Genomic DNA, 121,896 nt, shown 5'->3' on the forward strand with positions numbered 1-121,896 from the left:
TGAGGCTTTCATAATGGGCAGAGGGGTCACAGCTATGGCTGTGTAACAAGTATTATTCACAAAGCACCATTGCCCCTTCCTCCCACCCCTGCTTTACTGTTAACACCTGGCTTGTCGAAAGAGCTTGTTTGATAGCTATAAGCTGAGTTCAGGGGTAGAGTGATTTCCCAGCTCCCCACACTTCCAAATGGCTGGACTCCAAAGTCTGTGTTCTTCTCACACAGCCCTGCTGTCAGAAGGAAAGACTAAGGTCAAGGACCAATTCGGCACATAAAGACTAAGCTCGCCCTCCAGAGCTCTGGGCCGCATGCAGCCCTTCCACCCGCAGCTCATAGGGAGCATACGCTTTTCTGTGAGGATCAGCAAAGCGGACTAATGAGGTGGGATAGTCTGATCCTGCTGGGAATATGGCCTTGTGAAGAAATCCAAATCAAAAGATTTTACAAATTCAGGCAGAAATTGAGTTCCAATGGGTTGGGCAGGGAAAATGTCAGCACCCCTCATCAGAACACCCAAGCAAGCACAGCTTGCATGAACAATTTTGAACTTTCTTCCTTTATACTCTGTGTTATCTCAAGAGGCCTCCAGAGAGACCCTCTATACATGAACAGCATGAAATAGCCCCTCCACCTTCACAACCACTGCCCAGATACGCACTTCTGCAAATGCCGTAAATCAAGGGGGAAGAGGATGACAGAGTTCCTAGTGCTTTCCTGGCAGCAAAAGTCCCTTGGCAGGTCGAAGTAGAGAACTGATGAGAGGGAGTCAAGACCCAGCCTTCTGTACCAGTGTGGACAGACCTTGAACAAATCAGTCTCTCTAAAACACAGACCCCTTAACCCGAAAATGCTGCCTGCCTCAAGGTGAAATTATGACAAGCTTAGTGAATGAGCTTTGTAAGTGGAATGTCATGCTAGCAGGTACACCTTGTACCCAGGGAGCTAATTCATACCTTCTCTGCTCTGAGAAATCATCACTTCATAGTCAAGAAGTAGGGACATGCAGGAGGGTGGAGTCTTGCAGAGTTTCTATGCAATGGGTGCTCAAGTTTCATGTATGTTGGTAACTTTGGGGGCAGCTCAGCAAATAATAAAAGAGAAAAGAGACTGATTTCACATTGTCCTCCAAAAGAGATGAGATAAATTTCACAGTTATCATTTATTTTTCCCAGAAAATACCAAGTAAAAGAGGGAAAGGGGTATTAGTGTGACAGGAGCCTGTAGTTGTATGAAGGTAAGAGGCTTGGGGAGCTCTCCTGCTCAGTGCCTCAGCTTCGTCATTTGTAATAGTTTCTCCTTCATAGCCCATTGGAAGCACTTAAAACATGCCGAATACCTAGGAAGACTGAATACCTGCTCCATTGTTGTCAACAGCTCCTTTTTGTGCTGGAGAAAATGAGGCGAGACAACATCCTCTTTCAGGCACCACAGGGTGAAGCAGTTACTAGAGAAAGGCAGATCCCCAGTCTGTAGCTCTGCTCAAACCTACCCCTTTCTTTCATTTACTACAACACAGGGACAAAACTTCCTTACGTCTCCCGGACTCCTTGTCCTGCTCCAATCCTTTATTACTCTTTTTTATGACATCTCTCAACTTTCCAAGGATCAGGTCAACCCTAACATTGTCCAAAATGTATTTCACATCCACTTAGCATTTATAAACCCAATTTGGGCCCCTCCCCTAGGCCTTTTCTACTTTCAGGCCCCACCCACTCTCAGGCCCTCCCATTCTTAGGACCTCCCACTCATAGGCTCCTCCCTTGTACCTTAACTTTCTACTGCATGTTGGAGACCAGGGTGTAATATTTAACATGATGTTACCTAAGATTAGATATAACTGAAAAAATCAGACACAGATAATGACTTGTAACCCCTAGATTTGTCTGTCTTAAGGACTCCAAGGCTGGCCCATTCTAAGAAATTCTGTCTAGGGGGCACCTCTCTCCTCAGGCAGGTCATTTCTCCTCTCCTCTCCCACGTTCCCAGCCTTCAGGGCTAATCCATGACCAGGCTTAGAGGACAAATCCAGAGAAGCACCAGTCTAAGGCCCACCATCTAAATATACATTTCTTGCCATTTCCCAAGACACGTTACAGTGAGAATGTTGGAAACGTTTACACTTTCCAAAAGAAACCCATCACTACCCAGTAGGCTGGACTTACCCTCCAGCCATCAACAGGAAGACTTCTCCATATCTAAGTCCACTGTGTATTACAGCTACAGTCCAGGGTGACTTCACCCATCTCATCCTGCTCCTTTCTGACTGCTTGCTCCAGTGCAAGGTGCAGAGCATTCCTGCTGTCCCTCCTGCCCCCTCCAGTCTTCATACCATTACATGAAAAAGTAACACTCCTTAGCCATGGCCCACTCTAAATCAATACCCAGAAAAAAAGTATTTCTCCCAAAGAAATAAAGTCTTCAGACATGCAAGAAGCCAACCACATAAACATTCACAGTTTAGTTCCTTAGAGTCACAGCCTTTCAAACACATTTTCTGATTACGGTGTACATTACACTTACCTAATAAAATTGTGTATTTGGGTACTTTCCAGAACAAAGAAACAGACTGCTTCGAAAGTACACTCCAGTCTTTATTTCATGCAAGAGAGAAAATTGCTTGGAGCTTTGAAATGCAGGTTTATCAGCTTCAATCACTCCCCTCTACGTTTTGAGAACCTTAGGGCCAGTTTTTAGCCAAGATTCAGACTTACAGTGCTCAGAGCTTCTCATCTTGCCAGCTTTTCTGCTGAGAGGAAGCACAGAACTCAGGAATGGCAACTCAGACCTGACATTCTGGCAGTGGGATATCAATTTTCACACCCTATTCCTTGCTCCATAAATCCTTGCCTTTTCCCTCTGCAATTGATAACTGAACTTTCTCGCAAACCTATGCCCATCCTCTTCAGCTGGGGCTTCCTCTTTACCCAACTTTGGAGCCCATGAGGTTGTTGATACATGGCCTTTGAAGTTTCCAGACATCGTGAAGGGCAAAACCTGGCTCTGAAAGCCAAATGCCTTCTAAAAATGTCTAGTCTTCTCTAAGTTAAGTTCTTATTATCACAGAACTTATAGAGAAGGAGGAGGGAAATGCCCTGAAAAACAAATGAGCAAGTTTTTAAAAAGCTTTCAGAATCAAATGTAAAATTCATTAAGAAAAGTAATGGAAATTTTATGGCTGGTGCACAGATAAATTCATTGCTGCCTCTTAATTTATCAAGCACACATACAAGAGTGTATACCAAATTAATTGGAACTAACAGCCTCTTAGAAACTCTAACCAGCTGCAGATTCAGAGTAAACTAGTTAGAACAAAACAAAGAACCCCTCCTCCTCCTTCTCCCAGGCCTTGACTGAAGTAAAAGCTAATCTTCTCAACCCTAAAAATGTTGAAAGACTTTGCTCTTCCATGACTGCCAAGCTGTTCAGGCCCAAGCAGGGTCACAACTAGATACAAATGAGGTTTCTTTAGATATTAGGAATCCCCATTTCTATTTCATCATAGTTATAAAAGCACAATCGAAGGACTCCTGAAAAGATTTTCTCACACTGATGTTAGATGTTCTGATCCCCGTGCATGGGTTGAAGGAAGGAAATTTGAATTGAATAGTTCACATCCTATCACTTTCTAGGCTAACTTGGAGCAAATACTCTTACACTCTTCCTTCAAGTGAATGCTGTAATTCTTGGACATGGTTTCCAAACAGGCTCTCCAGTAGATCCAACAAGGGAACCAAAGGGACTCTATCTATAAGTCATTATAATTATTTGTTTAAAAAAGAACATGGAACCCACATCCCCTGAAGACAAGTCAGCACTACCTGCCTTAATCTAAAATACATTCTGGTCAGACAATTATACAAATTATTTTATTAGTATATATTATTCATAATTGACAATTTAGTAATGTCAATGTTATGAATAATAAGTAACATTTATGGAGAGTTGAGTCTATGCAAAGCACTAGCTAAGCATTATAGATGTACTGTCTTACTTATCTATCACAATAACTCAGTGAGATGAGTATTACTATCATTCTAATTTTAAAGACCAGGAAACTGATACTCATAGAAGGTAAGTAGCTTATCCAAGGTCAGAAAACTACAGTATCTCTTCCAACCCAAAGTTAAGTTGTGAAAGCTCAATGATCAGGTGATGGCCTGACAGGTAAAAGTTAAACACAGAAGTCCACAAGTTTTTGCCTTTAAAGAGACAACTTGGGTGAGACAACAGAGGAAAGACAGACAGAAGGTGGGTTTGGTTAGAAGGTATTAAGACTGGATTTTAGTCCTGTAGATGATGCCAGATCCAAACTCTGAGGTGTTCATCCTCTTATAGTAGATGCGTTGAGGTGCACCCAACACAGAGAAGGAAGAAACATCCTCACGATCCTACAAATTATTCATTTGTAGTTACATGTCTAAGAAAGTAAAGATAATATGGAAACTAACAATTCCTTATTTACAGTTATCAGAAGTGCTGGGCAGATACTGTGGGAGGGGAAAGTCTTCTGAGAAAAACAACTCCTTCGAGCTGTCTATTCCTTTTGTCCCTTCTGCCATAGGAAGGTCCCAGACAACTTTCAAAAGACATCTTCAGGGTAGCACCAGCCTGGGTCAATATTGTCCATGGACTGGAGCAGCCTGTTAAAAGTCTAAGGAGTCTTTCCCAAAAAGGCATAAAAATGAACAAGTCCTGAATGAGAAGTAACTTTTACTTGAACAATGTTACCAATTTATCAAATCAATAAACATTAGCTGGTTGCCTCCTACATACCAGTCTCAATGCACAATCCAGAGACCCAAAAATGAGTAATCATAGGTTATTTTTTCCCTTTAAATGAAGAGAGTGGTGATTCAAAAAAGAAATTACAGTCCTTTTAAATAAGAGGCTTCAGGACTGGAACACAAAGGTAAATGCTTTGTTCAGTCTATACCTTATCAAAGATATCACACACCTAATTAGGTCTCTGGAGAATGGATAACTTCAGATTTGCAACATTTTGTGTATTCAGCCTGTTTTGTTTTTCTGGATGACTACTTAATTAGCCAGTTGTAGGGAGCAGCAAGAAAACAAATGCATACTGAATATGTTTCAGTGGTGGTTTTGGTGAGGCCCCTACATCAGACAGAAATTCATTTTTCTGTAAGAAAATCTAGTCATATACACGGTATTTGTCTCAAGTAACAAGAAGTCTGAAAGTACTTCCAGGGCTGGCAAAGAAGCCCAAAATATTCATTAGATGCCAAATCTTCAATTTTTTTCCCTACCATCCTCAGCATGTTGGCCTTCATCCTCATACCAATTGCCTGCTGGTTGCCAAATGGTTGCCACTTTGCCAGCCATCATGTTTTAGTTCCAGAAAAGAATAAGGAAGAAAATGGAAAGACATCAGCAGATTTTGGCTTATGTCTCAAGGGCCAACACTATCACATGGCCACTGCTGACTTCAAAGAAGACTAGATAATCAACATTTGTTTGTTTGCTGTTACTTAAATAGCCTCTCTAATAGGGACAGAAAAGAGAAGAAAGAAGTTGGGAATGAAAGATTAGTCTATTAAGAGTATTTGTTAATCCTCTCACCTATAAAGAAAGGTCTGGGCCATTTTTTAAGATTCCTATAAGCTTCTTAAAGGAAGAAATGAAAAAAAACGGGTAAGTTGGAAGAAATGCAACACCATTTGAATGTGTATATTGTGTATGTCTAACAAATGAGCTTTTCTTAAAATGCAGTAACTCTAGATAGAACTTCATTTGTCAGTACCAACCTTTGAGAGGCCAAGCCAAATTGTATTCCTGCACTCCCACTGTTCCCTCAGACCTCCATGGTAAGCCCTGGTATGGGCCCCATAAGCAATGATGATGGGAGGGCCTGGAGGCCTCTCATTCATGTTCTCAAGGAAAATTCATGACAGCCTTTGCCACACAAACCAGAAGGGATTCTGAAAACAAAAGGACAGAGAAAGTTCCAGAAAAAGTATGCATCATAAAGGGCAATTACTTAATAATGTTCACAAAATAAGAAAGGATAACCCTAAAATATTTGGGAAGATTCTGACTTAAGTTTTATTTTGGAGAAAATCATAGATTTTTGCTTTCTGCCATTCCCAAATAAGTGTCCTTAGGTCGTCGAGAACTGTGTGACCTGGTATAGTAACCATGAGCCACATGTGGCTACCAAGCTCATGAAATGTGACTGGTTCTGAGATTGGCTGTAAGTATAAAATGTGTGCTAGATCTCAAAGACTCAGTAAGAAAAAAATATAAAGTAAGCTATCTCATTAGTAATTTTGTAAATTGAATACATCTTGAAATTATAATATCTTGACCTAGGGAATTAAATAAAACATTATTAAAATAAATTTCACCTGTTTCTTTTTGATTTTTCAATGTAGCTATGAGAAAATACAAAATAACATATGAATCTTGTATCTGTGCTTGCATTATATTTCTACTGTACTGTGCCGGTCTGGAAGGGTGACATCTTCCCAAAATCCATCTGCAACAGCTGCTCGTGATGCCGCACCCCATGAGTCCTTGGCCTATTTCTGAGTTCACAGCAGCCTCCAAACACAGTTCTATGCATGCCAACAGTTCTCCAACTCCCTCTGCAAGGAGATGTCTCTGCTTCTCTGCCTGAAGACCTTCTCTAGCAAACTTGCTCAGGGCAGTGGGCAAATGCCCAGGATTTAATGCCCTCAGGAGCAACCATAGCCACAGGGGATGGTGAATAAATGCCCCATCTTCAGCAGCCTCTCAGCAGGATAATTGTGAAGTGTGTTCTATGTAGTCTCTCAGAGGGTCCCAGGAGGGGAGTGAGCCCCAGTTGCCCACAGCAACAGCTTTCTCATTAATACAGATTTTATTGATTCTTCTCCCTTTCCTATGTAAATGTGACAAATAAAATAAAAACGGAGTCAGCATGGCTAAGGGAAATAACCAAAATGGTGGTGAGAGGCCATTAAGGAAATGGGGTCTACACACGTGGGCAGTTTCACATCCCCAAAGAATGCCAGATATTGCTGCCAAACCACATTCCTGAGACCACCGTTTGTTATGGATTTATACAGGCACTTGCCTGACTCCAGCCATATCTACCGGCCAGGCACTGAAAAATGTACAGACGTATCTGCCAGCTCCAAGCACAAAATGTTCAAAACAATTTATGTAAATGAATAAACTTCCTGCTGTTAACCTTTAAAAACCCTAAATTTTGTCAGTAATTCAGAGCACAATTTGGATTGCTACCTAAATCTGTGTCTCTGGAACTGCAATCCCTAAGACCCCAAATAAAGGCAACTAATTGTTTTGCAGCTTGGCCTTTCTATTGGTTGACACCTCTCTTACTTTGCTAATGCTTCCTGGGATCACCTCCCAGATAAACTCCCTGCCCGCCCCCCAAGAATTTTTCTCAGCTCTGCTTCAGAGGGCCCAAACCAAGAGAACAATTCAAACATTTTCACAATCGTTTTTTATAGGACCCATGCCAAAAATCCCATGACTTTACAACTCATGCTGAGTTTTTCTTCCTGGGCTATTATCACAAAAGATGTCTTTAATTACTATTGCTTTTCATCAATTCATTTAGGATTCCACTGTCAATGGCTTTTAAAAACAAGCTGAAAAGATTCTGCACTAATTAAACAAATAGCGTATCATTTGAAAGACTTTGTGTATTTGTTTTCCTTTCCAAGTAATGCGTTCACGTTTAAACTGTGCTTATATAGTGTTGTCTTAATTATCAAGTCATTAAGGACACTGATGTGACCCTTTAACATTCTGCTCTGCTTTGGGGAAGTGGCAGGTTCTTTAAACCAACAGAATCAAATTCCCTAAGACTATTAAACAGGCTTCTCAACCCATCTACGAAAAAAGACACAACCAGCCAGGCAGCAGTGTCGGTGGGGGACAGCCACTGTTAACTGAGCTCTGTAAACAAGGCTCAAACAGACAGTACAACTGTAAGATCTTCTGCACGCCCTGACGTGCAACACAGCCATTGCTGTCTGATCTATGCCAGCCTCAACAATGATGGTATCGTTTAAAAAACAAAAGAAGGATTTAAGAGTCCAACAGATCCACGTTCAAATCCTCTCTCGACCACTGACTAGTGTGCCTTCAAATCACTCATTCTTTCTGAGCCTCAGTTTCCCTATCTTACTATGAAATGGGGGCTATCATAGAGTGAGAATGAAGGACATTTGGCCCACATTTAAAAGTCTCATGTTGAGACTGTTTATAGCATCTTCAAATAAAATCTGTGTGTGTGTGTGTGTGTGTGTGTTATCTTCAGTCTTTTGTACGCCATCAGAATTGGATGTACCCTGGACTTCTCTTGACCTAGACCATGATGAGAATAATAATTCCTATATATTCAATGGTCCCTTTCATCTATTCACAGGAAGCACTAGAAAACAAGAGACTTATTTCAAACGACCCAACCTTTCTGTCTTCTCTTTATTTCTTTCTGGCAAGCTCCACATACAACAATCCCTTGGACCTTCTCATGGTGGCCCTTCTGGTGGCCCTGGATTACCCAGCACTCTTTTATCTTGTATCTGGCTCTCAAATTGGACATCCATGTGGACTGTCATCCCCAGACCAAATACTTGGTGTGGCCTGAGAATGTTACCACTCATGAATTATCTCCAGGGAATGTCCTGACAGTCTCTTCCTCAATCCCTAGAACTAGACCCTGGGTTTTCTATCCCTGTTGGATAATGTATCCAGCAAAGTCACTGCATTTAGTAGTACTCAGTCATTACTAGGTTTCCTCCTCTTCTGCCTAAGATGTTTCTTCTGAGCTAAAATTGTGTCAGGAAGTGAGGACCTTCCTCAGGAGCACAGTGCAGAGAACTCTGCTAGATTCTAAAATAAGGAAGAAAAGAAGAGAGGTACAAAGAAGTTTAAAATGTAGCCTCTTTCCCTTCCAGGAATTTACAGTCTAGCTGAGTTGAATCTAATACAGAGAAACCTATTAGGTCCTCAACAAAAGCTTTTTAAATAACAGACATACATACAAAGAAAAGCTAAAAAATTATTCTCAGGGTTTTGATGAAGTTTCAGACAATATTGTCAGACATACCTAGGAATGCCAAAATCCTGCCTTGGCCAGCCTCCCTTCCATGCTGTGAGGTCCCAAGGGACAATGACAAATAGGAGGTGAAGGACTATGCTATTTTTAATTACCTGGAATTATGCTCTAAACTCCTGTAAAGGGCTGGCTGATAACCTGGTGGGTGCCTGTGTTCTACCAGGCCAAATAGGCCTTTGCCATTGTCCTAAACCTAAACACTAATCTTGGGATTGCACGAATCTTAGGATTCCTCTGGCTGGAAGCATCATAGAGATAGGCACCCACAGGAGAGAGAGTAAAGCTGGCTAGAGCTGTCCAGGACTGCCTGTCCAAGTGCTGGGTAAGTTCCTAAGGTCACTGAAAGGGAGCAATACCTAAGTGTGAGAGCTTTTAACACATAGCTGCTCTGGCCACTAGCAAACATGGCCCAAGTAGTAGACAGAAATTTCACCTCTCTAACTCCCATGCTGATATGAAGCAGTATCTCATTAATTGTTAAGAAAATGGCTGACAGAAATGCTGTACAACTCAAAGAGGACTGAATTCACTTTGGTACAGAATAATAGAAGAGATAACAGGGCATTGATAAACAGACATAGAAAAGTCCCTCCACATCAAGTAAGGCCAGAGATAAATTTGCTCCTCCCCATTCTTCTCCTGAATCCCCTCAGCATCCTTACAAGGGAGCTGTGTATTCCTTCTTACCCTTACACTCTCAATAAATGCTTGCTTGATGAACAACCCAATTCTGCAGTCAATTACCAGCAAGTTCACAAGCTGATCTCTCTTTAAAACATACACGCGAGAGCAGAGCTACTTGGTTGCCTAATGGTATTCCTTTCACAACTCCTTTCTGGGTATTTTCCATAATTGAATTGTCTGCAAACAAAGTATGGATTGCTGCTTCTAATAGCATGTGGCATCTCATAGACACCTTTGAATGAAATGTAACAAAGCATTTTAAACACATTTTCATTAAGTGTGTCTTTCTATTTGAGGGCAAGACACTCGACATTTCTTAAATGAAAGAGTTGGAGCAAGTCAGCTAAACTTGTCTGAAAAGCATCGAGTAACTTTTGTTCATGAAGTATGGAAAATGGAATTTTTTGACAAAAACTAAGTTTCAAAATGTTCTCTCTTTATTTCGGTTAGTTAATATATGATGTATAGAGAAATGTTGTATATTTACATTAGCTAGAAAAAAATGACTTAAAAATTCTGGGACCTTAACTCCCTTTATCTGTTGTATCCCATTCTGTTGTCTGCATGTCTTTCTGTTTCTCAGCCCAGCTTTCTGCTCCAATAGCCCAAATGTGTTGCTCCCTCATCTCTCTCTTCGTAGACCTGGAAATGTTGATAAATGTAATGCAAGTTGTAAACTTATCTTTTCCACAGTCATTCCGCTTTTTCTTGTATACCTGGTCACACAATCACGAGTCTTTGCTCTTGAAAATTAGGCCAGAATGGCGAAAAACAAATCCATGAAGTCAAAATGAAAAACTGTCTGCATTTAGCATGTATTTATATCTGTCAGTATTTTTGCAATGCCATTATATCATCCCCTGATTTCAAAAGAACTATGGTGTGCAAGAAATGGAGAAAAGTTTTCCAATGGAACACTTGGGAGGTCTGTTACGGCTCCAGCTTTCAATTCCTACCTATGGAATTTGGATAAATACCCAAAGTATATTTCTTATTCCATTTATTTTTGAAATTCACAAGAACCTTGAAGAGTTCTAGAATTTGGATACCTGAAGGATCACACTTTGATATCCCCCAAAACTCGTAGGAACAGCACACAAACTTTTGCCAAGGATATAGTGAATAGAATTCTAGTCTAGGAATGCCAGTTGAGTGAGCAATTGACAAAAGTAGGGACTGGGGAATTCCATATGTTTGCTCCAGTATTTTGGCTTATTGGCTGGCACAGTGTATCCCACGGTAAACACCAAAAGTGAGCAACATGAGCAGCTATCCATGTGATTTAAGGAAAACAACACTGGAGGTGGGGTGGGGCTTGAGGAGATGGCCAGAAATATTAACTGAGCAACTTAGACCATCTACAGAGAGCGAATACACTAGATGACTACTCAACTCACTGATATGGTTGCTGCAATGATAAGCCAAACAGATAAACAAATCAAGAGCAGGAAGGCTGCTAGGTCCTAGTATTCAAAGATAAAATGAGCTAAGGCACCTGTTTTCCACAAGGCTGGAATCTTATATGGACATCCATAAAAGAAAGAAAGGAAGGGACAAGAAAGAAAAGGGAGACAGAGAAATAAAAGAGAAGGGGAAGGAAGGGGAGACAGAGTCTACCTGGGGGATTAAGGAAAAAGAAGAAGTCTACACAGGTTCTAGAAAGATGTGTCAGCATTCACCCAAAAGACAAGGTGTTAACGGGCATCCCAGGCCAAGGAACACCTGGGCAAGATATTTGCATTTTCTGTTCTGTTTAATAGAGCTTGCTCTGAATCTACTATGAGCAACAAGAAGAAGGAAGACTGCAAAATCAGTGCAACATTCCTTAAAAACAGAAAATGCATTTTTTAACAACTGCAATTTTAGTAACCTATGGCAGTCGTTCTCAAAGAGTGATCTCCAGACCAGCAGCATGAACATCTCCTGAGGACTTGGTAAAAACAGATTTTTGCCCCCCACCCACGACAGAAACAATGTGTTTTAAGATTGTCTCCAGGGAATGTTGACACTGCAGCTTAAGAACATCTGCCCCAGAGCAAGCAAGTTCACATCATCCTGGATAAGCTCTCTGCCTCTCACCACTGGCAGTAATTAAAACTTTCCTAAACCTAATTCATAGAAGTGCATTACATTAGTGGTTCATCAATGTCTGTCCTCGTAAGGCATCAATGCCTTTTCTGAGAAATTTTTCACTGCTCCCCAGCAAGTGAGATAAATGAAACAACCAAAAGTGTTCATGAAGCTAATTTGTTTATACACTGAATAATTTAAAGGACTTTAATGTGCAATTATAACCTTCCTACTTTTTTACCATTAAATCATCATTCTTTTTATGAAATAATGGTAGTTAAAGAAGAGCGACCTTTTTTTTTTTCAAATTAGACTAATAGGTAAAATAGATTGCAGCCCTATGCTGGTCCTCAAAAGGTGTTTTTTTTAATATATTGGTCCAAAAATCCAGACATCTCTAAACCACAGAAATTGACAAGACATGCATAGCTTTGCCAGACAAAAAAGGCATGAAAATGCATTTTTATACCTGAGAGCTAAAAATGGTTTTTTATCTTTTGTATCCCCAAAATGTCCAAATTAAGTTTGAGATTCATTAAACCAAGTTTCAGTAGTATATAAATTTAATAAATGTTCATCATCTCTAATGATTTTTATTCTAGGATTACCGTTTTCTTCATGAACAGTCATTTGCAAGATTTCTTATTTGTGGTAAAATATATATAACTATATATCCTCTACATATATCTGTGTATGGATTTATTTGTTTGATGGCTTTTTGAGATCCCCAAGCACTTTGCTGAAAGAACAGAAAGGGTGAGTACAGACAGTATCATAAATAAGCTATTATTATTTATAATGTACATTCTTCATTCTCATGCACTAATGCACAATGTTATTTATTAGTTTAATCACTGTTATGAGAATTGTTATTATTATTTCATGATATAAAACTGAAAATGGAAATCGGGAAATAGGAAAGAAAAAATACATTCTATATTGAGGACATGTAAGATTTACTATACCTAATCTGCACATAGACAAACCATATTTATTTCTGTTACAATACCTTATTCATCAATGTATGAAATTGTCTCCTACTCCAGTAGCCATTGGAGCATTACTGCCACTGGAACCCAAACCTCATTTCTTCCCATCATCTCCCACATGCTTCCCTTTGTTTCTAGTCTTATTATAACTAGTCCAGATTTCAACCCCTCAAGCCTCAGATTACTGCAGGCAGAGTAGGCCACTTTTGTTGGCCCAGAGAGCTCAGGGGGTTCTCAGGAGGATTAAAAATTCTGAGTGCATCAGTTCAGATGTCCCCATTGCAAGTCCCAGAGTCCTCTTTCCTCCCAGACAGGAGCACCTGCTGGTTGTGAATTCAACCTTTTCTGGAGAGCTGCAGTTCTTGTAATTAAATATTGAACCTGCTCTTTAGCTTTTTTCTGCCCTCTGGCTGCCAGAGAAAAGAATATTTGTATCTACAAGCAGGACCTCTAGCTCTCACCAGTCAACGGCCTTAAATTGGCCACTGAGCATCCTCAGTCTGTCACCAGTGCTTCAACAGCCACAAGCAGGAGCTATTCAATTAGTGGTCCTTATAATCACCATTTCCACGAAACCTTCCCTGTGCTGGAGCTATTGACTCACCACTGTGCTCTCCATGGTATCCCATCCCAGTTCACCACCAGGGAAAAGTTCTAATGGCGCACAATTACAGCAGGTCAAGGCTAGCATTATCCACCTGCCAACCTGCAACTAGCAATAGGACTTTCATTGCCGGCAAGTTTTCTTAGTCTGACTCTAGAAACATTTCTGTCTCAGCTGGCTTATAGACCAGGTTCTATGGGAAACAGACACTGGGGATGTAGATTTCCATGCAGAAAGCATATTTGGGAGTGCTCTCCCAAACCACACCCACAAGGGAGTGAGAAGCCCTACTGGGGTGGAGACCTGGGCCCATCCTGCTCAAGCTCTGAAGCTGGGATGGCTCTTAAGCATTGAACCACCTTAGGGCAAGGGGTCTGGACCTTCGTACCCCCAACCCATCAACTGGTCATTGAATAAGGGACACAACACAACACTGGACCAGGCAGCTCCCTCCCCAGGGAGGGCGTCAGCTATGAGCACTCAGCAGGCAACACTCCTGGCAGCCGGGGGATTCATGCTCAGTCCTGAAGGGGGCATATGGGCAGTGCAGCAACCACATCCTCTTCATCCCTGGGAATCAAGAACCAGGATAATGCAAATGATAAAGATGGCCAGTGCTTCCCAGCCCAGCATCTGCCAACCTCCAGCCCATCTGCCACAGTGCCCTCTTCTTGGACTCCTTGGCCAAACTGGTCTCCCAGGTGCTCCCTAAATGACCCACTGTCTTGCCAATGGGTTTCAGCCCTGGGCAAGTTCGCTATGGATTCAATATGACCAAAGAAAATGGCAGTAAAACATTCTTGGGGTGAAAGGGTTATACCCAACTTTATTTCCAGTGGCAGGTCAGTCACTAGAATCCCATTCACTCAGAGAGTCTGTTTGCAGCAAGCCAGTCTCTGCCTCTGGGCCCCTCTGTCTGCACAGCTGTCCTCTGGACCTCTCTGCACAGTCGTCCCGCACGGCCATCCTCAAGGCCTCTGTCCTAGGCACGGCCACCACTCCAGCCTCTGCTCTGCTCTCCTGCAGCCTTGCAGCCCTGCCACCGTGTCACGCCCAGAGTACTGGGTGGAGCTCTTTATATAGAGTCAACAGCCATGTATTGCCCACAGGTGTGCAGTGAGCTAGTCAACCAGGGCCAGGTGAGAATCCTGGCCACAGGAACTCTCATTTTATCCACACCCACAAACCTTACTGCTCCTCAGCCTTGACTCATAGCTTACCTCCTGCCTGAGACACTCTGCTCCTCTCCCTCCTCATTTCTGACTGTTTCTCATTCCCTTTCCAGGAAGTCTTACCCACACTGCCCTCCTCCTGTGACTGGACAATGAACGTCCTGTTCTAATCATGTGACACTGGGCACACACCGAGCCTTTCTTTAAGAGCTAGGAGGGGCAAGGTAGCCTTGTTTATGCAGTATTTAACTCAGCATATAAAAGCCAGAGAAGGCTGATGGACATGCCACAGCTTCAGTAGGAGGACAAAAGGGAAACAAGTCAAAGGAGATTCTGGGGAAAATGGGCGTGGAGGTCAGTCTGGAGGTGACTCATACCTGCCTTCTTTCACTGTTGACTTTCCGTTTCGCTCTGAGAATCATTACTAACACCTGAGTTCTGCAGCTACTGGAACCCAGTTCTCCCAAACCCCCAAGAACATTCTCCTCCCTCTCTCCAAACATAAAAAGAAGTTCAGGGAAAACAGCAAAAATAGAAAATTAAAGTTAGTGGGGAAAAAAAGTAACTTGGAAAGCCTGCTTTTAAATGTGTGCTAGTTGTGTTAGCTTTAGGGCCCTGACGCAATGACCATTCTTTATTCCTAATTTGCTTGAAGCATCCAGTTCCCTCACAGGTGTTTGTCTCATTGGCTTTAAAACTGTGCCCTTCGAATGAACTTCTGCAGGGTTGGGGTAAATAAACATCCCTCTTCTATGAGATCATGTCTCCTTTTCATAAAGTATCTTTGTTCTGTTCTCCTGAAGTTGCTAAATGGGTGCTTTCTCGATTTTGCAAATGCGAAGACCCTGGAGAAAGGGAATGGAGAGTGAGAAGGGGGCGGGTTGGGGTGGAAGATAAAAATTTGGCAAAGGACAAACCTCAGCCCTCCTGTGACAGCGCCTGCCAGCCAGGCATCGTCACAGCGCCTGCCAGCTGCTCATAGTGACAACACGTACTTAACAAGATATAGACTCTCAATCCCCACATGAGGGACTCAGGGCTGGCCAAATCTGCTGACTTTACGCTAAAGACCTCTGTCTAAGAAGGTGGAAGAGGCAGTAACTGCATCTCCTGCCTCTCCTAAGTCTCTGTGGACCTGTTCATTCCTTGTACCAACTCACTGCCTATCCTCTCACTCCATGGTCTTGAAATAAACCTCCCAAGGTGAGGCTTCAACAACCATGTACAGGGACCCATCCTCATTCCTGGGTGTGCTGCCTCCACCTCCGCAGTGCACACTGCACCCTGCCCGAGCCCGAGTCCATGCCCAGGACCGCTCCTGCTGCAGGCTCTGGCTTTGTTCCTCATCACTGCCTCCTTCAGGACCCAGGAGTGTTCTCATTCAGGTCTCCTCCATAGACACATCACCAAGAACATTATCAGTGATGCTTCAAAAATTGGACAATGTGCTGGTCAGGAGGTGAGCCAAGGAGAGAAGGAAAGATGGCAAAACTTCCCAGCCACAAGGAAGTGACCATCTCACCATGAAGACACACATGCCACTGGAATTATAGCATCTCATAGATGGCCCATGGGTTATACCAGGGGGTTTTCAAAGCCAAATCTCTTGCCCCAGTTTAGGTTCTGAACTTCTGCACTTCTCCATAAGCCAGTCCCTTCATTCAAACTCCCCTGCTAGCCCAAAGTAGGAGTGCTTATTCCATATCAGGATGTTGAGTTTTTTCATCACTGCATCACTACTAACTAGTAATATGAGCCAAAGCAAGCCTTTACCCCTCTGGGTCTCAGGATCTTTACCTAGAAAGTAAGGATGCTGGACCAGCACATGTCTGCAGTCCCCCCATATCTCAACACATGCTCTTCTCCTACAACATAAGGGCCATCAACTAGAACATCCCACCTCTCCCTGTAAATAAAGTTTAATTCGTATATAATTTTGTAGGTCCCCCAGTGGACTCCCTGAGTGGGCTGCTAATTGGTCAGACTGGATCGTTAGGAGAAGAACATAAGACTTTTAGGTAAGAGCTAGTTGGTGGTCATTCCAAAGAAGAGGAAGAGGTGTGCCCTGCTCATTAACATGCTCCAGTAATAATACTTGACTGAGCAACTCATCACCCTACATTCATCAGCTTCATCAAACCCAACACTGTCAGCATTGGCCCCCCACTTCCTAGAGACAGTAACTAGGTGGAGGAGTGGGGATTTGACCTTAAGCTTCATGTTCTTTTGACTTTGCCATGCCTGCCCATCTCAGAGCACACCAAGGGAAGGATCAAACCAGCATGGTAGGCACTATGTAGGCATAGCTACTTTTTAGCCACACTAGTTCTATGTTTCACCTATTGTTTAGGCATGACATCTTCTTCCTATTAATGCAGCAAAAACTGCTCTCATTTTTGGTATAAAACTTTCATTGTTTCACTAGTTTTCATGGATATGTTTCCCTGTGTGTCAAATAGTTAATAAGTAGAATAAAATTCCATTACAAAATCAATGAAAAAATTAACACCTATGAGGGTTCTCAGACTTTACTAGGTGTTATGCTTCAAGGGGAAAATTGAGTCATGGCATACTTAAGCATATGCAATGATGAATAGGTCTGATTGTTCTCTTGAAATTTCCGTAATTCTCCCAGTGCCTGAAAAGAGACTCCCAGTACCTAGACACTGTCACTTTTATCCTGGACCACCCAAGAGTAGCTTTGTGCCACACCAGCTTGTCATTCTGCAACTTATTTATGACAAGTCCTACAACCAATTCTGGCCAGACAGTCCTCCTATCAACCTGTCCTTAAGTTTCTTAGGCAGCCCATAAATGAGACAAGCATGACTGGTATTCAGTTGACATAAAGCAGATATTCTCAATTTACCCTTTTTTTATTTTTCTATCTACAAACTTCTAGAAAATTTTAAAAATTCAAGAAAGTACAAAGAAACAATCTATTAATCATCCAATCTCTACCCACACAGAGGTCATCACTGTTAATATAGCATATTGATTTTCAGTCTTTTCTTTAATTTTTAAAGAAAAAAATCATTCATTTGGTGAAAAAGGCACATGCCTATTATAAAAATGTACAGAATGTAGAAAATCACAAAGCCAAAGGTTAAAAAGAAAATCCAAATCCTAAAACCAGAAATTATTCTTCATATTAAGTTAAAATGATCATACACGTCTTTCTATGCATAAAACCAGAAAGACAGACAGACAGATAGAGGGTGGAAATGTACTTATTATAATGAGCTTATTCTTATATTTGTATGCTTTGAGAGAAATCTTCTGCATCCGTGGATGTCTTGCTGCCCTTGTCTAGCCTGGATTAATACTTAGTCCATAGGCACACACCTGATCATCTGATCATCTACATTTGCCTTCTTACAGCACTAAACTATGTTTTCTACCTTTATCTTGCATCTACCTACCACTTCAGCATTTTATTAAAAATAAAAATAATAATAATAATAGGAGAAATGTGGGATCAACATATAAATCAAGTACAAAAATCAAATTATTCATATTTGACCTGATGGTTTATAGGTCATATTGCATGATCAAAACCGAAAGTTTCTGTGATGACTGCCCTTGTACTGTTCACCATGTAAGAATTTATTCACTCTGTAAGAATTCGTTCACCATGTAAGAACTTGTTCGTTAAGAAGATAGACTGACGAGAATTAGGCTTGATGGATTAATGATTGTACATTGAGCATTGACCCCCCTATACTGAATTTTATTGTTGTTAACAACCATTTGATCAATAAATATGAGAGATGCCCTCTCAAAAAAAAAAAAAAAAAAAAAAAAGAAACTATAGTGAAATAGAAAAAAAACTGTTGAACATCAAATAAATGTTTCCTCACTTTCAAACAATTTTTTCAAGGTATTTCTTAAGTTAAGAAATAAGTTTACTAAAAAAGACGATTTCATCCTTTTTAATGCTACTTACTTCAATATAGAGTTCTCTTCTCTCCCTGCTATTTGCAATGAGAGATAAAGACTTCCATAGTCTCACATTTCTCCCTATTCTCTCCCCTGCTTCCTGATTTTGTCACATTATTATTTTTACATTATCAATATTGAAGACATTCACATTTTATTATTTACCCATAATTTCCATAGTTGTTTGATAATAATTCTACATTTACATGAATTCAGTGTTCACCACCATATTTATCAATGTGTCTACGTTCCTATACTCTGTATTTTGATTCACATGTTAAGTGGCTGGCCTCACTTGCATAGTTTTCTCCAAAAAGTTCTTAAAGGTGTTACATTCTCTAAGTTCTTATGTGTTTCAAAATTCCTTTACACCTTAAAGTCATCTTAGACAGGTAAAAGATCAAATGCTTGTTTCCCCATCATGATTTTAGAACTCTGGGTTCCACTGACTTCTCCCATTAAATATTGTTGTGGGGAAATCTGAGATCAGCCTGGTTTTTTCCCACTTTGTAGAGGACTTGCTTTTTCTTTCTAGATCCCTGAAGAATTACTTCTTTTTTTACTGAATTTCAGCTTCTTAACTCTCAGTGTTGAGTGTTATGCCTCTAATTTTCCTAGAACATAGTATGGCCTTTGGATGTGCAAACTCATTTTTGTCTTCAATTCAGATAAAAAGTTCTTCATTATTTCCTTGAATACATCTTCAGAGACACCCAATACTTTAATATTGAACTTTTTTTCCTGCATTTTACATCTATTAGCTTCAATTTAATTCCTTTAATTTTTGTCTTTTTAATGACGTTTACTAAGATTGTCTCAAGCCTTTCTTCTGTTAATAATTCAAATTTCGACAATGTATAAGTTTTGTTCTTTGCTATTACCGATTATTACTTCTCTAGTGACATTATTAGTTCCTTAGTTTCATTATTTAGTTTCATAATGCTCCCATAACTCTTTGATTTTACTTTATGATTACTTATCTTTGAGTTCTTGATTTATTATATTTGTTCTCTTATAAAGTCAAATTGTTCTGTAACATAAAATGAATGCGAAGAAGTTTCTTCTGTTACATCAGTTATCTCTTAAAATGGAGTCTGTGCAATATACTTTGTGCTGGTTCACTTTGGTTTGTAGTTTGTTGTTTCTTTGGATGAAGTAGATTTGCATTGCTGCCAAACTATTGCTATTTTGCTCACGTTTGGCAGCGCTCGGTAGACTTCCTATCTGGTCTGATACAATGGGCTGACTTCTTGGGTCTCTTCCGACTGTACCCAAGACCAGTTTAGTTTCCTGTCCAAAACACAGATGGAAGAACTCACCTGAGATGATGGGCAGTGCACTTCTGATTTAAAAATTTATCCTGCTATCTTATCCACTGTTTTGATTCCTGTACTGTACAAAGGGTCTCTTACCCAATACGAATGATATTGTGTGTATCTCATTCCATTGCTAGGTGGCGTTGGGCTTCAGTGGGTTTCTCCAAAGCCATGCCTACCTATGGAGCTCCCCCCATTCACCTCCAGCACCCATGCCCACTATTACTCAGTCACATGAAGAAAAACACAAGGTCAGTTTGCTCAGTTTGCTTCTTTTTTTTAATTTTTTTTTATTTTATTTTTTCAGTTTGCTTCTTTTCAAATTTGGGGCTATATAGTGAGAACTCTCAGAATTTTATTCCCTCACCCGTCTAGCTTCTGGAAGTCCAGGTAAGGCTAGTTTTCTATTCTGTTCCAGGATCTTCTGAGTCTTTCTATACTGGCTAGTTTTTAAGTTCATTATAATATATTACATCTCTTTCCTCCGTTAGTAATTTTTTTTTTTTTGCTTTTACAATGTTTCCTTATTTTGTTAGGTTTTGAGGGAAAGATGCAGTTTTCCACATTAATCCCAAATCCTCAAATTTTTCTAGATGATAGTAATTGTGCAACACACTTCCACAACCTCCAACCGGGGTTGTAAGGAATTTTTGGCACACTAGCTGTACCTTTTTCCTTTCTCTCCTACTCAAGAATGCAGATGAGGAAAGCCAGTAGGAGCCACCCACTCCTCCAGTAAATGCTGGTACACTCTATGGTGTACATTGTTCCAGACACTAAAATATAGCAATGACGAGAATGGGGCACAGTCCGAGCACTCACGGAGCTTAAAGCCTAGTGGAGCCGACAGACTAATGAACGAATCATACAAATAACTTAAAACGATTTCAGTTTTGTAAGATGAAAAGAATTCTGTGGATGAATTGGTTGTGGTGATACACAGTGTGGATGTACTTAATGCCACTGAACTGTGCACTTAAAAATGGTTAAGATGGCAAATTTTATATTATGGATACTGTAACAATTTTTTTAAAATAAGAGGAAGTATTATGAGAGGAAGAAAAATAGTGCCATGAAAGCATGGAAGACAGTAGGTCAAGCGACGCTTCCCTAAGGAAGAAATGATCGAGCTGAAATCCAAAGGCACAAAAGGATGGAAGTTATTACAGGGATAACCTTGAAACCACTCCAATTTATAAAAAAGATAAATCATTCACAAATGTCGGTACTTTATTATTGGTATGGCAGGATAATGTATTTGAAATATTAACCAACATTTTTTCCCTGTATACACTTCCACCTTTCTAACCCTTCCCCTCCAGCCACCCCCAGGCAGCTAGGTTAGCCTGTACTTGTTTTGTAGGGAGAAAGGAGGCAGAGAGGCACAAGGAGAAGAATCAAACAGCCTTTAAAATTCGTTCTGGACTTTGGTTTTTCCAAAAGACTAGGCATTTAGGTAAAATAAAGAAAATGAGGGGTACAGGTTTTTAGAGAGAAATCATGAATAAAAGAGCATGGATCTCTCCCACTCGTAGATTTAAAAGAATTTCCCAAGCTTGAGATAGGAAGCCTTAGAAAAAGAATGGGCCACAGAAGCTGGGGTGCTGAGGAGGGGGAACTTTGGGCCAACCCCAGGCAGGCATTCAATCCCCAGGCAGGTGTGAGATGAGGCATCAGAGAGCAGGAAAGGGGCTCCCGCATTCTTGGGGAAGCACCTGGGAAGAGGCAGCAAGACGCAGAGAGGCAACGGCTGCCTGGTGTTTCTGGGACAGCGAGGCAGGACCACAGGGGCCACCCGGAGTGTGATACAGCACTCTCTGTGCCCTTAAAGGCCCCAGAGGTGGCAGAGCGAGCTAATGAATCTGAAACCTGTAGGAAAGAGAATGGATGTCTCCTTGGCAACCTGAATGAACTGACAACCAAGGATCAGATGAGTAATGGACTTCTCAACAGATGCCTATGGCCCAGATGACATCGAGGGCTTAACAGTTGTCCCCACGCACATACCAGGGTCTTCACATCACCCTCTGCCCCCTGCTGCACCACCTACCACCGAATTAAAGACTTGAATTGACTAGAACAAAGTTTTCCTGCCATCCTAACAGAATGAGGGAACAAAATAAAATTAGAAGGACTCATAGGAAGATAAAGGAAGCTGCAGTTGCAGCTCCCATTCCCAGGCTGGGAAGTCATAGGAATAGCAAATTGCCACTACGTACTCCGTACAAATCCTATATACAAGAGTATAGAAACTGATACTATGTTCCCTGCTGGGTCATCACTGGCAAAGTCCAGCCCATCAGCCACAGGCAAGGGCCCGCGCTGCAGCCCCGCTTTTACAGCACATGGAGATTTTTTCTTTGCTACTTCCCATTTAGAAATTTGATAAATCTGACATATTGCTTAATGACAGTGATAATGTCTAATTTTTTTTAACCTCCTGGTGAATACTCAGCACCTAGCAGAGCACCCGGTACATAGTAGGTCCTTAATAAATATTTGTTGAATGAAAGCCTGTATCTTTGTATCTTCTACCTAGTGTAATGTATCACGCAGAATAAAGAATTCTTACTAATTTCAAATGGCTGCCAGGAGGCCTGAGTTTAACAGCTTGGCCATCTCTCCATGAAATTCTGGATATACCCAAAGACAGCCTAACGCTTTTAGATGGCTTGGCCTTATTTTTAAGACTCAGAAATTCAGATCCAGCTGAGTCCTAATTGCAAAAATATTCTCAACATCTGGAATGTAGAATACTTAATTGATAGTGCCTATCAATACCCAGTTGAACAGAAGCCTGGAGGTTAGAACCTGCCACTTTTAAAATACTATACTAAGCTGTTTAGGCCTTTAAATGTTATGTTAAACTCACAATACAAGGATAACACTGTGCTCGATGCTGAGAGCCATCTGTGTAAGGAGAGAGGCAGGTTCCAAATAGTATGGTTATGCCTCCCTCTTGTGGTGAAATGCCATAGCATCTGGAACATTTCAGAGAAAAACTTCAATACTACTACTAACAATCAATGTGTACTGACCACATTCTGTGACTTTGTAAACTTTACAGATGTTATTTATTTCATTTAATCTTCATGACAACCCTGCTTTCAAGGATACTACCAATATCCCCATATTACAAATGAGAAAAAGTGAGTCTCAGAGAAGTTAGCATGCCCAAGAGGTGGTAAGTGAAAGAGCTGGGATTCAAACTCAGGGGGGTCTGATTCCAAACCTCCTATGCTTTCCGCTATATCATACAACTGATTATTAACAATAATACCTTGTTCATAGTTATATCTCCAGTGTTCTACCCACAGTGAATACTAAGTATTTGTTGAGTGGATGAATGACATAGCAGTAATTGTAGATTTGCAACAGTGGTTACGTATATTATGCACACATATCATTTGATTTTGCTCAAACAGGGTCAAGTTACGACTTGTTCTGATATACTTTTTAGCTCATTATTTAAAAGCATTGAAGCACCCTCTTTGTATAGATACATGAATTTATCATTCAACAAGTATTTATTAAGAACCTACTATGTGCTGAACATGGTTCAAGTTGCAGTGAGGTTTCAACGGTTTGAGTCATGTCCCTAAAGCTTGTAGCCAGTTTGCTGACTTGCCATTCACTTCTCTAGAAGCTAGAACCAGACTGCATCCTACATGTATTTGCTATGTGGTGTTCTGGAGCATGGGCCTTGATTATTAACATCTTAGATTATTTAAATTACTTAATAATTAGCAGCATGTAATAGCTTCAAAAAAGAAAAGAAGGTGGGGGCTGGGGAGGCTGTGTGTTGTGTTTTTAATTGCACTCATCAAAACAGCCCTAGCAAAATGTTAAGTATTTGTAATGTCAAGGGGCCCATCTCAGATTGGCAAGGTTCAGGATTAAAACATAAAGACCCCAAACCCACCACCTTTTTCCCAGCTGAATCAGTGACTCCAGTGCCAAACATTCCAGAAACATGAGCAATGAATGGGAAATTTGAGGGAAGAGCAGTTTGGGGTCTATCTACTAGATATTTTATTCAATTCAAAAATGGAAGTATTTGAGTATATGTTATTGAACCAAGGTTCAGACAGAGAGAAATCCAAGTCATTAAATTCCTATTTGTAAAACAACAAAGAAACCAAAAAAAAATCACCAAGATCCCTTTCATCTACAAAATATTCTGATTGAAATTAGAAGAAAATTGCCTTTCTGCTTACTTTTCAGCAAGATCAGAGAATCAATGTTAAACATACCCCATCATGTTCTAAAATCTCAGTCTTTTTGTTTCCACAAATGTATTCATCCAATCAACAAAGATCTCTTGAACAATGCTATGTGTGCCAGCTTAACGTAGCTTTGGGCTTGGGTTTGAAATGGAAGGAAAGCCAACATCATTCATTGCTTTATATTCTCCCCCCTTTGACATCCCTGAATGTGTCTTTTTCTCTCTTCCGAGGTGGGGAACAAGGTAGGGGGTCGGGGCAGTCACAGTAAGTAAGCAGCTTTCCAGAGGCTGAAAGGCCACCAAAGTATGATAAAGAGAGAAGGAGGAAGTGGCTTTGGGAGCAAGTTAAACCCTAAAGAAAGTGTTCCTGCCTGAAAGATGGCCATGAGAAGGGGACAGGCAGGGAGGTCAGTTTTTCAGACTCAGCAGATCAAGTGCTGGAAGCATCGACCTTCCCCTCCTCAAATCTGATGTCCGAGTCTTCAAAGCTGATCCTCCATTTCCATGTCTCTGGCCTCCATATAAATCCCACTTCCTGAGAAATTGCTGAGCAAAGAACATAGCACAAAGGCTCTGTGTTCTCCCAGCTGGCTGGCCACTGCAGCAGCCAGAAGGCACGTGGCCGTTGGGAGACCAGTAGGACTCTGATCGTCCCAGGGGCAATCCCAAGTCATCCCTGTGAGTGTCCAGGTGGGAAAAGATTCCCACAAGACCTGTGCATGGGGACAACCAGGTTTAGGGGTTTGAGGGCACCCTTGGAAGACCCTGCTTTCCAGCATGTCACACATACCCCACTGACATGGATTCCCCACGGTCCAATCTTATAAGTGCTCCCCTTCTGGTTACCGAATCCTGGTTGACTACTAACTAGTTGTTACAATCCTTAGCAAAACTCTGGCTCTCAATGCATCTGTTACCTTTTCTAAAACAAGACAGAGGGATTAGATGATATCGAAGGGCCAATCTAGCAATAAACTTTCCTTTAAAAAAAGTGAAAATAAGCTGTCATCCTAGGTCATCCCTGAGTCTTCGAAATCAAATGCTTCGGAAGCTGCAGATTTGCAAATGCATTTCCACTTTCCTACCTACTTAACTGAAAAATTGCACAAGACATTTAAAACTCACTACCTATAGTTTTTAAAAGCCACTATGTCTCTATGGTTGTATTTATTATGTTTCCTGTGAATAGTGTAATAAATATCAAATCTAAAGTAAAAGTAGGTAAATAAAAAAGGAGTGGCTGGGATGCCCAGTGTGGACAGAATGACTTACTAAGCTGCTGCCCAAGCCTCACAGCACTTGCCTTATTTGGGTCACTTTGCTTTGTGTACACAGATGTCCTTTTTTTAAAGTAAACCCTACTGAACATTCACTCATACTCTGTATAACCTTGAATTCGAACCAATGTTTCTTAAGTTTCAAACACATGAAATGCTCTTCTCCAGGCAGCCTGGCCTTCAAGCCTAATTGGTGAGTTTTTGTTTACATTCCTTCTAGCAATGGCTTTGACTCAGCTACCATTTGAGTCCAACAAGCTGTTTGTTCCACTAACAAAACCCTTCAGGTGCACTGCCTGATCATAAGCTCTGATTTCCTTAGAGGTAATCGGGTTCCTGTTTTCCTGCCTCTTATCTGTATGCTAGGCAAGCCCCTCACACCTTCCTAGCGCCTTCCACTAATACAGCTGACAGGCTCACTCCACCTGGCACCACCTGGGCCCAGCCCAGGGCTCATCCATTCCCACCCACAGTCTCATGCTACACATTAATCTATCTCTGTTTACCTCAGAGTTTAACTCAATGAACACATAAAGTTTCTACTCTGTCTGAACATTCATTCTGAGTTACCCCATTTCTATCCACTCCCTTCTGTCTTACCCAGGTCAGGGCCCCTGGTAACAACCACACCCAATCTCACTAACTCACTCAATCTACCCTCTCAAAAGAAGTAAAAATTAGGGTCTGTCTTCTTTTAAGCCAGAGATCCTAGGAGGACTGCAGTCTCAGGAACTCTGGAATCTGGGTGATTCCGCCCTCCCCACCTCCCCACCCCAGTAAATACCCACCTCCATCACCCCAAGCCCAGCATACTGAGAAAGAATGGGCCAGCCCACAGGCTGAGAAGAGTACCACATACAGCAGGCACAGTGCACACACCAGCCATCCTCCCACCGCCCCATACTGCCATTTGTGCAGAGCCTTTATGCCCTTCCTCCTGCAATTTCTCCTCCTAGCATGCCATATGGCAATTTTTTCATTAAAAGAGATTGCCATTAACTAGTTTAATCTCTGCAAGTGTCTACAATACCTCCTGAAAGAAGTGAGGAATGGGGAACTGTGAGTACTGCATACATCCTCCAAGGACATAGTTGAACTTGTCAAAACTAAGACATCTCTCTTTGATTGACTCATAAACATTGGCAGCAAGAAGAGTTGTCAGAGTGACGCTATCAGTAATAGTGCTGATGGTTTTCTGTCTAATGACTCTGAGCCCAGAGAAGGAAGAAGGGAGGATTTGTTATCTTTTTCAAATCTCAGCAGAGTAAACATATGTTGAACAGAATAACATACAAATCAAAAATTAGTTCCAAGGTGGGCTAAGAGCCATGGAGTACATAGAGTGCATAAGAAAACCCCATCTGCCTCCTGTGATCATTCTCCTCTACTCTTCCACACAACTACCACACTCACAACCACTCTGACACCAGATGTGGGGGGTGCCCCACACAAGTAAGCTGTGACACAAGCTGGATGTCCTACAATTTAACTCAATTCTGACACTCTCTACCTGGAGATGATGTCAGATCCCACAGGTTAGGGGCTCAGTCCCATAGGACTCCCCGCAACCCCCACTTCAGATGCCAATCTCAAGTCCCCGGTGTTTCTGACCTATCTGCTTTAAACTGGAGGTTCCCATGACCCCCTCCTCTGGCTTAATTTTTCTAGGGTGACTTACTTACTATTCATGAGCTTATTATAAAGGGATGAGATAAACAATACAGAGGATCATCCAGATAGAAGAGATACATAAGGCAAGGTGTACGGGAAGGGGCTTGCCACTCTCCTAGTACTTCCACGTGACCACCAAGACAGAAGCTCTCTGAACCCTGTATTCTTGGGGTTTTATGAAGGCTTCATCATGTGAGTGCAATTGATTCTTAACTCCATTTCTAGCCCTTCTCCCCTCTCTGGAGAATGGGGATGAGGCTGAGAATTCCAAGCTTCTAATCATGGGTTGGTCTTTCTGGTGAACAGCCTCCATCCAGGAGCCATCAAGTCCTCCTAAAGTCACCTCATTAGAACAGGAGACACTGCTATTACCCAAGAAATTACAAAGGATTCAGGAGCCCCATGCCAGAATATATATATTTTTTCTATTTCCTACATAGGGAGACCACAACCTGTTGATATTATGCACAGCTCTTTGTCATTTTAGATGAACAATTTTGCATTACATGTGCACTTAAGGCTATAAAAAACATTTGAGTGGTCTGGTAAAAATCTGATCATCCCTCAACTAGACAAAAATTCACATCATGTTTTGGAGGTTACAGTTTTCCGGTGAAGTTTTTTGGGGTTGTTTTGCTTTGTTTATAGTTTTTTGGCTATTACCTTTTAAGAATCTAAGCCCATGTTTGTATTTAACTAACAATTCATAAAAAAAAAAAAAAAAAGACAAATGAAGTCTTAACTCTAATCTGTTCTACCCACAATGCTCCAATGTCAGACATCAGTACTGCCCTGATTTGATCAAAAAGGGATCCACCCTGGATCCTATACTTTAGGGTGTACAAACACACACACACACACACACACAAGCGCAAGCAGCGAGACTGTACTCAGGGTCAGTGCAAACTGCAACCTAAACATCGCTTGTGACTAACACTATCCAGGTTGGGAAAATTATTGCCCTGAGCCCTTGATACTGAAGGCAACTGTGTCCAGATGTTCTGAAAATCTTTATAATGGTCTGCTGCCAATATCAGGGGGTGGACACTGCTTTGGAAGAGATAAGAAATTAATTTATCCTCCTTAGGAGCATTTACATTTAATAAGTTCTGCTATGGTTTGAATGCTTGTGTTCGCCCCAAATTCTTATGTTGAGATCCTAACCTCCAGCATGATGATATCAGGAGGTGGAGCCTTTGGCAGGTGATCAGCGCACTTATAAAAGAGGCCCAAGAAAGCTCTTTCACCCCTTCTACCATATGAGGATACAAGGAAAGGTCCACAGTCTGCAACCCAGAAGAGGGTCCTTATCAGAACCCAACGATGCTGGCACCTTGTCTTCAACGTCCAGCCTCCAGAGCTGTACACAATAAACTTCTGCTCATCATAAGCCACTCAGTCTAGGGTAGTTTGTTATAGCAGCCTGAATGGACTAAGGCAGATTTTCTCAAAATAAACTATCACTTTCCAGTAGTGATTCATTTCATATTCCAATTCACAGTCCTAGAGATTCTCAGAAATTTCATGATGTTCATTGCAGTTGCACATAGCAGTGAAGGGACATTTTGCAATATGTAACCATTTATATTACTCTTAAGTTGTAGAAATAGGTTCAGACATAACAGTATATACCTCGATACTAATTCTTTACTTTGGCAACTAGATGAACATTGAATGTTAAAACTAAAAATAGTTTTATTTTTATAAATATTTGAAGTGATTTAGTTAAATTTTAAGAAAAATTAGATTAAAATATTTCAGCTTTCATTTTTATTTTAAAAGTTTATATTCATTAAATATAATTTATACCTTACCTTTAATTTTAACATATAACATTGACTATATCAAAAGAAAAATAATTTTTGATAGCATGTTAAATTTTTTTTAATTTTTTTACTTTAAAATTTATTTTCATTTGTATTTTAGATGAAATGATGTCCAAATTATGCACACTTTGAGTTTTATTATCTAATAGTTGAGATCATTAAAGTCATGATAGAATTAAAATATATGGAAATGGAGCTCAAAAAGAAAATTAGTTCTTCAAAGACGCATATTGCTTAAATATTTTTAAACTGGAAACAAAGAAAATATGTGAAGTTCTGTCAAGCATGACTCATAAAACTCCTGACCAACTTATTATGTATTCTCTATTTAATGAAAATTTAATTTCTTTTTAAAAAATGAAAATTACCAAGTTATTCTCAACAATTCACAGTCTGGACAGGTCTGATGAAATTCCTACAACCTTATTCTTTACCAAACGAAGATACAATTACACATCACAAACCAGAAAAAGTACAAAAGCAATTACCAGAACTGAAAAAAAAGATATATCAGTATCAATTGAAAGTCTTACTGTGATTTTCTTAAAAGGATGACATTATATATCAAAAGTCTGCCAAGCATAATGATGCTTTTTGTGTCACTAAAAGCATAGTATTTACAGAAAACAATGCAAACTGTTTAGGCTTAGTATAAATGGCTTCATATTTTCATGCTAAAGTGAACAAAAATGTAATACAGATAAACATAATGAAGCAAAGGGATAAAAAGTTCAAAATGAGGCCATTAATTTAATGAGCAATAATGTGATGGAAGAAAACATACATAAAGTTTAAAAAGTTATTATTACTCAGTTCAACCAGGTTATACCAGGGTCAAAATTCATATTGAAAATATTTTTCTTTATTACATGTGTTGTTGATCTACCAGAAAACAAGTCAAAATTTATGTATTTCACTGGTTGTACACCAGTTGTGAAAACAGGTACAGACTTAAGTGAAAACTGAGATAACTTTCAATTTTAGGCATTGATTTAAGTGACTGATGAGAAAAGCTTCATGGCTAGCCTAATCTTACTAACTTGGTTGGCACACAAAAAGGTGATTAAGTCAGAATTTTTACCAAAAATCTAGAAGCATTTCTTTATGCTGTATATGATATAGTTCGAATGCATTGCTGGAGAAATGGGCTTATCTATAATAGCAATGTTATCCTTTGGAATAACTCAGAGATGAAATGTAGTAGTTTCTGGATCTGCCCAAAGATGGGACTATCATGACAAAACATGAAATTTGACCCTATACCATAAGTTGACACAGAATGGGAATGTGGACTACTTGCTGCTAAGGTGATTCATTAGAATCTCAGACAAGATCCCAGATGCGCTAGGAGAGTTCAGCAAAGTAATATCCCCAAATAGTGATAATCATCAAAAATGAAATTAATTTTGAATTTGTGCTATTTTTGTTTGGTATGACCCATTGCTTAATTTTCATTTTAAAAGAGAAACAAAACAGATTTAGTTTGATATTCTACTTCAAAAGCGTTAAACTATATATATTTTTAATTTTACAGAATGTTTTTCTAAATTATAAAAAGCTAATGCAGAATATGCAACAAAGGTGATATTCTAATAAAACATAAAGAACTTAGAAAAAGTAAATGAAAAATGTTTTGAAGACTGTGACAGGAAGAGATTCATGTATAATTATTTATAAAACAAATTATAGAAAGGCAAATCACAGATTAACATGTATTCTTAATTGAAGAGAGATTTTTTTAACAAATTGCTATTTTTAAGTTCTTTTTATAACATCTCAGCAGTGGAAAAGTTGAAAGAAGATCCATGGATGGATCTAGATACTGCTTTAAGAAACAATTTAAATTATGATGTAAAAATAGCAATTTTATGATGAATTAGATACACAATATTTCTGCACCAAACATAATTTATCACATGCAACCCTATCCTAATATTTGAACATGTTCTATGATATTTGCGGTTTGCTTCTGAATTTAAGTAATGCTCTAAGAACTTTATTGGCAGTTCAAACCATTATAGCTTCAGCAGAGTGGTTTACCCCATTCAAAAACCAAAGAACTTAAATGACTCAAGAAAAATTACACAATTTGGGACTGCTGTCAATAGAACTGTTAAAAAATTTGATTAATCAACATAATTAGAGATATTGCTGAAATGGGGGTAAGAAAAATAAAAATTTTGGAATGTGTGATTTGTCAATTACATACGTCTTTATGACTCACCCAAAATGCCCATCAACAGAACACCCAGGCCTGTGCAATGATGATTAAATTCAGCTGTCTTTGGTGTTTGCCGACTGGCAGTTATGTAAGACTACAGCTTTCCACATTTTTGTGAAGCTGTATTTGTTTTGGCAGGAGGATAGAACATAATTCAACAGTTTATTTGCTTAACTTATAGCTCCTAGTGTGCTAGAAACATGGTACATAGGCTTCCATTTGTACTCATGCCCTGAGCCCAGAAATGCTAGGGACTGGCAGACGTGTGCATTCGTCGGTGGAGGTGCACAACAAGCGTGGCACTCAGCACTGCCAGGGGTGAGCTTCCTTCCTCACTACTTTAGTATCTAGCTTTATGCAAGTGTCTTCTCTTTTCAGGGCAATATTTATACATGAAAATGGGCCCAAGCATTATTTTTCAGCATTCCTTGTACCACAAATAATAAAATTGCTTATGGAATGACTCTGAAAAACACAACTGCTGGAGATGAAGACTGTCTCTCATAGCAGTTCAAAAGTAGCAGAACAGGACTGTGCAGAGTGATTTCCTTCCTAAGAATACAGCATGGAAAGGGGGAGAAAGGAAACTTCACAGAGGAGAAACTGGACAGACCCCTCCTCCGTTAAGTGGTCAAGGTCAACATCAGCAGTGAATAGTCACACTGATTGTATATACCCTTGATATGATGTGGTGAGAAGGGGCCTTTGTCTCTGTGGCCTTCCTCAGAAAGCCCAGAACCCCAGTCCAGTCATGAGAAAAACACCAAATCTTAATTGAGGGACAGTCTACAAAATACCCTGACAGTACTCCTCAAAATTGTCAATCTCATCAAAATCAAGTAAGATCCAAGAAACTGTCACAGCCAAGAGGAGTCTAAGACTATAATTACATGTAGGATGGTATCCTGGATGGGATCCAGGCACAGGAAAAGGACATTAGGTGAAAACTAAGGAAAGCTGAATAAACTATGGACTTAAGTCAGTAATAATCATCATCAACTATGGCTCATTCATTGTGACAAATGGTACCTTAGGAATTTAAGATGTTAACAACAGCGGAAACTGAATGTGGAGTACATGGGAATTCTGTACTATCTTTGTAGCTTTTCTGTAAATCTAAATCTACTCTAATATTAAAAGTTTATTATTATTTTTTTAAGAACGTGTCTGGAGGACAAAATGTCCTCATGTGAGGGATGCTATCAGGAAAGGTGATAGACACCACAGAGAGGAGGAGGAAGGGCTTGTGACAATCACCCCAGGGCTCAGACTGCCCTAGGATAGGACTGCCTGGGCACAGCAGGGCCCTGATTCTGGAACCTTCATGCCTCAGCCATCCTGACTCCATGAGCAAGCACTGCAGGAAACAGCCATGTATTTCTAAGACTGTCCTCCCTCCCTGTTCCCAGCAACCGGCCTACTGGTTCCCATGCTCCTCATTCTCTCCTCAGATACATAAGAACATTCAGATCCCTTCTATGCCCCGAACCGCACTGGACCCTCCTATGACTAGATATGCCATGTGCCCACTTTCATAGCTTCTCTCTACCTGGTGATATGAGGAGAATCTATGGTGTTAATGTCTGTTATAGACTGAATGTGTTTTCCCAAAATTCATATGTTGAATGTGAAGGTATTGAGAGGAGGGGCCTTTGGGAAGTGTTTAGGTTTCAACAAGTTCATGAGGATGGAGCCCACAGGAATGGGATTAGTAAGAGTCCTGAGAGCCCACTTTCTCTCTGCTCTTCAACATGTGTGGATACAATGAGAAGTCGGTTGTCTGCAACAGCCAGCCCTTACCAGAACCCAACTGTGCCAGCAGCCTGATCTCAGACTTCCAGCCTCCATAGTTGTGAGCAATGCATTTCTGTTGCTGATAAGCCACCCCATTTATGGAATTTTCTTATAGCAGCCCAAACAGACTAAGACAATGTCTCAAAAGGCCCAGGCAGAAAATGAGGCACAAAATATCCTTATTTTAAACCCTCTAACTCAGGAAAAGAACTGTTTTCCTATCCCAGACATGCCTCATGACTGCTACCAGCATGCATGCACACACACACATGCACACACACTCACATACCACCACCACCATCCCACCAGTCTGTGTGTGTGTGTTTGGTGTTGGCGGGGTATGCAAAATACTCTTCCTTCCCTCTTCATTGCAGTTCAACAGCTCTGCTCTTGCAGATAAGAGCTCCTTTTATGTATCCCTCTTCCTTCCTATTCCTGGAATAGTAAAATGAATTATTTTCTCTTTGTACCACATCAAAATCCATCCTGCCCCACATTAGAGTGATAATAATCAAGAACCTGGCATCTGTCTCACGTTGTAAATTGTTCCCACAGCTATGGGTGCCTTTCCTTTAACTAACAAATGAAGTAGGATGACAGCTATTCCTGGCAGCTGAAAAACAGTACATCAACTAAAACTTTGAGACAATCCCACCACACTGACTGAAGAAAAGAATGCTAGAAAAGGAAAATGGCTTTAAGCTAGACTTACTGTACTTCAAACATTAAAGAAACTACCCTTGTTTCCTACTCAAGATGCTAATGTCAGACACTCCTGGTTATATGTAGAAATGGCAGGGTGGAATCATGCTTTGTCAAACCATGGCCTGGACTGGGGGCTATCATGGAACATCAGGAGGCAAGGGGAATAGCCAGGGAAGTGAAGCCTTTGTGAAGGCAGCAGACAGAGGCTTAGACATAGCCTGTGGGAAGGATATTCATGAGAGACCCTAGCACCCATCCCCATCTGCACAGTTACTCATTTTAGGTGTGCCCTGGACTTGCATGTGTAGCTGAGACCAAAGTAGCAAGACCTGCATTGTAGTATGCCCAAATCTATAAACTTTGTGGAAAATAAGTTGGTAAATGGTATTAAGGCAATAAATATCTATGGTCCAGTGCATTGGCCATGAAGGGGCACTATGCTGAATGCCCTCCAAAAGAACCTACTGTGAGGGGCACACTTGGTCCATTATGAATTCACAAGGAGACTATGCTTCTTCCAGCCTGGTCCCAGCCAATGGCTGAACATGCGCTTTTGCCCAAAAACAGATGCATCAGCCTTTGCTCTCAGCACCCAATCAGAGAGACTTTCCCAGGACCCCTATGCAGTCCCTCCTTCCTCTTCTCCCTTCACAGGTGTCAGACCTGCATCATGAACTGAGAACTCTTCCAATCCACTCCTCTTCCTTCTCCCCTTTATCCTCAGGATTCCCCCCATTAAATCTCTTGCATGTCCAATTACACCTATGTCTGCTCAGAGGCACAAAGGGACATACTCAATAATTTCATTCTTAGAAAGATGTAATTCTTAATTAAAAATAAGCACTGAAGCAAAACTAACTCATCAAAGTACTATTTATAATGGGGGAGGAGCATGAAAATAACTTAAATATGGAACTTTAAGATAATAGCTAAATACAGCACAATTACTCAATGGCAAACCATAGAGCCATCAATTTGTTTATGTGTTTATTTGTATAAACAAAATCACAGGGGGTAAACCTACCCATAAGCTTTAGTTGAAATTTCTTTGACCCCTCTAATTTTATACCCTGATGAAGTATCAAGCTCCCTCCTAGCAACTCTGTGAGGGTGGAGGTGACTGGGGAGGGCAGACCCATATTCAGGTCCCTTTGCCTTTGTCTTTCCAGCCTTTCAGTCTCTGTCTGCCTGGTGTTCTGCCTCTGTCTTGCTGTATCTGTCAGGGTTCAATCAGAGATTTCTAATATGGGTATTCACATTTATTTATATATTTGTTACAGAGATTTGATCCTACACAATTGTGGGAGTTGATTAAATACTTTCTATCTTTGCATTTGATATTAGACCTTAAAGTCCACAAGGCAGACAGGCAGGAAGGGAAGATGCTGTCAGGTGGGAGAGACGAACATGCTGGAGCCCACAAGAATAAGCTGCAGCACATGAGGAAAGACTGACCCTGCGCTGCTCCTTGTGGCCTGTGGCCTGGATGATTGATGTGGGCTGTTATGTTTCCCCGAAACCCATGTGTTGAAGTCCTAACTCCCATGTGATGGTTGATTTTCTGTGTCAACTTGATTGGACCTTAGTGTGCCCAGATTAAACATTATTTCTGAGTGTATCTGTGAGGGTGTTTCTGGGTGAGATTAGCATTTGAATGGGTGGACCCAGTAAAGTAGATGGCCCTCTGCAATGTGGGTGAGCATCCAATCCTCTTAGAGCCTGAACAGAACAAAAAGCAGAAGGGAGGATATATTCCCTTCCTGCCTGCTTGAGCTGGAACATTCATCTCCTCCTGCCCTTCAACTGAGATTTACACCATCAGCTCCCCTAGTTTTTAAGCCTTTGGATTCAGACGATAATTACACTGCAGGCTGTCCTGGGTCTCCCAGCTTGCAAATGGCAGGTTCTGGGACTTCTCAGGCTGCATAATTGCATGAGCCAATTCTTTATAATAAAACTCCTTTTATATATTTTATATATATATATTCTTATATACATATATATTATATATAATATTAAATATAAATAGGATATAGGTATAAGAGTGTGTACATATATAGATATAATTTGCATAGATAGATAGGTATCTGCTATTGGTTCTATTTTTCTAGACACTACCACCTAACAGATCCCAGGGCATCAGAGTGTGACTGTATTTAGAGACAGTGTCTTAAAGAGCTGATTAAGCTGAAATTAGATAATTAGGGTGGGCCTAGTCCAATAAGACTGGCATTCTTATAAGAAGAAAAAATTAGATCACAAACACACACACAAAAGGAAGACAAAGTGAAGACAGAGAAGATGCTGACTCAGGCTAAGGACAAAGTCCTCAGAAGAAATCAGCCCTGAAAATATCTTGATCTCAGACCTCTAAACTTTAGAACTATTAGAAAATTAATTTCTGTTGTTTAAGCCACCCAGTCTGTGGCACTTTGTTATGGAAGCCCAAGCAAACCAATACAATGACCTTGGTGTCCTACAGAAGCCAGAGCCCTTCTCCATGACGCTTAACCTACCGGAGCTGCAGACACTGAAGGAGGACTCAGGGAAGGTAGAGCAGTTACAGGTCCACCTGCTGCTTCCCACCAAGGGGGTGAGTCAGCAGATCAGCAGGAATGCGTGCGGGCTTCCCAGTGTCCATGAGTTGCTGCTTCCCTTGTGCCCTCCAAAGCTCCCACAAAAACTAAATGACCTACCCTAATACACGAGAAAGGGAATTCTGGGGAATACGGTTCAGCCTAGACAAGTTGGCAGATGACAAAGCCAACATGATCAGCCCACACCAAACTTAGCTCCCTTTTACCACTTCCATTACAACAGTGGTTCTCAACTGGGACTCATTTTGTCCCCTGTGAGATATGTGTCAATGTCTAGAGATAGTTTTAGTTGGCACAACTCAGGGCAGGGGGCTGCCATTAGCACCTAGCAGGTAGAGGTCAAGGATGCTACTAAATATCCTTCAATGCACAGGGCTCCTGCTACAAAGAATTATCCAGCCCCAAGATGTCGGTAGTCCCAAGGCTGTGAAACCCTGCATTACAACAAATTCATTCACACCAAGAACTCAAAATTTTAGCCAATGTAATGAAAGCGCGCACTGAGGGAAGGAACATAGGCAGTCACATTGCCCGGTGCTCAGTGTACCATCACCTCTTTTGCCTCTTCTCTCTCCCTCTTTGCTCTTCACTCCCACCTCCCACTATCTCCCAGAAGATCTCGAATCTTCTTTTTTATTTTTCAGAGAAGTTTCCCTACTCTCTGAAATTTGGACATCATCCAACATACTGAAAATCTGGATTCCATCTTATGCCCCAAGTTGTTATCAAAATATTTTTCTTAATGTGACCTCCCACAAAGGGAAATTTGCATGCCAAGAGGTAACATAAAAAACTTTTCTCCACCTTGATATATGAATATGAGTACATATACTCATACAGTCCTATCAAGACAAAAAAATTTGGAAGCAGTAACATAAAATGTTAATAGGGCTTAATTCTCAGTGTTGCAGTTTGAGTTGTTTTCCCTTTTTTCTTAATCTGTATTTTCCGCCCCTGCACCCCCCCACCCCTGCAAAAACAGTAAAGGAAAAAAAATATGTCTATAGGGGTAACATATAACAACATGTAAAAATTATTACAAAATAATGCCAAGTGAATAAAGTATCAAATTTAGTTGTATATACTGTATGACTGGTTTTAAAGTGTGGGGAAAAAAGCAAGGGTCATTGGGAAACAGCAATAATAACAAATGACTAAAAAGAAAGAAATCAATATGGTGTTTTGTTCAGGAAATTAAACAAGTGACTTTGTTTTTCTCTGTTACTGCTTTTCCTAATTTTTAAAGATTAATACAATGTACATACCCTGAAAATTCCCTGGCCTCTGGTGTGGGCTGTACCTTCAGATATGATGGAAGTCACCCTTAGATTAGGTTACATTGCAAAGGCGAAGGGATTTTTACAGATATGAGGTCTCTAATCAATTAACTTTGAATTAACCAAAAGGGAGGTTATCTTGAGAGGGCCTGACCTAATCAGATCAGCCTTTTAAAAGTAAGGCTTACAGCCCAGAGATTTGAAACAATGAACTCTCTCTCCTGTGGGCCTTGAAGAAGCAGTGGGTTTGTTGCCATGAATTTTATAGCTTCAAGGAAATGAATTCTGCTAATATCCATGTAATCTTGGAAGAGGACCCCTGGCTTCAGACACCTCAATCACAGCCTTGTGAGACCCTCAGCAGAGGACTCAGCTAAGCTATGCCAGAACTCCTGACCCATGGAGACTATGAGATGATAAATGTGTGTTTTAGCCGCTAAATTTGTTGTAATTTGTTAAACAGAATTAGAAAACTAATCTAACCTATTAGGTTTCTAATGAAATACCATTCTAATAAACATACTTTAGACTGGAAATCAAGAGATCTAAGCCTCTATTACCACCAAGACACTTCTTAAGGCATGAAGTTTTTTAGTGTTTTAATGATTTTTTTTTATAATATGAAGATAAAGGCTTGAAAACTCTGATTCTAAATCTTGCCATAATAAACTCTCAATTGCTGTGCTTTTTTTTCTCCTTGCTTATAATGGAGTCTTCTAGCGCCAAATATAAATAACCTATTAGTTAGGTTGTCAAAATCTTTTCATAATAAAGAGATTCTTTTCATAGCTATTTATTCTGTAAGACATGGCACTTGTCTCACTATAACACAATTATCATTTTAGAATAAAATATGTAGCAAATGCTTAAGATAAAATACATACAAACTAAAATAGCACAAAGGAAAATTTTATGAAAAGGAAGAAAGTTCAAGAAAAGAAGAATTGAACTGGATATACGCTTCTTAGAGTTTAGAATTGGATTTTGAAAAGGAAGATTACTGGAAAATAAGGGCAAGCAGCCCAGCCAGAAGAAAGATACTGAAAAGTGCAGGATACTGAAAGCAGTTATAATTGCATCTGAAGCAGGAGCTATGTGCTATATAGACTGAACTGCCAAATCCATATGCTGAAGCCCTAACACTCAATGTGATGGCATTTGGAGGTGGAACTGTTAGGAGGCAGTTAGGTTTAAGTGACTCATGAGGATAAAGCCCTCATGGTGGAATTAGTGTCCTTATAAGAAGAGATGCCACAACCAAAGAGCTACCTTGCTCTCTCTCCCTGCCATGTAAACAGACAGGAAAAGGCAGCTGTCTGCGAGAGACCTCCCACCAGAACCTGGAACCTCGATCTTGAACTTTCAGGCTTCAGAACCATGAGAAATACATTTCTGTTATTTAAACAACTGAGTCTATGGTATTTTGTTATGGCAACCTGCGCTGACTAATACATATGTCTTAGGCAGAAATGAAATATATTGTGGAGATGTAAAGGACAGGAGAGAAAAAAGATGCTTGGTCGTCATGCAGGGAATTTGAGTGACTTGCCCAAAATTACAGGAAACCCTTATAAGTTGGTGAGCAAGAGAATTTGAGGAAGGTGAGTCTCATGATGATCCTACTGGGAAGTTGACAGGACATGAAGTGATTAATGAGGTCTATGGCTAGGGTGGCCATAGAAACAGAAAGAAAGATGGACTTTCAAGAAATATTAGGGGATGAGAATTGCAAGAATTTACTTGGAGGTAAATATAATTGCTATTAAATAATGAATTCAGTTAAGCCTAGCAAGCAAGAAAACCAGGGGAGGCAATTGATAGATTCCTGGCTAATTAATGTGGAGGAGCTGATGAAAGAATCTGCCCCTCATTACTAGAGGTGCCTATCTGGCATGCTCCCCTGCTAACCTCCCAAGGTTTTCTGGAGAATCCATAAAAAGATGAAATTTTTTTTTTACCTTTAGTAAAAAGAACAGAATGCCCAGATTGATCTCTTTCTTCATCACTAATCAATGCTAAAACAAAGAATACCTAAAAATGCTGTTTTCCAGATAGAATCCAGCCTTTTTTTCCCTTTTCATTCTCATAAATCTTAATTTGCCTTTATTCTTTGACTCAGCACAAAAATCCCTCATATGCATACATGCACTCCCCTTGGGTGTATATTTGTGTAAAATACAAAACATCTCTAAGTTATTTTGTGATATAAAGATGCACTTCCCCTTCATTGTGCTTGTCTCTGAAGTCAGGTGCCAGGTGAAATACTGTAAAACTGGGGGAAGGTGCTAAATGTCTCTATGCTTTGGTTTCTTTGTTGACAAAATAGGGATAACTGAGGTATCCCATTCATATTATTATTAATATGAAACAAATGACAATTATATATGCAAAGTGCTATCACAGTGACAGGCACATTGTGTGCACACAGTTAACCTTAATTATCATGATTAGGGACTCAGGGAACCAAGGAAACTTCCACAGTGCCACCAGCAGTAGAATAAGTAGAGAGAATAAGTCTGCCACTCCTTGAAAACAAGAACACATTTTTGTAATTCCTTATGTCTTAAACATTATACAATAAAAAGTTATTTTAAAAAAAATGAAGACAGCTGGTATGTTCTCCAAAAGACCTTCACCCTTCTACTGTAGAAATATGCCCACCCTAATCAGACTATAGAAGATTTCCATCACCCAAAAGTTCCCTCCTACCCCTTCCCAATTTCGCCATACCCTTCCTCACCCTAAGCAACTGCTATTCTGAGGTGTAGCACTGTAAGACTCCCTTTACCTGTTCTCAAGCTCCCTATGAATGGAATCATAAAGGATGTGCACTTTTATGTCTGGTTTCTTTCACTCAGCTTAATGTTTGTGATATTCATACATGATAAACATTTATGAATCACTTTCCTTTTTATTGCTGAGTAGTATTCCCTTGTATGACTATATCATCACATTTGTTTATTCCTTCACCAGAAGACAGACATTTAAAATTATTCTAAGATCTTCCTTATTGAAAATAAAGCTAGTATAAACATTTTTTGCACATTTTGTGGGCCTATGATTCATCTTGCTTGAGTAAATACTTAGGAGTAAAAATGCTGAGTTACAGATTTGATATATATTCAAATGTATAAGAACTACTATCAAACAATTTTACTGAACATCTGTACCAATCTGTACCAATCTGTACTAATTGCTCCATATCCTCATCAACATTTGACAGAAAACTTTTAAAGTTTAGCCATTTTAGTGGGACTGGGTGATATTTCATTGTGATTTTAATTTATATTTCCTTGATTACTAACAATGCTGAATACCTTTTCACAGCTTAGTTTCTACTTGCATATTTTTTTACAACAGTATGCCCAGGTATTCCTTTTTTTTATTTTTATTATTGAGTTGTTCATATATTTGTAATATATTACATCATATTTACATTATTAATGTTATTTAGTTTATATTTATATCTACATAGTTTTTAATAACATATTCATTATCTTTATTATTGAAATCCTCATATATTTTGGACACAAGTTCCCTTTTAAATACATATACTGCAAATATCTTGCTCTATATTCTCTGTGGCTCACTCATTCATTTCACCAGAAGTTTAAATATTAGAAAGAGAGAAATGGATATAGACACAGATATGGATATAGATCTATGTCCCCTGCACACACACACATTTTCCAGCTCTCAGATTATAACACCTCAGTAGCAATAAGTATTCCTGGAGTATAAAGGTCATTCTCCACTGAAAGACAGCAGGCCTTCTTGGAGAAATGGCAAATGCAGGGTTAAGTCAGAAAAAGTAGAAAAAAACATAAGTAGTGCAAAAATGTAAGGATGTACTCACAGGATGATGAATATGTGTCAAAAAAATACAGGAGTCAGTTTGAAAGGGTACCCACTGGCCAAATCTGAGATTATTTGGACATCAATAATAATAGTAAGGATTATAACCTACTGAATAAAGAGTGTATAACCATATGACCTATGTACTGTAATAAATTAAAAAATAAATTATTACATGAATAAAAAGAGAAAGCTCTGTTTTCACAAGAAAGCTATTAATAAGTGTAGATGGAATGATAGAATTAGAAAAGCCCCATTTGGCAACTATCATAGTTATTATTGATTCATGCAAGAATATACATGGTAAAACTAGTAAGTGAATGTTTAAGGAATAGTGAGATATTCACAGAGTCTCAAAATATCCTGATGCATATTAATTACAAAAGGTAAATAGAGTGGAAACACCTCCTTAACCAAATGACCAAAATTATCATTGCTAGCATTTGGACTAACCAACAGCATTTGGCTCCTGACATGATACACTGAGAAGAATCAGCCTCACTTCTGTGGTGTTCTTACCAAATGTACATAATCTGAATCTAACCATAACACATACTGAATTTAGAGCACATTTGATGAAATAACTTGTTTATACACTTAAAAAAATGTCAGTATCATGGGGTTCAAGAAGACACACACACACACACACACACACACATGCACTAAGGAACTATTCCAAGTTAAAGGGCACCAATGACACATGGCAAACTGGATGATATGTGACAAATGTTAGAAAGGACATTACTGTGGCAAAGCAGGACAGTTTGAATAAAGTTTATAGATTAGATGATAGTATTGAATCAGTGTTAAATTCTTAACTTGTGGTTGTTAGACAATTCCATGTTTTCTGGAAATACACACTTACGTATTTAGGTATAAAGAGGTATCATTCTGTTATTCATTCTCAATTGTTTTAATTACATATACATGTACCTGTGTAAACACATATGTATTTAGCACACCTGTTTCTTTTTTGTCAGCGCAGCCCTTCAAATCAGATTCATGTCAGCAAAGCAAAGCTGAGAGCCTATTCAAGAACAGGAAGTGATCAAAAACTCTATTTTGCATCATACTGAGGTAAGGCAGGGACATGGGATAACATAATGATTAACTTTTCCTGCCTATGATGAAAAATGCTGAGGTATGAATAGTACAGTAAGAAGAGGAGGGACTCCATCTTAAGGTGAAGATTCTATTTTACAAACCAGGGCATTAGGAGGTAAGATTCCTTACATATTCTTTGGTAATCAGCCAACAACCTACCTTAAGGCAGGGCAAGCAGTCCTGACTGATACGTTCCTGGTGCTTGAGGGTAACCACTATCTTGGAGAAGAACAGGATCAATAAATTCCTTAAGTCTATCTTACAGAATATCTAGAGGACTGACCGTGGATGGTGACATGTCTCTCAATGAAGAAAGACATCATGAGATCACATCTCAAGCCTACACACACCCCTCCTCCACCCTTTGCCCCATTCTTGAAAGCCTTAAAAGACAGAATCCTAAGCCCTTAAGTATGCTTCCTCTCTGAGGTTGCCTGCACTCCCCTTTCTTGGAGTGTGTACTTTTTGCCTTAAATAGAGACTTCTCTCTTACTGCCTTTTGTCTCTGCCCTTGTCCACTGATGTCTTTGTTACTTCTCTATTTCATTCAGTTTTCTAGACTTAAGCACAAGTCCTCACTTGCTCTGTCCTACTTCAGATAAGTAAGGAGGGACTACCGAGATCTCTGATTTGGGCTTGCAGGTTCCCATTGCCTGGGTGACAAGGAGGAGACTGCAGCTGTACCATCATCTCTTTAGCAGCCCACCCAAAAGTCTTTCTTTGCCTTTCTCAGAACACAATCTCACTCCATCCAGTGCTCTGCAGCCCCCTCAAATCCTGGAGTGGTAGGGACTTAGTTCCCACACAGTGCAGATCCATGCAGACACTGGATGCCAGGTGACCCTGGCTTTAGGAATTGGCAAGGGTTCTGCCCTGTACTGGGCAGGAGTTCAGTGAGCCTCCCTTTCCTCCCTCTGCTATTCCTTGCACTCTGCTGCCTGAACAGCTGCTGCCATTCATTACTACTCTCACCTTAATGAATTCCTCCCTTAGCTACACTCGTTATACCTGTTCCAGAATTCTTTCTCATTCAGAGTCAAGAACCCTCTCCCATTTAGGTTGAAGTTTCACCTAGTGCACAGAGAGAGACCTCCCTAGACGCACCTGCCTCGCAGCAATACATGTTTTCTAAATGTACTTCCAAGTGACTTGCATTTATAATAATATTATTTGAATATTTTGAAGACCCTTCTCCTGACAATAGCTATTTTGCCCTTAGCCATCTTAGTTTCTAACCAGTGTATGAACTTCCTCTAAATCAAAATTTTTAGTATAATTGGTTTAATTGCTGACTTTAGTATTTTATCTAAACAATTAATAAAGAGGTTTGTGTAATTAATTTGGCCATTCCCAGACAGGAGAAAGGAAATCGCCAGGCCATTATCCAAGCCACACTCCAAAATAGCCAGTTTCAGAGTCATAAAAATAGCATTTTGATTATCCCTTAATATGCACCAGAAACCCTGACACCACCTGGCCCCAATCACTTCTCTGACCTCCCCTTCTCTGGCCATCCCCTCCTTCACCCTCTTCTGCAGGTACTGGGTGCCTTGCTGTTCTAAATGCATGAGAGATATGCTCTTCCTTAGAACTTTTATTCAGGTGGCTCCTCAACTCTAGAAGACTGATAAATGAGATGAAAGAGACAAAATGAGTTAGAGAAAAACCATTTCATAATTTTATCTCAGAACAGACAAAAACAATTTTCCTGTGAAAAAGCTTTGTCCTCCCAGCAGAAACCCAAACGGCTCACCTGAGACCCCCTTCGTCACCAATGCCAGCAGGAGGGCAGCCCCACCCATGGCAGGTTAGGAGATTAACCCAGAGGTGGCTTCCTGCATGCAGCTAACAGGCTCAGACAGTGGAGACAGGCACTGTGACCAAGAAGCAGGAAAGGTCTCACTCTTTAGTGTAGGCACTGGTGCCACTCACCTGCAACTACTCCCATTGTTCCAGGACAATGAAAAAGCAGAATAACCTTGTTCAATCCAAAATCCATCAAACAGCAGAAAGAGGGGCATGTGAGACTGAAATCACCAATCTTCCAAATATAGAATTCAAAATAAAAGTCATAAGCATGCTAATGGAGCTACAGAAAAAATATTCAAGAGCTAAGGAATGAATTCAGGAGGAAGACAGACTCCTTAAAAAATGCAGTATCCAAAATGAAACATACAATGGAGGAATTTAAAAGTAGATTAGATGAGGTAGAGGAGACAGTAAATGAAATAGAAATTAGAGAGCAAGAATACAAAGAAGCTGAGGCACAGAGATAGAAAAGGATCTCCAGGAATGAAAGAATGTTGAGAGAACTGTGAACAATTCAAATGAAACAATATTTGCATTATAGGGGTACAAGAAGAAGAGAGAGAAAAAGGGATAGAAAGGGTCTTTGAAGAAATAATTGGTGAAAACTTCCCCAATCTGGGGAAGGCAATAGCCTCACAGGCCATGGAAGTGCACAGATCTCCCAACACAATAGACCCAAGGAAGACAACACAAAGACATATAATAAATAAAATGGCAAAGATCAAGGACAAGGACAGAGTATTAAAAGCAGCCAGAGAAAGAAAAAAGATCACCTACAAAGGAAAACAAATTAGGCTATCATCAGACTTCTCAGCAGAAACCTTACAGGCCAGAAGGGAGTGGCATGATATATTCAATGCAATGAAATAAAAGGGCCTCAAACCAAGAATACTCTACCCAGCAAGATTATCATTTAAATTTGAAGGAGGAGTTTTTAAAAAATCCCAGATTTTTTAGGGAATTTACCTCCCACAAACCATCTCTACAGTGTATTTTAAAGGGACTTCTCTAGGTGGAAGTATTCCTAACACTAAATAGCTGTCACCAGAGAAACAGAACCACAGCAAAGGAAGTAGACCAAATGAATAATAACCAAATGCTAAACTAAACCAGCCACCCACAAACACAGTCAAGGGATATAAAAAGAGTACAGAATATGACACCTAACATATAAAGAGTGGAGGATGAAGAAAAAGAAGCAAGAGGAAAAAAAAGGAATTTTCAGATTGTATTTATAATAGCATAATAAGTGAGTTAAGTAAGTCTGTTAGATAGTAAAGAGGCTGCCCTTAAACCTTTGGTAACCATGAATCCAAAGCCTGAAATGGCAATAAGTACATATCTATCTATAATCATCCTAAATGTAAATGGATTGAATGCACCAATCAAAAGACATACAGCCACAGAATGGATAAGAAAGCAAGACCCCTCTATATGCTGCCTATAAGAAACTCACCTCAAACCTGAAGACATGCACATGGGATAATTTTCTTTCCTGAGGTAGGCCTGTATTGCAATATACTTCCCTCTTAGCACTGCCTTCGCTGCGTCCCACAGTTTTTGTGGTGTTGAATTATTGTCATCATTTGTCTCCGTATATTGGTTGATCTCTGTTTTTATTTGGTCACTGATCCATTGATTATTTAGGAGCATGTTATTAACCTTCTGTGTGTTTGTGGGCTTTTTCATTTTCTTTGTGTAATTTATTTCTACTTTCAAACCCTTGTGATCTGAGAAGGTGGTTGGTACAATTTCAATCTTTTTGAATTTACTGAGAATCTTTTTATGGCCTAGTATGTGATCTATTCTTGAAAATGTTCCATGTGCACTTGAGAAGAATATATATACTGTTGCTGTAGATGTCTGTTAGATACATCTGTTCTACTATGTTGTTCAGTGCCTCTGTCTGCTTACTTAATTTCTGTCTCACTGATCTGTCATTTGGAGTGAGTGGTGTGTTGAAGTCTCCTAAAATGAATGCATTGCATTCGATTTCACCCTTTAATCTCTTATTATTTGTTTCACATATGTAGGTGATCCTGTGTTGGGTGCATAGGTATTTATAATAGTTATATCCTCTTGTTGGCCTGACCCCTTTATCATTATGTAATGTCCTCCATTGTCTCTTGTTACTTTCTTTGTTTTGAAGTCTATTTTGTTTGATATAAGTATTGCAACTCCTGCTTTTTTCTCACTAATAGTTGCATAAAATATCTTTTCCCATCCTTTTACTTTCAGTCTGTGTATGTCTTTAGGTTTGAAGTGAGTCTCTTGTAGGCAGCATATAGTTGGGTCTTGTTTTTTTATCCATTTTGTGACTCTATGTCTTTTGATTGGTGCATTCAGACCATTTACATTTAGAGTGATTATGGATAGGTATGTACTTATTGCCATTGCAGACTTTAGAGTCATGTTTACCAAAGGTTCAAGGATAATTCCTTTACTGTCTAACAGTCTAATTTAACTCACTTAGTATGCTATGAGAAACACAACCTAAAGGTACTTTATTTATTTTTCCTCCTTTGTGTTCCTCCTCCATTCTTTATATATTAGGTATCATATCCTGTACTCTTTGTGTATCCCTTGATTGACATTGGGGTTAGTTTATTTGATTTTGCATTTGCTTAATAATTAATTGTTCTAACTTGCTGTGGTTTTATTTCCCCTGGTGACAGCTATTTAGCCTTAGGAATACTTCCATCTATAGCAGTCCTTCCAAAATGCACTGTAGAGATGGTTTGTGGGAGGAAAGAAAATTATCCCATATGAACAGTCTAAACTGACAATTAAAGAAACTAGAAAAAGAAGAATAAATGAGGCCCAAAGTCAGTAAAAGGAGGAACATAATAAACACTAGAGCAGAAATAAATAAAATAGAGAGGAATAAAACAATAGAAAGAATCAATGAAAACAGGAGCTGGTTCTTCGAGACAATAAACAAAATAGATAAACCCCTGGCCAGATTTACCAATAATAAAAAAGAGTCTATACACATAAACAGAATCAGAAATGAGAATAGAAAAATCACTAATAACAACATAGGAATACAAAGAATTCTGAGAGAATACTATGAAAAATTACATGCTAACAAACTGGACAACCTAGAAGAAATGGACAACTTTCTAGAAAAATAAAACCTTCCAAGGCTGACCCACGAAGAAACAGAAAATCTGAATAGACCAATTACCAGCAAGGAAATTGAATTGGTAATCAAAAAACTACCTAAGAACAAAATACTTTTACTAGATGGTTTCACTGCTGAATTTTATCAAACATTTAGTGAAGACCTAATACCCATCCTCCTTAAAGTTTTCCAAAAAGTAGAAGAGGAGGGAATACTTCTGAACTCATTCTACAAGGCCAACATCACTCTAATACCAAAACCATGCTAAGACACCACAAAAAAAGAAAATTACAGACCAATATCTCTGATGAACATAGATGCAAAAATACTCAAAAATATTAGCAAACCAAATTCAAAAATACATCAAAAAGATTATCCATCATGATCAAGTAGGATTTATTGCAGGGATGCAAGGATGGCCCAACATTTGAAAATTTGTCAACATCATCCACTACATCAATAAAAGAAAGACATAAATTACATGATAATCTCCACAGAAGTTGAAAATCATTTGACAAAATTCAACATCCATTCATGATAAAAACTCTCAACAAAATGGGTATAGAGGGCATGTACTACAACATAACAAAGGCCATATATGACAAACCCACAGTCAATATCATACTTCACAGTGAAAAACTGGAAGCTTTTCCTCTAAGATCGGGAACAAGACAAGGATTCCCACTATCCCCACTTTCTTCCAACATAGTACTGGAGGTCCTAGTCATGGCAATCAGACAACACAAAGAAATAAAAGGCATCCAGAATGGTAAGGAAGAAGTTAAACTGTCGCTGTTTACAGATGACATGATATTGTACATAAAAAGACCCTAGGAATCCACTCTAAAACTACTAGAACTAATATATGAATTCAGCAAAGTTGCAGTATACAAAATTAATACACAGAACTCTATTGCATTCCTATACACTAATAATGATCCAACAGAAAGAGAACTCAGGAAAACAATTCCATTCACAATTGCATCAAAAAGAATAAAATACCTAGGAATAAACCAAATGAAGGAAGTGAAATACCTATACCCTGAAAACTACAAGACACTCTTAAGATAAATTAAAAAGAACACTAATAAATAGAAATACATCCCATGCTCTTGGCTAGAAAGAATTATTATTGTCAAAATGGCCACCCTGCCTAAAGTGATCTACAGATTCAATGCCATTCCTATCAAAATACTGACAGCATTCTTCATGAACTAGAGCAAATCATTGTAAAATTCATATGGAACCACAAAAGACCCCCAATATCCAAAGCAATCCTGAGAAGGAAGAATAAAGGTGGGGAGATTATGCTTCCCAACTTCAAGTTCCTCTACAAAGCTACAGTAATCAAGACAATTTGGTACTGGCACAAGAACAGAACCATAGACCAATGTAACAGATTAGACAGCCCAGATATAAACCCAAGCATATATGGTCAATTAATATATGATAAAGGAGCCATGGATATACAATGAGGATGACAGCCTCTTCAACAACTGGTGTTGGAAAAACTGAACAGCTACATGTAAGAGAATGAAACTGGATTATTGTTTAGCCCCATACACAAAAGTAAACTCAAAATGGATCAAAGATCTGAATGTAAGTCATGAAACCATAAAATTCTTAGAAGACGACATAGGCAAAAATCTCCTGAATATAAACATGAGCAACTTCTTCCCGAATGCATGTCCTTGCACAAGGGAAACAAAAGCAAAAATTAACACATTGGACTATATCAAACTAAAAAGCTTCTGTATAGCAAAGGACACCTTCAACAAAACAGAAAGGCATCCTGCAGTATGGGAGAATATATTTGTAAATGACATATCTGACAAGGGGTTAACATCCAAAATATATAAAGAACTCACATTCCTCGATACCCAAAAAGCAAATAACCCAATTTAAAAATGGGCAGAGGATATGAAGACACTTCTCCAAAGAAATTCAGATGGCCAACAGACACATGAAAAGATGCTCTATATCACTCATCATCAGGGAAATGCAAATTAAAACCACAATGAGATATCACCTCACACCAGAAAGGATGGTCAGCATTGAAAAAACTATGAACAACAAATGCTGGCGAGATGCAGAGAAAGGGGAACCCTCCTACACTGCTGGTGGGAATATAAGCTAGTTCAACCATTGTAGAAAGCAATATGGAGGTTCCTCAGAAAACTAAAAATAGAAATACCATTTGACCCGGGAATCCCACTACTTGGAATTTACTCAAAGAATACAAGTTCTCATATTCAAAATGACATATGCCCCCCTATGTTTATCACAGCACTATTTACAATAGCCAAGAAATGGAAGCAACATAAATGTCCATCAGTAGATGAATGGATAAAGAAGATGTGGTACATATACACAATGGATTATTATTCAGCCATAAGAAGAAAACAAATCCTACCATTCGCAACAACATGGATGGAGCTAGAGGATATTATGCTCAGTGAAATAAGCCAGGTGGAGAAAGACAGGTATCAAATGATTTCACTCATCTGTGGAATATAACAACAAAGCAAAACTGAAGGAACAAAACAGCAGCAGACTCACAGACTCCAAGAATGGACTAGCAGTTACCAAAGGGAAAGGGACTGGTGGGGGAGGGTGAGAAGGGAGGGTAAGTGGATTAAGGGGCATTATGATTAGCTCACATAATATGGGGGGGGAGCACAGGAAGGCAGTATAGCACAGAGAAGACAAGTAGTGACTCTATAGCATCTTACTATGCGGTGGACAGTGATTGTAATGGGGTATGTGGTGGGGACTTGATAACAGCAGGGAATGTAGTAACTACAATGTTGCTCATGTGAAACCTGAGCATAAGATTGTGTATCAAAGATACCTTAATAAAAAATGAATAATAAAAGGAAAAGAAAAAAATGTAGCTGTGATATAAACCAGAAAAAAAAAAGGAACGAAAACAAGTTCCCTGTGCCAACCACAAAATACCAAACACTTCTTGTGACTGAAATTAGTAAATGCTACTTCTTTACAATGACAGCTTTATCCTCATTCTAGTCTCCTCTCCCTTAGGATAGAAATCTGGCGTAATTTTAACAGCTCCAATCTAGAGCAAACTGTGCTTCCCTGGATCCTCCCAAGAATCACCCAATTGAAGCCCAAATCCTGCCATAGGTTCTTTCTAAAGCCCCCTTACTGAGACACCCCACGGTATGTGTTCTTCCTCACTGCAGAAGTTTTCAACCTACCTGATGTGTTCATCTAGTGATGTGTTCCTGGCCTTTGGCTGGTGGGTATGGGCAGTGCGCCGAAATATTTGTGCCATTACTGAAGGAAGAAAGGAAGGATTCTCTCATGAATATAATGTTACTAATCCAACATTCACTAATTAAATGGCCATCCTCTCAGGAGTTAAGTATTCTGAATGGGAAGCTCCAAGCTGTTTATCGCCATCTTAAAAGGTTCGTTTAATCAGGTTCTTATTGAAATTTAGTTTTCATCCAGTCTCCAACACTGGAAGTTAATAAATCTATGAAGAAGTGGGACCAAAAGACACCTGTCCGTTTGTTTAGGATATAAAGGTATCCTGGCTTTTCCTTCATCTGGTATGAGGCAACTCTGCTCAAAAAGAATGCACACCTCCAAAGTAAATGTCACCCCAGGATGAAACTTGGTAAACAGAGCCGAAAACACACACACCACCCATTCACTCTATCAGCTTCAAAACTTAGGAATATCAAATACACTGCTCCTCTATCAAGACCTGCATTCTGGCCTTTATGTCATAATTATAATCACAGAAAGAGACATGAACATTAAAAGCTTACTTGATTATTAATTATGTACCTGCCATACACAATCCTGCAATTACAGGTGATATAAGGAGGTATAAAGCCACAGTTACTCAAGGAGCTCAAAGTGTATATGGAGAGATGCCTGGTTCTATTTTGTGATATGATGCAAGGATTTATATGTTTATTTACCCATGAAAAAGAAACAAAAATAATGACTTTAATTTACCTCGTCTACATCAAAGAAAGTACATTCTTCTCCAAGTCCTGAGAGGAAAATATTTTGCTCCTTTCTTCTCCCTAATCCTGCCCTGGCAGATATGTTGGTACAAGTGCTGGCAGCCTGAACACACTGCCAACCCAAATAGATCCCTAAGAATAGCACAGGAGAAGAAATACTCCACTAGAGTTAGTGATAATCACTCCATTCCCTAGAAAAGGCTCCGAGGGTTGTCTTACCATCCTTAAGTGAAGAAGGAGCTGGATTAATATCCTCAACACTTTCAGGAGGTTCTGAGTATTTGCTGACTGCTTGATTCATTTCAAGGAATCAGATCACTCAGGGTCATCTGCATAAAAACACAGGTGATTATCTACCTCCATTGGGTCCTCTGCTGTGTTGTAATGCAGAGCAAACAGATTTTCTGCAACTAGGAAATCTATGGCAATGACCCAGAACACTGATACGGACCAGCTGAACAGAGTTCATACAGCTGAGCAAATATTAGAGAGGTGTATGAATTAATAAATGATATTAACATTTTGTACAAGTCGAGTGAGCACATAACTTTAACTGAGAACATTGGCAGGAATCCTTGAGGAGTGTATGCTTAGACTGTAAAAGGCTATGGAGAATTCACAACCTTATCAGTAATTAATCATCATGCAATGTAGCAGGCTGATAAAATAAATGTGGCTTTCCCATGCCATATTCAAATGCTTTAGCGATTTGGAATTGCCCCCAGGAAGTCAAGGTCCTCTAAGCATTCTCAGAACACGTCAATTACTCATAATTGGCTAAAGATAATAGCTTAATAAACACTCAATTTTTCAGTTAGTTTTTCTCCTTTGCTTCAACCAAGCAAACAATAGAAAATAATATTTTAGACCATTCTATATTGAAGAAAGCACTTTTTCCCTGCATATCTCTTTTGAACTTCACAACAACCTGGTAAAGAGGGTATTGTTAATATACCCATTTTACAGATGGAGGTGCAGAGGAGTGAAGTAAATTTTGTGTATAATAAGGGTGCAAATGCTCATTAATATTTCCCTATCAGGTATTTAAGTTTAAACCTATAGTAGATAGCACGTACTTTGCAAATCTTATTATTAAAATACTTTATAGGTAAGGTGTATCAATCGGTCAACATATACCTAAACATAGAATTACATCATTGTCTCTGGTGTCAGCAAGCTTACAACCCATTTAAAAAACAACTTTGTGAATGTTCTGTACACTCAAGAGAAATGAAGATTAATGAGGACTGGCCTGGTCAGAGAAGATTCAGCCAAGATGAAATGCAAGTGAAATTGGGGAAGGATGCCAGGGTTGTGGCCAAGAAGCAGCAAGGGCAGTGGGGAGAGGGTAGGGGAGCCTATGAGAAGGTAAAAGTGTGTTAATGTGGGAATCTGGAAAGCAGTAAAAGTGGGAGATTTGTCCATGCAACACTTAGCAGAAGGCCTTAAAAATAAGAAACACTCAGCACAGAAAAATATGAAAAAAGAAGCTGGGTCTTAACAAGCAATGAATGTTCCCCAACCTTATCAATCAGATAATTACTGCTTCTACTGTGGCATGCAGAAGTTTATTCCCTAGTACTTCCCCTAAAAAGTATAACTATCAACACAAATTCCTATTTTGTCAATAGAAGTTCTAATATTCTTTGATTCTGTGACAAAGGCAGCCATTGAAAAAGTCTGAATAGGACTATGAAAGCAGTGTTTAAGGAAAATTAATCTGGTCATGGTATGTGGTTTAGTTTCGCATGACGAGAGAACAATGGTGGTGAATATGGTTAGAACTCAGGTGTGTCAGGCAGGTAAGAGAAAACGAGGGCCAGTAGGGAAGTCGTCAGTGAGAAAGAGAAAAATGGTCACTCACCTAGAAGAGTAAGTACATAGTTCAAATTGTTAGGACTTGATAATCAAAAAGATGGTAAAGGGAGGAAAATATGCCCGATTTTACTCCATGATATAAAATCAGAAGAACTCTGAGGAAACATCATTAGAAATAGAGGGAGTGCCGAGGAGGGAATAGTAGAAAAGAAAACTTTCATGGGACAATATTTTTCCTTTACCTGCCTCCACTGTGAATGTGGAAAAGCAGTTAGTGTTTTATCCTCTACCGGGAAAAGAGTAGAGTACCCTCTATCAAAGAAGACAGAAGACAGATGCTCAGGGATAACAAGATTCATGGCCAGTGTGGGCTTTTCCAAAACCCTGAACTCAAATTGCTTAGGTTCCAGGTCTAAGAGCTGACTGTGGGTGGATGCTGGAAAGCCAGAATGACACAGTTTGATGAAGGGACAGGAACCTCTGAGTCACTGCTCTCGTATCCATTGGGAAAATGCTTGGTCTTGGTACTTAATAAGCAAGACTATTTGGAACATGCCTGGACTTGGTACTTAATAAGCAAGACTATTTCTGTATCTGCAACACAATCACTGTCACCTTTACTTCCAAATACATAATCTAGCCTCCTGAACCTAGTCAGTGATGAAGAGAATAATACAATTTACAAAAAGCTAAGGATGAGGAGAAGCGTTTGGAAGGGTTTTGCAAAGGCTGTTGGCATGTCTTCCAAAGGATTATGTGGTGGTCCTTGTAAAAATGAATTGAATTGATCTGCACTGGGTAGAGTTTATTTCCTTTTGTTGCAGAAAGGAGGACGGTTGGTGGGTTCCTCCCTTGTTTCCGTATATATGGTACCGTTTTATTTAAGTTAAGAAAAAAAACTCGAATTCAGTCTAGCTGTTGTCTTTTTCGTCATGCTGATATCACTATGTTCAACTCAAATTTTAGAAATAAAAGAGGAAGAGGACTTAACATACCACAAACTCTTACCTTATAATATGTTACTTGATATTTACTCTGGCTTTTTAAAAAAGCCTATGGGTTCATGACCTTGAGTCAGTGTCGGGCCCAGGTGTTAGCTAAGCTTTCTCAACTTCAACAGCCACCTGCACTTTTAAATACTGCCCCACGACGGACTACGTTCCCCAAGAGCACATACCGAGAAAGTCCCATGAAGGGCATTGTGGGATTTATAGTCCTGGGTGGCTATCTTTTTTTTTTTTTTTTTTTCCCCCCCCACCGGCCCTGGACCCACGCTCTGATTCCGTGGTGGTTGAGCCCAGAATCTACCAATTAGCAGGGGCCATGTCGGTGAGGCCGTGGTCCAACCAGGAAAGCCCGTGTGGGAGCCTGGTATAAGATTGGCCAGTACGTGACCCGGGGGGCGGAGTAAGAAGATGGGCGGGAAGACAGCAGCGATTGGGCGGGAAGCCGGAGCGGCGGGAGGGGATTGGCTGCATGCTAGGGCAGGGAGGCTTGGGAAGGGGCGGGGAAAGGCAACAAGAGCAGGAAGAGCACCCGCGAGGCGGCGGCGGCGGCCGAGTCGGTGGTGGCGGTGGTGGAGGCGGTGGAGGCGAAAGCGACAGCTCCAGGGGGTGGCAGCCGCCCCGAGAGCAGGATGCGGGTCTGGGTCGGGCTGACGCTGCTACTCTGTGTGCTGCTGCTGGGCTCGGCCTCGGCGTCGTCGGGTCAGTATCCACCCCCTCGGACTGGAGGCCCGGAGCCACCGCCCCCCGGCCTCCAGCCCGGGCAGGGCCGTGGGAGCCCCGGCTGGGGACTCCGCGCTCTGTCACACCCCGCACTACCTGGCGCTCGCTGTCATTCCCTGGGTTTCGGGTGGCCTGGGCTAGAGTGGGTGTGTGGGAAGCTCGAGGGAGGAAAAGAAGGGGCGGTCACCCTGCCCACACCTATCTTCACTTAACAAACTTTACACGACTCCCCACGAATGAGGAGTTGCCTCCGTCGGAATGAATCCCAGCAGCTGACTTAGACTCAGAGGGACACCTGAGCCCTACTGGAGCTTCCTCGACTCTCCTGTGGATTATGTGTTTGGGATTTGTAAATTAAGTAATTCACACCCCTGGGGCCGTCCCGTAGCAGAGCTAAGTCCGTCAAAACCAGAATATTGATAGTGGTTTAGTGGGTTTGCTTAGTACTGAGGTGGTCCCTAGTCTCTCTGTGTATTTACAAATGAAGACTTTTGATGTGATTGTGTCCACTCCCTGCCCCTTTTAAAGACATATTCCTGAGAAAGTGGTGTTTACCTCTGTCACACTGTTTCTGAGTTGCCCCGTGTTTTGTGGACAGTGCTTTTAAGATTTTTCAGAAAATCTTGATCCCTGTAGATGGTAGCAACTGGCTTTAACTTTCTGTATGGATGTAGAAATTCATGTGCTTTTGAATTGATTAGCTCTTATTTTTGTTCTGAAATTATTATTTTTTTCTTGTTTTAATAGTTTAATCTGCCTACATCTGAAAACTTCTGTTTTGAGAGTGTTGATAAGAAGCACTTAGTGTTTCTAAGTGTTGGTAAAGAAACAATTAGTACAATAAAGCTTTTGAATTTTAATCAGTTTCAGTTAACAAGACAGCTGTTCTGTGGCTTTAAGTTTTTTTGGAACAAGGCAGAGTATAAATGTCAATTCCTTTTTTTTCCAACAGAAAATTTCCCAGATGGTTATTTGAATCCCCAAATTATCTGTCCTAGTTGTAAGTTAATGCCATAACGTCATTCTGTTTCTAAAATAAGAGGTCTAAACCTTACATTCTATCCATAACGTGATTTGAGATACCATTTCAAAGGCAATAAACACATGCTAGTTACTTTACTACCAATATGCTTTGAGGTTTGCCCCTCCTCCCACACCTTCAGTGATGGTTTGCATTCATGAACAAATCTAAAACTAAAAACTCTTGAAGCACTGCTAGCAGTACTTGATCAAAGGAGGAGTGAAGTGAAACTATTGAGTATAATTGGTAGAGTACCTGATGGACCATGGGCCACCTGCATCAGAATTCCTCTTAGGGGTTTGTTGAAAATGTAAAGTCTAAGAACTGCTAGTTAAAGAACATAGCATATATCCCTCTGAATTCAGTTTGCAAAATGTAAAGAAAATTAAAGCATACAAACATTCCATCTTCCTTTGACTAGATTTCATATCCTTAGAACTTCATGTCAGTGGAAATGATACTTGAAGAAGTCATTTAATCAACAGTTGGATTATCAGGAGGTTCTAAGACTGTTAATACCGAAGTGTTAAGTCTTTGGGCTGTGTTGATGTAAGCTGAGGATTAGGTTCAAGAAAGATCTGCTCTGATTTTCACATAGTTAAACTGTATGAAAACACTTCTCTGGTAGAGGCAAAAATCTTAGCCAGAACTGAAACAATGTAGATGTGCATGCTGACAGGAAGTAAAAGCAACACTGTTCTCATATGAAGAGTGAATATCATAAAACACTTAAGTGAGATAAAGCTTTAAAATTGAGTGCATGGATTTTCAGCTGACTTTTTTATTCCTTAAATTGCTTACTTAGATGTCAGCCTCATTTTTAGTTTGGATTTAAAGATTTGCTTCTATTTAGAATTAAGGTTTTGATCATAATTGCATGTTGACTTAAGGTGTGAATATTAGTGATTATCCAGGGCAAAGGTGCATTTATTACCAGGTAGAATATGAGCTAACAAAGGGAATCTTCATCCTATCACTGTTAATAGCTAATCTCTTATATCAGAGGCATGTAAAAATATACTCGTTATTAGGCATGTTTTTCCTATGAATAAATAAATTTATAAGGAAGAGATTAAAAATACATTTCTCCTTTGTTTTCTCAAGATAATAATGAAAAATGCTATGATTTTTCTAACTTAGAAATACATGTTTTCGTAGTTTAGGCAGCAAGAGACAAATGGTTCTCTTTTTTTCTTGATGCCGAACAGTGTTACAGAGTCTTTAAGTGTGGTCCATTGCTAGGTACTTCAGGTAATAGTTATATTAATAACATAGATTCAAAGAGTAGACTTTTAGATTGCAGAGGATGTTTAATTTCACTGTTGTTTTGTTCCTTAAAACATTATTGTGAGTCAACAGGGCAGATGGCATTATTCCCTTCTGATACATTGAGGAAAAGGAGGCTGAGCAAGGTTGCCATACTGAACCACATGGGTGACATTCTCCAGGCCTTGGATTTGGAGTAATTAAGAATCAGAAGTATCTTAGGATCTATACAGATTTAATAGCAAAGCAGAAGACAGGATGTCTGGTCTCTTTTCATTAAACTCTTAAGACTTGCTGTGCTTTTAAGGTGTTATTAGTCTGCTTAATTTACATGACAAGTAGGGAAATGAATTTATAATGATCATTTTTCACTGAAAGAATACCCCTGGTACTTTGCAGTTTATTAGCTGATATAACAAAGTGATAATTGATAATAATAAAATGATAATTTCAAAGGAAAGTGTATGGTTACTAAAGTAATATAAAACATTGTATTTTGGATGTGATCCCATTGCAGGAGAAATTCATAACTCCACACTGAATCCTTTTGCATTTTTCTTGTGCTTCATGTGTTCTGATGGAAACATTACTATTTTCTTCTAATTTATGTGTAGCATCACTGTCTTTATTCTTTACCTGACTACTACATATCAGAAGTTTCTAGGTTAAAAGTAATTCCCTTAAAACTGTTGTTATGTGAATAGCTGTATCAGTTTGAAAGAGAAAATAGCTTATGCTTTAAGACTACCATCTGGAGTAGGCTTTCCCAGTTTAGTAAATGAGAAAGAATTCTCTTATTTCATAGTAACCTCAGTATATATTCCTAGTTTGTGAAGGGAAGGGAGAGAGAAGCATGATGCAATTCACATGAAATAACCCTGATGTCACAAGTTCTCATGCCTCTTGGGAGTTCAAAAACACGTTTTGCTATTCTGATACCCAACAGTTTGTCATGTCTCCAAGGTATGTCTTGAAATGTATTTATAAGCATCTATATTACTTATTAACTACATATATGACCTATTGTGAGAAGGGATTTAGTGATTAGTGATTTAAGAGTTGCAACCAATCTGAAGTTTCAGTTTTTTGGGATATACTGTAAAAATTTTCACATTTAATGTCTGCTTTTGATACATTAGCTAATGTTTGTGATTAATCCCATACATCTACACATACAATTTTGACATATAATACAGATGAATTTTTTTCATTTATCCAAAGATTTGCTGAGAGTGGAATGTGGATTGTATGTTAGAACTTGGGCTTTGGATATTACTTGTGAAGAAGCTGGCATGAAGGATGATTGTTAATTAATTGACATTACTACCTTAATGTTATGGCTGTTATGGAACTAATAAATGCTATACTTGTCTCTTCCCCACCCTCCAGAAACAAAGTAGTGAATGCTAAAGTAGCCATAACATAAGGTTTCTTTGAATTGATACACTTTCATATACAGCAAGCTTCACTAGTACACTGTTTTTTTCAAATATTCAAAAGGAGCAAGCACAGTGAAATAAAGTTATGTGTTTTCTACATGAGTTACACTTAAAGTTAGCTCAGTACTTTGATTATACAAATGATAAAATGTTTTTGTTATACTTTGAAGAGGCACAAGTTACAAATAATATTAAAGATATAATGTGAACAAAAGATTAATAGCAACCATAACAAATTTTCTAGTGAAATATTACATGTTTTTAGCATTTTGTCTACTAATTTTTCATATATCTTATAGAACAGGCAATAAATAGTGAAGCTCACTCCTAGATAAAATCAGCTAAAATCAGTTAAAGAGTAAGAAAAAAACTTAAGAGTTCATCTGACAGTTGTTTTTTTAACTGACCAGGAATACAAAGATCAAACATACGCATATGGTCACTGGGTTGTTGAATTTGTTCATAGAAAAGTAGGAAAAAGAATAACAAGCAGCCAGAATGAATAATAGAATGAAAATTAATGTAATCAGACAAAGCTAAAGCAGCTGATATGAATTGGAAGAAAGGTGTAAGTAGTAGCTGGGTTCATTGTTTATCTAAGATAAGATACTGATTTCTTAATAAATCCCATGTGAGTGAATATATGATAGCATGGTGCTACTTTTTACCTATATCTGATTATCTCTTCAGTAAAGTAGAACACAGTATCTTAATCTTCCAACTGCTGTAAAATAATAATTCTTAGTGTCCATCTTTAGTAGTCCTAGCAAGCAATAAAATGCTTATCAGCAGTAAAATAAACTAGTTCAACTCCAGATTCTGATCAGAGGAAAAGAATAGGTGGAATCCTGAAGCACAAAATCAGATTTATCTTTATAAATGTAGTAACTCATTCTCAATAGTAGACTAAATCCATACAGAAGAATGAGATGATAATCGAAGAAATGTTTTTTTGGTGGTGGTGGTGGTGGCAGCGGCGGTGATTGCTCATCCTTCTGTGTAACGGGAAGCTAATGTCTTGCTGGAGAAGAGGAAAAGCTACCCATCCAACCCCTTTTTTCCCTTTCATTTACTCTTTTCTGAACAGTAGCTGAACCAATTTTTAGATAATTGTGGATTTATTTATCCTATGTCTCATTATTTGTTGTACTTATCAATACTTTCTTTTGATATATGTAATTTCCCAACAAGAAAAGATGACTTAAAATGTCTTAAAATGTCTTACAGATGAGGAAGGAGGTCAGGATGAATCCTTAGATTCCAAGGTATGTACTAAAATTTGCATTGACTAGTATTTGGTGCCCAATTTAAAAGCATAAATTATGTATGTTAGGGTATAAAATCTGTGTCTTCTGAATAACAGAATTGGATGTAAAAAAAAATAGCTGGTATCAATATTAGTTTCTAGTTCTTCTGTGTGTGATGGGGGAGGATAACCTGCAAGAGAGAGAATAGTAAATATTTCCATTAAGTAAAAATGTTACAACCTTAAAGCTCTTGGGTACACATACACAACACATTCAAGTTGAAATTAAACCCAATATTCAGCATTTCTACTGCCTGAGAGATTGATTGTATTACTGTTATTTTACTTTGTAGTTTTTAATTTTGAAGTCTTAACACCCCTGCCTTTTGTTTACACTTACATTGATTTTTAAAAATCTGTTGAGTTCATTTCCACCAGAGCCTGTTCACTTCTGGGTGCTATGGCCCAAAGGGCAACAAGGATGATGATCAGAATAAACAACACTGAGCAAGGCCCAAGGGATAGGAATAGAAATGGAAGAAGGGGAAGTGAAGAAGAAGGGAATCAACAGTGATCCAAATGTCTTATAATTTGTTACTCCAAAAGGCAAGATTAAAAAGAAGTTGTATTGTTCGAAGAAGGTTCAAGCCCACCTTATGGGGCTGCAAAACAGGGGAAATTCATTCATGCAAAAGGTGGAGTCAGAAGAGGTTCAACCTGATAACTCTAAATTTTCACTGTTAACAGTTTAATTCCATAATAGAATTACCCAATTGTTAAAAAAAATATCCTCAAAGACCAAGGAAGGCCATAGGCAATTAAACCGTAGCTTAAAAATTACTTTTACTGTTGGCAGAAAATTCACATTAGTTATGAAGGCACAGTTTTGGGGTCACAGAATAAATTTTAAAAATAGAAAAAAATCAGTTGAGTCAATGCGCTTAAACTGGCTGCTTGAATGAATAAGATTGATCGTTATGTATCCAAGGAGGCCAATCAGTTATGATCGCTGATCCCTAGATTAGAGGGAATATAGATAAGAAACAGGAAGTTACAGTGTAGGTCTATCATAAGGGGAAGTATAAGATATGTTGGGAGAGGGTGTAGGGGAAAACCTTAAACCGAACTTTGGAAATTAAGGAAGGCTTCTTGGGGAAAGTAACATTTATGTTGAAATTTGAAGAGTCAGGGTTAGAAAGGTGATGAAGGCATTGACAAGCACATACCAAATTCTACAGTAGGTCTCAGTCATGGAACTGAAGGTCTATCTGGATTAGTAAAAGTAATGGTCAGATTTGGTTGGAGGGAGCCTTGCTACTATTGAAAATTAAAAATACTTTGTATTCTCAGACTTCTTTGCCATCGGATGAGTCTGTAAAGGACCATGGCACAACAGGCAGAGTAGTGGCTGGTCAGATATTCCTTGATTCAGAAGAATCAGAATTAGAATCACCTATTCAAGAAGAAGACAGCTTCAGGAGCCAAGAAGGGGAAAGTGTCACTGAAGAAATCAGCTTTCTAGAATCTCCAAATGCAGAAAACAAGGACTATGAAGAACCAACAAAAGTACAGAAACCAGGTAGTCTGGACATTTTCTTTGCTTTTGCCTGATTTAGGAAGTGGACAACTGATATTTTAAATCTATTGTAGAAAGGTACTAAGAAGTCTGGTTTTTCTGATTATTAGCCACATATAACATACAGAATGTAGTTTTACAGGGTTTTCTAGATTGTGTTTTATCAAAGTTACTTAACAGATTTGACCCAAGTTACATAAGCTGAATTTGAAAGTCAGAATTGCTTTTGTATTCTATTAATATTCTAATATTTCTTTTTGGATTCCATTAGATAATAATCTGTCAGTGGTATACAGAATATAAACTCAGGAAGGGTTGTGTAACATGCTGCTTCAGTTATTTTCAGGATTGTGTTAAGGTTTTTACTACAACTTTTCCAATCATCCTAGGTAATTTGATTTAGGTGCTTATCCCTCTCTAATTGAAGCTTATGTAAACTTTAATCCTCTTCTAACTTTTACCTTATTGATACCCTCTATTTTTAAATTTAAACTTAATCTTTCTCACAATAGAGTGTGCTAAATACTATCCTTTTAAGAGTTATGATTAATGTGCCCACTCTACCCTGTCCCACCACCCCTCTGCCATTTAATTTATTATTTCAAAGATCACCACTATACCCACTTATTATTCTATTATTAGTCACTCTTGGGAATTAATGCAGATACTACCTTTTAAAAATACAAATTTTTTATTACAAATACTCCACATTCATATATATTAAATCATTTTTAAAGAATTGAAAGTACCTTAATCCCATCAACAAGAAAAACAGTTAATAACATCTTGGAGAATACTCTTTCAGTCTTTTTTCTAGATGTATGGTTTTAAAAAGACTAAATTGGGCTAAAATGTATATACTATTTTATAGCCTGCATTTTGCACTTAACAGTTTATCCTGAACATTTTCTAGGTACTGGGGGTACATATCAAACTGAGTCTACATTACTAATAGGCATATTGGGGGCTAGGGTTAGGAAATGTATCATTCATACTGACTATTTCTGTTCAAATTAACTGGTACAGGTAAGATAACACAGAGGATCAGATTGACAAATTAGACTCAGAAGAGTTAGAGATCTTACCCAGTACCAAGCTTGACTAATATTTTCAAAGATATGATTCTCAGAAGACTCAGGCCGAGTGTGGGGAAGTCTGTGCCTTCCAGAGCTGCTGCTCCTAAGTCTTCTCTTGCCTCCACTAGGATGCATTCTGGCCCAGATTATAACATTCAAGGCCTCTAAGTGATGCATATGGAGTGTCACTTCCACAAAAGGGAGCTATTTCTGGTATGAAACAGCTCCAGTTTATTCTCTGATAACTATACAGTTTATGTGATATTTTCTAGGAAGGCATGCCTCATAAATATGTACGTCCCAGGTGAGCAGTCTGGACAGACCAAGTCCATCGACTAATGCAGTCCATAAATAAGGGCTGTCCTAGTAGTAAATACCTTCAGTGTGTTCACCAGAAGGTCTCTTGATGGCATGTTTCTAAGATGATTTGATGATGTCCCTCCTTTTCTGGGGCCCTGAAAGGAAGGAATGAATTGTAGGTCTGCTGATGGTCATTTCCACCCATCAGGGTTTTTTGCTTCTTCCTTTTATGTTTGGGCCTCCTTTCCCTGATGTTGAAAATATTGGTACCTAATCTTGATACATCACAACGTTAACGTTATATCGCTTTATCCTGATATATTGCATATAACATACATACATATATGTGTGTGTGTGTAATTTTAGTGCACCCTTAACAGAACCATGGGATGCAATTTAAGATTTCTTTATGGTTTTGTTGTTCCTAGTATATATTTTACTAGAGACTTGTAATACAGTGTTTTAAAATCACTTGAATAATTCTCTGTGAGTTTATACCAACAACTTTTAAACATTTAAATTCATGCTTTCGTTTAGTTTTTCAGTAATTGCTTTGTTTTTTCCTTTTCATTTGGACTTGTTTTTAATAATACATGAAAAGGTTTATGTACTTCTGTGTAACATAAATTTCATATGCATGGCTTTGTGTGTGTACAGTCCCAACTACATTAGAATTGGATTATATGACAATCACTTCTAGAATTGCTTCCTTTGTCAGCCTCTCATCCATGTCTCTGCCTTACTGACCTTCCTAAAACCCAAATTTGACTCCCCTATTTACATCCCTTCATTATCCCCCCATTTGTCTGTAATGTGAAGTGCGTACTCCTCGGCCTGATTCCCAAAGCCTCCTGTGTGTGGCTTGCCACCTGGCTCCTGTGACTTCATCCCTTGCACCTCTCCCTTAGCACACTTTTTTAAAGATACTAAACCAGTCACTGTTCTTCAAATACACCATGCACCTTTGTACAAGTTCTCTCCACTGCTTGGAATCTTCCTCACCCTCTTGCCCAAATCCGTCTATCATATTTCTACTCAACCTTAAGGATAAACTTAAGTTTCTCCTTTCTGAAGCAGTTCCTGAACCACCCAAGGGTAATTGAGGAGTGTCCTGTATGTAGCAGCCTCCTGTCTTGTGTCCCTGCTTTCCCCTTTACCCCTGAGGTCAGTTCTCTAACAGCAGCCAGACTGATCCTCCTTCCTGTTCAGAAGCCTCCAGTGGCTTCCTGTCACATCCAGAATAAAGCAAAATCAGCACAGGGAAAAGTGCATTGGGTGAAGTCTGAGGGAAACCAGATGTAAGCTTCTAAGGCTCTGACTTCATCCTCTGCCACTTCCTTCACTCACATTGGCTCCAGCCACGCTTGCCTTCGTGCTGTTTGTTGAACATTTCACACTTACTCCCAGCTGCGTCAGGGATCCCCAAGATCACACCCCCAGGTTCAGTGGTTCTCTAGGAAGACACAGAACTCAGCATATAGTTGTATTTACAGCTGTGATTTGTTACAGTAAAAGAATACAAAGCAAAATCAGCACAGGGAAAAGTGCATTGGGTGAAGTCTGAGGGAAACCAGATGTAAGCTTCTAAGTGTGCCCCTCTTCAGTGGAAGTCACATAGTATGCGTTTCATTGCCCCAGCAACAAGTTGGGACAACACATGTGAAATGTTGTTCACCAGAGAAACTGATTAGAGGTCTAATACTCAGAGTTTTCATATGGAGCGAGTCACATAGGCATTCTGTGCCTAGCATGTACCAAAATTGCTGACTCCCAGAAGGAAGCAGGTGTTCAGCATAAACCATACTGTTTGTATAGTTTGAGTGAGTCACTCATAGCAGGGTAGTGGGAACCTTTCCAAAATGTTAAATTTCCAGACACTAGCCAAGGACCAACCTTGTAAGCAGTCCTTTTCAAGGTTAGAAGTTGAATTGAGGCCCGCTCTCTGTGAACCCTTCTCTGCACTATCGACCCCCTTGGTTGCTGGCAAAGTTATTATCGGTAAAACCCAGACAGCAGAGACCTGCAGTACTGATTTCACATACGTCCTTCGTGGCTCCTGGACTTAGTGGATTAATAAATCCCATTAATCATAGAAGGTCTGTCTAAGAAAACCTAGTAGTTTCATCCTTAAATTTCTTTGTTAACCTTTTTCACCTGGTCCTAAGCCTCAGTTCACTGGGACACTCAAAGCAGGACATACATTAGGCAGATGGTGTAGCCTCCCACCGTGGGGGTCTCGTCCTAGGTCCCAGTCCAGTCCAAATAATTTAGTTCAGTCCTTGGTTTCAGAGGGACTGCTAGTCAGTTCCAAACACTTTTGTTGTCTCTGACATCAGGCCATCCACCTCATGAGTATGGACAGCATCTGGAGATTTCTGCCTGGGGAGTGCAGGGCCTGGGCCGCCACCTGCTGCCTCATAATCAGCACTGTCAAGTATGACCATAGGCTCAGCAGTCTGAATCCAAAGCACTCTCAACAGCTTGGAGAGGTGCGCAGGGTGTTTTCCTTTAGGACAAGGAAGAAGCTTCCAAAAATAGTTTCAAAAAGCAAAGATCAAGTGTCCTCTCCCCTCTCTTGTGCTTCTGCAGGTGCAGGAGTTTTGATTTTCTATGGTTGTTAACAAAATTAGTGTTTGCATTCAGTAATCATAATTTTACATTATTTTTTTATTTTGGTATCATTAATGTACAATAACTTAAACAATATAATGGTTACTAGACTCCCCCTATTATGAAGTCCCCCCAGCACACGCCATTACAGTCACTGTCCCTCAGCCTAGTAAGATGCTATAGAATCATTACTTATCTTCTCTGTATATACTGCCTTTCCTGTGTCGTCCCTCACCCCCACCCCCAGCTACAGTAATTGTACATTTTTTAAATCATCTCATTTGGACCTTTCATCTGGAGGGGTTGTGTACAAGAAGGGCAAAACACCGTAACAGGAAAACATTTTTATACATCTGAACCAGAAAGACATCATGTTCAAAAATTGGTCAAGACAAATTTTCAACAGATTTCAAATTGGGTTTAACCTCCCACCCTTTTCACCCCGATTACTTTTATCAAGCGAGCAGCCTAGAAAAGACTGACCCCTTTCTGAGGACAGCTGCATTGAATAATCAGATTGTACTAAAATAAATTGTACTAAAATAAAAAAAATAAAATAATCAGATTGTGCAGCAGGACACGGGTGAGGGAAGCAGAGTCAGGTAATCTGTCCATGTGGCAAATGGCCACTCATCAGAAGAGGTTGACACAGGGAGTCAACCACAATAAGACGTGCTCCAGAGGGAGTTGGGAGTCAGCTTGACTTGTCATAGTTGAATAGAGAGTCACAGTCCCTATGATGTACCCTCTCCCAAACTGCAGCTTTGGACAATAGTCACAGGTTAAGAATTTAGTCAGTCTACTAAGAAATATACAGCTAGTCAGCAGCTTGATTTCAGATCCTCCTATCAAAGAACAAGCCCTTTCCTCTGGGCATTTGTATGTGACCCAGAAAGTCCAGCCAAGCATTCATGATTTCCTCACAGCGTAGGGCCCCCCAGAGAGGTGGCCTAACGTGCAGAGGTCACAGAGTCTGAGTTCTGTTTGTCGAGCCTGTGTCTGCTTTCAGTTCAGCACAGCTCACACAGAGGCTAGAGGCGTATACCATGACAATATCAGGTTTTAGCTTAGAATCAAGTCCAGGCAATTTGGATCTGTGAATTCAGGATTTTAAAAGAAGCCAGAGACTGATATTTCAGCAGCAAAGGCAAGATCTGCAGGGCCAGAAAGTCCAAGTGGGAGGCCAGGCTTTCCTACACCCAGTTTGTCTTGTCAATCTCAAGTCTATACTGATCCACTCACAGATATGCATGTTAGACTCTCAGTTAGGCCTCAACTTTCACAAGCACTCATTAGCCAACTAAAAAAACCTGCCTTATAGAACACCAAGAGTACATGTCCCTTTGTACATCACTGTCTTATTGCCTCCCTTTTTCTAGAGGCTCCAGTAAGCAAAAATCTGTATATCCCATAGCAAACCCATTATTTACAGACTTGTTCTGTTTCTAACTCAAGAGTTTGAATTCCAAACCACCCACTGGTGGCAAAAGCAGGGAAGTTGTGTCCCACTAACACTTTTCTTTTTTCAGCTTCCTGTGATCAGGATGATTCCTCTCGGATGTATGAGATTATAGGCATTGAACATTTTGTGTCAATTTTTACCGTACACAGAGATGTGATAGCCACCAATACAAAGCCACTAAAGAAACTTTTCAATATCTTTTGTTCTCATTGCAAATTTACTTTAATAGTAAATTCAGCATTTACAGTATTAACACAACAGCTGCCAGGGAAGATCCAGGCTAGAATGCAGGGGAGGAATGATAGTAGAGGAGGCCAGTGCAGAGGCAGCTAGACTGAAAAAACTGTTGGAGTATTATGTCCCTCCTTTTTTTCTGGTTTATCTAAAATTTTGCTCCATCCCTGGGACATGATCCTCCTACCTGCAAGGCCCCTATCCCAGTCGGAGGAGGAAGCAATGTAAACTCTTGAAAATTTTAGCCTGTTCACCTTTGGAAGTTTGGGGACCCTTTCTCCTCCTACGTGGAGAAGAAAAAACCCAGAGGCATCACCTTAGCCAGCACAATCAGCGTAGCTGGGGGCTCCAGCAAGCCTACACTCCTGGAGTTGCAGTTCTCATTTTAAATTCCACAGGTAACTTTTACCTCTCAAGTGACCCCGTAAACCTGGACTCCAAGGAATCATCATACCCTGTTCCTTATCCTTCCTTTCCCAAGCAGTTCTTTCACCATATTTCAGTGAGTTAGGGTTATTTTATTGAATCCCACTTCTGGTGCCAGCTGATATTGGGGGTCCCAGAAACCATCCCCAGATTAGATGATTTGCTGGGAAGACTCAGCATATAGTTGTACTCACAGCTGTGACTTACTATGGTAGAAGGATAGAAAGCAAAATCAGCATGTGGCAAAGTCCAACAGAAACAAGGTATAAGTTTCCAAGGGTCCTCCCTCAGGGAAGTACATATAGAATGCGTTTATTTCCCCTAGGACTTGTGACAACACATGTGCAATGTTAACTTCCAAGGAAGCTCATTAGAGACCTAGTGCCCAGAGTGTTTAATGGAGATTACTCATCTTACCAGTTTCTGCCTCACATGTACCAGAATTGCAGGCTCCCAGAAGGAAACTGATGTTTGGCATAAACCACGTACTTCATATAAACAGTTTAGGCATAGTGAGTCACTTCTGTTAGTTAGGGTGTTGGGAACATTCTCAAAAATCAAGTCCCCACATGCCAGCCAAAGGCCCACCTTTCAAGGGATAGCTGTCAGGCCTGTTGTGTTAACTGTTTTCTTCACATCATAGGTAAACATTTGTTTAGAAAAAATTAAATGGCCTTTAAGAGGGGAATGATTACACTGTGATATTCCTCCCTATTATAGAACACACAGTTCTTTTTAAAAGAATGTGTTTTATGGCAAATACTGGAAAATCTAATGACAGAAGCGGAAGTTTAATGAGTCACATAACCAGTACTCCATAGACAGGTAGTTCCATACAGTCATACCTGGTGGTGGCTGTACCTCCAGGTCCTCAAGAAAAGGTGGTGTCTACATCAGAAGAGCAGGAGCCTCCCCCAGAAATTGCGAGTATGATGCCAAAACTATCACTTGGCCATCCCTAGCTCTACAGAAGATGAGGAAGGGTTTAAAAATGAATAGTGAGATAATCTGCTGTCTTCCATCTGGAAAAATGTCAGTGTTAAATGAAAATGTCACACTGTAAATAATCCACTTGGTATGATCCTCTATTGGTCAGTGTTCTCCAGAGAAGCAGAACCAGAGGCTGTCTGCTGGCAGAATTCCTTTTTGTTCAGGAAGTGCAGTCTTGGTTCTGTTAAGCCTTCAATTGATTGAATGAGGCCTGCCCACCACATTATGAAGGACTATCTGCTTTCCTCCAAGTCTATTGATTTAAATGTTAATCTCACCCAAAAAAAACATCTTCACAGAAACATCCAGAATGTTTGACCAAATATCTGGGCACTATAGCCCATACAAGTTGACATACAAAATTAACAGTCAGATTCCTTATATGAAAGAGAAGCCTTTTGTTTGTATGTTTTCAAGTGAAAAGAAAAATTAACTTCTTTTGTATTAACAGTCATTACCTTTGGAGAAAAAAATGTGCAGTGATAGCTAAAGGCGACTGCTTTTTATTTAACTTTGTATATTTTCCTATTATTTGATAATAAACACATTATCCTTATAGTCTTAAATTTAAAAAAATTAAACCAAATAACCAGCATCTTGCTCTATGTAGAACAGCACAAAAGGAACTTAGTTTATACTTACTAAATTATACTTAAAATAGGGTTCTGAAGTAAGCAAGTTGATTGATAAAGAGGATGGCATTTCTACTTCACTGTCACTTGCTTGTGGGTGTCAGGGAATAAACAAACCCTGATTTAGTAATCAGATTAAACAAGAGAGTTGGCTAAGGAAATAGGTCATTGCCCACAACAGGTTCTGAGTAATGAAAAGCTACTCTTGTTGTTTGTTGTTTCTTTCATTTGGTCAGTTAGACAGGAAATAATTTGTGCAAGGAAACTCCTTTAGGAGACCATCCTTGTAGAAAGCATCCCACTGGCGTTGTTGAAACTCCAACAACTATTTTTAAAAGCTGTTACGTAGAAAAGCCTACTGTTCTGAAATAGCAGTTTTCCTCCAAGTTTCAGTCAGGCAGTATGGTTTCTGACAGTGCATGCCACCTAGGTGTCAGGAACCTTGTCACTTTCTTCTGGCACATGCGCCAGTGCTTGCTTCTGTTGTCACTTGAAAATGATTAGTTATTTCTCAGAATTAGGAACTTTGATTTTCTCACAGAGTTTATATGAACTCTGGTCTTAATGTTTATTTTCCACATGACTGACTTCCTTTTTCTTCTGAAAAAATACATTTTAATCCTTAAAGCAATACTTTCTTAATATAATCTGCCAGCCGATCTGTCTTTCCTCCCTTCCTTCATTAACATAGGTTAATTTCTCAACTGTAGTTAGCAATTCTCAACCTTGGGGTAAAAGCAATCTGCTTGTAGCAAATTACACACCATTGGTATTTTCCCTAAGAGACTACTATTCTGTACTTCCCAGCCAACTGTAAATACCTCTTTATTTGGCCTGTACCATCTGTTTTATCTTAGGTATGGTTTACTGTATTGGAGCTTTGTTCTTAGGACTTTGGGGATTTTGAAGACAGTTGGTTAAATTTTTATCTTGGTATTGACTAAAATTGAAGAACACTATATGACAGTTGTGTTGAGGTTGATAGCTTTTTAACCTTAAATAATTGTGTTTCAGCTGTTTTTGACAAATATATCAATTCAAATGCTATTTACTGTGTGTGTTAGGAAGTACTACTTCAAACAAGCAGCATGATCAAATAGTTTTCTTAACAAAACACCCACCTAAATTTATATAGTATCAGTCTTGAATAGCAGTGTAAAAGCTCTTAAAATTAAAAATTTGCAAAACCAGAACCCTTGTCTTTATCTGTATGGATCAAGAAATTGACCTTTTTTGGTTTGGTTTTAATTTCACCATTAAAAATGAGGAAAAGATATGAGTGTTGGTATTTCTGGGACATTTAACTCTACATGTAGCAGCATTCTAGCCACATTAATATTGTTCTCTCTCTCTCGGATTCTTTCCATCAGTGTTCAAACATGCTATAATACCTTATATTTTAAAAACCAAAACCCCCCTCCCACTTCTACTATTAACCATCCCATCCTCTACTCACTCCTCTGTGTAGCATCATCTTTGGGAGAGTTGTCTGGCGTCACTGATTTCACTTCCTCTTTTCCTGCTTTCGGACCTGACAGCAGCAGGGCTCTGGTTGCCTCTGGACCACTACTTCTGCCCCTGTCCAGTCACATTCTAGTTGCTCGGTACTTGGTCAGTTCTTGGTCTCATCTTGCTGACCCCTCATCTGAAGATGCTTTCTTTACTCGGCTGCTGGATCCTTGGAATCTGCGTGTTCTTGAAATGTAAGTTTCAAGAATATAGGTTCCCCAGAACTCAGCCTTTGATACTCTGTGCCCTCTCCACTACTCTCTTAACTGACGTTTACTCCCATGTGTGTTGATGTCCAAGTTTCAGTGTAATGGCTGCACTGAAGTTGATTTAACCCATCTCCTATTGATAGACTTTTGAGTTATTTTGGCTTTGTGTTTTAAAAATTATAATAATGCACAAATACTCTCTTGCACAAATCTCTTTGTATCCTTGTGTGAGCATTTCTATAAGTAATCTTAGAAGTGGTAAAACAGGATTTAATGGTACAGAGCTTTTAAATCCAAATGTATATTAGTGAATGGCCCTCTTTAAGGTGTACTGATTTATACTCCTACCAACTGTATGGAAGTTCCCATTTATCCATACTCTGGCCAATACTAAGTGATTTCAGGTTTGGGGGTTTATTTGTTTCTACCTTTCTTGAATGATTTTAACTGACTTTGCAATTAAAAGTTTAAATGCAAAACTACTAAATATAAAGCAGTCCGTTTATTATTTTAAGGTCCCAAATACCATAAGTATTTTACCAGCAAGGTCTAAATAGATTATGATACTATGTCATTATTGTAGAGTCAAATATGGTTCCTTATGTAAAAGTGTGAATTTTTACATGAAGGTGCAGAACTGACTTCATGACACATTTTTTCCCCTTTCATTTTACGTGTCAGATTAGATTGCTGGCTACCATAAATTTAAATTGCCTAATCAATAAACTGCATTATGCCAGAGCAGTGATTACCATTGTTTTTAGAATGGGTACTGTTTTTGTGGTGGTTTTTAAAATGATAGCTTTGAAATTTTTCCAGAATTTTTCTCCATGGAAAGAAAACTAACTGAAATTAACACTATTGTGGGGAGTATCTACTTGAGATAATTGACTTGAAACTAGCAAGACCCAGTCAGTAACTCTTGGAACACTTTTTAAAACAGGCTTAAAGGTAATAATAGCCTTTTCTCTATTCTGATTTTGCTTGACTAAGATAGCTTTGAGAGATAGTAGTAGCTTACTGATAAACACATTATTTTGGCCAAGATTGAGTCTCACTAAATTGAGGAAGTAGGTGTACCCTGGGGGGTCTTCCTGCTTAAATTAGTGCAATCAACAGCAGATTAAAAACTTGTTGCCAAAAACCCCCGAAGTTTTTTCTAGTTTCTTTGTGCCTGTAAAGTTCCATCACAGAAAAGGAGCTCTTTCTTATTTTTGAACCACTTAGAAAGTGTAAGTTTTGGCAGACTACAATTTTTATGACAAAACTATTTGTTTTTAACACAAAAATCTGTATTATCATAGAAAAAAAATCAAATATTCTTTTAAACCATTGTATGTTGTTTAATTTGAAATGTCAGGTTTACAAACTGCAGGTTTCCAGATACTGTCTTTCTAAAGCAAATTTGAATGTAGCAGCAGTGCACAGCAGTTCCTTTTTCAAATTCTGTAGTCGAAATGACTCTTCTGAGATTGTTGCTAAAGGGTACTTTGCTTATACATCGCATTAAAGATTATTTCTTAAAAACACAGACAGATTGAAGGTGAAGAAGTTATTTGCCTCTGGCCAGTGATTGCCAGGAGGATAAATGACATGACCTGGTAGTAAACCATTTAAAATTCTTTTGCCTTTCATAACTCACTGAAAAGTTTTCAAAATATTATTTTACTATGTATTCTTCCTTACAGTGGAAAGAAAGAACACACATGTTCTAGCCTTTCATAGCAGGAGTGCCTTAATAATCATTAGCAGTTGCCCTCTCTCAAACTCTTATTACCTAAGTGGCAGGCATCATCATGAGTCCTTTACTTGTATTTCAGTTCATCTTTGTAACTATGCAGCAAGGACTATTACCCCTATTTGTAGATAAAGTTGTTATCTAGAACAGAGATTAAATAATTTGCTCAAAGTGCACAGTTAATAAGTGGTAGGGTTTGAATCAGGTGTTCTGACTCCAGAACCCATACACTAGGCTCTGCTGCCTAAATTCTCCGTGTAAAAACCACCAGTGGAGGGACTACATGTACTCTGAGAGTTCTAGGCTTAGCCCTGGCCCCTGGTCCTCTCATACACCTTACTCGCCATTCTGACATACTCTTGGCTTCAGGTGTACCTGTAAACTGGATAACGTTCTCTTTGGCTACAATTGAAAAGATGTCTGAAGACATCTTCACTTGCTTTGGTGTTTTTTTATAGCCACCCTGAATGTAGCAGGGTGTACCAAAGCTTGACTTGTCTCCTGATTCATTTCACCCCTACCCAGTAGCGTACTCCTCCTCTAGTGCTCTCAGTATGCACAGCCATCTACCCACTTCCCAAAGCCTCATACCTGGGAGCCTCCCGTGACTCCTCTCACCTCTCATCTGTACATCTAGTCTGTTACTAAATAGGTACCTTCCCACCTGGTGAGTACATCTAGTTCTTTCATCCCACTGTCCACTTCTTGCTACCATTACCTCTCAGTTAGACTCCTGTCTCAGCCTTTAAACTGGGCACCTTGTATCCAGCCATCTTTCCTCCATTCCATTGTCTACCCTCTTAAAAAAAGGTGAGCATGAGATGCCACACTTACTTAAAACTCTTCAGTGAGTTTCCATTGTTCTCAGGACAAAGTCCAAACTCCCTAATAAGATTTGTCAGGACCTCCCTAGTGTGGCTTCTCTGTGCTTCTTTAGCTTCTCTTCTTGTCCACTTGGGCACACCTCTTCATGGTGTGATGAGCTTTTTATTTTCTCTGATGTGCCCTGCTCTTTCATTTGGTTCTTAACACACACTGTTCCCTCTGTCTACACAGTACTTCTCTCCACCTGACCCTGCAGCATTTCAACCACCCCTGACTCCAATATGGCCATGAGGTTCAGTGTACACTTCAGTTCCTGACAGGGGAGGGTTTCTTTCCATAACATTGATCACATTTTGTGATCACATTTTTGACTGCTGCTACATTCAAATTTGCTTTAGAAAGTATTGCTTTGTAATACTTAACTAAGTAAGCATTAAGTTCTGTATAGCAGAAACCTCCACTCTGCCTCATTTCCAGCACCTGGCAAAATTCCCAGCACCTAGGAGATACTCAGAAAGAACTTGTAAACAAATCAGAGATACAGTCTCTACCTTTAACAAGCTCAAAGTCTAGTGAGAGCGTGAGGATGGTAAAGAAAGTACATTAGTGCATATGGTAAGTACTCTGATAAAATGAGTTCTTTTTATAGCAATACTGGCAGTAAGTAGGCTTATTGCCAGTGGGTATGCAAGCATGTGCCTGCGCAGTAGGCTAAGTGTTACCTCATCACACAGATACAGGGGTTATCAAGTGAGGATCCTGGCCATGGAACTTCCATTTTTCCCTACAAGCATTCAGGCAGTAAAAAGGAGAGTTGTGCTGAGCATTGGAATTGATTCAATTGCACTTGCCTTATTTTTTGCTCACCTGTTGGGCAGGGATTTCACAGTAGCCTTTTAACATTCCAGGGTTTTTATATCAAGACCTTCAGAAATTCTGAACTAGATTGGGTAGTCAGCTCTCAGGTTGTCCCTAAACAAAATAGGTGCTGGCTCTTTTCTGTTCCTCATTACAAATCATACATCTTCATTTTCAAATTCCAAGAGTTGAAATTGAAAGCATTAAATCCATAAATACCATAGGCACTGTTTGTGTTTAGATTTTTTTCTTATCTTTCCAGCTTTGACAGCTATTGAAGGCACAGCTCATGGTGAGCCCTGCCGCTTCCCTTTTCTGTTCCTGGATAAGGAATATGATGAATGCACCTCAGATGGAAGGGAAGATGGCAGACTGTGGTGTGCTACAACCTATGACTACAAAGCAGATGAAAAGTGGGGCTTTTGTGAAAGTAAGTGTTGCTCAGTAGGAAGTATGTCCACATTGCTTTATATCTCAGACATTTTTGAGGCCTTTTCCACCTTGGTCAGAGACGGCATTGATGATGTGGGTATAGCCTTAAAGAAAGGACTTAAGAGCAGGAGGGATGCACAGTGTACTGATTTCCAGGCTGTCACTTGGGGCAGCCTGTCACACTCATGTCTTATTTAGGGATGGTTTTGTGTTGGCATGCACAGGTTGTTCTACAAACCCTCAGGCAGGCTGCTAAATGAATTAATGTAAAACATTTTTTGGCAATTAAGGGAAAGACATTATGGTGAAGGCTAATAGTGGTTAGAAGAAAAATAGATAATACCTTTTTAAAATACTTTGAGCAAAATGTTCTGTCCCAGGGTAACATTTGACAGATACAGTATATTAATATCCCAAGTATTAATGTCAGTATAGAGAGGCTGACCTTCAGCCTAAGCTATGTTTACAGGAAAAACTTTCTAAATATAGAAGAATAACAGAAAACCTTGAACATACCTTTGTTGATTCCAAATAACTCTCAGAATAATGGCTCTGATAGAATATTTAGGCATTCCTTGATGATAACATCAGACATAGTCCATGTTTGGATGTAGGCCAGTATGATTAGGTACTCCAGTTTGATACATCAGATTTTGTTATGTTACAAGAAAAACTTATATTTGTTTAAAAATTGGTTCTAATGAAATACTCTCTAATTTCTCTTCATGAGTTCTAGATTTGTTAGAATGCTATATTACAGTAGCAAAATAATTTCAAGAAATCTAATAATTCTGTGATGTTCAGTGTTGTATCAGTGCATAAGAAAGAAACTTGAACATTAAATCAGAATCTGTATTTAATAAAAATCAAAAATCAATTTTTTTACCAACTTTTTGTTATGTAGCTTATCAAATACTTTCTCCTTATGAAGATATACAGCATTTTAGGTGAGATTAAGTGTCCTTTGACTGTAACAGCACTTTTCTGACTATTTTATTGTTTTTCTGTCCTTATTTTGGCTGACTTTGGAATATAATTATAAGCTACTACTGAAATTTTAGTTGAATTATATGAAAAGTTTTAGAATTACTAGCAGAAAAGTACCTTCCATTTCAGTGCGTTTTATTGTCTTTGTATTTGGTTTTGTTTTCCTGTCTTATCCTTACCAGATAAAGACCACACTTAAAGCAATGTGTCTTTACAGTCCTGTTTGGAAATAGTGAAAGATCATTGTGTTTGTATGACTGCTCAAAAGGAAGGGTTAATACTGATGTTTGATAAATAATTGATGTAGAATTAAAATCCATTTAAGTGCATCTGACGTGTTGTTTTTAGCTGAAGAAGAGGCTGCTAGAAGACGACAAATGCAGGAAGCAGAAATGATGTACCAGACTGGGATGAAAATCCTCAATGGAAGCAATAAGAAAAGCCAAAAAAGAGAGTAGGTAGCCCTGCCCAGTCCATTCCTCTGCTAAGATAAGCCATTATTGAGATAAATAGTCAACTCTTTTTTTTTTAAGTGTACTGCAAAAGACAGAAGATTTCTTAAGTTGCATTTTAAGAAAATTTAATATGGTATATGGATATTAAGGAAATTCTTTTATCATATTTTAGCTTGCTGGGATAAAAAGATTATAAATACTGATCACAAGAATGAACAGTGAGCAAAATGGAAATAATGGACTAAAGTTATCTAAGAGCCAAGAATACAGATAGTCTTCAGAATTCAAAATGACAAAATGAAAGGAATTATTGGTGTTTTCTTTGTTTATCATTTTGTTTTATAGTTTTCTTGTAGCCGAAGATTAAAATTTAGGAATTTGCACTTGGAAAAAAAGTATAAAACAAGTGATTGTGTTCTAACATCTTGTGTCCCTCTAATTTCAGCTGACTTATGTTACAGTCTGTGCAAAGATTGTAAAAGAAAATTGCAATGATTATCATTGGATTATATGCTGGATACCTTATTATTACAGTTCTCTCATTGCAAATCTAGTTAACCCCTTAACTAGGAATATCAGAATTAGATTATTCCAAGATATTGGCATAACAGAGAGAACTGGTACCTTATTTAAAAACAAAAGTAACTAGAATGTTTTCTACACATATAAGTAACACAACTTAGTGGAAATAAAGTATTAGAGGGATTCCATAGAATAAGGCAATTATTTATGTTTTTCGTGGATCTTGAAAAAGCTTTTAATGGTACTTCCAAAATATTGTTGATTTGTTTTTTAATTGCTTGTTTTAAGAGCATACCGGTATCTTCAAAAGGCAGCAGGCATGAACCATACCAAGGCCCTGGAGAGAGTGTCATACGCTCTTCTGTTTGGTGATTACCTGACACAGAATATACAAGCAGCTAGAGAGATGTCTGAGAAACTGACTGAGGAAGGCTCTCCGAAGGGACAAACTGTGAGTGTACTTTGAATGGAGAATATCTCCACATACACCATTTGTTTATTTCCACAGCACTTTACTGTCTATGTCCTGCCTTCTTTTAGCAAATAAGACTGGAAAGTAAAATACCTTTTTTAAATACCAAGTTTAAATACCTTTAAATATCAAGTTAAACTTTATCAAGTTAAAGTTTAAAGGAAAGTAAAATACCTTTAAATATCAAGTTTAAATTTGGCAGATCATTTTACCAGTCTCCTCAGTCTTTCTCGTTAGTCTGAGAACATTTATGGTCACTGAACACATTTTTGCAGTTGCATTTTGCCCCAAATCATATTTGTAATTTTCCAAATTACATCTGTAGAGAATAAAACATGAGGGGTAATTGTTTTTTGTATCTGAGATTACTCACCATTGCATTTTTTCCAAGGTTCGGATGCTCCAGCTTCATGTTGAGCTTGGTGGGTTTTTATTTTAATATTTTATTAATATTTAACAGCAGTACATGCCAATTATAGGAAACAAGAAATACAAATTTAAAGAACTAAGAAAGTAAACATCATATATGTATCACCCAGACATGAGCATCAGTTATGTTAATACATGCATACCCTTCTAGACCTTTCTCTGTGTGTATACATACATGTGAATTCTTTGTATACAAGATAAATACCATATGATTTCACTTACTTGTGGAGTATGAAAACAAAGCAAAACAAAAGGAACGAAATAGCAGTAGACTCATAGACACCGAGAAGGGACTAGTGGTTAAGGGGGAGGGGTTGGGGTGAGGAGGGGGAAGGAAGGAGATAAAGAGGCACAATAATTCACAATGTATGTTGGTCACAGCAACAGAAGTACAGCATGGAGAATACAGTTAATGATTCTATAACATCTTACTATGTTGATAGTAACTGTGCTAGAAGGGGTGAGGATTTAATAATATGGTTAACTGATGAATCACTGTGTTGTATATTTGAAACAAATATAAGATTGTATATCAACAATACTTCAATAAAAAAATAAAATTAAAAATGTAAGATCTGTCTGCAGCTCCATAACTTGCTCTTTTCAATCAATGGCCTTCACCTTTACAGTCCAGTAGATTTTTATATCTTATATCCATAAAATATTCATATGGTGTTTAACCAAAACATTTTCTTTATACCTGTTTTGTTCAAAGCAGAATCCAGTCCAGAAGTACACCTGGTATTTTGTTGTGATTTCTAGCACCTTTCTTCTCTGTGTTAGAGGTAGGGCCAGTGTTCCTACAGAATGTCCTGCCTCAGTTTGTCTACTTGCTCTTCAGAGTGCCCTTTAGTTTGTTTCTTCATCATCTATAGTTCCTAAAGCTGGATGTTCCCTTCAACAGCTAAAAGCTAATGAACTCAAGTGAAATATTTTTGGCTGGTGTGCATTATAGGGAATGGTCTGTATTCCATATTGTATCACACCAGTTAATACATAATATCTGCTTGATATTCCCCATTAGTAATGGTAAGACTAACACCATTAGGGGTCACCACATTTATTTAAAATTCCTTCAATAATTCAGGTTTATTGAAGATGTGGGATTTGCTTAAAGATTAAACAAATCTGGTCACAGAGGAAGTTTGTTTTCAGACTGTGTAAACTATAGCAGGAATTATGTCCATTGTGTTCTAGTACTGAATTCCTAACTAGGCTGCAACTCCTACATAGTCTCAATTCTAGTTTATAAAAAGGATATATCTTAATTGCTACCTTTCAAAGCTTTTTTCCCTTAGTGTAAGTCAATTTTTATAAAATTCATACATATATTCTTTATCGGCAGACACATTTGCCTCTGAAGAGTTTTATTTATAAAGCATCTTTTCCCTCTAATACCTTACAATACCACAGCACTTTATGCATTGCAAAGCATTCCCTCTGTGGTAATTAACTCTAGCTGATGAGGTAGACAAAGCCCCCAAATCACAGTGGCTTAACACTACAGGGAGTTATTTCTTTTCATGCCAAGGTTCTCCTGCCTGCATTTCTTCCACGTGGTGACTCAGGACCAAGGACTGTTTCTGTCATGTAGCTACAGCATTTGAAATACGGGGCTTCCAAGTCATCAGGAAAGGAGAAGGGAAGGCTAGAGCAATCTCTTGGGAGTTTTTAAGGACCAGACCTAAAAATGGCTTCCATCCCTTCTGGCTACATCCCATGATCATGGCCCTACCTGAGTACAAGGGAGACTGGGAATGTAGAAGAGCTCATGGATTTTAATAACTACTGGCACTTGCCATACCTGCCTTCATAACTTTATACTTTCATGTCATCAAGGATGACCCTTAGAGACAGAGGGCATACCCTTACCTATGTGTTGTTTGTTTGGTTGGTTGGATGTGTGTTTGGTTTTGTTAAGAAACTGGTGTGCATTGTAAAGTGACCTTTATCCCTTGCCACCTCTTTTTTTTTTTTTCTTTTTCAAACTTTTATTCATTTAATTAGCACGTGTGTAATGAAAACAGTGGATATGAAGATACGAATGTGATATTTCACAGCTACAAAGGAGTTCACAGTGCTATGAGGAACACATCTATACAACCTATGACTTTTTTTTTTTTTTTGAGAGGGTGTCTCTCATATTTATTGATCAAATGGTTGTTAACAACAATAATATTCTGTATAGGGGGGTCAATGCTCAATGCACAATCATTAATCCATCTCAAGCCTAATTCTCGTCAGTCTCCAATCTTCTGAAGCATAACGAACAAGTTCTTACATGGTGAACGAATTCTTACATAGTGAATAAGTTCTTACATGGTGAACAGTACAAGGGTATTCATCACAGAAACTTTCGGTTTTGATCACGCATTATGAATTATAAACAATCAGGTCAAATACGAATATTCGTTTGATTTTTATACTTGATTTATATGTGGATCCCACATTTCTCCCTTTATTATTATTATTTTTTTTATTTTTAATAAAATGCTGAAGTGGTAGATAGATGTGAGATAAAGGTAGAAAACATAGTTTAGTGTTGTAAGAGAGCAATTGTAGATGATCAGGTGTGTGCCTGTAGACTATGTGTTAATCCGAGCTACACAAGGGCCTTAAAACATCCACGGATGCAGATTTCTCTCAAAACGGTGGGGGGGGTGAGGTTCTAAGCCTCACCACTGTTGATCCCCAATTTCTCACCTGATGGCCCCCCTGCGACTGTGCCTGTCTTAGGTTGTTCCTCCCTTGAGGAATCTTACCCGTCTCTGGCTAACCAGTCATCTTCCGGGGCCATACAGGGAGATGTAAAGTTGGTAAGTGAGAGAGAGGCCATATTGTTTGAAAAGGTTAGCTTTTTACTTCTTTGCAGATTTATGCCCTGTGGCTTCTATGCCCAGCACTTGTCTCCAGGTATCTTTACCACCTGGAGGAATTATGATGCTCGGTAAATTCGATATGAGGCACGAATTCTATTTAAGGGTTGTAATTAGGAAGGAAGAAGAAAAGCTGTAGAGGTAGCGTATGGAAGAAAACATGGGAGGATTGATTATTTCTTTGCCATATCTTCTTGTAGAGTACCTTAAGCATGTATAGGTTTTAAACTACTAACTAACTTGCACATACATATTAACATAATAGGAATACAATGACATAAACTAAGCAAATCTATAATTACCAGCCATCTCCAGTGAAGCTAAGAAAACCAGTTAGGCACCCTAGGCATTTGTGAGGATTTGTCTATGATATGATGGATATTGTCCAACTGTACTTGAACAGTCTGAGAGAAATCACACAAATTAAAGCAACCCATTTCTGGGATCTGTTCACATCCCATATGTTCTTTTAACCGTAGATAGTCTATAGTCGTAAGATTTTGGAGCGCTACAACTTGCACCCCTCCCAACTCCTGGTTGAGTTACAACAGTACAGATCCACTCAAATTCGTTGTCTCACTGTATGTATATGCCAGCCTAGACATCTCCCTCCTCATTCCAGTGGCAAGTCCAGGAAACGGTGGGATGGACGCAGCCACAACCGAAGCATCGCCCGGATCTCTGTGGAGGCTTTTTGATGATCATCCCCTGGCACAAGTCCTCCAGAGAGTGCTGATGCCGGAAGCTCCTCCTCATATCGTATCTTAGTTCATTTTCTGGGTATCCAAGCTAGGCCTTGATCTTCTGCATAGAAACAAACAGACCCTTTGCCCACACTTTGACATGCCCTCTATACCACTGTGTAGAACTCATTGGAGGTCAGCACACAGGAACTGCTTTTTTTTTTTTTTTTTTTTTTTAGAGAAAGGAATATTATCAGAAAAGAGTACCTCCATAGCTGATCATCTGACACCCTTTAAGTGATCAAAATTAAGGATATTTAAAGCATGCGTTAATCTTTGATTTACCAATAGTTTTATCCTATCAAGAAGTAATCCCCCTTTTCTTTCTTTCTTTTTTTCCCTTTTTTTTTAATCTTTAATCTACACTTACATGAAGAATACTATGTTTACTATGCTCTCCCCTATACCAAGTCCCCCCTAAAAACCACATTACAGTCACTGTCTATCAGCATAGCAAAATGTTGTAGAATCACTACTTGCCCTGTCTGTGTTGTACAGCCCTCCCTCCCCTTTCTCCCTCCACCCCCATGCATGCTAATCTTAATACCCCCTTTCTTCTTCCCCCCACTTATCCCTCCCTGCCCACCCATCCTCCCCAGTTCCTTTCCCTTTGGTACCTGTTAGTCCATTTTTGGATTCTGTAATTCCACTGCTGTATTGTTCCTTCAGTTTTTCCTTTGTTCTTATACTCCTCAGATGAGTGAAATCATTTGGTATTTCTCTTTCTCCGCTTGGCTTATTTCACTGAGCATAATACTCTCCAGCTCCATCCATGTTGCTGCAAATGGTAGGATTTTTCCTCTTCTTAATGGCTGAGTAGTATTCCATTGTGTATATGTACCACATCTTCTTTATCCATTCATCTACCAATGGACATTTAGGTTGCTTCCAATTCTTGGCTATTGTAAATAGTGCTGCGATAAACATAGGGGTACATCTGTCTTTCTCAAACTTGATTGCTGCGTTCTTAGGGTAAATTCCTAGGAGTGGAATTCCTGGGTCAAATAGTAGGTCTGTTTTGAGCATTTTGATGAACCTCCATACTGCTTTCCACAATGGTTGGACTAATTTACATTCCCACCAGCAGTGTAGGAGGGTTCCCCTTTCTCCACAGCCTCACCAACATTTGTTGTTGTTTGTCTTTTGGATGGCAGCTATCCTTACTGGTGTGAGGTGATACCTCATTGTAGTTTTAATTTGCATTTCTCTGATAATTAGCGATGTGGAGCATCTTTTCATGTGTCTGTTGGCCATCTGTATTTCTTTTTTAGGGAACTGTCTGTTCAGTTCCTCTGCCCATTTTTTAATTGGGTTATTTGTGTTTTGTTTGTTGAGGCGTGTGAGCTCTTTATATATTCTGGACGTCAAGCATTTATCGGATCTGTCATTTTCAAATATATTCTCCCATACTGTAGGGTTCCTTTTTGTTCTATTGATGGTGTCTTTTGCTGTACAGAAGCTTTTCAGCTTAATATAGTCCCACTTGCTCATTTTTGCTGTTGTTTTCCTTGCCCGGGGAGATATGTTCAAGAAGAGGTCACTCATGTTTATGTCTTAGAGGTTTTTGCCTATATTTTTTTCCAAGAGTTTAATGGTTTCATGACTTACATTCAGGTCTTTGATCCATTTTGAGTTTACCTTTGTATATGGGGTTAGACAATGGTCCAGTTTCATTCTCCTACATGTAGCTGTCCAGTTTTGCCAGCACCATCTGTTGAAGAGACTGTCATTTTGCCATTGTATGTCCATGGCTCCTTTATCAAATATTAATTGACCATATATGTTTGGGTTAATTTCTGGAGTCTCTAATCTGTTCCATTGGTCTGTGGCTCTGTTCTTGTGCCAGTACCAAATTGTCTTGATTACTATGGCTTTGTAGTAGAGCCTGAAGTTGGGGAGTGAGATCCCCCCTACTTTATTCTTTTTCAGGATTGCTTTGGCTATTTGGGGTCTTAGGTGTCTCCATATGAATTTTTGAATTATTTGTTCCAGTTCATTGAAGAATGTTGCTGGTAATTTGATAGGGATTGCATCAAATCTGTATATTGCTTTGGGCAGGGTGGCCATTTTGACGATATTAATTCTTCCTAGCCATGAGCATGGGATGAGTTTCCATTTCTTAGTGTCCCCTTTAATCTCTCTTAAGAGTGACTTGTAGTTTTCAGGGTATAGGTCTTTCACTTCTTTGGTTAGGTTTATTCCTAGGTATTTTATTCTTTTTGATGCAATTGTGAATGGAATTGTTTTCCTGATTTCTCTTTCTATTGGTTCATTGTTAGTGTATAGGAAAGCTACAGATTTCTGTGTGTTAATTTTGTATCCTGCAACTTTGCTGTATTCCGATATCAGTTCTAGTAGTTTTGGAGTGGAGTCTTTAGGGTTTTTTATGTACAGTATCATATCATCTGCAAATAGTGACAGTTTAACTTCTTCTTTACCAATCTGGATTTTTTGTATTTCTTTGTTTTGTCTGATTGCCATGGCTAGGATCTCCAGTACTATGTTAAATAACAGTGGGGAGAGTGGGCATCCCTGTCTGGTTCCCGATCTCAGAGGGAATGCTTTCAGCTTCTCGCTGTTCAGTATAATGTTGGCTGTGAGTTTACCATATATGGCCTTTATTATGTTGAGGTACTTGCCCTCTATTCTCATTTTGCTGAGAGTTTTTATCATGAATGGATGTTGAATTTTGTCAAATGCTTTTTCAGCATCTATGGAGATGATCATGTGGTTTTTGTCTTTCTTTTTGTTGACGTGGTGGATGATGTTGATGGATTTTCGAGTCTTGTACCATCCTTGCATCCCTGGGATGAATCCCACTTGATTATGGTGTATGATCCTTTTGATATACTGTTGAATTCTGTTTGCTAATATTTTATTGAGTATTTTTGCATCTACATTCATCAGGGATATTGGTCTGTAATTTTCTTTTTTGGTGGTGTCTTTGCCTGGTTTTGGTATTAGGGTGATGTTGGCTTCATAGAATGAGTTTGGGAGTATTCCCTCCTCTTCTATTTTTTGGAAAAGTTTAAGGAGAATGGGTATTATGTCTTCTCTGTGTGTCTGATAAAATTCCGAGGTAAATCCATCCAGCCCCGGGGTTTTGTTCTTGGGTAGTTTTTTGATTACTGTTTCAATTTCTTTGCTCGTAATTGGTTTGTTTAACTTTTGTGTTTCTTCCTTGGTCAGTCTTGGGAGGTTGTATTTTTCTAGGAAGTTGTCCATTTCTTCTAGGTTTTCCAGCTTGTTGGCATATAGGTTTTCATAGTAGTCTTTAATAACTCTTTGTATTTCTGTGGAGTCTGTCGTGATTATTCCGTTCTCATTTCTGATGCTGTTGATTTGTGTTGATTCTCTTTTTCTCTTAAAAAGTTTCCTTGCCACCTCTTTTTATTCCTACAATAGTTTATCGTGGTCATCTCTTACTCATTTTTATATATCCCCCTTTGTTTAGATAGATAATGTATTGATACGATGATATAGGAGTTGTTTTGTCCTCATAATAGCCATGTATCACTCGAGATGAAGTAAAATCCATGTTTAAGTATGTTCAGCTTTGTTTTTCTGGTTAATAAAATCTTGAATGCACTTTGAGGTTCTTTAATTCCACAGTTGTGCATACATGTTGAGTTCAAATCTTAGTATTTAAAGATGATTTCATCTTCTCACAGTTCATGAAACTATGTCTATCTTGGATAAACTTCCGCCAAGGAAAGTGTTCTTACTTTTATCATTATATTTCAGGCTCTTGGCTTTCTTTATGCATCTGGACTTGGTGTTAATTCAAGTCAGGCAAAGGTAATATGTGTAAAACTTTATTGTGTGCTACAGTAAATTTGAATTGGGTCAATTTGTGCCTATGTTCAGATGAGCCTCTTTTGTTCTTTCACAGGCCCTTGTATATTATACTTTTGGAGCTCTTGGGGGCAACCTGATAGCTCACATGGTTTTGGTAAGTAAGACTTAGATGGAAGGCTAATAACATTAAGTAGCAGAAGAATTTTCAGTGTACAGGTGGCCATAACTTTTCTAACTCTCATGATTGAGCTCTACTTATATATTCATTAAGATCAAATATTCAGCTGAACATCTTTCAAATTCTTATTAACAGATATGACAATTGACTCTAAATGTGGATGAAAATTGGTAGAATCCACAATTCTTCTTCAAAATGATTAGTTTGGCTGATTGACCTTGAACTAGAGATCTGATAAATGCTCTTTTAAATTCTCTATAAATTGAAATTGTTTGTAAGAATCATTTTTTAGATTAAGTTATCACAGATTTTATATTTAAATTGATAAAGGACTTATACAAAGAACTGAGTCCCATAAATTTCACTGGAAAATATCTCACATTTTCTGAGTGGTTAAATATAAAGTCTTTCCACCAAATTATTTTCTGCTGAGGTGTTTAATCTGCCTTCTATTTTATAAACTGACTTTGGGTAAGTTACCTGACCTGTGATCCATTTACTGTGTTCCAGATGAATATATAAGTTGATTGCAGTAATATAGAGGATAGATAGAACAGAAATTCAACTACAGGCAGAGAAACCAGTCCACAATCTGGACAGGGTCTACAGATTTGGTCATTGATGGAATAAGAGACTTAACAAATCTAGCTTTCTGGCCTTCCTCGTGGATCCCAGATAATTTTACCTATGAATTCAAAAAATATTTAATGAGTACTTATCAATTGGATTCCAAAAATAAGTAAGATATAGTGCTGGCCCTCAACAAGCTTTTAATCCAAAAAGGGAGGCATAAGTAAAGAGACTATTAACAATACACTATAAGAACGTCAAAGAATTACCTGAAAGGTGCTTAACCCACTCTGACCTTGGAAGGGGGGATTTTAAGGAGGTATCCTCAGGAAAGAAACAACGAAGGTAGTTCTTGAGGGATGAATAGTAAGGAGAGAATGGAAGCAACAAGGGAGTGTCCAGGCAGCAGGAACAACATAGGCAAAGGGACAGTGACAAGAGCAAATGTGGTGTTGGTAAGAAGATACAAACACTTGAATTGGCTGGATGACAGTGCCATGTAGTTGATCCATGTGGAGATAGACAGGAATCACGTAAATGGGCTGTACATCATGCCAGAGAGCTTGCACCTTGTCCTGTTAAAGGGTAAACGGCTGAAGGAGTTTGAACAGGTAGAAACAAGGGTGTTGCTCCAATTTCTGAAGCATTCCTCACTAATTTGAAGGGTTTTTTTGTATTTGTTTTTTTAATCTAAGGTAACATTTATTCCTTAAACAGTAATTGAAAAGTTCTTTTTACATCAAATTTCAAGAAATGGGAAACGTATGACAAGACTATGTTAAATATTTTTGACAGATATCTTTTTTTTATTATTTACCAATCTTAAATATGCTACAGAGTAAGAACTTTAAATATACATGTTGTTATATAGTAATGCCCTAAGGATTGTTAAAATTTGTAGTTATTTCAGTCTGTGCTAAATAACTCCAGAGAGCTCTAATTTCTGTTTCCTGAATTTATAATTAGTTATCTTCTGCCTCCTTCTGAAGTCATTTTTTGCTGGTCTTATTATTCCTGCTTCAGTAGCTTCTTGTCATCCTTATTTTACTAATTTTTTGTTCCTCCTTTGCTAGTTTTATAAAAATTGTGTATAAAGTGAGATTAAAATGTTTAAGCAAGAGCGTACATAATTTTCTCTTGTAGGTAAGATGCACACATTTCGTATATAAGGTTCATGGCATCTATTTTGAATGCTGTAGGATCTTCATTATTTAATTCCTAGTTCTTAACTGTAGTTTGAGTTGTTGGAATTGCTGAATAAATTACCTCAGAACCTAGAATAAATGAGGTGGTAGTGTATGTGGATTAAAGGACAGTGAAATTACATTTGAGTGTGGTTAGCTTTATCTGTTGTGATGAGACTACCCCTAAAGTATGTGAAACTGCTGTCTTCTCATTGAAATTGTTTTGCAGGGTTACCGATACTGGGCAGGCATCGGAGTCCTCCAGAGTTGTGAATCTGCACTGACCCATTATCGCCTTGTTGCCAATCATGGTACCTATTTTTCTGCCTTTCATCTTACCAAAAAAAAGAGCAGCATTAACTTTTAATACATCTCTTTTTATTGTACTGCTGAAAATACCATGAATGGTTCTCTCAAGTGGAATCACTTTTACACTAAAAGTCCTTTTTTTTCTCTTAATTTTGCTTTGGGTTCCTCTTAAATATTTTGGGGAAAAAGACCGATTTGGATCAATTACTATTTTGTAATCTACAGATTACTATAGAACATTTTCCTTTAACATAGTGCCTGTTGACACTTAGCAGCTAAATACTTCCATCTGTGGGACTATCCTTCTGACCTTCCTCTATTTGTCCCCCCCGTTTCAGTTGCTAGTGATATCTCACTGACAGGAGGCTCAGTGGTACAGAGAATACGGCTGCCTGACGAGGTGGAAAATCCAGGAATGAACAGTGGAATGCTAGAAGAAGATTTGATTCAGTATTACCAGTTCCTAGCTGAAAAAGGTGATGTACAAGCACAGGTATGTATTTGAGCATCTCGTGGAATGTCCTAGTGTATTGGATATTGTAGTCGGGGCAAGCACTTAAATCTGTATATAAGTAACATTTTCATTGCTCTGCAGTTATTCACTACAGATTAGAATCAGCTGAGGGGCATTTTTAAAAAATACCTGGAGTCCCACATTCTCAAGACATCCATCATCTGGGATGTGGCGTAGGCATTGATAGATTCTAAAAGCTGGCCAGGTGACTGCACCACAGTTGAAACTGCTGCTTAAACAGAACAGCATTATGCTAATGATGAAGGCTCATACCAGAGTCACCAAGGATGAAAACTACTTTTTCTAAATAAAGTCTCTTGAACTTCAGAGCTATTTACTCTTCATGTTTCCTTTGCTTATCTTAGACTGTAATTTCCTCAAAGCCAAGGACTGAAGCAGGAATGTTTTATGTAGATTTTGAAATATCCATCAAATACTGTGTATAATTTGTTGTTTCATGCGTTATTTTGATAATAAAGTAAAAAGAAGAACTTTAACAAGTCTTTTTTTCTATTAAGTTTACAATTCTGATTTAAATATAAATGCTTAAATATTTAATATAAATATGATATAAATATAGAGATGAGCACTAGTTACTTCTTAAAAACAATTAATTTTAAGACTAACAGGAGTCTTATGTTAGGGAAAAAAAACCTGCAGTGAAAGATAGAGCAAAATCATAGCCCATGAAAATAATAATAAAGTTATGTTGCCTGCTTGGCATCTTTCTTTTACACCTAAAATTCAAATTAAATTAAGACAATCTAAAATTAAAATTCAAAACAACCTAATTGCCCAACAGTAGGGAATTATTTAGTTCAAATATGACATTCCAGTACAATGGAAATCTGTATAGCCATTAAAAATTATGTGGAATACTACTTAAGGTGGAAAGCCGATTTCAGTGTATTAAGTGGAAAACTCAAAACAATGCATGTGTGGTATAGTATACATTTTCTTTCTTTTTTTGATGTACTGAATTATGACATGAATACAGAAAAGTATGCAAATCTGAAGTGCACAGCTCAGTGACTTGTCGCCCAGTGAGCCTCTGTGTACCATGGCTAGCCCCCCAGGACCTCCTTCTTTGGAACTCTTCATCACAAAGCCCTCATTCCTCCCCATAGGTAACCCACCAAGCTGACTTATAACACTACAGATTGGTTTGATGTCTTTTTTTGATCTTGTGTGAAAAAATCATATAGCACTTTTTGGGTATCAACTTCTTTTTGCTCAATATTATTTTTGTGAAATTAATCCATGTGTTTCCATGTAGCTGTAATTCATTTCTTTGCCTTGCTATGTGATATTTCATTGTATAAAAATCACACAATTTATTTATCCCTTTTAGTCTTCCCAGATTTGGGCTATTGAAATTATGCTCTGAATATTCTAGAACATGTCATGTGCCAGCAATGTCTTAAGTTTTCATAGCTTTATAGATCTTGGTACCTGATAGAATATGTTCCTCCACTGCCACATTTTTTTTAATTCATTTTATTATCATTAATCTACAATTACATGAGGAACACTATGGTCACTAGACTCCCCCCTTCACCAAGTCCCACCTACAAACCCCATTACAGTCACTGTCCATCAGCATAGTAAGATGCTGTAGACTCACTACTTGTCTTCTCTGTGTTGCACATCCCTCCCTATGCCCCACCCCACATTATACATGCTAATCGTAAGGCACCCTTTCTCCCCCCCGCCCACTTATCTCTCCCTTCCCACCCCTCCTGCCCAGTCCCTTTTCCTTTGGTAACCATTAGTCCATTCTTGGGTTCTGTGATACTGCTGCGATTTTGTTCCTTCAGTTTTTCTTTGTTCTTATACTCCACAGATGAGTGAAATCATTTGGTACTTGTCTTTCTCCACCTGGCTTATTTCACTGAGCATAATACCCTCTAGCTCCATCCATGTTGTTGCAAATGGTAGGATATGTTTTCTTGTTATGGCTGACTAATACTCCATTGTGTATATGTACCACATCTTCTTTATCCATTCATCTATTGATGGACACTTAGATTGCTTCCATATCTTGGCTATTGTAAATAGTGCTGCGATAAACATAGGGGTGCATCTATCTTTTTCAAACTGGGCTGCTGCATTCTTAGGGTAAATTCCTAGAAGTGGAATTCCTGGATCAAATGGTATGTCTTATTTTGAGCTTTTTGAGGAACCTCCATACTGCTTTCCACAATGGTTGAACTAATTTGCATTCCCACCAGCAGTGTAGGAGGGTTCCCCTTTCTCCACAACCTCACCAACATTTGTTGTTATTTGTCTTTTGGATGGTAGCAATCCTTACTGGTGTGAGGTGTTATCTCATTGTGGTTTTAATTTGCATTTCTCTGATGACAAGCAATGTGGAGCATCTTCTCATGTGTCTGTTGGCCATCTGAATTTCATCTTTGGAGAACTGTTCAGCTCCTCTGCCCATTTTTTAATTGAATTATTTGCTTTTTGTTTGTTGAGGTGCATGAGCTCTTTATATATTTTGGATGTCAACCCTTTATCGGATCTGTCACTTAATGAATATATTCTCCCATACTGTAGGGTACCTTTTTGTTTTATTGATGGTGTCCTTTACTGTACAGAAGCTTTTCAGCTTGATACAGTCCCACTTGTTCATTTTTGCTGTTGTTTCCCTTGCCCGGGGAGATATGTTCATGAAGAAGTCGCTCATGTTTATGTCCAAGAGATTTTTGCCTATGTTTTTTCTAAGAGTTTTATGGTTTCATGACTTACATTCAGATCTTTGATCCATTTGGAGTTTACTTTTGTGTATGGGGTTGGACAGTGATCCAGTTTCATTCTCTTACATGTAGCTGTCCAGTTTTGCCAGCACCATCTGTTGAAGAGACTGTCATTTCCCCATTGTATGTCCATGGCTCCTTTATCAAATATTAATTGACCATATATGTTTGGGTTAATGTCTGGAGTCTCTATTCTGTTCCACTGGTCTGTGGCTCTGTTCTTGTGCCAGTACCAAACTGTCTTGATTACTGTGGTTTTGAAGTAGAGCTTGAAGTTGGGGAGCAAGATCTCCCCCACTTTATTCTTCTTTCTCAGGATTGCTTTGGCTATTCAAGGTCTTTGGTGTTTCCATATGAATTTTTGAACTATTTGTTCTAGTTCGTTGAAGAATGTTGTTGGTAATTTGATAGGAATTGCATCAAATCTGTATATTGCTTTGGGCAGGATGGCCATTTTGACGATATTAATTCTTCCTATCCAAGAGCATGGGATGAGTTTCCATTTGTTAGTGTCCTCTTTAATTTCTTTTAAGAGTGACTTGTAGTTTTCAGGGTATAGGTCTTTCACTTCTTTGGTTAGGTTTATTCCTAGGTATTTTATTCTTTTTGATGCAATTGTGAATGGAATTGTTCTCCTGATTTCTCTTTCTATTGGTTCATTGTTAGTGTATAGGAAAGTCACAGATTTCTGTGTGTTAATTTTGTATCTTGCAACTTTTCTGTATTCCAATATCAGTTCTAGTAGTTTTGAAGTGGAGTCTTTAGGGTTTTTTATGTACAATATCATGTCATCTGCAAATAGTGACAGTTTAACTTCTTCTTTACGAATCTGGATTCCTTGTATTTCTTTGTTTTGTCTAATTGCCGTGGCTAGGACGTCCAGTACTATGTTGAATAACAATGGGGAGAGTGGGCATCCCAGTCTTGTTCCCGATCTCAGAGGAAAAGCATTCAGCTTCTTGCTGTTCAGTATGATGTTAGCTGTGGGTTTATCATATGGCCTTTATTATGTTGAGGTACCTGCCCTCTATACCCATTTTGTTGAGAGTTTTTATCATGAATGGATGGTGAATTTTGTTGAATGATTTTTCTGCATCTATGGAGATGATCATGTGGGTTTTGTCCTTTTTCTTTATGTGGTGGATGATGTTGATGGATTTTCGGATGTTGTACCATCCTTGCATCCCTGGGATGAATCCCACTTGGTCATGGTGTATGATCCTTTTGATGTATTTTTGAATTCGGTTTGCTAATATTTTGTTGAGTATTTTTGCATCTACGTTCATCAGGGATATTGGTCTGTAATTTTCTTTTTTGGTGGGGTCTTTGCCTGGTTTTGGCATTAGGGTGATGTTGGCTTCATAGAATGAGTTTGGGAGTATCCCCTCCTCTTCTATTTTTTGGAAAACTTTAAGGAGAAATGGGTATTATATCTTCTCTGTATGTCTGATAAAATTCCAAAGTAAATCCATCTGGCCCGGGGTTTTTTTTCTTGGGTACTTTTTTGATTACTGTTTCAGTTTCTTTGCTGGTAATTGGTTTGTTTAGATTTTTGTGTTTCTTCCTTGGTCCGTATTGGAAAGTTGAATTTTTCTAGGAAGTTGGCCATTTCTTCTAGGTTTTCCAGCTTCTTAGCATATAGGTTTTCATAGTATCTCTAATAATTCTTTATATTTCTGTTGGGTCCGTCGTGATGTTTCCTTTCTCGTTTCTGATTCTGTTGATGTGTGTTGATTCTCTTTTTCTCTTAATAAGTCTGGCTAGAGGTTTATCTATTTTGTTTATTTTCTCAAAGAACCAGCTCTTGGTTTCATTGATTTTTTTCTATTGTTTTATTCTTCTCAATTTTGTTTATTTCTTTTCTGATCTTTATTATGTCCCTCCTTCTGCTGACTTTAGGCCTCATTTGTTCTTCTTTTTCCAATTTTGATAATTGTAACGTTAGACTATTCATTTGGGTTTGTTCTTCCTTCTTTAAATATGCCTGGATTGCTATATACTTTCCTCTTAAGACTGCTTTTGCTGCATCCCACAGAAGTTGGGGCTTTATGTTGTTGTTGTCATTTATTTCCATATATTGCTGGATCTCCATTTCAATTTGGTCATTGATCCATTGACTATTTAGGATCGTTTTGTTAAGCCTCCATGTGTTTGTGAGCCTTTTTGCTTTCTTTGTACAATTTATTTCTAGTTTTATACCTTTGTGGTCTGAAAAGTTGGTTGGTAGAATTTCAGTCTTTTTTGAATTTACTGAGGCTCTTTTTGTGGCCAAGTATGTGGTCTATTCTGGAGAATGTTCTATGTGCACTTGAGAAGAATGTGTATCCTGTTGCTTTTGGGTGTAGAGTTCTATGGATGTCTATTAGGTCCATCTGTTCTAGTGTGTTCAGTGCCTCTGTGTCCTTACTTATTTTCTGTCTGGTGGATCTGTCCTTTGGAGTGAATGGTGTGTTGAAGTCGCCTAAAATGAATGCATTGCATTCTATTTCCTCCTTTAGTTCTGTTAGTATGTGTTTCACATATGCTGGTGCTCCTGTGTTGGGTGCATATATATTTATAATGGTTATATCCTCTTGTTGGACTGAGCCCTTTATCATTATGTAATGTCCTTCTTTATCTCTTGTTACTTTCTTTATTTTGAAGTCTATTTTGTCTGATACTGGGACTGCAACACCTGCTTTTTTCTCCCTATTGTTTGCATGAAATATCTTTTTCCATCCCTTGACTTTTAGTCTGTGCATGTCTGGGTTTGAGGTGAGTTTCTTGTAAGGAGCATATAGATGGGTCTTGTTTTTTTATCCATTCAGTGACTCTATGTCTTTTGATTGGTGCAATCAGTCCATTTACATTTAGGGTGATTATCAATAGGTATGTACTTATTGCCATTGCAGGCTTTAGATTTGTGGTTACGAAAGGTTCCAGGTTACTTTCCTTACTATCTAAGAGTCTAACTTAACTCACTTAGTATGCTGTTATAAACACAATCTAAAGGTTCTTTTCTATTTCTCCTCCTTTTTCTTTGTCCTTCAGTCTTTATATATTAGGTATCAAATTCTGTACTTTGTGTCTATTCCTTGATTGACTTTGGGGATAGTCAATTTAATTTTGCATTTGCCTCGCAATCAGCTGCTCCACCCTCCCTACCGTGGTTTTACTACCTCTGGTGACAGACAGCTATCCAACCCTAGGAACACTTCCGTCTATAGCAGTTCCTCCAAAATAGACTGCATAGATGGTTTGTGGAAGGTAGACTCTCTCAGCTTTTGCTTATCTGGAAATTGTTTAATCCCTCCTTCAAATTTAAATGATTATCTTGCCGGATAAAGTAATCTTGGTTCCAGGCTCTTCTGCTTCATGGCATTAAATACATCATGCCACTCCCTTCTGGCCTTTAAGGTTTCTGCTGAGAAGTCTGATGTTAGCCTGATGGGCTTTCCTTTGTATGTGATCTTATTTCTGTCTCTGGCTGCTTTTAACAGTCTGTCCTTATCCTTGATCTTTCCCATTTTAATTACTATGTGTCTTGGTATTGTCTTCCTTGGGTCCCTTGTGTTGGGAGATCTGTGCATCTCCATGGCCTGAGAGACTACCTCCTTCCCCAGATTGGGGAAGTTTTCAGCAACTACCTCCTCAAAGACACTTTCTATCCCTTTCTCTCTCTCTTCTTCTTCTGGTATCCCTATAATGCGAATATTGTTCCGCTTGGCTTGGTCACACAGTTCTCTCAATATTCTTTCTTCTTAGAGATCCTTTTTTTTCTCTGCCTCAGTTTCTTTGTATTCCTCTTCTCTAGTTTCTATTTCATTTATGGTCTCCACCATATCCAACCTGCTTTTAATGCCCTCCATCGTGCTCTTCAATGATTGGATCTCCGATGTGAATTCATTCCTGAGTTCTTGGATGTCTTTCCTTACCTCCATTAGAATGTTGATGATTTTTATTTTGAAGTCCCTTTCAGGAAGAGTCACAAGGTCCATATCATTTAAATCTTTCTTGGGAGTTGTATTAATAATTTTACTCTGGACAAAGTTCTCCTTTGGCGTTTCATGTTTGTATATGGCGCCCTCTTGTGTTCAGAAGCTCTATTCTGGAGCTGCTGAGCCCCTGAAGCAATTTCGGGTGTCACAGGGGAGCAGTACTGGGGGAAGGAAAAAGCTGTTCCTGCCTCCCAGCTGCTGTGCCTGTCTCCACTACCTGAGCCAGTGGGCCAGTCACACAGGTATAAGTTTTTGTCCCAGAGCAGCCGGATATGGATCCCTGATTTCCACAAGCGGCTGGAGTCCCAGTCTCCCCAGGAACTCTGCCTATATTAACTCTCCCGCCCTGTAGTAATGTGAGTCTCATGAAAGCACCATGAAATGTAGGTTTGTGCTCCCAGCGCAGGACTTTGGAGCTAAGTATTCAGCAGTCCCAAGCCTTCCACTCCCTCTCTGCTCTGTTTCTCTTCCTCCTGCTGGTGAGCTGGGGGGAAGGGCTCGGGTCCCGCGGAGCCACAGCTCTGGTACGTTACCCCGCTGGGTGAAGTCTGCTCTTTTCTCCAGGTGTGTGCAGTCTGACGCCATCCTCTTTCCTGTTGCACTCTCAGGATTAGTTGCGCCATCTATATTTTCTACTTGTATCCAGTTTTAGGAGGAAGCCTCTGTCTCTCCTCTCACACTGCCATATTTAATCCCCGACTGCCACATTTTTGTATTAAGGTCTGATTTTCATTGTTGATTTCTTTTGACCCATATGTAATTTGGTGAATTGTTTAGCTTCCACATACATGGGGATTTGCTACTACCTTTCTTTTTGTTGATTTCTAGCTTAATCCGCTGTGGTCAGAATATGCTTTGTATGATTTCAGTTGTTTGTGATTTCTTGATAATTGCTAATGACCCATCTCATGGTCAGTTTGGGCAAATATTCTGCATACTAAGAGAATATGAATTCTACTGTGTGAGTGTAGTGTTCTATATGTCTCAATTGAGTGATTTTTCTTAATCCTATTGTTCAAATCTTCTGAATCCTCACTGTATTTGTCTGCTTTTTCTGTCCATTGGTGAGACAATACTGTTTAACTCTTCCACTCTGAATATGATTTCTCTCTTTCTCCTTTTAGTTCTGTCAGTTTTCATTTATATATTTTAGGCCATGCACATGAATGCATACAGATTTAACATTAGCTTTCTGTTGAACTAACTTCTATATCATGAAATGTCCTCTTTTATCTCTAAAAATGTTTTTTTTGCTTTAAATTATAATTTTCCTGGTATTAGCATAGCTGTGCTGCTTTCTTTTGGGTAGTATTTATGTGAAATATCTTCCCCATTTGTATGTTCAGCCTTCTTATGTTTAAGGTATGTTGCTTGTAAGCATCATAAGTTGTGTTTTTATTATGCATTCTGACAGTCTTTTAAATGGAGTATTAGTGATGTATTTGGGTTTACATTTTATGCCTTACTTGATTTCTTTTATTGTGCTTTCCCATATTCCCTTTTCTCTCCTTTCCTGCCCTCTTTTGGTTTGAGTGTTTTTTTACTACTCTGTCTCTTCCTCTCTACCAGGAGAGTGGTTAGAAATTCTTTTACTACTCTTTTATCTGAGATCTAGTGTGAATGAGCACTTTTACCATTTCCTGGACAATGTGTAACTTAACGTACTCCACCTATGTTTTAATTCTACATATTTTTGAACCCCACAAGGTATTATTCTTCTAAGTAGTCCATGTAATTTATATTTACTCACAAATTTACCTTTCCATTGCTCTTTATTTCTTACCGCATCTCCCCAGGATAGTTTTTCTTCTTCCTGAAAACATGTATTAGTATTTCCTTTAGAGTATGTTCATCAGTGACAAATTCAGTTTTAGTCTGTCTAAAAATTACTTTATTTCACCTCCATTTCAGAAAGATATCTTGTAATTAAAAGCAGATATTTTTAGTTTCTAAAAAATGTAAGTTAAAGTAGAATAGTAGTATCTTTAGGAGTTAAGACTGAATCTGATTTTTTTGAGTTACCAGCAGAAACCTTGTTTATGATCAATTGATTTTTTGTTCTGATTTATACACCAGATGCTATCATTTACTTTTGTCTCATTTTTGTTAACTTTCAGGTTGGTCTGGGACAGCTGCATCTGCATGGAGGGCGTGGAGTAGAACAAAACCATCAGGTAATTTCCTGCCCCTAGGGTTCCGCATTTCAGGTTGCAGAGAGCAGTGGTGCTCCAGATGCATTTCTTGCCAAGTCAGTGACAGTAGCAGGTTTTGTTACTTAGACAGTCTTCATAAATGAACTTCCAAGTTCTACCTAACTGTTCAGGAAGCTGAAGAATAAAAATGTGGTTATACTTCATAGTGGTGGAAAAGGTTTTATTAATTCTAAACCCTTGTTCTCAGTATTGCTAGAAATACACATTCAGTGTCTTGGTTTTTTATGTGATAGAAGTCTGTCTTAAAACTTCTATTAGAAAGTACTTCATAGAACTGAGGAAAACTCATTCTTAAGTTTGTGAGAAATTAGGAGCATGCAACTGTAACAGATCTATATCCAGTCTGCTCTGTGTCCTAATTATCACTCCCCTCTTCCACTCTTCCCATCAGTACACTGTATCACTTGTGGGAATCATCTACTGCTTGCATTCCCTAAGCAACAACCTATCTTTGTACACCACACATCTGATCATGTGATTCTCTTAAAACTCTTGAGCAGTCCATGACTTCCAGTAGCTTAAAGACAAAAACCTTTAACACAACCTCCAAGGCCTTTTACAGACTCTCTACCTCACCAGTCCCTTGCTGTCTGAGTCACGGATGCACAGACCTTTTCTCACATGTTTGAAAATATCAGGAACTCCCCTGTCTCAGGAATTCTGGACTGCTAGTCCCTCTATCCAGAGTGAATATTACCCCACCTCCTTTCTTCATATAGCTAATTCCTACTCACTCTCCAGAATGCAAGTCCAGTATCTCTTTCCCTAATGTATCTCCATGGACTCCTCACCCCAAACCAGAAATAGGTTATGTACCACAGATACAATTTTTGAAGATCTCTAATCGTCGTGGCCTGTGTCCGTTGCAAATTAGTAATCAAGTTGTTTCCTCTGCTAGAACATAAGGTCCAAAAGAGTGTGGACTGTATCTGCCTTATTTGCTACTTTATTCCCAGCACCTGACAGTACCCAATGCATAGTAAGTTCCCAATAAATGTTTGCCAGACCAATAAAACTCTGTTTTCCTACCATACCAGTTAAATATTCTAATTAAGATTATTTCATATACTGTATCCCACCAACTTGAAGAATTAGATTATAACAAAATACACTTATTACTAAAACCTTATCAAATATCTATGCTTTTTTATTCACACAGCATTTTGACAACTTTCATTGTCTTTAGGTCATTAAAGTGTATGTTAGGCCAGTGAAGCATCCGATGAACTGGTTAATTAAAATGTCAGGTGAGAGAACAAAGTTCTGGGTAAAAGTTTACTATATAACTTTTATACAGTAAGTTTGGGAATATTCTTGCTGGCTTATGCTGCCTACCTACAAAGCAACTACACAGTGATAAATTATTTCACCAGCTTCACAGAAGGAACAAAAAGAGTTCCTAATTATGTAATTACATTAATTCAACAAGTATTTTAATATACCTACTATTTTGTGCCTATTCACTGTTAGGCATTCAGTATGCAATGCTAGATACAATAGCTGTGGTCCTTGTCCTTAACAGTGCTTCAAGCTTAATTCAGTATTTTTAAAATGATCATACCAACAAGTATGTAATAAATTGTGATCGTTACAAAGGAGAATTAAAGAGTCCAATAACAAGTTAATGAGTGAGAGATGGCAGTTGTCTCTGGGGAGAAATCGATGAAATGTAAATTGAGCCTGAAAGAAGGTTATTGTAAGGCAAAAAGAATAGTATGTTTATAGTCCTGAGGCAGAAAGAAACATGGCTGGTTTACCCAGAGTACAGAGAGCAAGAGGAAGTAGTACTGATATAAGCAGTGTCTGGTCGCATCAGTATATTTATTCCCTGCAAAGCTACAAGAAGCTGTAAGGACCAGTACGTGGAACAGTTGCTTTGGGTGACCCCAAGAATAAAAGCAGGGAAATTAGGGAGGAGAGAGTCCAGAAGTTCAGGTAAGAGAAAAATGTAGCTTAGACTAGAATTGTGGTAGTGGGGGATAATAGATGGATTCAAGATGTGTTTGATGGTAAAAGTAACAGGACGTAGTGATGGATTGGATATGAAAGGGATGGGGACGTGGGGTGGGTACCTTGAGCAACGAATAGATGTCATATTACCATTTACTTCAGGTGAGATACTGCAATATAACAAGATGTTTTAAATGTTCCTGAAGTAACCATTTTGGCTAAAAGCCAAAGGCAAATTCTATTAAAAACGAATTCTTTTAATTTCTTTCTCACAGAGAGCATTTGACTACTTCAATTTAGCAGCTAATGCTGGCAATTCACATGCTATGGCCTTCTTGGGAAAGGTACTGTACATCCTGTGAATGTGTTACGTAGTAGATGTAGTTGCATAGTGAGCTCATACTGTTTTCAGAATCTACAGTTTACTAAAAATAAACTGGAAATAAAATTTCCAATGCAAGGATTTTATTATACCTAAAGGTAAGTATTATTTTGAGGCATTTTCTTAGATAACTGTAACAAAGAATGTACTCATCAGTATCTTAATTCACTATTGGAATTAGCTATCCCTGTCTGAGCGCCTACTTTTTGTGTATCATACACAATAATGAGAATTTATTTTTTATGCTGTGCAGTTTTTTGCTAAGTTTGTCATATTTGCCTGCTTTATTCCATGCTGAATAGAGGCAATTACAGTTTGTTGGAATCTGTCTGCAGATCTTTAATTGTCTCATCACCCAGCTCCCAGTGTAGTTTTTTCCTCAAGCAAGGAGATCTGTAAGTGTAGAGACATAATGACTACATTCCATATGCCATGGCACAATCTCAAAACTTCTCTTTCATTATTTTGAAAACAAACACAGTGTAAAACAATGGGTATTTTCATCTGTAACCACAGTGTAAACCAGTGGGTATTTTCATCTGTAACCATAAGGCTCCAATAGAATATATCTCAAAGATTTTTACAAATAGAAAATTTTAATCAGTATTTGCCACATGACCACAACTAGGTAATTGGGGCCTGAGAACTTTACATTTAGAAATTGCAACTATTACAGTATAGAAGTTTGTATTCCGCAGCTGTTCTTGTTAAGCATTAAAGAACTTTTCACTCCAGTCCTTTCAATTCTTCTGAGTTCCTAATGAACCCTATCCCTATTTCCTTTGTTGTTTCCTTGGTAAGTACATGGATAAAAACAGTACTGGTCATTCTGTTCTTCTTCCTCTTGGCCTTATTGTCAGGTGCCATACTTGATACTCTACTCATTCAGTGCTTAGAAACTTTTTTAAATAACCGTTTAGTTTTTTTCTTTTTCTGAACTTAAGACCTACCCTTAATCTTGTCCTGGGGAAAGTAGCGGTATAGGAGAGAGGAAAGTGAGCAGTGCTAGCAGCTCTCCTTTTGCTCATTTAAGTACTGATTCCAAGTGATTTATCCACTATTCGATTGCCCTGGAATAGAGTGAGCAAAAAGATTAGAGATTTCTCCTCTTGAGAGTGATCTATGCACTGATCTTATACGTTCATGTTTATAGATAAGTCATAAATTTGATATGACATAGGATATATATGATATAAAAGGTTTAATTCTAAGATTTTGCTTAATTCTGATATCCTTTGAGAACTTTAAACTTTGTTGTAAGGTTTCATGAGATTTAAAAACCAGAATGAGATGAGATAGAAAAATATAATTGGAGAGCAGGTTATAGCTCTTAATAAAATCGGGATGTGTTTTCCAGATGTATTCAGAGGGAAGTGATATTGTACCTCAGAGTAATGAGACAGCTCTTCACTACTTTAAGAAAGCTGCTGACATGGTAAGACCTCATGACTCAGTGTATTGAAATGTACCATATTACTATTATTTTAATAATAAGTCTATTACATTGAAGGGTTAATTGTAATCAGCTCATGCCATAAGCGATTGAAAGTACTTACATAAATATGATTCATGTGAATAAATTGACTGGAAAACTTCCTAATAAGAAAGCAATTTTTTTAGAGATTAGATCATTGAATATTAAGTCTGTTTCATTTTAAATGGGAAGTTTTCTGATCAAAGAAATACTGATTTTAGTAATGAAATTAAGAATTATATAATTTACCGTATTTATATTACAACTTGAGTCCTAAAACTTGAATAATTGACAACCATAATATATAATTTAGGCTTTCTATAATATATAATATATAACTGGCAACCATACTATATAATTTAGGCTTTCTTTATCCCAGAGAAAACTACATATGAATATTAAGACCCTGTATGCCTCCATTGTACGTACATACCTCTTGCCAACTACATGTTATTGTAGTTCTAAATGGCAGTTGAGTATTTCCCAAAGGAACTCTGTGACACTTCTTTAAAGATGGCATCTGCCTCTCCAAGTCTAGGTGAATTCTACATTTTTCTCTGTAGGTATCAAAACAGTGATTTTCATCGCTCCACAGAACTCCAGTAACCTTAAGCATCATTGCCAGCTGATCCCAGTATTCTATTGTTATGTGGCTGGTAACTCTACCCGATGGCATCTTCTTTACTAGGGAGGGAGATTACCAGTGAAAACTACCAAAAAAAAGAAAAAGCGATCTACCTTTAATTTTAAAAAGATTAAATGTGTTGGTCATGTGTTATATCATAAATTCATGGAGCGATGGTCATAAAGTCACGAAAATTCTAAATGAATTTACAATGTACTCTTTTTTAGCAAATTACTAAGAACGCCCCAAATCTCTAAAAGTCAGTATTATGTTTAGCCCTGATGAGGAGAAAATTTTGTTTTGATTTGAAAAGTGCTAAGACATGTTTTGAATATGTTTGTAAATTCTTTCTTTCGTAGTGATTTATTGCATATTTTTTAATGAATCCTTTCACTCATTGTCTCTGGTTTACAGGGCAACCCGGTTGGACAAAGTGGGCTTGGAATGGCTTATCTCTACGGGAGAGGAGTTCAAGTTGTAAGTTTTCTATCTAACATTCTAACTTTAATAGCTGGTGAGGCAGGGAAATATTCTTTAACTAGCTTCCAGTTAGTCTAGGGGAGGCCATTTCATTGTAACCAAAGCTCCGAGGTTGGTTCCCTACCATTCCTCACCCTATTCCTGCCGTACCAGCTGCCTTACAATGGTTCTGCCTCTGGCAGCTCCTCTTGAAGGTGTGAAGCCATTTCTCATTCTTCCACCTGTACTCTCTACCCTGCCTACTCTTCGATCTCACTAAGACTTAAACATATCCTTTGGTACTCTTCACTCAAGCCTAAGAAGATGTTAATCCCTCCCATTTAGGAGGAGAAAAGCTTTCAGTTCTACTCTTTGCCCTCCTTGCTTCTCTGCAGCCCTTCACTGCAAAGCCAAAGAGTGAACTGTATACGCTGCTGCTGTTCACTGTTTAGCTCTTAGCAGTCAGGCTTCTATTCTAGTCACCAGTAACCTGCATGTCAGCTAAGTCCAGTTACACTTGTTTGGTTCTGTGTCACTTGAACTTTCTTCTGTGGAATTCTATGACTCAAGCCCTCATGGTTTTCCTGTACCGTTGTTTTCTCGTTCTGATGTGCTAACTCCTCATGTTGGATGTCCCTGGATTCCCATGGCTGTCCTCTTCTAAATGCTCTCTTCAAGCAATATGTTCTTTTAATCTGGGCCTGAAACTAAGAGCTAAGTCTAGGATTTTATTCTATAGATATTCCCTACACACAGAAGACAGTAATGTGGTCTCATTTTGATTTCTTTTAGCCATTTTAAGACACCACAGTTCAGTAGTGGTCTTTGTTTTAATTTTGTCTATGGATATGTATATTTGAAATCTAATAATCATGCAGTGTTTGACAAACTACACAGGGAAGGAACAAATAAGAAAATAATTTTCCTTAATATTAGAAAAATTGAGGTTTAAAAAGGATTTGTTGGTAATAGAAAAGACATGACTATTTAATAAATCTTGGCCTTGTGTTCCACTGGTGTTACTTATGTTTTCTGAGAAGTAGAGTAGATATACAAAAACTGTTTGCTTTTCTTCACAGTGTCAAATATTAATCCCCTTATGACTTAAAGTATATTACCATCAATATATTATAAAAATTAGAAGGTAGTCCATTTAATGGCTATTTGAGAATAGTTTATGTAGTGCTTCATTAATTCTTTTTAGTGAATGAATCTCCTAACTTAGGAGATTATAAGCCTTTGGAGCTTTCTCATCATGTGATCTCATAACCTCTTTTTCTACAGAATTATGATCTGGCACTGAAGTATTTCCAGAAAGCTGCTGAACAAGGCTGGGTGGATGGGCAGCTACAGCTTGGTTCTATGTATTATAGTAAGTAACATTGGAATTAGTGGGGAATACACCAAAATCTAAATTAACCTATTTTCCATTAGATGCCACTATGATATAGAAATGAGAGCTATTAAATTCTGAATGATAAATGTTCTTCCAATTCAGTGATTTGCTCGTTGTAAATTACATTAATCTGTTAATATACAAATCTTTATTAATAAGGATCACATCTATCCTAAGCAAGAATTCTGAATTCCATTTCATTTTATTCCTCTGTAAAGCTTCTCTAGCAGATACATCTTATTTAAGACTACTCCTGACCTTTCATGTGCCTTTCCTTACAGATGGCATTGGAGTCAAGAGGGATTATAAACAAGCCTTGAAGTATTTTAATCTAGCTTCTCAGGGAGGCCATATCTTGGCTTTCTATAACCTAGCCCAGATGCATGCCAGTGGCACAGGTGTGATGCGATCTTGTCACACTGCAGTGGAGGTAAGGACTTTCTACCCACTTGTATACAGGAAATTAATTTGCCTGCTGGGAAAGTCTGCCATTTTAATTCTGGTTTTCTTTGCATGATTTCTTCAGGAGTAGAAACAGACTCAGCTTACTTGCATTGATACACTGAGGGAAGACTGTGAGGTTCTATGTGTTGCTATCACACTTACTTATTTCATTTGTCTCTCTCCATAAGAATCAGCATTTATAAGGGGAAATATTGTTGTTTGCAGTCTCTCTGGCACCTAAGACAATATCTGAGACAATAGCCAGCATCAAAAAACTGTGTTGAATGAATGTTACAAAGGGGAATGCTAATATCTCCTAATTGGAACTTCTCCTCCTCAGCTCCCATAATTGGGCACTTGAGAGTGACATTGATTAATGCTTAGCAAAGTTTCTAAACCTCTCTATGCTTCAGTTTCCTCACTTGTAAAATGGGGCTGCCAATAGGACTGCATAGAATGGTCCCCTCACGATGATTAAGTGAGATACTGTATATAAATTACTAGAGCAGTACCTGGCCAGAGTAAATGATATGTAATTGTTTGCTTTTATTTTCATTAACCTGTTGTAAAGACTAAGTGAAAACTTCAAATAAATTTTCCTAGATTTGTATATATTTTTAATAAAACTACCAGAGCTTCAAAGAGCAAGCTTAACAGTCAACTTGTAGCCAAAGTGCAAAAATAATTCTCTGGCATATCTTCATTACTGATTTTTTTTCTTTACTATTCTCACAGCTGTTTAAGAACGTATGTGAACGAGGCCGTTGGTCTGAGAGGCTCATGACTGCCTATAACAGCTATAAAGATGGTGACTACAATGCCGCAGTGATCCAGTACCTGCTGCTGGCTGAACAGGGCTATGAGGTGGCACAGAGCAATGCGGCCTTCATTCTCGACCAGAGTGAGATTCATTTTATTCCTGCCTTGAGATCAGAATACAAGGGTTCACGTCAGGTTAACCTGTTTAAAAAAGAAAGGCTGCGAGGAAACTTCATTATTGTTGCAAACAGAACTTAACATACATGCTTAAGATACTTTACTTTGGACCACTAAGTCATCAAAGTTAGTTTTATAGTTAAAGTTGACAGTATGAATAGATTTGACATTCACCATAAAATTAATTGCTTTCAGTGAATACATTTTTCAAAGTACAGAAGATATGAAAACATTGTTTTTCCAGCAGTATGTAGATCCCTAGAGGTGGCTCATTACTGATTCTGTTGATAGTGGTGTACTGAATGCAGGGGTTCCTGTGCACTCCATGTTTTATGCTAATACCTTTTTAATTTCAGTACATTACTTGTTCATTTAATATTTATTTTATGTCCGTTCTTACTTAAATTATTTACCACTTATCCACCCTAGTTTGTAAATGAAGCCTAAAAAGTCTAGTGCCTTTCCTTAAGAGCCTTATTTGTGTTTCATCTTTCCCTGTAGGAGAAGCAACCATAGTAGGTGAGAATGAAACTTACCCCAGAGCTTTGCTACACTGGAACAGGGCCGCCTCTCAAGGTGAGTGGTTGGTTTCTAGGACAAGATTTCATCTAGGAACCTTTCTTTATTGTTTTTTGGGTTTGTTTGTTTTTTTTAAACTTCCATTAAGATTAAATCCTGTCAGTTATCACTTTAAAATTAAGCAGAGATGAACATAGATGCAAAAATTCTCAACAAAAGATTAGTAAACCAAACTGAAAAATACATCTAAATGATCATCTGTCATGATCCAGTGGGATTTATTCCAGGGATACAAAGATGGTTTAATATTCGTAAATCAGTATCATTCACCACATCAACAGAAAGGATAAAAACCACATGATCATCTCAATAGATGCTGAAAAAGCATTTGACAAATTCAACATCCATTCATGATAAAAACTCTCTACAGAATGGGTATAGAGGACAAGTGCCTCAACATAATAAAGGCCATATGACAGACCCACAGCTACATCATACTGAATCATGAAAAGCTAAAAGCTTTTCCTCTGAGACCAGGAACAAGGCAAGGATGTCCACTCTCCACTTTTACTCAACGGAGTAGTGAAGGTCCTAGCCACAGCAATCAGACAACACAATGAGATAAAAGGCCTCCAAATTGGTAAGGGAGAAGTGAAGCTGTCACTTTTTGCAGATGACATACATAGAAAACTTAAAGATTCCACCAAAAAAATACTAGAACTAATAACTGGATTCAGCAAAGTTGCAGGATGCAAAATACACAGAAATCTGTTGCATTCCTATATATTGAAAATGAACTAGTAGAGAGATCAGAAAAAAATTCAATTTACAATTGCATCAGTAAGAATAAAATACCTAGGAATAAACCTAACCAAGGAAGTGAAAAGCCTATACTCTGTAAACTATATGACATTAATGGGGGAAATTAAAGAAGACACAAATAAGTGGAAATCTATCCCATGCTCATGATAGGAAGAATTAATACTGTCAAAATGGCCATCCCAAAGAAATTTACAGGTTCAGTGCAATCCCTATCAAAACTGCAGCAACATTTTTCAGTAAACTAGAACGAATAGTTCTAAAATTGATAGGGAACCCCAAAAGACCCTGAATAGCCAAAGCAATTCTGAGAAAGAGGAACAAAGCTGAGGGGATTATGCTCCGTGACTTCAAGCTATACTGCAAAGCAATAGTAATTAAAATATACGGTATTAGCACAAGACTAGACCCAGAGATCAATGGAACAGAATAGAGAGTCCAGATATAAACCCACACATATATGGTCAATTAATATACAATAGAGGAGCCATGGATTTACAATGGGAGAAAGAAAGCCTCTTCAGTAACTGTTGTTGGCAAAAGTGAATAGCTCCATGAAGGAGAATGAAATTGGATTACTGCGTAACTCCATACACAAAAGTAAACGCAAAATGGATCAGACCTGAATGTAAAATGTAAAACCATAAAACTCTTAGAAGAAAATATAGGCAAAAATCTCTTGAATGTAAACATGAGCAACTTATCTCCTTGAGCAAGGGAAACAGAAGCAAAAATGAACAAGTGGAACTACATCAAACTGAAAAGCTTCTGTACAACAAGGGATACCATCAATAAAATAAAAGGCATCCTCTAGTAAGGGAGAATATATTCATAAACGACATATCTGATAAGTTGTTAACATCCAAAACATATAAAAAGTTCATATTCCTCAACACCAAAAAAACAAATAACCTGACTAAAAAATGGGCAGAGGACCTATACAGACATTTCTCCGAAGATGAAATACAGAGATGCTCCACACTGCTAATCATCAGGGAAATGTGAATCAAAACCACAGTGAGATACCACCTCACAGCAATTAGAACGGCCACTATCAAAAAGACAAAAAACAAGTGTTGGTGAGGATACGGAGAAATGAAAGCCCTCCTACACTGCTGGTGGGAATGTAAATTGGTGCAGCCACTGTAGAAAGCAGTATGAAAGTTACTAAAACTAAAATAACCATTTGACCCAGTGATTCCACTTCAAGGAATTTACCTGAAAAAAACAAAATCTCTGATTCAGAAAGATATATGAACCCCTATGTTTACTGCTGCATTATTCACAATAGCCAGGATATCAATAAATGAATGGTTAAAGATGTGGTACATAAACACAATGGAATATTATTCAGCCATAAAAAAAATCCTGCCACTTGTAACAACATGGATGGATCTAGAGGGTATTATGCTAAGAGAAATAAGCCAGGCAGAGAAAGATGCCATACGATTTCACTTATTTGTGGAATATAAATACAAAGCAAAACAGAATGAACAAAAATATCAGTAGATTCATAGAAGTAACTGGTGGTTACCATGGGGGTGGGAGGGTAGAAGGAGACAAAGGGGCACAAAAATTCTCAATCATAATGTAGATTGGTCATGTGGATAGTAGTACAGCATGGAGAATATAGTCATTGACTCTGTAACATCTTCCTTTGTTGACAGATAGTAGCTGTACTAGTGGGAGGGAGAATTCAGTAATATGGGTAACTCTTGAACCACTGTGCTTGCACCCTTGGAAATAATTTGTGTATCAGCTGTATTTCAACTTGAAAAATTAAGCAGAGATACTAATTATTTGCTTATTTTTTTTGCAGCATGATTAGTATTTATTCTTAAAATGAAAGTTCTAGTTCCAGGGTTTCTAAGTTGAATTCCAAGGTCTTTTTTTTTTTTAAGGTATCATTGATAAACACTCTTACGAAGATTTCACAAGAAAAACAACGTGGTTATTACATTCACCCTTATTATCGAGTCCCGCCCATACCCCATTGCAGTCACTGTCCATCAGTGTAATAAGATGCCACAGAGTCCCTATTTGTCTGTGAGCTTCACTGTCTTCCCTATGACCCCACATACACCATGTGCACCAATCATGATACCCCACAACCCCTGTCTCCCTCCCTCCTCATCCCCCTACCCCCACCCCTCCCATTTGGTAACCACTAGTCCCTTCTTGAAGTCTGTGAGTCTGCTGCTATTTTGTTCGTTCAGTTTTGCCTTGTTGATGAACTCCACAAATGAGGGGGAAATCATTTGGTACTTGTCTTTTTCTGCCTGACTTGTTTCACTGAACATAATACCCTCTAGCTCCATCCATTTGTTGTGAATCACATTTATGTCATATTGTGGTTTACTCTTTCGTGTTTAGTTTGAGCCAGTATATTATATAAAATTAGAATTCAGTAGAATGCATAATAGAGTATCAGTCTAAAATCCAAAAGATTTTAAACTTCTCCCACTCTTCTTTGTTCAAATATTTCTTTTTCTCACATACTCCTCTCAGCATTCTTTCTCCAAGCCTGTCCCTTCTCTAAACCTGAAACGATGGTCCAGTAGAACTATTTAAACTGTAAATGGCATGATGGGTCAAAGCATGATAACTTGAAGAGTATTATTAGTGACATAGGGAGTATACCCACCTTGTTTAACCTCTCCCTGACTATTACAAAGCCTTCTTCAAAAGACAAAACTTTGTGTTTAGATTTTTTACTCTATTTATAGTTAGGCTGAAGGATTTGTTATAAAGTGTGTGTACTACAAATTAAAATTCTCTTTGCATTTAACTTTTGTTTTAAGGCTACACTGTGGCTAGAATTAAACTTGGAGACTACCATTTCTATGGATTTGGCACTGACGTAGATTACGAGACCGCATTTATTCATTATCGTCTAGCATCTGAGCAACAACACAGTGCACAAGCTATGTTTAATCTGGGATACATGCATGAGAAAGGACTAGGCATTAAACAGGTGAGCATGGCTTCAAAAAACTGTTTGGATGATATAATTGTGATGTGGGGGAACCATCTACATTTTTATAGAAAATAGGCTTTCTTTGGAATGTGCTCAGATTTTAGATACTAAGTTATGAGACAGTTTTGTAATATTTCAAAAGACTGCCCTTGCCTCTTGGAGCACACACATACATATCAATATCCACACTGTGTATTTAGGATATTAAGCCAAAGACCGATTCATTAAAATGGAAATGCAATGCTATACCTATTAATAATTCTTTGTTTGAAAACTACCTGGCCATCTTCAGCCAAGTTCTGTTCTAAATTAGTGTAAAATGGAGTAGGATGTTTTTTACTGATACACTTATTTCTGATTCTTGTATCTTCCTGATAAAGTCTAACGTGCCTTAGATCCTATGGCCTTAAGTTTTTGCCTGTGTACCCTTAGAAGAATTTTGAAAAGTTGCACATCTTGTACATTTTTGACATTTAAAGTTTTTCATCCAAAGTTTTAAAGGGTCTAAAGTCTAGCTATTTTAAACACTAACTTTTAAAAAAATAAAATGCTAAATTACTCTAAATATCAAAATAATTTGACCCTATTCTTAATTTTTGAAAAATATTACAGCAAATTCATTAAGTGAAAGCTATCTTTTCCTTTTCTCCCTGAACTTACATTTTCAATTCATTATTCCTACAAAATTATATACAAATGTTTTTAATGCTTATATATTTTACTGATCTCTCTTTCATGCATATCTGAAACAAATATATAAATTCAAATTCTGTATTTTATTTCCTTTGATTATAGACTCTTAAGTGTTGACAGATTCTTGAGATATTAGTCATAGTTGGTCAATTAATACAGTATTGATCAAATCAACATGATACAAATTTTGGTAAGTTTTTACTTTTGTGGTAATTATGGAAAACACATCTTTTGATGAGATGGAGCATTTTTTTAATTAGCTTAAATATTAATTAAATTTAGCATTAATTCCATTTTTTTTTAAATATATCACAAAAATCAGTGCATGGAAGTGGAAAATTTTATTATAGGAAAGTCACTTAATTATTTAAACTGCTTTAGAGTTGTATGCTGTCTTAGAATACTGTAAACTGGGTGGCTTAAACAACAAATTTATTTCACTCAATTCTGGAAGCTGGGAAGTTGAAGATCAAAGTGCTGACAGATTTGGTGTCCTGTAAGGACCTGCTTCCTGGGTCAGAGAGAGCTGTCATCTTGCTTTGTCCTAACATGAGGAAAGAGCAAAAGACAGCAGCAGGCTCTTTAGAAAACTTTTAAGGATGCTAATTCCATTCATAAGAGCTCTACCCTTATGGCCTCTTCTGATCCTAATCACATCTCAGAGACCTCACCTCCTAAAACCATCACATTAGGCAGTAGGATTCCAAGATCTGGATTTGGAGGGGACACATTTAGTCCATAACACCTGCCAAAAAATCAGAGCGATCTGTCATAAAAATTATCTTTAATGATATCATGTGCCAACTTGGTTAAGTCCTCCTTTTGTTGAAGGAAAAGAATTGGAAACTAGGATGTGTTCCCTGATCATTGGAATCATTCACTTTCTCAGATAAGACTTTACCAAGCTTTTTCAAATGATACCCCTTACTCTGTCACTTACAGACACTTTGTTGACCTATAATGTGCTTAAGAGAAAATTGTTCATTTCATTTTTCCAGATGGACTGTTTTTTTTGTCAACATGCTTTTCATCTTATCATATTTTAATATTAGTTTTATTTAATTCCATATGTAAATTTTGATATTTTATATTAGATAGTTGAATATAGTTTTATCAACCCTCTGGAACTGCAGGCTGAGTGCATACAATTGATGGAAGATCTCTGCCATGTAATTGAAAGTAATTATTGACACCTTTCTTCATTGTCAAACCAGTCAGCCAAATCAGACTTAGTTTCTTCCAGTCTGATTTCATTTTTAATTCAAATAAACTTAATATGTTTTTGATGACTAATAAAAATACCACACATAACTTTTGGTTTTCATGAGATAGCACTTAGTAATAACTTACTAAAAGCAACCAAAATGAAGGTGGTAAAACTGTTTTTATAATACATTGTAAGACAAAATCAGTGTGCTTTTCTCAGTTTGTAAATCAATCATGTATAAACTGGAATTATTTCATTAGTTTTTATAACATACCATGATCACCTTTTCCCATTTTTTTCCTATTAGCGAAAAAGACATTGATATTATTCAAAACTAAATCCGTTCAGCATTTAGTATAGCCAGAAATATATTAAGTATTAAATAAGATGGGGATTGGTTATAATTGGAACAAATAAGTCAGGATGTGATTGCTAAATGATGATTCACACAGTGTCCACATTATCACGTAAAGTTTGATCCATGATCTTGAAAAACAGCAGCCCCAAATTTTTTGTTATATATTTTTTTAAATCGAAGACATTATCCATACATTTACTGTTGTTTGAAGGCACTCTTCTTTGTAGCCAATGACATGCCCTAGGGACAAGCTTAGGGTAATTGCTGAAAGTAACTGCTATATTTACATATGGAAAAAGTCATTTTAATGTTTAGCCTTTCTTTCCCATGTCTCTTGACATTCTTTCCTAGGAGGTTGGCATTCTTTGACAATAGTCAGGGCATGGAAGAAGTGAGGTTGTTAAATGAAAATTTATAGTGGCCCACCGTCCCATCTACATATGTCTAATACAAAACACTCCTATCTAGGACAAAGTTAATGATGACTTGTTTGTGCCTTTAAGAAAGGTGTCCAAGACAGGGCAACACAGCATGCAAGGTCTTGAACATTGTGCAGGTACCCATGGGAAATCTTGAGTACATCTACCCCAGTTTCAAAGTCGCAGCTCCAAATAAACCAGAAATTGCTTACAATGACTGGTGTTTTAAGTAGGAAAAAATTAACTTGAGAATTTTAGGTCACCCCTGGGAATTTCCAAGTGACAGTATTATGCACAGATGTATCTGCACAGCAAATGGGGTGTCAGATGGAGGAACATGAATTAAGTCTTTTTTTTTTTTTTCAAAATTAAGCAGATAGTTAAGGAAATACTACCCTTTAAATTAAAGCTTAGATTTTTTTTCTTTAGGTAGGGACATTTTAAAATGAAAACTTGAAAGGTAAAATAAATTTTCCAAATATATAAACTAAATAATAATTATTTTTATTTTAAAGAGAGGTAAATTTTGTTTTATTACCTATATTATAGGATATTCACCTTGCAAAACGTTTTTATGACATGGCAGCCGAAGCCAGTCCAGATGCACAAGTACCAGTCTTCCTAGCACTCTGCAAATTGGGCGTGGTGTATTTCTTGCAATACATACGGGAAACAAATGTAAGTGGACTATGCCTCTTTTATAAAGTACCAGTGATGTAATTCTCAGTGTGGTGGGTTGAGAACTGAAAGAAGTTGGGGGGAGGGGAGGAGTGTCCTGCAAGTGGTCTGTTCCCTTCTGCTCCCGCAGGTGAAGTGCCAGCAAACCTCATCGCGGCGAATGTAGCCACAAAGCAATTAGCTCTCGTGTATTTGACAGTGGTTCCCGAAGCTAAAGATTTTTCATGGCATGGATGTAGATGTTTCTGGCTTAAGGAGAATTGAGACTAACCCATGGCAATTTGGTACAATAGTTAACTAAATTGAGTAAGCATTAAATCAGATGAATACCTATTAATGACTCAGACCAGCCTCTTAAAAAGAGAATTTTTTAAAAAAGGAAGAAGTACTTGAGAACCTGCCCAGGCTGTTGTACTTTGGATTCTTTCGATAGTGAAACATATTAAAAACACCACTGAAATTTTCTTCTCTAAAAATACCTTGAACTATTTAAATAAGCTGATGGTAGAAACCTAGTAGAAGATGGGGTACTCATTCCCCTCAACTTTAGTTACCAATACTTATGTGTAGGTGCTCTTGGTTCTCCAGTTTCACGTTTTGTTTATACTATCTGTAGTTCTTCATAACGAATTAAGTGATGCAGCATTTAACTCTGAAGGTCCTTAAAAGTATACAGAAACAAGGGCCATTTAACTTTATTCTCGACCAGAAAAGGATGTTGTTTCAACTTTCAGTTAATATTTTTTAGAATGGGCTGACACACCATTTCCCTCCTATGTGGCTCCAGCATCTATAAAGAAAAATTTAGTTACTTCTGGCTTTCGCAGCCCTAGCCCATGCTACTGTGGTCCTCCACGTATATATAAGGCTGCAAAAGACAGGAGGTGTTGGGCTCTGTCCTCCCAGTTGTTTATACATTTGTAATGGCAAATTCATAATTGCTTGTTAGTGTGAGCCAGGGTGTGGTGTACCCTCTGCCAATTGAACAATCTCTCTTCCTTCAATTAAAAAGCTAATAGCATGGCGGTCTGCTGTTTCTCAGGACTGTTTCAGATCCTTGTCTCACAGATTTTAAAACTAATAAAACTATCAATTGCAGGCTAGGATTTGGTCTTGCAGTACATCATACTAAGAATATTACATCTTTGTTCTCAAAATCTCCCATTGAGGGTATCTCTTCAGGACACACACACACACACACCACTGTCCCCAGTGTGCCTTTCAACTATTTTCTTGAAAAATGCTTGGGGAATTAGGGCAGTAGATTACTGATGGGACGGAACCCTCTACAGTCAACTGTTATGCAGTAATAGCTCAGTTCCTGACACAAATTTCTTGAGTTTTATTGGAAAGCTTTTAACCTATTGTAAAACCAATTATGTTAATAAGTTCTGCATTTATTTCTAATTTGTGATGTAACTTTCCTAGTTTCTCCTCTGACATTTGAGTGATGATAATGACTTTTATATTCTCATTAAGATTCGAGATTTATTCACTCATCTTGATATGGACCAGCTTTTGGGACCTGAGTGGGACCTTTACCTCATGACGATCATCGCGTTACTGCTGGGAACGGTTATAGCTTACCGGCAGAGGCAGCACCAAGACATGCCTGTCCCCAGGCCTCCAGGGCCACGGCCAGCGCCTCCACAGCAGGAGGGCCCACCAGAGCAGCCACCGCCACAGTAACAGCCACTGTGGGCAGCCTTGATCAGTGACAACCAAGGAGATTGTTTGCTGAGAACACTTGCATTTGATTTACAACTTTGGATCAGTGGCCATCTCCTGGAAGAGGCACATGGAAGCATTGAATTCCTAAAGCTGCTTAGAATCTGATGCCTTTATTTTCAGGGATAAGTAACTCTTACCTAAACTGAATGTTTGTTTCAGTGCCGAATGGAATAACAACTCTCAATGGCTTTCCTTGTTTCTTCTCCTTCTCATTTTATTCTTGTTCTTTTTTTGTTTTTCTGGAAACATGAGACACAGTCACGTCTACTCTTATCCAGCTCTCTTTTCTGGGTCCTTTGGGTTATTCGCTCAATGTGCATAAGTTCTTCTATCAACCACCTTTAACGTCTTCTGCATCGACACTAAAAACTGATCAATGTAAAAAAGAAAACCCAGTTAGTTGAAAGTTTAACCTTAACATGTTTGAAAGTCTGAAACTAGAACTTGCCTTTTAAGTAAAAAAAAAAACAAAAAAAAAAAAACACTTCAGAATGTTTCAGAACATCAATAACTGAGAAACTTTACCAATCCACATGCAAGTATACATATTCAGCATATTGTTAATTTATAAGGGACATTTGGGAGATTTCCTATTACCAGTGACTGTCCTGCTTTTTACCATACTTCCCTCCTTCAACAACTGAAAGGCCTTGTTAAAGAGTTTCATGTGACCTTCACTTCTCTGAAATGGAATATATGAGACATTGTGAACCAACTCCTTGAGCTAACATGTGAATTTGTCCCACCTACTCAATATAATTTGCTTGTTTGTTTTGAGTGTATAGAGCTTGGATCTGGAAGCCAGAGGATGGACTAAGTGAAAGAAATTAGAAGATAATATGAAAGAACTCTGGGTGGGATACTAAGATCATAGAAACACTTTCCTGAAAGTTGAAGCATTTGTTCCCAGGATTTATTTTACTTTGCATTTCTTATTGCAAAAGAATAGATCACCCTCCTGAATTCTTTAAATATGAAATGTCATTGCCAGAATATGGCATGCAGTGACTACCATTATAATACTAAAACTCAGAGGCTGTAAGATGCGTTAAATTCAGCAGTTGAGGAAAGCTCAAGCCTGTGTATCCTGTTCAGGTAGATTTTATCTCTGCAGTTTTATACTACAGTAGAAAGTCATTCCCTTGCATAGTTACCATATTCCCGCTGTTAACATTAGGGAAATGAAGGGAATTGTGTGTTAAATAGTATGGAAGAAAAACAACAGAGAACAGAACTTCATTTATCATAAAAATGAAAAAATTTAAACCAAATTTGTTTTCTTTTGTCAGATGGTGGTATTCACCAACCTACATCTAGTCTGAGACTGCCCGAGTATCTGAGCAGGCTTTCTGTGCCTGCTGACCTCACTCTGTATTAATGTTTATGCTTTTTCCATAATCACCCATCTGCCAGAAAACTTGAAGTTTATTAACTGTAGAGTTGTAAGACTTTGGATTTTGAATATTTAGAACTAGATTTAATTAGTCTGTAATGAATATGAAGGCTTTAAATGTGATGTTGTATGCTTTTTTGTGTGTGTTTAGAGTATTACGAGAAACCTGGTAAGCAAACTTTCCTCCCAAATAATTACTTCCAAAGTTGAAGAGGTGGCCATGGAGAGAACCATATGTATAAAAGCATATCTGAAAGGTAGGAAATTTTACTCTGAAAAGTGTAATATCATTTGGGGCATCTCTTAAATATTAAGACTTGTTTGATGTCTTAACACTGAGATTTGAGTGCAGTTGGTGCAAGATGTTGGCGACTTTGCCACTGCCTCCTCTCCCACCCTTCAAATAAGTCGAGTCCGTTGTGGCAGCCACACTTCATTTCAGAGGAACTGTTTTAATTTAGTTAAGTGTTTTAAAATCCTCTAAGATGACTAAACCTTTACCATCCACCTCATTTCTCCTTTCACAATTTTTAATTCCTATCTCTACTTCCCTCATTAGTATGTTGAAAAAGCATTTTGTAAGACAGCGTGCGCCTGTAGCTAGGTGGCAAAGCACTGTTTTTCCCACAGTAATAGACGTCCCATGAGTTTACCATTTGCCATGTCCTTTTTATTTCTACTATTACAAACATCCTTTTCTTGGCTTTTTTGCACCTCCTGTTTTACCCTGGGTCATATGCTACTGGAAATTGGAAGGGTATCTTTAAAATAACTTGGTTCCTATGGCTTCATGACTCCAGTCCTTACGGCTGTCTCAAAATACTTCACTCCCTTTTTGTTCATGGGACATGATACCTAAGCAAATAGGAACTGGGTTTGGTGTTTCTCCTAAAATAATGCTCAATATTTACCTAATCAAATGGCATCCATTTGAATAAAATGACCGTAACTAAAGCTAGTTAATGTCAGTGACATTAAACTAACTCCAGGATTCAGGAGTTTTAATGTTAGAATTTAGAGTTAGCAGCTAGAGTGTAGCTTCATTTCTCCTTGGCAGCCTGTCCCCAGGACCCCGTTGATAGTCTTGTCTTCCTGCCTTTGAAGGTGATACAGTGGTGGTCTACTTAGTTATCTTCTCCTGTTATCTGCTTTGTTGGTTAGTAAACTGTTTTAATCTTGAGGCTATCATTTTACTTTTATTTTATGTTACAAAGGTAGCATTGGTCTTCAGATTTTTTTCTTTCTGTGTTTGAAGTTTTTGTTTCTGTTTTCTGAGTTAAGTGTATTTTTGGTTAATATTCAGTGGCACGAAGAAAGTAAAAAGCCCCTTTTTCCCCCAAAAATTCACTATTTAGCTCTTAAATGAGGTTAATTTATGAATCACTAATCTTAAATACTCTTGAGAATTTGTTACCTTGTGCATATAAGGTTAATTTGTGAAAGTTTTACTACTAAGCTGTTTTATCTCTGTATCATTGAGAAGTTTTAGAGACTTCTACCCGTGATCTGGTGATGACCTGATACTTTATTTAACTAAGCAGTTGCTGTTGCCTCCAGAAAACTTAAGTATTTTGTATAGAAATTTTTTTTTTTTTGCTTTGTTTTTCCCTCCTTTCTTTGTTCTTCAAACCAGTGTTTTGGAAGTACGCATGAAAGCCTGTAAGTGAAGAACACAACTCTTCATGTGTAGCATGTGTATTATCATTTAGCTACATCTGCAAAAGACTTCCTTTACAGAGGTTAGGACTAACATTTCACATGCACATTTCAAAACAAAATGCTTCAGATAAACAGCCCCTTTACCTGCCAAGAGGAGCATTGTGGGCTGCACTTGCCCCACTGACAGCTAGGATTTGTTTTGAAAGTGGATTTAATATTTATTGCACAATATTATGACTAGTGTGCAAGAAATAAACTCTTATTTTCATGAAAATTTTTTCATCACTCATTACTCTCGAAAAAAAGTGAAAATATAAATTTCTGAATACCATATTGTCCGAGGCACTACCTGATTTTTAAATGCGTAGTAGTCATTGAAAAGAAGTTAAATTTCTCTGTCTTGGTATTTAAAGAAAATCTAAAATATCCCAAGTAAAAATCATTTGTATTTTAAAATGACTGTTTGTACAAGTAAATACTGATTTTGTGCGCATGAGAAGGGTATCTTGGTTGTGTGCAGAGAGTCATCTCAGATGTACCATTTTTCCTATTTGGAATGACAAACAAGCTGACACTATGATTAAAAAAAAAAATCAAAATGTTCACACGATCAAGGTATAACCACTATCAATATTTAGGAGAAATTTAAAAGGCCATAAGCTGGCATTGGAAGGAACACCACAACAGACTTTTTTGTAAATTTATTTTGTATTTAATTAAATACAGTATAAAGGCTGGTGAAGTGTAATATAATTGTGTAAACAAATCTTGTTAATAGAGAGATGTACAGATTCATTTTGTACTGTATCTTGAAACTTGTGAAATAAAGAATCCACCTCTGGTTATCCTGTATGCGGTAATGTACCATGAACAAGCCCTTTTCGGTCACACTGGTTTTTAACCTGAATCATTTCAGTGTTTAATGGTCCTTTCTGGGATTTCCTAAGCTTCTGCAAACATTCATGTAGGGCAGTTTGAATCCATCTTTTATTTATTGTCAACCTCTGAAATTCAGATTTCTATACATTGAATTTTGTCCTAGGGAGAATAGGAATTTGCCAAGAAGTGTTACCTTTTTTTTTTTTTTGCATTACAAAATGATCCCCACAATAAGTCTAGTTACTGTCTGTCAACATACACAGTTATCACAGTATCATTGGCTATGTTCCCTATGCTGTACATGACATATTCATACTGATATCATAAGTGGGGGATTGTACCTCTTAATCCCCTTCACCTATTTCACCCTGTTACTGTTCTTTTAAATCTGAGATCTTTGACTTCAGTCAGCCTCTGCTGATTATAGGAAAATGTATCTAAAGTTTGCTTATGCACTGCCTTGTCCCAGAAAGTTTTTAAGAGGGCTTACAGAGCCTCATTCAATACAGTGATAAAATTTACATAAAATAAGATGATCTAAGAAAAGGAGAAATGAAAAAAAAGACAAACTGAGAGTGAACTTTAAACACAAAATACATGTTATAAGTGGGCTATAAATTATAACTTCCTAGCAGCCAGCTCAAGAAGGAAATTGAGCTAAACCATTCCCAGCTTAGAAGCATCAGATCCTTGGATAAAAAGTCTGGATGATACAGACTGTGGCAAGTGAGAAATTGGATCTCTGATTTTACTTCTGGAAGCACAGCCACCCCAGATGACCTTGACTGACCTCTGAGAAGTCGGACTTCAGAGCCACAACATCAGCGGTTTGACCATTCATCCTGGAGTTGGGTGTAATGCCTATTAACCACTTAGCCCCTCTCTGACAAGTATCTGAATGAGTCCTTGGTCTTCATTGGATGCAATGTGGTGAGAAAGCCTCTCTCCTTTAACTTCCTTTATGACACCAATTTTGATTGGTTATGCTAGCCTTGAAATACTATGTTAGAGCATATACATGAATGTATGCATGCAAAAAATTAATATTTCTGTAGTAGAAACTGAAAAAAGATGTTTTATTTTATGGCTATTTTCCAAATACTTGAATAGTCAAGTAAAAATGAGCTTTATAATTTACCAGTTCAAAAGGAGGTGCTGCTATATTACGGATCTTGTATATTTTTTCCCACATCATTTCTGCCACTACTTAGAAAGTCATCAGGTTAAAAATTCTACCAACTTGGTAATTTATTATTAATATTATATTTTTAGCAGAACTCTGATTTTCCTAGTGGCCAAATGTTTAATTTCTTTTAAACATGTCCTATTGTTAATGCTGAATTGTGTATTCAATCCTACTTCTAAAAACCCCACATAATTTTTTCCCATGTAATTTGAGTAGAATATGTTCAGTTAATTGTCTTTGGAACATTTGTATAAATGTTTTGTTTTTGCTCAGTCAAGTTTCCTTTTGCCTTCTATTTCCCAGTACAACTCTATTAATTCATCTGTCAAGATTGAAAATAATTTCTCCTAACTCTGATAGGTAGGTAATAGGTATGAGATTTTAATAAGTATCCTAAACAAGGGTGCCAACTTTGAACATAAAAATGCCAGTGAGTCTTACATGATTCACGATTTAAACGTGAACAACAGAAACCTCCATTCTTGGAAACAGATTTATTTTAAGATGTGAAAGCACAGCTGTGAGTTTCAGAGTTGACACATCTGGGTTTCCCCACTCTTCCCCCATGCCCTTGCCTATAATGTTTTTTCCTTAGAAAAGTTTGAGTTTTTTTCTAAAAAACATTTTTGAAATGAATAAAAGCTAACCCTGATTGTTCAAGGGAAAAGGGAGTGGAGGGAATCAACCAGCTGTTCTTATTTCCCTTATATATACTAATAAAGAATTTACCTGACTATCTCCAGCCTATGCATACGTGTTATCTTTTGCATACTGTTTGGGCAAGGTTCTTTGGCTAGTAACATCTTACATAATGCACAGAAATTTACTGCCAGAGCAGAGAGGTGAGAACAGCATACTCTTTTCCTGTGGTCCCTACGTTGACTCTGAGTGAAATAAATGCCGTAAGTGAAACTGTCTACACGGGAGCTGAGAACAGTGCCTTTATTACTTCAAAGGCAAGGAAAAGAGTAATTGAAGAAGCCTTAAGTTTATGTAATTGGTGTCTGTATTTCCTCACTCATTTGCAACTTAAAAGTAACTGAAACCACAGAACTAGCTTAATGGATACTTAGTGTACACAGGTTTGTTAAACCAAAGAAGACTATTAGGTCTCACCAGAGACAACAAAGTAAGTTAGGGGCAGGACATTTATGCCTTAGATCAGTGAAATAGAAGAAGCCACAAACGAGGATGAAACCCTAATGTTGACTACAGAAAAATTAAGTTGCATCCTATTAGACCCATTACCACTAATGAAGGGGGCTTTTTAATTGTGTTACCATTCCAGCATGGGTCATGATGACAAATAGGACAGATGCATAAGGGAAGGGTCCACACAACCTCCATGGTCCACTGGTGGGTCTTGCATTCTCAACAGTTCTCCCATTGACTCTCCTGAGTTGCCAAGTCCCTTTATAAAAGATTAATGATCAGTACTGACAACACTGAATGGCCCTGAAATGCAAAAGAAGGAAAGGATGCCACAGAAAGAGGGAAAAGAAATCTCTTGACTGGGCTCTGGTCCCAGCAGTGGGTCGATGACCATGCGCAAGCCACTGACTTTACACACACATCCCAAGATTTTGCTGAATTATCATTAAGGACCTATCAAGCCCTTGAAGGTCTTAAATGCCAAAAGCAATTGAACTGACATTTTTTTTTACTGACACCCAACTCTACAGGACCTCATGGAAGAAATGACATACTCCACTGACCTAAGAGACTTGGCTCTAAATAATTTACGGATAATGTTGTCCTTTAGGTTAAAAGGCTCAGTCTTAAAATTTATAACAGGGTTTCACTTTGTCACTCATTCAACAGTTTTTATGAATCACCTACTGAATGAATCACATCCCAGGCACTGAAATGTACGTGAATTTAAAGAGAAGTAAGAACAGGTCTTGTGCTCTGGGGGTCACCATCACCATTTGACTGAGCACAGGATATGAATATGTGACAAGCACTAGGTGCTTTACATACATTACAGAATTTTAAATACCCCATGATGTTGGTACTAGTCACATCATTCCCTTGTAACATATTAGGAAATGGAGCTTAAGCTAAGCCAATTTTCTCAAGGTCACTCACCTAGTAAGTTACAAAATAAATTCAAATAAGACTCTTGACTATAAAACCCAAGCTAAATGGCATGGTATGCTGTCCCCCTAATGCAGCACGGTGAGGCTTATAGTGGAGGTGTGAACACCGTGCTTGGGGAACCAGGAAAGTAACAACAAAATGTACAAGTCTCCAGTTTGCATGTCAGCCTTGCTCCAGTCCATGCGGACATGCTGTTCTAGTTTCAGCATGTGCTGCGAAAGCAGCATTTACAAGCACCTACTGTTGCTTTAAAAATTGTAAAGACATTAAAAAAAACATCTAGAGCACACCAAGATTGGCTTATCACTGCTTCGCCAGGTCTGGGGCCTCCACTGGGGTGGCTTGAAATGCTTGGGGAGCTATAAATCGGGGATTTATGCATTTTTCTGTTTTGATATCTTCCAGGGCCAAAATACCCAAGACGGCTGCTTAGCTCACCCCTGGTGCCCAGGCTGGGATGGCCAAACAGCTGGGCACTGGGCAGCATCCCCCTCTCTGTGGGGATCTCAGGGTCCATAAAACTGCCTCCAAATGAGCATTCCAGGAACTCAGCTGGAGCTGCAAAGCTTCCTGGGACCTGGCCTCAGGAAGCCCAAACATCATTTCCACTGCATCCTGCTGGTCAGTGTGTCACTTGGGCCAGACTGAAGGGTGTGGGGCAGAGGAATAGACTCCATCTCTCAGCTGAGGCTTGGTATGGCTGGACAGAGAAGGAAGGAGGTGATGATGGCCATCGTAGATAGGCTGCCCAATCGCACATTCATCTTCCTTTACAGCGTCAGCAGTCTGTGAGGTTAACAGTCTGTTGGTTATGGAAATCATCTTCATGATAACTTCTCTCTATACAGCTCCCACTCTTGGTACCAAGTGCAAGCTCATGCC

The 121,896-nt window shown here is 38.4% G+C and overlaps 1 protein-coding gene across 1 annotated transcript; it reads left to right on the forward strand.

The window, feature by feature from the left end:
- The first annotated feature begins 54,696 nt into the window (after nucleotides 1-54,696).
- Nucleotides 54,697-117,692, forward strand: SEL1L (SEL1L adaptor subunit of SYVN1 ubiquitin ligase). The gene is made up of 21 exons (XM_037017726.2): nucleotides 54,697-54,874; nucleotides 59,849-59,886; nucleotides 61,218-61,446; nucleotides 74,575-74,742; nucleotides 76,080-76,185; nucleotides 76,997-77,159; nucleotides 84,973-85,026; nucleotides 85,121-85,180; nucleotides 87,188-87,269; nucleotides 87,606-87,760; nucleotides 96,635-96,691; nucleotides 98,956-99,024; nucleotides 100,420-100,497; nucleotides 101,576-101,638; nucleotides 102,905-102,992; nucleotides 103,298-103,446; nucleotides 104,196-104,361; nucleotides 104,898-104,972; nucleotides 108,536-108,708; nucleotides 111,938-112,066; nucleotides 113,546-117,692. The coding sequence occupies exons 1-21, from the start codon at nucleotides 54,805-54,807 to the stop codon at nucleotides 113,753-113,755; spliced, it is 2,382 nt and encodes a 793-aa protein (XP_036873621.2). The 5' UTR covers nucleotides 54,697-54,804; the 3' UTR covers nucleotides 113,756-117,692.
- Nucleotides 117,693-121,896: the final 4,204 nt, after the last annotated feature.

This window comes from Manis javanica, chromosome 8 (genome assembly GCF_040802235.1).
Source record: "Manis javanica isolate MJ-LG chromosome 8, MJ_LKY, whole genome shotgun sequence".
NCBI lineage: Eukaryota > Metazoa > Chordata > Mammalia > Pholidota > Manidae > Manis > Manis javanica.

Coding starts and splice junctions, on each gene's coding strand:
- SEL1L (XM_037017726.2), top strand. CDS start 54,805: ATGCGGGTCTGGGTCGGGCTGACGCTGCTACTCTGTGTGCTGCTGCTG. Junction 87,270..87,605: donor TCGCCTTGTTGCCAATCATG/GTACCTATTTTT, acceptor CCCCCGTTTCAG/TTGCTAGTGATATCTCACTG. Junction 100,498..101,575: donor TTAAGAAAGCTGCTGACATG/GTAAGACCTCAT, acceptor TCTGGTTTACAG/GGCAACCCGGTTGGACAAAG.